We start from the raw sequence: 125,933 nt of genomic DNA on the forward strand, positions 1-125,933 counted from the left end.
TTTCAACTCAATTTTCATCAGTGCCTCGTGAAATCTGTCAAACATAAAAAGGTCTGCCAAACATTTCTGTAGGAAAGTTAAGCCCCATTTTAAAAAAAATGAAATGGTGTGTTTTTGATGACACCATGTGGTAGAATTGTGCTTTTACACTGTTCAGTGCTCTATCAGAGATGAACATTGGCCCTGGACGATAGACTGGTAATTAACTTTCAGCCCTAAATGGATCAACGTCTCACCTGCTGAGAACCACGAGAAGAAAAAGACACCCAAATCTCCTCAAAATAAAAGATAAATACTTGCAATTATATAGCACGTGTACCTTGTGGTGCTGAAGCACCTCGAAGGTTTAACATGTTGGATTACTTTTTGGAGTGCACCCACTGATGCATAGGAAAAAAGGCAGCAATTTTTCACCAACCATGTCCCACAGACAGCTTGCTGGTGAAATTGGTTAAAGGAATGTTGGCCTGGACACTAGGAGAACTCCCCGCTCTTCTCTGAGCAGTCTTTCGGATGAGACATTAAACCTGCTCTCTCAGGTGGACGTAAAATATCCCATGGCGCTATTTTGAAGAAGAGCAGGGGAGTTCTCCCTGGTGTCCTGGCCAATATTTATCCCTCAATCAACATCACTAAAAACAGATTCTCTGGTCATTATCACATTGCTGTTTGTGGGAGCTTGCTGTGCGCAATTTGGCTGCCACGTTTCCCACATTACAACAGTGACTACACTTCAAAAAGTACTTCATTGGCTGTAAAGTGCTTTGGGATGGCCTGAGGTCCTGAAAGGCGTTATATAAATACACAAGTATTTCTTTTTCAGTTCCATGGAATCCTTAACAAACACCTAAACAAGCAGTTCAATGTTAAATGTGGAATAGAAATGGCTAATAATGAATGGCCTGCATCTACATTGCCCACACTAAAAGCGAAATAACCTCAGTGCTGATTGCAGCCACTGCCTGTTGAAACATTGCGCCTGCAGCCACTAGCCCCGCCCACACCCGGAAGGACATCAGAAGCCCCGCCTCTACATTGCGCCCATTGGCGCAGGGATCCTGAAGGCGGCCACTATCGCTGTTGTGAGTGGTCAGTTGTGTTGTCAATCAGCGAGGTTGCTACGTTTCCGCTGTAGCGGAGCTGGGAGAGGTGAGATTGTTGGAGTTCACTGTTGCTGCGGAAAGCAATGGTTCGCTTCAAATCCAGGTAATTGTGATCAGGTCTGATGTGCACTTTAACTAGTAGACAATAATCCTGCTGTAATATAGAGAGTTAAGTTAGTCAGTTTCCCGATGGCTGTGTGGCTCAGCCATGCTTTCACTGCTAAAGGTGTAACTTCTCTCAAAAGGATAGAAATATCAGTGAATTTAAAGTGATCCTGTTACAGTTGTTACGTTAAAGTCAAAGACATTTAATTTTATTTGCAGCACCGTGACTATTCAATGAAATTTCAGATGAGTTTATCGTTTCTACAAATCCAAATTTAGGGAGTTTCAGCGTGGTGCACTTCTCATTGTACACATTGCTAAATTTTGATGGGGCAAGGTCTCAACCTACGCATCATTAAAATACATGAAAGTGTTGAACCCAATGAATAGGAGAAAAAGTATGTCAGGAATAAAAACAGAAAATGCTGGAAAACACTCAGCAGGTCAGGCAGCATCTGTGGAGAGAGAAACAGAGTTAACGTTTCAGGTTGATGACCTTTCATCAGAATTCGTATGTTAGGGTTGTTTTATCCTCTGACCCCTTTGTCTCAAAAAAGTCTACGGACCAACAATTTTAGACCTCGAGGACATTTTAAAATTTCTTGGGTGCAGTGCCATGAATATCCAATTAACATAATATATTGTTTTTCTACTATTTGTAGTGGAATAAATGGATCGTTTTCCGAGTGGCAGGCAGTGACTAGTGGGGTACCGCAAGGATCGGTCCTAGGACGCCAGCTGTTCACAATATAGATTAATGATCTGGACGAGGGAATTGGATGTAATATCTCCAAATTTGTAGATGACACAAAGCTGGGTGGGAGGGTTAGCTGTGAGGAGGATGTCGGGAAACTCCAGTACGATTTGGACAGGTTGGGTGATTGGGCAGAAACATGGCAAATGCACTATAATGTGGATAAATGTGAGGTTATCCACTTTGGTGGCAAAAACAGGAAGGCAGATTATTATTTGAATGGCAATAGATTGGGAGAAGGGGAAGTGCAAAGAGACCTGGGTGTCCTTGTGCACCAGTCGCTGAAGGTAAGCATGCAGGTGCAGCAGGCGGTTAAGAAGGCAAATGGTATGTTGGCCTTCGTAGCAAGAGGGTTCGAGTACAGGAACAAGGATGTCTTGCTACAGTTGTACAGGGCCTTGGTGAGACCACACCTTGAGTATTGTGTGCAGTTTTGGTCGCCTTACCTGATGAAGGACGTTCTTGCCATGGAGGGAGTGCAGCGAAGATTCACCAGGCTGATACCTGGGATGGCAGGAATGACGTATGAGGAGAGGTTGTGTCAATTGGGCTTATACTCACTGGAGTTTAGAAGATTGAGAGGGGATCTCATCGAAACCTATAAAATTCTGTCAGGTCTGGACAGACTAGATGCAGGAAGGATGTTTCGGATGGCCGGGGAGTCCAGAACCAGGGGTCATAGTCTAAGGATAAGGGGTAAGCCATTTAGGACTGAAATGAGGAGGAATTTCTTCACCCAGAGAGTGGTGAACCTGTGGAATTCTCTGCCACAGAGGGCGGTGGAGGCCAGTTCATTAAATATATTCAAGAAAGAGTTGGATATATTTCTTGAGGCTAAAGGGATCAAGGGATATGGGGAGAAGGCAGGGACAGGGTACTGAATTTGGATGATCAGCCATGATCTCATGAATGGCGGAGCAGGCTCGAAGGGCCGAATGGCCGACTCCTGCTCCTATCTGCTATGTTTCTGTGTGTAAATCAGTTTAATGCATTGTTATAGTTTCTGCAAATCCAAATAAGGAAGTTCAGAATGTTCTAAAATCAGGACAGGATTAAAAGACATATGCAGAATTGGGAAAGTTGAAAGATGTGCTGCTGTTGATGGGCGGAAAAGAAAATAATCCAAAACTCACTTCACGGTGTGTGTTGTAAAGTTATCCTGAATGGATCACAAGGCAGCAATCACCCCTGAGACCTGAAGTGAAACTATTGCCTGTGTGATTATGCCTGGGTAGCCATGATTATCCACCTATTTTTGTACAAGTGGCCTTCCTGTTGGTGCCTGTTACCAAGATGCCAACTTCAGTCTGTACAAGACTGTACTGTGACGGGTTGAAGGGCACTTTGGTCTTCCTCGTAGTCTTCATTGCCACAAATCCCAGTGCAGGAAGGTATGCGTCCAAATACTTCTCCTTCATGGTTTGGAACGCCTAGACCTACAATGCAAGGATTTTCTCCAGCCCACTTACAAGATCCAGGACCAAGTTGTGAGGTGGCTTTGTGGCCAACACTGACCAGTCACGGGAGGGGAATTTAGGGATAGCATAAGATCCAAGGAGAGGACATATAAATTGGCCAGAAAAAGCAGTAAACCTGAGGATTGGAAGCAGTTTAGGATTCAACAAAGGAGGACAAAGGGATTAATTAAGAAGGGGAAAATAGAATATGAGAGTAAGCTTGCAGGGAACATAAAAACTGACTGTAAAAGCTTTTATAGATATGTGAAGAGAAGAAGATTGGTGAAGTCAAGTGTAGGTCCCTTGCAGTCAGAATCTGGGGAACTTATAATGGGGAACAAAGAAATGGCTGACCAATTAAATACATATTTTGGTTCTGTCTTCACAAAGGAGGACACAAATAACCTCCCAGAGATGTCGGGGAACATAGGGTCTGATGAAAGGGAGGAACTGAAAGAAATCAGTATTTGTAGGGAAATGGTGTTAGGGAAATTGACTGGATTGAAGGCCGATAAATCCCCAGGGCCTGATAATCTACATCCTAGGGTACTTAAGGAAGTGGCCCTAGAAATAGTAGATGCATTACTGATCATCTTCCAACATTCGATGGAATCTGGAACAGTACCCATGGATTGGAGGGTAGCTAATATTACCCCACTATTCAAAAACGGGGAATTACAGACCGGTACGCCTGACATCGGTAGTGGGGAAAAGCTAGAGTCCATTATAAAAGATGTAATAGCAGAGCACTTGGAAAACAGTGACAGGATTGGACAAAGTCAACATGGATTTACAAAAGGTAAATTGTGCTTGACTAATCTACTGGAATTTTTTGAGGATGTAACTGGTAAAATAGATAAGGGAGAACCGGTGGATGTGGTGTATTTGGACTTTCAAAAGGCTTTCGATAAGGTCCCGCATAAGAGATTAGCGTGTAAAGTTAAGGCATGTGGGATTGGGGGCAAGGTATTGACTTGGATAGAGAACAGGTTGGCAGACAGAAAGCAAAGAGTTGGAATAAACTGGTCTTTTTCCGAGTGGCAGGCAGTGACTAGTGGGGTATCGCAGGGATCGGTCCTTGGACCCCAGCTATTCACAATATATATTAATGATCTAGACTAGGGAACTCGATGTAATAGCTCCAAGTTTGCAGACGACACAAAGCTGGGTGGGCGTGTGTGCTGTGAGGAGGATGCCGAGAAACTCCAGGATGATTTGGACAGGTTGGGTGATTGGGCAGGAGCATGGCAGATGCAATATAACGTGGATAAATGCGAGGTTAACCACTTTGGTGTCAAAAACAGGAAGGCAGATTATTATCTGAATGGCAATAGATTGGGAGAAGGGGAAGCGCAACGAGACCTGTGTCCTTGTGCACCAGTTGCTGAAGGTAAGCATGCAAGTGCAGCAGGCAGTTAAGAAGGCAAATGGTATGTTGGCCTTCGTAGCGAGAGGGTTTGAGTACAGGAACAAGGATGTCTTGCTGCAGTTGTACAGGGCCTTGGTGAGACCACATCTTGAGTATTGTGTGCAGTTTTGGTCACCTTATCTGAGGAAGGATGTTCTTGCCATGGAGGGAGTTCAGCGAAGATTCACCAGGCTGATACCTGGGATGGCAGGAATGACGTATGAGGAGAGATTGGGTCGATTGGGCTTATACTCGCTGGAGTTTAGAAGAATGAGAGGGGATCTCATTGAAACTTATAAAATTCTGACAGGACTGGACAGACTAGATGCAGGAAGGATGTTCCTGATGGTCGGGGAGTCTAGAGCCAGGGGTCACAGTCTAAGGATAAGGGGTAAGCCTTTCAGGACAGAAATGAGGAGGAATTTCTTCACCCAGAGAGTGGTGAACCTGTGGAATTCTCTACCACAGAAGGCAGTAGAGGCCAATTCATTAAATATATTCAAGAAGGAGCTGGATATATTTCTTATGGCTAAAGGGATCAAGGGATATGGGGAGAAAGCAGGGACAGGGTACTGAATTTGGATGATCAGCCATGATCGCATTGAATAGCGGAGCAGGCTCGAGGGGCCGAATGGCCTACTCCTGTTCCTATCTTCTATGTTTCTATGTAAGTCAGCCTGTCTGAGGACCTGGATTAAGCAGTTGGTGATGAGTAAGCCTGGTACCGTACATGGCTTACTAGTCGCGTGGCTCATTTCACTAAGAGCCCTTGCAGACAATCTGACTCTAACAATTTGCTGTTTTTACTTATTGATTGATGACTCAGTAGGTGATAATACCTGAATAATAAATTATATATTATATATGTGTTTCAGCATCTCAAAGTGCTCATACATTGAGTTACATTTTGGTGAGCAATGACTGTGTTCGATGAATGCCCCGCAAACAGCAATGCGATGAATGACCAGTTAATCTGTGGGGGGTGGGGGGGAGCGGGGCAGGGGGTTGATGGCATTGGTTGACAACTAAAAACACCTGATTTGTAAAATTGTGTGATGCGGTACAGAGAAAATATCTAAAAGGTCTAAATAAATTATTTGGTGTTTCTCCATGTCCAGGTACCTCCTGTGCGAGATAGTGTTCGAGAACCCACAGTTTCGGCAATGTATAGAGGAGAAGAACGTCTATAAAACAGTTAAAGATGCAATCGCTCGAGCGCATGGTGACTTTGGGTTTGGCTGTTGCTCTTTATCCCTAGCAGGTTGGTAATGGAAGGTCCACAGTAATCAAACTGAAGATTGAAGGGGTTAAATGCAACCTACCTCTTTGACCAAGCTTTTGGTCATTGCCCTAACCGCTCCTTATGTGGCTCAGTGTCAAATTTTGTTTGATAACGCTCCTGTGAAGCGCCTTGGATGTTTTACCATGTCCTTCTTGACTCGTCTGCAGCCTTTGACACAGTTGACCATTCCATCCTTCTCCAACGCCTCTCCACCGTCGTCTAGCTGGGTGGGACTGCACTCGCCTGGTTCCATTCTTATCTATCTAATCGTAGCTGGAGAATCACCTGCAACAGCTTCTCTTCCAGCTCCCACATCATTACCTCTGGTGTCCCCCAAGGATCTATCCTTGGCCCCCTCCTATTTCTCATCTACATGTTTCCCCTTGGGGACATCATCCAAAAACACTTCAGGTTCCACGTGTACGCTGACGACACCCAGCTCTACCTCACCACCACTTCTCTCGACCCCTCCATGGTCTCTAAATTGTCAGACTGCTTGTCCGACATCCAGTTCTGGATGAGCAGAAATTTTCTCCAATTAAATATTGTGAAGACCGAAGTTATTGTTTTCAGCCCCCGCCACAAACTCCGTTCCCTAGCCCCCAACTCCATCCCTCTCCCTAACATCTGTCTGAGGCTGAACCACACTGTTCACAACCTTGGTGACCTATTTGACCCCGAAATGAGCTTCCGATCACACATCCACGGCATAATTAAGACCGCCTATTTCCACCTCCGTAACATCACCCGTCTCCGCCCTTGCCTCAGCTCATCCGCTGTGGAAACCCTCATCCATGCCTTTGTTACTTCGAGACTTGACTATTCCAACCCACACCTGGCTGGCCTCCCAAGTTCTACCGTATGTAAAGTTGAGGTCATCCAAAACTCGGCTGCCCATGTCCTAACTCGCACCAGGTCCTGTTCGCCCATCTCCCCTGTGCTCGCTGACCTACATTGGCTCCCGGTTAAGCAACGCCTTGATTTCAAAATTCTCATCCTTGTTTTCAAATCCCTCCATAGCCTCGCCCCTTCCTATCTTTGTAATCTCCTTCAGCCCCACAACCCTCCTTCCCCCCCCCCCCCCCCCCCCCGAGATATCTGCGTTCCTCTCATTCTGGCCTCTTGAGCACCCCTGATTATAATCGCACAACCATTGGTGGCCGTGCCTTCTGTTGCCTAGGTCCTGAGCTCTGGAATTCCCTGCCTAAACCTCTCCGCCTCTATCCTCCTATAAGACGCTCCTTAAAACCTACCAATTGACCAAGCTTTTGGTCACCTACCCTAATTTCTCCTTATGTGGCTCGGTGTCAAATTTTTTGTCTTATAACACTCCTGTGAAGCGCCTTGGGATGTTTACTACATTAAAGGCGCTATATAAATACAAGTTGTTGTTGTCTGAAACATGGTGAATCCATAGCTGATGACTTAAGAGAGACTATACAGTTTTAAAAGAATGCAAATGCTGGAAATCTGAAATGAAAACAGGAAATATTGGAAATATATAGGTCACGCAGCACGAGACAGGGCAGGTTAATGTTCCTGGTGTAGATTTGTCATCAGAATGGAAAACTAGGCAATAAGCAAGCATTTTAGTTAGGTTGGGAAAAAGGGCAGGGTGGAAAGTTTAACAGATTCCCCAATCACAGACAGGGAGTTCGTGGGCTGAATGACCTGCAAACTGTTTATTTAGAAAACTGTTGGATGATTTAAAAGATGAGAAAATGGAAAGCCATAAAAAAGACAGGAGCATGCAGACAGTTGAGAGGGTGAAAAGACTACAGGAAGTTAAAGATATGTTGCCACAGCAATGCTCCTCGCCATCCTGAGCCTATTAATGGTTGTGTGCATGTGCAGCCTAGGGTTGCCAACCCTCCAGGGTTGTTCTGGAGTCTCCAGGAATTAAAGATTCATCTCCTGGATACAGATGTGTGCAACCCAGGAGAGAAATCAGTGAGGCATTAAAAGAAATTGTGTGCTTTTTTTTTTCCATTTTCTTTGAACACTTTCATTTATTAGTTATAAAAATATTGGAGACGGGGGGGAAAAAAAGCTGTTTGACTGGGCTGGATTCGGGAGGTCTTATGATGAAATCTGCAGGAATATGCCCAAGCAGAGTTGGCAACCCTAGTGCTGCGCTATCAACCTGAAGATTGGAGGAGAATCTTGAAGGTTAAATCCATTTGTCTTTTGTGACTGTTTAACAGCAATGTATTGCAAGACTGATTTTACTGTATTGTGCTCCATTCCTTCATCTGGCCCAGCAGTATATGAAGGTGCCACTGATGTTTAATTGCTGGCTGGGAGCCTCAGTGATTGTACTTGGTAATTGCCAATATTCAAGATTTATAGATTTGTTTTCAGCCTACCAATATCTACTGCCCTGTTGTGTGGAACATTAGTGTTCCGTGTTACATTTTTGGAATTTTAACTCTGATACTACACTTGTGCTCTGTGTCAAGAGGCACTCCTATAAACCAGCCCTCCCTCAAACTGGAGTGTGGTTTTTATACATCCAGTATCTCTAGTAATGTAGGGAGCCCAGCAACTTGAAGAGGAATCCTTTACTGGATTTAGCTTACTGGATATGTCACAAATCTTCTCATAACCTTCTAGGAAGCAGCAGAATAAACATCCTATTGGACCTGCGCCATAAAGCAAGGAATGGATTTATTAAACATTGGAGATTCTTGTTGCCATAACAATCCATTGGCAGAGCAATTCCAGCAGCTATCCGGATCATTAATAGCTTTGCGATTAGTCAGGAACTAATTTTGTGAATAACTCTTATGGTGTTTAATATAATCTGTTTTAGGGTAGAGGAGCACAGCTCACTCCCTATAAATGTTAACTTCTGCCATTCTTGGGTGTTTGTTATCTCGGTCAACGTTATCTCGTCATTCAGCAATTTGCCTGCTTTTGTATTTTTATAAAGACTTTATTCTGAATGTATCCCTTAGATATATGGTGTGTATCTTGCTCCTGCTTAAATACCAGGGATGAGGGAATTTCAGTTATGTGGAGAGATTAGAGAAACTGGGATTGTTCTCTTTAGGCAAAGGGAGAAACATAGAAGATAGGAGCAGGAGTAGGCCATTCGGCCCCTCGAGCCTGCTCCGCCATTCAATGCGATCATGGCTGATCATTTAATTTAATGTTCTAAATTCTGAGGGGTTTTGATGAGAGTAAATAAGGAGCAGCTGTTTCCACTGGCAGGAGGATCGGCAACCAAAGGACACAGATTTAAGATTTATTAGCAAAAGTACCACGGGAGATGAGAATATTTTTTTAATGTGGCGAGTTGTTGTGATCTGGAATGCACTGCCTGAAAGGGTGGTGGAAGCAGATTCAATAGTAACTTTCAAAAGGGAATTAGACAAATACTTAGAAATTTGCAGGGCTATGGGGAAAGAACAGGGGGAGTGGGACTAATTGGATAGCTCTTTCAAAGAGCCGGCACAGGCACGATGGGCTGAATGGCCTCCTTTTGAGTTGTATGATTCTATACTATGTAACTAGGAAAATGCTCTGGAATTTAAAATTCTTATTACAGGAAACTTTGGTTTATCCGGAGGTTGTATGGCCGGAAACTTTGCTCTAACGGCAGAAATCAGCAGCCGTTTTAGTTTTTTTTTCTTCTCCTAGCATTCTGTTAACGGGCAGGCTCTGGAAAGCGTCTTTGGAGCTTCGCAACAGCTTCAGAGACGCTTCAAGGTACGGGCCGAGTGTTTACGAGCTGTTGCTGAGCAACAGTGTTTGTTGTCAAATACGGAGATTTTCATCTCCGTATGCTTCAACGTTGACTTTGCATATCTGGCACTTTTGATAGATCGGCAACACGTCGGTGCCGGATATCAGAACTTTTCCTGTAAATTATAGATGATTTTTTAATGTACAAAAGCCAACCAGTCTTGTCCCAGCCAGTTTTTCTCAGAATGTGTATAATGACTAATAGAATGCACAGATTCCGCATGGGATTATTTCTTTTAGTCAGCCTGCTTTGAACCCTGAAAGGACCACTGCAAAAATACATCATGGAAAAAATCATTTTCCAGTCACTGTGCTGCTGATTTACTGATCAGTTATTTTTTTTCTCCTCTCCTCCCAGTCAAGTACCTAAATGCCTACACAGGGATTGTCTTAATAAGGTGTCGAAAAGACTTCTACCGACTGCTGTGGTCAGCCCTGCCGTTTATCACCTTCCTGGAGAACAAGAACCAGAAATACCCATGTTTTTTTAACACGTTGCATGTGGGAGGTAAGAATGCTGGAAATTTTGATGCAGAATTGACCACTAGAAGACCCATTAGCCAGTTGCTAGCTCCTCCACCTAGGTTTATCAACTCCAATCTCATGTCCCTGCTCTTTACCGTTCTGTTTTTGTGTGTTTAATTCCCCCTTAAATATAGCAACTGACTTAGTTTCAATAGACTTTTGTGACCATGCATTCTATATCCTAATCCCCTTTGTGTGAAAAGAATCCTTCCAACTCCCCTTTTATGGTCTCTGGCTTGGCTCAGTGGTAGCACTCTCGCCTCGGAGTCAGAAGATTGTGGGTTCAAGTCCCACTCTTGTGATTTGAGCACGTAATCTAGGCGAACACTTCACTGAGGGCATGCTGCACTGTCTGAGGTGTACTGTCTTTGAGAGAAGTTAAACCAAGGCCCAATCTGTCCCCTCAGGTGGACAAAAAAAAAATCCCATGGCACTATTTCAAACAAGAGCAGGGGAGTTCTCCCAGTGTCCTGGCCAACATTTATCACTCAAACAACACCTACAAGAGATGATCTTTTGATTTATTTAATTGCTGTTTGTGGGAGCTTGCTGTGCACAAATTGGCTGCCATGATTCATACATTTCAACAGTGACTACACTTAATCACCTGTAATATACTTTGGGACGTCTTGAGGCCGTGGAAGATGCTATGTAAATGCAAATCTTTGTTCAGTTTCTAGTAGTAATCTGGAGTTTAAGCCCCCACTTGCTATTTGTGCTGAATGATACGAGCAACATCTAGGATGTTGAGATGAAACAGTCTGGGCATTAATGTAACAGCCATAGCAAGAGTGGGAGAGTGGAGATCTCCAAGTATTGTACCCTTGAAATTGTAGCCACCTTAAGATTTCATGTGCTGGCTACATATTGAGCCACGTCCAAGCCAGTGTCATAGAGCATTAACTGATCAACTGCCTTTCAACATTTAATCCAATTCAAAATGTATTTATTTTAATCAGGTGGGAGTTTGTTGTACTCAGCTAGCATCGCTGTAACTAAACAATTCTTTATAAATCTACATAGTGGACTGATATTTGCACATATGTCAACTAGGGTTGCAAAAGGGTGGAAAGTTTCCGGGAAATTTCCGGAAATTTTCCACGGGAAGTTTAGCTTGGGAATTTTGCCCAAAAAAGCATATGCTAGCATAATATTGTTTTTTTTGTATTTTTTTTTCCCCACAGGTCCTCTCTTAAAATTACTAACCGAGATGGAATCTTAATTATTAAGGAATTTCTTAATCAATATATGTTTATCTTCTTACTTGGCTTGTTTTAATAATTACAAGTTTTGTGTGTGACTGTGAACAAATGTGTCCTGATTGGTTGGATGAGCAATTAGCTCCCTCTATTTGTAATATTTGCATATTAAATTGTGATTGGCCTGCAGGTATCTGTAAGACTGCTATAGTTTTTTTAAGATCCAGGTTAGGGGTCCCGAGGGAAGTCATTTTGTTTTCTGCTGATGTGATGATGCAGTAAGTAAAGCAGACTTTATACCAAATAAACCAGTTACTTGTTGAACTCTGTTGTCCTTCAATTTAAAATATACAAAATAATACACTTGGTGATGTAGCATCATGTGTGTACAGGTTATGCTTCCATCACATGGAGCATCAGCAAAAATGTACTCACCCTGTTGCAATCGTGCTGATCGACCGCAGTTCGACAGAGATGAATGCCCTTTATTTCTCTGCATAGAACAATGCCACGTTTACTGTCGGATGTGTGGAAGCATTTTACCCCAGGCATTAAAGATGGAAAGACTGTGTACATGTGCAAACACTGTAGAAAGCCATATGTAAAGAATGCCACAAAGATGCAGCAGCATTTATCCAAATGCAACAACTTCACTCAAAGCTCACAGCAGTTAGCCCAGAGTTCCTCTGCTTCCATTCAAGAAGATGATGGTTCTCATTCAGCATCAGGCTCCTTATCAGCAGCAACTCCTGGCCCACTTGGAAGGTTCTTTGACACAATGGATAACCATAGCCAGAAGAATGCAGATAAGTGCCTTGCTCGAGGTGTATATGCAACAGGCTCACAGCCAATGTGTACTGGAAGAGATTTTTCAATGTTATTCGCCCTGCATACTGTCCTCCCACCAGACATGCTTTGTCTACTTATTTGCTGGAGGCTGAGTATAACGGAGTCCAAGGAAAGCTCAAAGAAACGATAGCAGACTGTGTTGCAGTTATCTCAGATGGGTGGTCAAATGTACGAGGGGAGGGCATCATAAACTACATCGTCTCCACTCCTCTCCCAGTGTTCAAGAGCACAGACACGAAGGACAATAGACACACAGGCACATACATTGCTGATGAGCTGAAAGCGGTCATTAACGATTTTGGATCACAAAAGGTCTTTGCAGTAGTTACTGACAATGCTACAAATATGAAGGCTGCTTGGGCTCAAGTGGAGGAGGCCTACCCTCATATGTCTATTGGGTGTGCAGCTCATGGGCTTAACCTGCTCCTCAAGGACATCATGGGTTTGAGAACCCTGGAAGCACTGTACAAGAGAGCCAAGCAAGTTGTTAAGTATGTCAGGGGAAAACAGGTAGTTGCAGCAACCTACAACTCCAAGCAAATGACAAAGAACAAGAACACCACACTGAAGCTGCCCAACAACACTAGATGGGGTGGTGTTGTCAATGTACAACAGCCTTCTGGAGGGTAAGGAGTCGCTGCAAGAAATGGCAATATCCCAGTCTGGGGATATAGAAACCACCAAGAAAATACTGCTGGATGATGTGTTTTGGGAGAGAGTGGTTAGCAGCCTTAAACTACTCTCACCAGTAGCATCTGCAATTGCTCAGATTGAAGGAGATGACGCTGTCTTGTCAGATGTTCTCTGGCTTTTTACTGATTTAAAAGAACAAATCAGCATTGCCCTACCCACATCCCTGCTGCTCAAAGCAGAGGAGAAGGCAATTGTTCAATTCATACAGACACGTCAAGAATTTTGTGTCAAGCCGATTCATGCTGCAGCATACATGCTGGACCCAAAGCAGGTTGGGAGACCAATACTTTCTGGAGAACAGATCAACAGCACTTAGTGTGATTTCTACCCTCTCACACCATCTCAATCTGGATGTGGGCAAAGTTCTGGGAAGTCTGGCAAAGTTCTCTGCCAAGCAAGGTCTTTGGAATGGGGATGGGAATCATGCAAGCATATCAGTGCACATACCTGGTGGAAGGGACTTTGTGCATCGGAGGCCCTGTCACCCATTGCATCGGTGATACTCCAAATCCCACCTTCATCAGCGGCCTCTGAACGAAACTGGTCACTTTTTGGGAATACACATACAAAGGTGTGCAACAGGCTGACTAACGAGAGGAGAAACTGGTGGCTATCCGGGCGAACCTACAACTTATTGAGCCAGATACAGAAGTGTCCACCACACAGCTAGACACTGACACAGAGGAGGAAATGGACACGCCAGAGTCAGAGAATCAGGAGGAGCAATGAGGAGTAGAAGACTCAAAGGGACAAAATAAGGACAAATTACAGGCTAAATAAGCTGATGCTCTTTTTATTTTAGATGGGTCTTTTTTGTGGGGGGTTCAATAAAGTTCAAAATTATAACCTAAATAAAGTTTTGAAAGCCTGTTTTTGTATGGAACAGTGTCTATTTTGACAACAAAGATAATATAAGGGTCAGAGACAAAAACCATCAGTGTGCAAAAAAACTCAATTCCCCAAATTCCTGAAAATTCCCATGGAAAGTTTCCTCTTAAATTCCCAGAATTTTGAAACCCTAATGTCAACAGTTCTGTCCTTATGCATTGTGACTTTCAAGAGAGCATTAATAATCAGATGACTTTTGGTTCCTTTTAAAGGTACCATCCGAACCTGCCAGAAGTTCCTCATCCAGTATAACCGCAAGCAGTTGTTGCTCCTCCTGAAAGACTGTAAAACCGAAGGTGAGGACATTTTACTTTGAGTTGGTATTTACTGCCCATCGCTTTCACAACAGCTGCAAAATACTTTCGTTTTCTTTAAATGCTATGGAATGTCTGGGATCGGTTTACAGGATACCTTTTGGTGAAAGTGATATCCCACTATCACTGAGGTAAAGCAATCTAACTTGACCTATAATTTGACTGAATATAAGCACCAGCATTAAGGAACAGCCAGAGTTCCATAAGCATTGAGTGAGGACAAGCTCCGGCTTGGCTGTGATAACACCATTGGTTAAACTGGCTGCTGACACTCACCTATCTCTGCTTCCAGGAAGAATTGCCACTTGGGCAAGTTAGCAGAGAAACTGTACTCCAGCAGGCAAAGGGAGAAAATTGAGCAGGAGAAAGATTTCATTGTAGCCCTGACTACATAAGTAACATTTTTCACTCATCTAAACAAGTGTTTTGAGTGTCCTTAACCTTTTCCTTCCTTTCAGGGGAGAGGAAATCTGTTCAAAGATCTATCCTGAGTTGTTCACTAAAGGAATTGGAGGAAGATCAATCACAGTACAGAGATGAAGAGATGGAGGGAACAGACGCTGATTAAATGTCTTCTGAAAATAAATCACTGGGTAACAGTGAAGAACTGCACTGCAGAAATTCCTCCACCCACCTCCCCTGTGTGATCGCACGCTGTTTGGCTGTGATACAAATTGCAGAAGATTTCATGCATAATCTTCAGCTGAGATTTAGATAGCTCCAGCCAGCGCTCTGAACAGGCTCAAAGTGCAATTCCCCAACTGTACCATTGTGCCACCTCCTGAATTACTTTCATTACAAGGCCGTCTTGTCACTACAGTATTGGCAGATGGATAAAGGAACACACCCTGAATATTTCTTCAGCGAGTTCAGCAGTCCTTGCTAGTGACAAATAAGTCCAGCACCATCTTTGCCATTGGATACTGATACTGCTGCTTGGGAGCTTTCCTAATGTTGTCATGAACAACTTAGCACAACTTCATCAGGAATGTGAAAAGCCAGCACTGGTCTACTGCTGTTGGAACAACTGCAGGAGAGCAATTGACTTCTAGCTTCCCATAAATGATAAATCAGAGTTTGGAAAGTATTTGTATATTGTAGTTTACAAAACTTTTTTAGTCCTCCCTCTACCAAAGATGTAGTACTTCAGAGTCACTTAGCTACTAAGGCTGTGGCAGGAAAACAATGCCTAGGTTTTTTTTTGTGAGGTGGAGGGAGAGGTCACCACTCTGGTTTGTATAAAATAGGAATCTTAATGTAATTGCGACTTAAGTAAAGTTACCTACAACATACTTGCTAATCCTGTTTTGTGGTATAAAACTATGGGATTTAAGCAGCTTAAACAGAGACTGGTGATAATTTAATTTGACTAGTACTGTTAAATTTATAACATTTACAGGTCTTTTCTGGCTTAGGCTCACTGAACCGAATGGACAAAGATAGAAAAATACTGCTTTAATGTTAAAAGGAGTGTGATTACAAGTATCTGTACAGTTGCTTTTTTACTTCACTACTTTTTCCTCCCCCTTCCCATTGCCCCTCCATGGACTGGGACAAGTATATCCTCGACACAACAGTTTGAATTCAGTTAGGACGTTAGAGGTTTACTAATTTCAGATTTTAATTTTAGACACTATACATTGTTAAAGACATTGAATTACAGATATAAATTTCAATGGTTTAATTTACAAACTAAAGTGATTCCAAAAAAGTTTAAAAGCTTACAGCAAGCACCAAATGTGTCAGTCGGTGCACACAAGTCACTTCATCGGTCTTAGGCTAAACCAGACTGTTCATTGCCTCAGCGTTCTATTCGATCCCAAGCTGATCTTCTGACCCCATATCCTCTCCATCACACAGACCACCTACTTCCACCTCCAGCTCTGCCCATCTGCCAGTGATGCCCTTAATCATGTCTTTGTCATATTCAAACCACTGTTCTAATGCTCTCCTGGCCAGATTCCTGTCCATTACCTTCTGTAAACTTGACCATCTCATATTCTGCTGCCTATATCTTACCCTATACCAAGTCTTGCTGGCTTACATTGGCTCCTGGTCCCCCCATGCCTCCAAATTTAAAATGTTCATCCATGTGGTTAAGTCCCTTTCAGTGTTCCTTGTACATCCTCCAGCCCCACAACTCTCCCCTCTTGTGCATCTCCCCTCCCTTCACCATGAGCAGATGTGCCTTTAGCAATTCTCTCCCTTAAACTCCTCTGCCCCTTTGTATAAAACCCCACTTCTGACCAAGCTTTTGGCATCTCCTCCCTTGGCTCAGCATCCCTTCCTAATATCTCCTTCCTTGGTTCAGCATCCTTTTCTGTCTGAACACAAAGTTTGTTTCATTGCATGCAGCTTTAAGCTGTAGGCAGTATGAAGTATAATAGCCAAGATTGTAAGCTTGGCTCAGTTTGTAAAACTCCACTGTCAGAAGGTTAATGGATCAGGATCCCTCCACAACTTCAGCATATAATTTTAGGTTGACAGTCCAGTGCATTACTGTCAAAGATGATGTGCTGGGCAATATGTTAAAATAAGTCACATCTACCAGTTCAGCTGGACATTTTAAAGGGAATTCACCTGGTATCCTACCCAACATTCTTCCATCAATCACCACCATGAAGAGGGTAACTGCTCCATCTCCGCTAGTTGTAAGCTTTTGCTGTGCAAAATAGCTGCTACATTACCTACCTACACAAGACACCACTTTGGGACATGAAAGATATAAAGAATTACTATGAATCTCATTTTATGGAAGGAAAATGTCACTTCATTCCTCCTCCTATTCCTTTTACCCCTACTTCCCGAATTTTAGAAAGGAAGCTCCTTTCTCTACATTCCCGTGGAGGCAAAAAAGTGCTATGAACCTATACAATCTTCAATTCCCCTTTATCATAGCAGATCTCTAAAATGGGTGTTCAAGGGAGCAAAGACAAACTGAAGAGAAATGAAATGACCAAATAAGGTGAGAAAATCCTTAAGCTAGTGTAAGATCACTTCATGTGGGATTTACAGCCATTTACATGGATGGTTCAGGCTTGCTTTGGCAGGTAGTATAATGTGCTGAGCCATCACAACAGTTACTACTCTTCAAAAAATACTGCAGTGGGTGTAACACTCAGATGTCGTGAGGCCGTAGAACGTGCTTTGTAAATGCAAGTTGTTTTTCACATTTCTGCTTCTCCTGCGTGCATTTGCCACTAGATTTCACCTTCAGTTTAACTTTGCCGGCACCCTTTCCTTCCCCACTGCTTAATTTTATGCTGTTCCCTAATCTGAACAGACCAGCATAATCTCAAATCAAGTATCAAATCACTGAATAAAAGCCCACGGCACCAAATCATTAGTACAGGGGTAGCAATTAATCACAAAACAAAAACTCAAACTCAATTTAGTCCACTATTGACATTTTCTAGTAGTGAATGCAGCTACACATGTATGCTTCATAGGGACAGAATTAAACAGATTAACTTTTTTTAAATTCCCAAGAACTGGAGACCATGCTGAAAGTTATTCAAGGCAGGAAAACAAGTATGAAGTGTAGAACATCTTCTTAGACGATACTTTATCCAAAGTTCACACAGCACTGGGAGAGATTTGCCTGCCACCCTAGTTTCCATACATTTCCATTCCTTGCCTCAAAAGCAACCCATCTGGCACCAGTATAATTTTTTCCATTATTCACATCAGCCTCAAAATGTCAAACTCCCAGTTCAGCAATTATGTGGGCAGTTTTGCATAGCAGCCCTACGCCTAGCAGGATCAGACATGGCCCAAACTCAGGACACAGCTGGCAGAGGAGAGATGTTTATTCCATCAGTCAAAGCCAGAATCAAACCCAGGTCCGAGTTAAGGAGACTACACCAATCCACTGGACGATCTATTTCCCCCTCTCCCACTTCAACAAAGGGATAGTAGCCATTAAAGTGTTTTTTGCAAAAAAGAGCCAAATGACTAGTTACAAAGTCAATATATGCTGGGACAGACTCAGCTGCACAGTATATGATGTGGTCTACTAGATTTTTACATTTTAATGCTGGTCCCCAAAATGGGCCAGTGATGTACAAACTTCTGCCTGTGGTACACCAATTGTACATCTGCACAGTATATTTCTAGCCATTTAGTCTGCTTTCAGATATCCTTTTATGATTTAATTCCATGTATACAATGGTCTACCACACCATGAATTCAAGGTGTGGTCTTCTCTACTCTCGCTCCCAAAGAAAATATAAAATCAGTGGTAGTTCTAATGGCAATAAAAAGGGAGAAAATGCAAGTGTTGGTTTTAGAATCCTTAAGGTTTTAGTTCACCTTAATTTAAATACATTTTCTCCAGGGATTCCACAACAAAGCTCATTTTCCACCTTTCCTAAAGGAACAAGCAGAACATTGCAACACATCTGCACTCAGCATCTGGATTTAGAATATGGGAAAAAAATCATGAGCTCCTTCCAGAGCTCAACCTATATTACGTAGTAAGCCAGTTATTTGAATAGAGCACCATGCCCAGGCTGAGATTACCAACAGTCAGACAGTGGCTTTAATGATTTCAAAGTGTAGATCAAAGTTGAAAATGAAATTACAATACACGAACAGACATTAAGTTCAGTATAATTTCTTAAAATGAATTACAGAATACTGCCGGTGAAAGGAAATTGGAAGAAACTAGTGAAAACACACATTTTCCTTTAATTATGAACGGTGTCCATGAAACCACAAAATTAAAGGCATTGTTCACTGCAGTCCCTCCTACTTGCATTTTATAAGTTAACAGCAGATACAAGTAATATAAACCTACAGGCTGCAGGACATGGGAACATGAAATTAAATATGCACAGACGCAACAATTTGTATGGTTAAAACTGTGCTCAGCTCCTTGTTCTAAGAACTTGCATTTGGAAATATGATGGACATCACTGTCTATAAACCCATTTAAACCTGGGGGCTCTCACCACAATTTGATTTACAGCATAAATGAGCATTAAAGCTATTGTATGTTGGTGGTTATGGGCAAAAATGTGAACCACAGAAATATTAGCAGCTTAAAAAGCAAATATGTCTTAATGTAAGATTTACTAGCTGTTGCAACGTATTCAGACACGCTCAGTCTGCTGGATGAGCTGATCTTCTGGGCCACTAACTGGGTGCACCCTACAAAATGTTCCATCTCAGGAGAGGGAGGGTGTTGGGCCCCAGGGAGGAGGAAGGAAAGAAAGGGTTTGGCCTTGTGTAAATTAAGTTTCACCAGGGCAGAACAGTGGTGCAGCTAGCCTTTTCCTGTTCAGATGTGACAGGATGGCATTAAAAATTGTTAATTTAAATTTCCCTCAAATTAAATGAGATCTAAAGCACCCACTAATATTGGGTGGCAACCTGGTTACTCACTCCAAGTGGTATTATTGACGACAGTAGTGGGGGAGAGAGAGAGAGAGAGAGAGAGAGAGAGTCTGGTCTTTGTCGAGCAGTAGCACCACCAGTCAGTCATTTGACCAACACTTTCCCCTTTATGCTTTAAGGCAGAAATCAACAACACTGTGCACAAGATTCTTTTATTGCATCTATTACACTGCTGTTGCATTAAAGAAAAGTGAAGGGTAGAAGTAACAAAGCTGAACTCAACACTTCATTAGATTCTTTACATTCACTTTCTTAAAAAGATACACCACTTCTCAAATTAAATTCTTCAAAAAAGGGAAACTCCAGCCATTGTTAATTTATATTTTACCAGTGACAGGATACCACCCAACAGAACATGGGGGGGGGGGGGGGGGCGAGGGGGAAATAATTACAGACCGATTCAATATGCTGAATACTAATAAGCAGGTTTGCTTTTCTGTGTAGGAGGGAAGAACACTGCAAAACTGCAGTGTTGTTGGTCGGGTGGGGGGGCAGGGGGAAAAGGAGGAGAAAGGACAGATCATTTGACTAACTTAGTGACAAATGTTAGGTAAAAGAAAATCATGCACCAATTATTTACAAAATAGCTGCTTCCAGCAAAGGGTAGAGAGTGACAACAAATGAAATGATTGCACGCCCTAGTGAACTTCTATGCACACTGGCAGATGTTAAGCTTGGGTTTTACTGGAATTTCCCTTGTTTAAAAAAAAAAAATCCCAAGACACAAGCTGTACCAATTGGTTATGGTGTTCAACCACAAAGCTGTGTAATAAATTTGTATACATCATAACAGGAGGCAAACTTTCATTTACAAACCACTCAAGCAAATGCCTTTGCTGTAATCTGCTGTGGGTTTGAAATACAACCAAAAAAACCAACCAAGACCCAGTATCTGAAACTATAGCAGCAAAATAAAAAACACAACATTTTCACCCAGACAGCAGTGAATGTAAATACGGGCAGTGGCTGCCTGTGGTGCTAGGATGGGCAATGGCTCCCTACGTTACTTGGTGTGAACTACTGAAGTACTGAAGAGAAGCTTCTGTTTTTTCTTCTTTTTCCCATTCTTCTCTTCTGCAGAATAAAGGACCCAAAAATGAGAAAAGGTTATGTACACATCCCTACTTTCAAACACAATCATATTCATGAGTTCATTTCTTTAGTACAGTGGGGGCATTATTCACACACTACAGGTAGACTATCCTTTATCCGAACTTCCGAAAACCTCTAAAAACCGAAAAAAAATTTTGTTCAGCGTAAGTCGTGCGCACGACATGACCAGTGGCGCACGACTTACGCTGAGCAGGGCAGAGGGTCACAGAGTTCCCTCCTGGGTAGGAGATTGCAGGCCGAGCCGGGCAGTGTGAAGGAGGTACCGGGAATGAACCCAACAATACAGCGGCCTGTCCGATATTCTTTTCTCCTCTCCTCTCCCCCCCCCCCCCAACCGAACCGCAGCCCGTCCGATATTCTTTTCTCCTGACCCGACCTGAACTGCGGCCCGTCCGATATTCTTTTCTCGACCCCCCGACCCGATTTGCAGGCCAGCTTAGTAGGAGTCAGCCGATATCCAGCTTTCCAGAGAAGCAGGAAGGGGAATGAGACACGGAACAGTTGCAAGAGGTAGCCTGAACTTTTACAATTTATATTAAATACAAATTTCCCGTCTTATAATACCTTCTGAAATCCGAAAACCGAAACTCAGCTGGTCCCAAGGCTTTCGGATAAGGGATAGTGTACCTGTACTAGACTGTATATAGATCAAACACACAGAGGCAAAAAGACCGGCAAGCTGCTTTCTGTACATAGTGAGTGAACTTTAAAAATAAGAATCTATAGCTGTTACAGCTCCTCAGCAAGTTCTGAAGAAAAAAAAAGTTTGGCTATACATGAAAAATTGTTCGAGTCCTAATGCCCCTTCATGGAGCTAGGCAAATAAAACAGTCAACTTTGTTACAGAAGGGTGAGCTAATGCCATCGTTACCCAACAGCAACTGGGAGTTACTTTTTCATCTGCATGCATTATCTAAACCACATTTAGAACAAAGTTAAAAACCGGTTTTGCATTTTGAAACTTAGTGGAGAAAACAACTTCCATTTTAACCCTAGGTATTTGAAAAGACCTGGCTCTGTCACCCACTGTTGAAATACATGGAGACTCAATTATGTGCCAATTTCTCAATTATATTTTTGTTCCTTGGGCTTCGGAGGATAGCTTTCCAAGATGGGAGTGTTGATTGGTTTACATTAGAAGCATTAGATTTTGTGATGTCAACATGAACTTTTTATATTATTCTTTGTTAGTGGTCCCACTGTATGGACAGATACTCCAGGTTATACCCAGTTAGGAAACAAAGGAAAATTATAAACTTTATTTGTTTACACCACAGGCAACATTGGAGGAAGCCAAGAGACAAACTGAGCCTAATAGTGCAAGGGAGCTAAGTGAGCAGCACTGAGAAACCCTGGGTTAACGACCCCTTGTATTTATTCAGTTCCCACTGGCTTACAACTCCTGCAAGCAACACCACATATGAAGTAACCACCTGCAGTTTAAATATTCAAACAAACAAAAGTCTTGATTCACTGCAAATGATGTGGAGTTAGATTTGAATTGTTAAACTCCAACATAGTGAGTTTTTCCAATCAATTTCATAGATCTGATTAGCAACAGATTGTTAATTTTGTAACCTGAACAGTCTGTAAAAGTCAACCCAAGAATTTACTGCAACTTCCATAAATGCAAATGTCATCTGGAACTTTCCCTTCCTGCATAACCATACTGATGAGAGACCTGGAATGAAGGCATGTTAGAGCACTTGTTTGTTTGTTATGTATAGTGCCAGAGCAGAGATACAGTTTATGTTCCTTACTCAGACGAGCTTCCAAGGCAGGTTACTACGCCCAAAAAGGAGAAAAGCAGGAAAGTCTCCCCAAACGACTCCCACACCTCCTTGCAGTTAGCCTAAAGCAGTACTGGCCCCATCCCATCATGGAGTTAGGTGAACAAGAGGACACAACAACCCATACTGATATACCTATCAATTCCTCCAATAAAAGGCGAAGAGTTACGAAGGTGACTAAAGGTTTTTATTGACTAAATAACAGACGATCCAAGCAGGAGGAATACCAGCCAGTCGCTCACCTTTATACCTGGCCTGGTGGGTGGAGCCAAGGCGGAGTCGGCAGCGGTCATCCCAGGTATAGCAGTGTGGCAAGAGGCGACCTCGTACCGTGATACAATAGTGGTCAGTGATACAGTTATAACGAACAGTGGTGAACAGTGCTAACTACTAACAGTGATACGATAGTGAACGTGGTTTACCACATTCACCCCTTGTTTAGAATTAAGTCCGGCGGGGTGAAGTGTACTACCAATTCTGGTAGGTCAGTCTGTCCGGAGGCTTCGTAAGCCTCTCCGATCGCCGCAGCGGTGGTGTTGCCTTATCCGGTGTTGATGCTGGTGTTTGCGTGGTCGGCGAGGGCTCGTGGGGTTCCGGCATGCCGTCTACCTGGACTGAGGTTGGGGGGGGGTGGTGGCGGTGTTTCCGGATCGGCTGAGGGTGCGAGGTCTCGTAGGGAGACAGTGTCCTCCCGCCCGTCTGGGTACGCCACGTAGGCGTACTGGGGGTTGGCGTGCAGGAGGTTCACCCTCTCGACCAGGGGGTCCGTTTTATGGGTCCTCACGTGTTTCCGCAGCCAGACCGGCCCCGGGGCGGTCAGCCAGGTTGGTAGAGTGGTTCCCGTAGTCGACTTCCTGGGGAAAACGAACATTCGTTCATGGGGGGTGGTGTTAGTGGCCGTGCAAAGTAATGACCGGATGGAGTGCAGCGCTGTCGGGAGGACTTCTTGCCAGCGGGAGGTTGGGAGGCCCTTAGACTTTAAGGCTAAGAGGACGGCCTTCCATACCGTCGCGTTCTCTCTTTCCACCTGACCGTTACCTCTGGGGTTGTAGCTGGTGGTCCTGCTTGCTGCAATACCTCTCTCTAGGAGGAATTGCCGGAGTTCCTCGCTCATGGAGGAGCCCCGGTCGCTGTGTATATAGTTCGGGAACCCGAACAAGGCGAAGAGGGCATTCAGGCACTTAATGACCGTGCTACTGGTCATGTCGGGGCAGGGGAAGGCAAAGGGGAAACGGGAGTACTCATCAACGATGTTGAGGAAGTACACATTACGGTCAGAGAAAGGGAGGGGCCCCTTAAAGTCGATGCTCAGGCGCTCGAAGGGGCGGGTGGCCTTGATCAGGCTTGCTCGGTCCGGCCTATAGAAGTGCGGTTTGCACTCCGCACAGGTCTGGCAGTTCCTGGTCATGGTCCTGACCTCCTCGATGGAGTAGGTCAGGTTGCGGGCCTTAATGAAATGGTAGAGTCTGGTGACTCCGGGGTGGCAGAGCTGGTCGTGGAGGGTCTGAAGCCTATCGATATGCGCGCTGGCGCATGTCATTCGTGAAAGGGCATCAGGGGATTCGTTCAGCTTGCCTGGCCGGTACAAGATCTCATAATCGTAGGTGGAGAGCTCGATTCTCCATCTCAAAATCTTGTCATTCTTGATTTTGCCCTTCAGCTTGTTATTAAACATGAAAGCCACCGAACGCTGGTCGGTGAGGAGGGTAAATCGTTTGCCTGCCAGGTAGTGCCTCCAGCGCCGTACTGCCTCCACGATCGCCTGGGCCTCTTTCTCGACCGACGAATGTCGGATCTCGGGGCCCTGTAGGGTCCTTGAGAAGAAGGCCACTGGCCTCCCCTCCTGGTTTAGGGTGGCGGCTAAGGCGAAGTCGGATGCGTCGCTCTCCACCTGAAAGGGGATGGACTCGTCCACTGCGTGCATCGTGGCCTTGGCTATGTCTCCCTTAATGAGGGAGAAGGCCGCGCACGCCTCCTCCGTGAGGGGGAAGGAAGTGGCTTTCAGGAGGGGTCTGGCTTTGTCCGCGTAATTGGGTACCCATTGGGCATAGTAGGCGAAAAGCCCCAGGGTTCTCCTAAGTGCTTTAGGGCAGTGGGGGAGGGGTAGCTCCATGAGGGGGCGCATTCTTTCTGGGTCGGGGCCGATGATTCCGTTCTCCACTACGCAGCCGAGGATGGCAAGGCGCGTGGTGTTAAACACGCATTTCTCCTTATTGTAGGTGAGGTTCAGCCGTTGGGCCGTACGGAGGAATTTCTCCAGATTCGCGTCATGTTCCTGCCGGTCGCGGCCGCAGATAGTGACGTTATCTAGGTAGGGGAATGTAGCCTGCAGTTCGTTCTGGTCAACCATCAACCTGCTGAAACAGAAGTACCGGACCCCGGTAAACTACATGTACGCTAGGCACCTCCTAAGATCACGGCCGCAACAGCCAGGAGAATCAGTAGCCGAATTCTCACAGGCGCTATATGCACTCGCCAGGAACTGTGACTTTAAATCGGTGTCGGCAGCCGAAAATACTGAAGATAATATCCGCGACGCATTCCTGAAAGGCCTACGGTCCGAGTACTCACGGCAAAGACTGCTTGGATCGGATCACCCACGAGAGTGGGCTCTGTTATTTAGTCAATAAAATTGATATACCTATCAATTCCTCCAATAAAAGGCGAAGAGTTACGAAGGTGACTAAAGGTTTTTATTGACTAAATAACAGACGATCCAAGCAGGAGGAATACCAGCCAGTCGCTCACCTTTATACCTGGCCTGGTGGGTGGAGCCAAGGCAGAGTCGGCAGTGGTCATCCCAGGTATAGCAGTGTGGCAAGAGGCGACCTCGTACCGTGATACAATAGTGGTCAGTGATACAGTTATAACGAACAGTGGTGAACAGTGCTAACTACTAACAGTGATACGATAGTGAACGTGGTTTACCACACATACCACCAAAACACAAGCAAAATTTGTCCAACTTTAGCACAATCTTGGCATGTCCATGAAACAGCATTTCCTAAAATCAAATTAAGATCAGCATAATGAATAGAGCCCTTAAGTCTTTCTCTTTTCTCCTTTCCCTTCAAGGGCAGCAATCTTACCTGCACAAAGTTCTGGGATTGGAACTTTATTAAGCTTGAGGAATGCTGCCTCCATAGCCTCACTGAAGGAATTTTGAAAGCTGGGTACAGGTACACGGTCGGAGATGTCACTCTCTCCATCACTATCTGCTGCAGGTGGGGGCATCAAACTGGGTTCTGCTGTCAAAACAAAATTTTCAGTCAGTACTCTGACATTCACTAACATGAAGTGCATTACCACAGGATTACTGGAGAATCTGGTTAAATGTTGCTCTATTAAAAAAAAGTCACCTTTTCTTGGAGTTACTTTGGGCCACACTTTTGCTTTAGCCTTCCCATCTTTCAGCATCTGTAGTGAAGAACATATCAACAACTGGCATTTAAGACCTTTAATGTAGAAAAAAAAATCAAGCTGTTTCAGAGGAGCAAGGAAAAATACAGACACCAAGCCAGAGGAGGAGAGATTACTGGGGGTGAAAAAAAGCTTGGTCAAAGGTAGGTTTTAAAGAGGTTCTTAAAATGAAGAGATGGAGGGAGAGAGGTAGAAAAGTTTAGGAGGGAATGCACAACATGGAAGAACTGGGATTTTGGGGGTGGGTTGTAGGGCTGGAGGAGGTTAAAGAAATAGGAAAGGGAGAGGCCATGAGGGATTTAAACAAGAGAAGTTTAAATTTGAGGTACTGGGGAACCAGGAGCCAAATGTAGGTGAGCTGAAGCTAACGTAGGAAGGAGGATGAGAGCCTGGCCAGGACTTAGTAGAATAGTCAAATCTGGAGATGACAAAGGCATGGATGAGGGTGTCAGCAGCAGACAGCTAAGGTAGTAGCTGAGGTGGGCAATGGTTTGAAGGTGGAAGCAAGTAGTCTTTGTGATGGAGAGGATATGGGGCCAGAAACTCTAGATCAAATAAGGTGAAGTTATAAACAGGTTGGGTCAGTCTAGAGTGTGGCTGGAGAGGGGAATGGAATCAGTGATAAAGGTACGGCAGTACCTTGTGGCAAGGGCTGAAGACTATAGCTTAATTTTCCAGATTGTTTGCCTGGAGGAAATTGCGGCTCATCCAAGGCAGGATTATGGACAAGCAGTCTGATAATACAAGCAGCAGAGGTCAAGAGGTGGAGGAGAGGTCAAGCTGGGTGTTATATGAAAGTTGACTATATGTGGGTGATGTTTCCAAGGGGCAGCATGTTGATGAGCAAACAGAGGGCCAATAATAGATTCTCAAAGAGATCAGAGGGCAATAGTGTGGGGGTGGGGGGAAAAAGCTCGAGGTACTCGGCTACAATCAAATAAGGGCACTGCCACAAAGATGGATAACGGAGGAAAGGCAGTAGGATAGTGGATGGAGGATGGTGCAGTAAACCACATCAACAAACTTCTTGTATTTATATAGCGTCTTTAACATAGCAATTTGATACTATGCCACATAAGGAGATATTACGACAGGTGGTCAGAGGTAGGTCTTTAGGAGTGTCTAAAGAGGAGGAGAGAGGTGTAAAGAGGCGAAAAGGTTTAGGGAGAGAATTCAGAGCTTAGGGCCCAAACAGCAGAAGCCACGGTCGCCAAAAGTGAAGAAGAAAATCGGGGATGCGCAGGAGGCCAGAACTGGAGGAGTGCAGGGATCGGAGGGTTGTAGAGCTGGAGGAGGTTACAGAGATGGGGGCAAGGCCATGGAGGGATTTGAAAATGAGGAGAATTTTAAAATCGAGGCGTTGCTGGATTGGGAGCCAACAAGCACAGTGATGATGGATGAACTAGACTTAGGATACGGGCTGCAGAGTTAAGTGAGCTCAAGTTTACGAGGGTGCAAGGTGAGAGGCTAGCCAGGAGAGCATTGCAATAGTCGACTCTAGGAGGTAACAAAGGCATGGATGAGGGCTGCAGAGAGGTCAAGGAGGGATAACACATCTCGGTTACAAAGGATATAATTTGTGACTTCGATAAAGGCCATTTCGGTGCTATGGCAAAGGCAGAAACCTGACTGGAGGTATTCAAACAGAGTTGTAAAAAAGATGGCACAGATCTTGGAGAGCCAGCAAGGTACACAGCCTGAAACCAAGCAACGTTCCAAATTCTATCCTTCTCCAGTGACTAAATCAACTGGTGTGCACAATTTCACATTCATGACCTACTCTCCAGAAGTGCATTTTTATGCCATGAAGTGAATGATATATTTATACTTCAAAAAAGTAACAAACTAAAGAACTAGAGGATCAATTCAGAATTGAAATTACCTGAGCAAATGAAGGAAAGTGAACATCATCCTCCAAGCTGCCAACACATGGAGAAGGACTCCCTGGACTAAATGCAGGGGCTGATGGATTCAATGTTGATTCTACAGGAAGAGTTAAGAAGTGATTCAAAAGCATTCACTTTGTGAAATTCCAACATTCCCAGCTAGGTCAAAACATTACAAAAATAAAAAGATTAAGCATCAATTACAAGACAGGACATTTCACAGGTGCCTCATCACAGTGCCCACATGATTCATACTAGGACAGGGCAGATTAAATGCAATTCATCAGGATCTGTGCTGAGTGCCATTGCAGTTCTTCACTCATTTTGAATTTCATGCACAAAATAGACGGTGATTCACAACAGCTAGCTATTTATCAGCCCTACACTAAACGCCTGAGCCTAGGAGCTGAAAGTAGCGAATGTCCATTCTCTTCCTTGCCCGCTCTGCATTCACTGAAGACACAGGAATTCAAACTCCCACTGTGGAGCAATCACTGCACAAGGATTAAACCGTGCAAGTCAGCTGTGAATTTGCAATTCAATTATCAAGACTTTACAAGCAGTGCCTCAAAAGTATTGACATTACAGATTATTTTCCTCAAGTCCCCACATGCCCCTTTCTAATTAAAGGCAAGAATGCAACATAAAGACAATTAGCATTTTGGATTCTCAACAAAATGCTGCAAAATCTAGTTTGAGATTAAAAGTTTAAAATTCCAACATTTTCTTTGCTCAGCAACCTCATCCAACTCGGATATAAATCATAGCGCAGTCACCAATATTTCAGTAAAGTACAACACTGGCTATGTGAAATTTTCATATATCCATTCAAACGGTGAAAAAATACCCACTATATTTGTAGATCTTATCCTTCCAATGTTGGATAGTGTCCAGAGAGAGCATTGAGAGTTGTGTAATAGTGTAAAGTATTGATTGTTACAGGTTCTTTTGTAGTAGGCCAGACAAGCCTTGCCTGAGAAAATAAGTGCCATTTAGGTGACACCACTGAAATTTGAGGGTGGAGTTGGCACATCTAAACGGACGGTTCTCGTTATCACTCGTGTGGTAGCAGTAGAAGCAATTGCAAGTGACGAATTAATCACACAAGGAGTGTATAGACTGAGGTTCTCAATGTTTTGTTAATAAAACATTAAAGATGCCGCTAACCAGATATCAAAAGCAATGAAGAGCGTACTATTTAACATGATAGCAAAATACTGCAGATGTTGGAAATCCGAAATAACAGAAAATGCTGGAAAAACTCAGCAGGTCAGGCAACATCCGTGGAGAAATTTGAGTTGACGTTTCGGGTTGGACCCTTCTTCAAAACTGTACTTCAATGTACTATTTAACATTTAACTATTTAACATTATAGGCATGCACCTGGAATCGATAATTTGAGGTTTTAAAGGGAAAGTTGAAAGGGGTTTTGTCTTTCAAAATGTTTCGACCACTTTAAACCATGACTTTATGCAGGAGGCTCTAAATCAGTGAGTCTATTAATCATAGAATGGTTACAGCATGGAAGGCGGCCATTTGAGCCCGTGCCAGCTCTCTGCAAGAGCACTTCAGCTAGTCCCACTCCCCCACCCTTTCCCCATAGCCTGACAAATGTTTTTCAGATACTTATCCAACTCTCTTTTGAAAGCCGTGATTGAGTCTGCCTCCGTCACCTTTTCAGGCAGTGCATTCCAAAACTGAGATGAGGAGGAACTACTTCACTCAGAGGGTGGTAGGTCCATGGAATATGCTGCCCCAAAAAGCTGTAGAAGCTACATCATTACATAAATTTAAAACAGAAAGACAGTTTCCTAGAAGTAAAGGGAATTAAGGGTTACGGGGAGCGGGCAGGAATTTGGACACGAGTCTAGGTTCGGATCGGTCATGGCCCTGTGGGTAGCGGAGCGGGCCCAGGGGCCGTGTAGCCTGATCCTGCTCCTATTTCATGTGTCTAATTCTGTTAGATTCAGGAGATGGTTCTGTGATAGTAGATTGGCGGTTAAGATCAGATCAGCCATGATCTTATTGAATGGCGGAGCAGGCTCGAGGGGCCGATTGGCCTACTCCTGCTCCTATTTCTTATGTTCTAACCACTCGCTACGTAAAAATGTTTTTCCTCATGTCGCCTTTGGTTCTTCTGCCAATCACCTTAAATCTGTGTCCTCTGGTTCTCGACCCTTCTGTCAATGGGAACAGTTTCTCTCTATCTACTGTGTCCAGACCTCATGATTTTGAACACCTCTATCAAATCTCCTCTCACTTTTCTCTGTTCTAAAGGAGAACAAACCCAGCTTCTCCAGTCTAACATCATAACTGAAGTCCCTCACCCCTGGAATCTCATAAATCTTTTCTGCACCCTCTCCAAGGTCTTCACACCCTTCCTAAAGTGTGATGCCCAGAATTGGACACAATACTCCAGTTGAGGCTGAACCAGGGTTTTACACAGGTTCATCAGAATTTCCACACTTTTGTACCCTATACCTCTATTCATGAAGCCCAGGATCCCATAAGCTTTAACTGCTTTCTCAACCTGCCCTGCCATGATCATCCCTTTCGTCATTTAATTGTTCCTGCCTTCCACTTCATGCTTTCCTCCCCTCCCTCCTTTCCCTGCTGCTGTACTTGCTTAAAACCGGTTACATCTCTAACTTTTTCCAGTTCTGATGAAAGGCCACTGACCTGAAACATTAACTTTGTTTCTCTCTTCTCCGATGCTACCTGCGCTGCTGAATATTTCCAGCTAGTCTAAATCACACTAAGACAAACACAGCACTTGTGCAACATGATGAACCATGAAAATCACTTGAAATTTGAGGGAGCGTTAAAAAATTCAAGAGGGACCACTTTTGTCCCCAAGGAAAGTTTAGGTAGAGCAGAATTAAAAAGCACAATCTAAGCTGACATTCCACTGCAGTGCTGAGAGAGTGCTGCATTGTTAGAAGTACTGCCACTGAGCCGTGACACTGAACAGTGGACACGATTTCTGTCTATTCAGGTGGGAGTTAAGATTGCATGACGATACTCAAAAAGCAGGGTCTTCTCCTGTGTCTTGGCCAACACTGCTCGCCCAACCAACCAGAAACAGTTTCTGTGGTCATTCTTCTCATTGCTGGGAGAAATCTTGCTGTAAACAGAATTGGTACCATGTTTGCCTACATGACACTGAACATCAAAATGATGGAAAGCAGTTTAAGATGTGATAAGGCACTATACAAATGCAAGTGTTTAAAACAAGTATTTTCTTCTGAGACTACAATGGTAGACTTACAAGGATAGAATTTCTTACCTGCCAAAGAATTGGGGCTGCTGCTAAGGGTAGTGTTGACTGAAAGACAACTTGAAGGCAGAGGGTCAGCATCAGGACTGGTTGGGGAAGCAATAAATGGTGCACTTTTTGGAGAAGAGCCAAATGCTGGGAACTGCTGGAAGTTTTCCAAGGCAATGTGTACTTCTGGATCTAAATGAGAGTAATCAAATTGTATTAAAGAGCCACAACATAACTTACATTGGAATTTAAGGTAAATGAAAGTGCTCACATTTGCCTTGCTTTTCATTTTCTTCCATTTCAATCCTACGCTCTCTTCGACGTTCATCCCGAGCTTTTTTTAAGCGAAGACATTTCCTTCTGTCCAGATCATCTGTTGAGGGGGGGGGGGGGGGGGGAAAGGGGGGGGGAATAAAATCTCAAATTTCAAACCACCAAAGGCAGGTCATTCAATGCAAGTCTATGATTCAAGTAGCATGAACAAACCTGAAAAAGCATGCAAAGTTTCCTTAGAAATCACAGGTGGCTTCAGAGCCAGCTCACAAATACCAAACTCGCAGGTAAGAGGCAGATGGCACAAATAGCGGTGTCGGCGTCGTACATCCTGTGGGAAAAGATTCAAGTCACTACATCACCAAACGCACAAGTTACTTACAACAGTCTTTTATACAAATACATTTTTTATATATTAAAAAAACACCCAATATGATGTCCCCTCACGAACTCAACAGGCAAATGCACCACATACAAGGTAGTTCAATCCCTGGTTTGAAATAAATCAGCCTCAGCCAATTTCAGCTGGAGCAAGACATTCCTGGACTTTTGGGGGAAGGGGTTAAGAGAAAAAGGCTGCGAGGGTGCAGGCAAGAGCAAGGCATTTTGTTTCTGACCCCATGACCTGTGGCAAAAAATATTAAGCCAGGCGATACCATTCAGTGGTAAAATGTAACTGCTCTCAGCCAGGTGTGCCACAATTGGCTTTAATATCTGCCGGAAATACTCAGCCGGTCAGGCAGCATCTGTAGAGAGAGAAACCAAGTTAACGTTTCAGGTCGATGACCCTTCGTCAGTACTGGGAAAAGTTGGAGATGTAAAAGGTTTTTAAGCAAGTGTAAGGGCAGGGAGGGGGGGGGAAGGAGAGGAAAGAACAAAAAAGGGAAGGTCTGTGATAGGATGGAAGGCAGGAGAGATTAAAAGACAAAAGGGATGATGATGCAAGGCAAAAGGAGATGGTAATGGGACAAGTTAAGAAACAAAAGATGACTAGAGGAAGTGTAAATGGCAATGGTAGAATCATCAACAGCTGCCATGTGAAAAAAAAATAGGGGCAGAGGTTATGATCTGAAATTGCTGAACTCGATGTTGAGTCCAGAAGGCTGTAAAGTGCCTAATCGAAAGAGGAGGTGCTATTCCTCGAGCTTACGTTGAGCTTCATTGGAACAGTGCAAGAGGACGGAGGTCAGAGTGGGAGTGAAGCGGAGAATTAAAGTGACAGGCGACCGGAAGCTTGGGGTCACCCTTACAGACTTAATGGAGGTGTTCCACAAAGCGGTCACCCAATCTGCGTTTGGTCTCCCCAATGTAGAGGAGACCGCATCGTGAGCAGCGAATACAGTATATTAAATTGCAAGAAGTACAACTAAATCGCTGTTTCACCTGGAAGGAGTGTTTGGGGCCCTGGACAGTGGGAAGGGAGGAGGTAAAAGGGCCTGTGTTGCATCTCCTGCGCTTGCACAGGAAGGTGCTGGACAAAGGGTCATCAACCTGAAACATTAACCGTTTCTCTCTCCACAGGTGCTGCCTGACCTGCTGAGTATTTCTGGCATTGTGTTTTTATTTCAGATTTCCAGCATCTGCAGTATTTTGCTTTTGTATTGTCTTTAATATCTCTTGGCTGGGGGGGGGGGGGGCTCTGACTCACAATCGCTATCCAGTGACTTCTGCTGGAAAGTACACATGGATGTAGGAAGATAGGATCAGTTGTGATGACTGCCACATACTCGTTTGCCATCTCATCACAATTGCTTCACCAAGAGTGGCAGCAAGTTCCCCCTCTCCCTAGGCCTGGATGTGATCAGTTAACATTGAATCTGGGACTTCATTAATCCATACAGTTCAGCACCACACAGCACATTTGTCCATTCTTTTAAGTTCAAATCCAACTTCCGGAAGTATAACTGGAGAGTTCAGGAATTGTATACAGGTACAATCTCAACCAACTTCAACCTTGTTTAATCTCATCTAATATCTAAAAGGAAACAAGAATCTGAAGAGAGAAGTTTATTCATTTTAGTTGCAAGTTTTATCAAATATTTAGATAAATCATCTAAATGACTGATCCAGAAGAATAGAAGTCAAATTTTAATGTAAGCACTTAAAATCTACATTAGTTTAGTTATAAGCCTCTCCAGCATATTTAAGTATCACAACAGTGCTTTGTGCATTGAGTGCTGTTGGAGTTTTGCTAAGTGGGAGAAAAATCATTTAAGTGTATTTTGTGAATTTTAGTGTGTTAAGAAGTTAATTATTTGAAGTAAGTTTAATTTTTTAAGGGTTTTTTAAACTCTTGGGCAGTTTAAACAGGAAGTAGAATCCAGGTATAAAAGGGGAGGGGCTAGTGCGGGGCACGGAGTGCTTTGTGCATTGAGTGCTGTTGGAGTTTTGCTAAGTGGGAGAGTTCGGATAAGTGGGAGGTGAGGGTGTGTTTTTTGCTCTGTTTTATTCCCCACTCCCAGGCTTAGACAGCACTGCGGAGGCGGAGAAGCAAGACGAGTCAACCAAACAGGCTCCACAGACAGTATTCAAGGAGGAGGTTGGTGATCAGCTGGTTGGTTGGTTTTCTTCCTTCTCTTCTCTTTCATACCTTTAAGTTGGTAAGTCCTATTGAATAGTGGTGTGATATTATCATATATATCCGGGCAGGGTCTTCATAACTAATAATAAGAAATTTAATTAATTATATAGAATGGAGCAGGTGATGTGTTACTGTTGCGAGATGTGGGAGCCGGTGAACCCCATTGAGGCTAACGGTGATTACATCTGCGACAAGTGTTTGCTGCTAGAGGAACTCAAGTTCCATGTTATGGAGCTTGAGACCGAGCTTCGGACACTGCGACACATCAGGGAGGGGGGAGAAGTTCCTGGACTCTATGTTTCAGGAGATGGTCACACCTATGAAGTTAATTACTGCAGATGTAGTCCGTGGTCAGGGACAGGACGGTGTGACTACGAGTGAGGAAGGTACAGGGATCCAGGATGTAGTGTTGAAGGAGACGCAGCCCTTGTTCTTGTCCAGCAGGATCGAGGTTCTTACTCCCTGTGAGGGCGGGAGCGGGGACTGCAGGGAGGATGAGCAACCTGGCCACAGCACCGTGGTACAGGGGGCCATTCAAGTGGAGGGAGTAAAAAGAAATGTTGTAGTGGTAGGGGATAGTATTAGGGGGATAGATAGGGTTCTCTGCAGTCAAGAGCGGGAGTCCCGAAGGCTGTGTTGCCTGCCTGGTGCCAGGGTTAAGGACATCTCTTCTGGGCTGGAAAGAAACTTGCAGTGGGAGGGGGAGGATCCAGTTGTCGTGGTCCATGTTGGTACAAACGACGTAGATAGGACAAGGAAGACGGTTCTGTTAAAGGAGTATGAGCAGCTAGGGGTCAAATTAAAAAACAGAACCTCAAGGGTAATAATCTCTGGGTTATTACCTGAGCCACGAGCGAATTTGGCTAGGATAAATAAAATTAAAGAGTTAAATGCGTGGCTCAAAGACTGGTGTGGGAGAAATGGGTTTTGCTTCTTGGGACACTGGCACCAGTACTGGGACAGGAGGGAGCTGTTCTGTTGGGACGGACTCCACTTGGCCAGTGCTGGGACTAGAATCCTGGCGAATCATATAACTAGGGCTGTAGAGAGGGCTTTAAACTAATTAGTGGGGGGGAGGTTTCTAGAGAGCAAATAATAGAAATGACAACAGAGAAGGTCATAGACTTAGGTAGCAGTGGGGGAATTAAAAAACAGAATGTGTCAGGAAGGGACAGAAGGTATGGAGTAAAAAGTAAAGTACTAAAAAGGGAAAAAACAGGAACTAAATGTTACAAAACATATTTGAGGGTTCTTTATCTGAATGCACGTAGCATTCGTAACAAAATGAATGAGTTAACGGCACAAATAATGACATATGGGTATGATCTTGTGGCCATTACAGAAACATGGCTGCAGGGTGACCATGACTGGGAATTAAACATACCAGGTTATTTAACAATCAGGAAGGACAGGCAGGAAGGGAGAGGAGGTGGGGTGGCTATGTTAATAAAGGAAGGAATCACTATAATACAGAGAAATGATATTGGGTCAAAGGAGCAGGATAGTGAAACAGTTTGGGTGGAGGTAAGGAATAATAAGGGGAAAAAAACACTAGTGGGTGTAGTCTATAGGCCTCCGAACAGTTGCAACTCTGTTGGACGGAGTATTAATCAGGAAATAGTTGAGGCTTGTAATAAGGGAACAGCTATAATTATGGGGGATTTTAATTATCATATTAACTGGACAAATCAAATTGGGCAGAGCAGCCTTGAGGAAGAGTTCATTGATTGTATTAGGGATGGGTTTCTTGAGCAGTATGTAACTGAACCGACCAGGGGGCAAGCAACCTTAGATTTGGTCCTGTGTAATGAGACAGGATTAATTAAAAATGTCCTAGTAAAGGATCCCCTTGGAATGAGTGACCATAACATGGTTGAGTTCCATATTCAATTAGAGGGTGAGAAGGTTGGATCTCAAACAAGCGTGCTGAGCTTGAATAAAGGAGACTATGAAGGTATGAGAGCGGAATTAATTAGAGTGGACTGGGAAAATAGATTAAAGGGTAAGACGGTACATGACCAGTGGTGTACATTTAAGGAGTTATTTTACAACTTCCAAAAAATATATATTCCACTGAGGAAAAAAGGGTGTAAAAGAAAAGATAGCCATCCGTGGCTAAGTAAAGTAATTAAGGATAGTATCCGACTAAAAACAAGGGCATATAAGGTAGCCAAATCTAGTGGGAGGATGGAAGATTGGGAAGTCTTTAAAAGACAGCAAAAAATAACAAAAAGATTGATTAAGAAAGGGAAGATAGATTATGAAAGTAAATTAGCAAAAAATATAAAAACAGACAGTAAAAGTTTCTATAGTTATATAAAAAGAAAAAGGGTGGCTAAAGTAAATGTTGGTCCCTTAGAGGATGAGACCGGGAAATTAATGGTGGGAAACATGGAGATGGCAAAAACACTGAACAATTATTTTGTATCAGTCTTTACAGTAGAGGACACTAAGAATATCCCAACACTGGACAAACAGGGGGCTCTAGGGGGGGAGGAACTAAATACGATTAAAATCACTAAGGAAGTGGTACTTGGTAAAATAATGGGACTCAAGGCGGATAAATCCCCTGGACCTGATGGCTTGCATCCCAGGGTCTTGAGGGAAGTAGCGGTAGGGATTGTGGATGCATTGGTAATAATTTTCCAAAACTCACTGGACTCAGCAAAGGTCCCGGCAGATTGGAAAACTGCTAATGTAACACCCTTATTTAAAAAGGGTAGTAGGCAGAAGGCTGGAAACTATAGACCTGTTAGCCTAACATCTGTGGTTGGTAAAATGTTAGAGTCCATTATTAAGGAGACAGTAACGGGACATTTGGATAAACATAATTTAATAGGGCAAACTCAGCATGGTTTCATGAAGGGGAAGTCATGTTTAACAAATTTGCTTGAGTTTTTTGAGGAAGTAACATACAGGGTGGATAAAGGGGAACCAGTGGACGTAGTGTATTTAGACTTCCAAAAGGCATTTGACAAGGTGCCACACAAAAGATTATTGCTCAAGATAAAAAATCACGGGATTGGGGGTAATATTCTGGCGTGGGTGGAGGATTGGCTCTCTAACAGAAAGCAGAGAGTTGGGATAAATGGTTCGTTCTCAGATTGGCAACCAGTAACTAGTGGTGTTCCGCAGGGGTCAGTGCTGGGTCCCCAACTCTTTACAATCTATATTAACGATTTGGAGGAGGGGACCGAGTGTAACATATCAAAGTTTGCAGATGATACAAAGATGGGAGGGAAAGTAGTGAGTGAGGAGGACATAAAAAACCTGCAAAGGGACATAGACAGGCTAAGTAAGTGGGCAGAGATTTGGCAGATGGAATACAATACTGGAAAGTGTGAGGTTATGCACTTTGGCAGGAAAAATCATAGAGCAAGTTATTATCTTAATGGCAAGAAACTGGAAAGTACTGTAGTACAAAGGGATCTGGGGGTCCTGGTGCACGAAACTCAAAAAGTTAGTATGCAGGTGCAGCAAGTGATTAAGAAGGCCAATGGAATGTTGGCTTTTATTGCTAGGGGGTTGGAATATAAAAACAGGGAGGTATTGCTGCAGTTGTACAAGGTATTGGTGAGGCCGCACCTGGAATACTGCATACAGTTTTGGTGTCCATACTTAAGAAAAGACATACTTGCTCTCGAGTCAGTACAAAGAAGGTTCACTCGGTTAATCCCGGGGATGAGGGGGTGGTCATATGAGGAGAGGTTGAGTAGATTGGGACTCTACTCATTGGAGTTCAGAAGAATGAGAGGCGATCTTATTGAAACATATAAGATTGTGAAGGGGCTTGATCGGGTGGATGCGGTGAGGATGTTCCCAATGATGGGTGAAACTAGAACTAGGGGGCATAATCTTAAAATAAGGGGCTGCTCATTCAAAACTGAGATGAGGAGAAACTTCTTCACTCAGAGGGTGGTAGGTTTGTGGAATTTGCTGCCCCAGAAAGCTGTGGAAGCTACATCATTAAATAAATTTAAAACAGAAATAGATAGTTTCCTAGAAGTAAAGGGAATAAAGGGTTACGGGGAGCGGGCAGGAAATTGGACATGAGTCTGGGTTTGGAATGGTCATGGCCCTGTGGGTAGTGGAGCGGGCCCAGGGGCCGTGTAGCCTTGTTCTGCTCCTACTGTGTTCTAATTCTGTTAGATTTCAGGAGATGGTTTTATTCCTGTTCCTGGCTGGGGTGGAGATCGCCTTTACAGAAGGTAAGTACTGTAGAAAATATAGGGACAGAGTGATCTCCTGGAAGAATTTCGATCGCCTAGATGGGTCGGAGAGGAATTTCCCAGATTTTTTTCTCCCAAATTGGCCATTGGGTCTTTATCTGGTTTTTCGCCTCTCCCGGGAGATCACATGGGTTCGGGTGGATGCAGAGTGATAGAAGATTTGAGGTTAGGATCAGATCAGCCATGATCTTATTGAATGGTGGAGCAGGCTCGAGGGGCCGATTGGCCTACTCCTGCTCCTATTTCTTATGTTCTTATGTTCTTAGGCATTACAAACCCAATTTCCCCAGGGTTGTAGGCAATGTTTCAATGCCTGCCAAGAAGCATACCTCGAGTTACTTTAGCCACTCTTAAGCCAGTTTCCAAGTAGAGTTCAAACAGTCTCAAGGCCACACAATCAAAACAACTTCAATTTCAACAGGAACTGGCAAACTGAGGAATCAGAGGACAGTTAGTGTCGAAATTTATAGATGTGCAATCAGGCTGCACCAGGATTGGAGTGAAGGTATGCAGTGGGACAGTGTAAAGAATGTCCTGTCACTGCCTGTGCTCAAACTGACCCAAGAGTGCTGGATACCAACACTGGGTTCCAAAAAAGTGAAAGAATGCTCCATTTTCCAACAGCAAAGTTCACCATGAGCAGAGAGTGTTCAAAACATTTATAAATTCAATTTTAAGTTACTCTACCTCAGTCACTGAATGTCCAACAATTTCTACCACTGCAGCAGTGATCTTCTCAGGGCAGTTCTCTAAACTACCATACTCCCTCACCAGACATCGCACATTAACTGGGCTCAGAAACATATACTGCCCATCCTCCGCTGAAAAACAAAGAAATTAATCTTGCAGAAACCATACAAGCCAGAATATATTTGATTTATATTTGAATATCCATTTTGTTCCTTTCTACACACAAGATCAGATTATGGACAAAATGGTCACCTTTTATAATGGCACCAATTCAAGTGAAAGGATCCCTCACTACTATCAATGTAACCTCCTCAAAAACTTTATAAACTAAGCGGTCATAAAAAATTGGTTATAGTCACCAGAGTTGGCTTTTACGGAAACTTAGGCAACATATTCGAGTAACTGTTCAATCCCCCTTATTTGGGAACTGCAAGCAGCATTATTGAAGCAAACATTCAGATCTCAGACTAATTCAACAATTCAGTTGTACAAGATAATTAATTTAGTTACTTTGTAAGGACAGACATCAAGATTTACTTAATATAATGCCATCATTCAAGTGAAAGGCTCACCTTGGTAGAAGTAGTAGTAATAAGTTGTTGCTGAGCTTCCTTTAGTAGCCTCGACAGAAGGTTCACATTCAGCGTGTCCACAATCAGTTCCACCACGAGCTCCTTCTGTCATTTCATAACTGCTGACTGATTCAGGAGCAGTGGCCGGCTCATCCAACACAGTGCAGTGCGCAGCAATGGCCTCCTCTTGAGATTCATCAATAATTTCATCAAATGCAGACGAATACGCTAATACATGCTGTCAGGAGATAGCCAGACAAGGTCATTAGATTTTGAAACATTCTCTCCCCCCACCCCCCCCGTCTTTTTAGCACTACATTTAAAAAAATCACTTGAAAATGTAGAGTTGTATTTGGTTCCACCTAATGTAATGGCTGTTGTCATGCACCATTTGACTGTAAAAGCAGCCAAAAGAATTCCTAAATTCCCCATGAGCCCCAACTTTACCACATAGGATGTGGCTGGATTAGAATCAGGCCCACTCAGTTTCAGATGAAATATTACTTCAGCAACTGGAAAATCAATCCATTCACATTTCAGAACAAACAGGTTGCAATTTGGTGTGTCCATGGTTAGCGTGAGCTATAAAATGTTACTCTAAGCACTGGAGATAAAAAAAAATTGACCCATTGCTCAAGAAATAAAAATGTCACCTTGCTAAATGGTTATGGAAGGTATTTTTACACATTTGCCATTTGATCCCCAAGCTGGTCAGTAAAGTAAGGTCAAAAGGAAACTGCTCCATTAACACCATTACTTATTCAGGAGTGGTATGCTAGGGCAATAACTCTCGTTTGCTAGATAAACAAACAGCAGCAGCTACAAGAATACACAATGAAAATATCAGGAATTACAAAATGCAATAAAATGCTGCAGAATGGTTCTAAAGCACAGATGGGATCCCAGGCTTTATAAATAAAAGGCAGAGTACAAAAGAAAGGAAGTTATACTAAATAGTTATAAAACCTGGTTAGGTCCCAGCTGGAGTATGGTGTTCAAAAAAAGGTGTCAAGGCCTTCTAGAGGGTGCAGAGGAGACTTACTGGAATGTTACCAAGGATGTGTGGAGAGTCAAGAGAGGCAGAGATTGTTTGCTTTAGAGCAGAGAAGGTTAAGCAGGGATTTTAGAGGTCTTCAGAATTATGTGGGGTTTTTGAGAGTAGATAAGGAGAAACGGTTTTCACTGGCAGGAGGTTCTGCAATCAGAGGACACAGATTTAAGATAACTGGAAGAAAGAGGGGAGAGGAGGATACACTTTTTTTTTTTAAATGCACCAAGTTATTATGACCTGGAATGCACCCTCCTAAAGGGTGGTGGAAGCAGATTCAATAGTAACTTTCAAAAGGGAATTAGATATATTCTTGAAAAGGAAACATTTGCAGGGCTATGGGGAAAGACTGGGGGAGTAGGACTAATTGGAGAGCTCTTTCAAAGAGCCGGCACAGGCACAATGGGCTAAATGGCCTCTTTCTGTGCTGTATGATTTTAAGTAGAATAGAAGACTGCAACTTGCAAATAGTATGGTGGTAAGGGCAGGTAGGAGGCCAAGAAAGGTGGGTCATGTCACTTAAGTTGGTTCTAAAAGAAAATTATATTGGAGCCATTAATGCAGCTATTTGGAGATGCGTGGTTTTTATTAAAAGTCTAGACAACTGCAACCTTGGTATTGGTCTTACAGTCTAACGTATATCAGTATATTGTCATAGGAAGAAGGGGATGCTGTTTTCAAAGTTGATAAAATCTCAGAAGTAAGGCACTCCAATGGTTTAGTGGGCTTTGGAAGAGTATGTGTAGGTAACCACAGCCTGTGTTGAATTAGCCATCTCAGTTGGACAGAGCAAGAGCGGGACCAGCGAGGGTGGCGGGGATAAAAGGAGCGGCGACCCGAGGCCCGAGCGAGAGCGGGGGGGATAAAAGGAGCGGCGACCAGAGGCCAGCGACCAGCGAGAGCAGTGGGGATAAAATGAGAGGTGACCTGAGGCCTGAGACCAGCAAGGATAAAATGAGCAGTGACCTGAGGCCTGAGACCAGCAAGGATAAAATGAGCGGTGACCCGAGGCCTGAGACCAGCAAGGATAAAATGAGCGGTGACCTGAGGCCTGAGACCAGCAAGGATAAAATGAGAGGTGACCTGAGGCCAGCGGGAATAAAAGGAGCAGTGAACCGAGGCCCAAGCGAGAGCGGGACCAGCGAGGGCGGTGGGGATAAAAGGAGCGGCAACCTGAGGCCCGAGCGAGAGCAGGGCCAGTGAGGGCGGTGGGGATAAAAGGAGCGGCAACCTGAGGCCCGAGCGAGAGCAGGGCCAGTGAGGGCGGTGGGGATAAAAGGAGCGGCGACCAGAGGCCCGAGCGAGACCAGCGGGGATAAAAGGAGCGGCGACCTGAGGCCTGAGCAAGAAAGGAGAATAAGCAAAAAAAAAAAAAATCAAGGAGTGACGTCACAGGACAGCAGGTAGGTGATTGGTGGGCAAGTATTCATTTTTTTCTCTAACATAGGACAGGGAAACCATACCGTACTGTATTAAATTTATAGCTTGACGAGTTAAACTAATTAATATAGCTATAAATAATCTCTGAATAAAGACTTTAACTAATTAAATTAAATAAGGCTAGACTAAGATATGGCAAGGCAGGCTGTGTGTCTGGACTGCAGTATGTGGGAGTTTGTGGATGGCGAGACTGTCCCGAGCAAACACGTCTGCAGGAGATGTGTCCATCTCGAATCTTTCCGGCACAGTCATTCAGCTGGCGTGCAAGTTGGAAACGCTCCGACACATAAGGGAGCAGGAGGAATTACTGGACTGTTTAATCCGGAATAGTCACACCCCAGAGGAAAGCACAGGTTCAGGAAAGGGAGGGTGTGACTGTTAAGGAGCCAGGTAGTAGGGATTTAGGTGAGGTTGAGAAGGAGGTCGTGCAGACACTGGTCCTGTCCAACAGGTATGATGCACTCGCTACCTGTGAGGACAAGGAGAAAGACTGCAGGGAGGACAGCTACAATGCAAACCAAGGCTCCGTTGCTCAGAAGGCTGTCCAAAGGGGTGGGACTCTAATTAGGGGGATAGATAGTGTCCTCTGTGACAAAGAATGAAAATCCCAAAGGGTGTGTTGCCTACCCAGTGCCAGGGTAAGGGATATCGCATGGTGGCTGGAGAGGAACTTGGAAAGGGAGGGGGTAAATCCCGTTGTCGTGGTCCATGTTGGAACAAACGAAATAGGTAGGAACACGGAGAAGGTCCTGCTGAAAGAGTACTAGGAATTAGGCTCCAAATTAAAAAGCAGGACCTCGAGAGTAATAATCTCTGGATTATTGCCCGAGCCACGTGCAAATTGTCATAGAAGCAGATAGAGCATGAGAATTAAGACGTGGCTAAAGGGCTGGTGTGGGAAAGAGGGGTTTCTTTTCATGGAACAGTAGCACCAGTTCTGGGACAGGAAGGAGCTGTACCGATGGGACGGGCTCCACCTGAACCAGGATGGGACCCGTGTCCTAGTGGGAAGAGTAAATAGGGAGGTGGCAAAGGCTTTAAACTAGTACGGTTGGGTGGGGGGTGGGGAGATGATGATCAGGATCAGATCGACAAGAAACTTTACCAGCCTAAATATAAACAAAACAAAAAAAAGAGCATAGGAAAGAATAAAGTAAGGAGAACATTGATGGCAAGGGAATAAATAGAGTTATAGAACAGGAGTCCAAGATGGTTAAACAAAGTGAGAGGAAATCCTATTAAAAAGGAGTTAAATTGTCTTTACAGCAATGCACACCGTGCTCATAATAAAACAGGGGAGCTGAAGGCAATCATGCATTGCGAAGAATTACTGAGACATAGCTACAGAAAAATCAGGACTGGGAATTAAACATTGCAGGGTATAACATTTAGAAAAGATAAAGGGGAGAGGGAGTAGCTGTACTTATTAGGGATAACAATGGCAGTAGAAAAAAGTGACAGCTATTAGCAAGACAAAAATAGAATCCATATGGATAGAGATAAAAGATAATAAAGGATCAATCACACTAATAGGCGTCGTCTGCAGAGGAGGTGGAGGAAGAAATATGCAGACAAATTAGGGAAATGAGTAAAAAACAGAATAATCATCATGGGGGAATTTCAACTACCCAGGTATTAACCGGACAGAAGAGGTAGGTAAAGGGGATAAGGGAATGGAGTTCCTACAATGTGTACAGGACTTCTTTCTAACCCAGTATGTAAAAAGCCCAAGGGAGGAATCGCTATTGGATTTAGTAATGGAGAATGAACCAGAGCAGATAAGTAAAAGTAGGGGAATATCTAGGCAACAGTGACCATAATATAATACGCTTTATGATAATTGAGAAGGACATAAGTATGATGAAAACCAGATTAATAGATTGGAGAAAAGCTGATTGAGGGGCTGAGAATAGAACTTGGGAAAATAAAATGGGCAACAATATTGGAAAACAACGATGTAGAACAGCAATGGGAAGCATTTAAAACAGTGTTCAGAGTGCAGGAACAATCTATTCCACTAAAAGGAAAGAACAAACTAAACACTAATGAGACTCCATGGATGAATAAAGCCATAAGGGAACAATTGAGGGTAAGGAAAAAGGCATACATTAGGTACATAGACAGCAGGGGAGTGCATCATAAGGGAGAATATGAAGAGATTAGAACGCAAGTCAAAGAAACAATTAGGAAAGCAAAGAGGAACTATGACATTAAATTATCAAGGAATATAAAAAAAAGTAAAAATATTTTTTAGGCACATCAATAAAAACAGGAAGGTTGGGATGGGAATAAGGCCATTAAGGGATAGACAGGATAATACCACAGGTAATGATAGAGAGATGGCAGAAATATTAAATAATTATTTTGCTTCAGTATTTACCAGGGAGATAGAACAGGTGGACATGACATTGGATGATGAGGTTAGTAATGAGATAAGTGCATTTAAAATAAAGAGGGGATATATTAAATAAGCTAATCAAACTCAGGATAAAACCCCTGGTCCTGATGGATTGCATCTGCACATTTTTAAAGAATATAAGGAAGAGATAACAGAGGCATTACTACACATATTTAATCATTCATTAGAAAAAGGTGTAGTGCCAGAAGACTGGCAGGTAGCGAACGTAATACCTATATTCAAGAAGGGGGATAGAATATGTCCAGGGAATTATAGACCAGTCAGCTTAATATCGGTAGTAGGAAAAATAATGGAATCTCTACTAAAGGAGAAAATAGAACATCTAGAAACAAAAAATAATGAATAGTCAGCATGGATTTCAAAAGGGAAAGTCTTGCTTGACCAACACTGAATTTTTTGAAAAGGTAAGAGAGAGTAGACAAGGATAATGCAGCAGATGTAACTTATCTAGATTTTCAAAAGGCCTTCGATAAAGTACCACATAATAGACTGATGAACAAGGTCAGAGAATGTGGAGTCAGGGGACAAGTAGCAGCTTCAAGACAGAAAGCAGAGAGTAGGAGTAAATGGTAGCTAGTCACAGTAGCAGAAGGTAGGCAGTGGTGTTCCACAAGGATCAGTGCTGGGAGCACGGTTCACAATTTACATTAACGATTTAGACTTTGGAATCAAAAACAATTTCTAAATTTGCAGAGGATACCAAATTTGGGGGGGCATTAATAAACTTGCAGAATGGGCATATAATTGGCAAATTAAGTTCAACACAGAAAAATGTAAGGTATTACATTTTGCTAGGAAGAATAAGGATGTCCCTTACTACAGTACTTGGAGGGTTCAAGTCTAGGTGGGGTAGAGGGATCTCGGAGTTAAAAACACAAAAATCACCAAGTTGCACCACAGGTTAGCAAGGCCATAACAAAAGCAAACCAAGCACTAGGGTTTATTTCTAGAGGGACAGAATTGAAAAGTAGGGACGTTATGCTAAACCTGTATCAAACTTTAGCTAGACCAGACTTAAGAGTAATGCACAGTGTTCTGGTCACCATATTCTAAAAAGGATAGAGGCGCACTGGAGAGGGTGCAGAGAAGATTTACATGGATGATACCAGAAATGCAAGAGTATACATATCAGGAAAGGATGAACAGGTTGGGTCTCTTTTCTCTTGAAAAAGGCTGAAGGGTGACCTAATAGAGGTCGTTAAAATTATAACAACATAAGAAATAGAAGCAGGAATAGGCCACTTGGCCCCTCGAGCCTGCTCCGCCATTCAATAAGATCATGGCTGATCTTGGGCTCAAAACCACTTCCCTGCCCACTCCCCATACCCCTCACTCCCTTATCTTGCAAAAATCTGTCCATCTCCACCTTAAATGTATTTAATGACCCAGCCTCCACAGCTCTCTGGGGTGTGGAATTCCACAGATTTACAACCCTCAGAAGAAATTCCTCCTCATCTCAGTTCTAAAAGGGCGACCCTTTATTCTAAAACAATGCCCATACGTTCTAGATTTCCCCACAAGAGGAAACATCTTCTGCATCTACCTTGTCGAGCCCCCTCAGTATTCTATATGTTTCAATAAGATCACACCTCATTCTTCTAAATTCCAATGAGTATAGGCCCAACTTGCTCAACCTCTCCTCAAAAGTCAACCCCCTCATCTCTGGAATTAACCTAGTGAATCATCTCTGAACTGCCTCCAATGCAAGTATATCCTTCCTTAAATAAGGAGACCAAAACTGTATGCAGTACTCCAGGTGCGGTCTCACCAATACCCTATACAGTTGTAGTAGGACTTCCCTGCTTTTATACTCCAACCCCTTTGAAATAAAGGCCAACACTCCATTTGCCTTTTTGATTATTTGCTATACCTGCATGCTAACTTTTTGTGTTCCATGCAGGTCCCTGTAGCATTTTGTAATCTCTCTCCATTTAAATAATAATTTGCTTTTTTATTTTTCCTGCCAAAGTGTATAACCTCACACTTTCCCACATTATACTCCATCTGCCAAATGTTTTCCCACTCACTTAGCCTGTCTATATCCCTTTGCAGATTCTTTGAGTCCTCTGCACAACTTGCTTTCCCACCCATCTTTGTATCATCCACAAACTTGGCTACATTACACTTGGTCCCTTCATCCAAGTCATTAATGTAGATTGTAAATAGTTGAGGCCCAGCACTGATCCCTGTGGCACCCCACTAGTTACCGTTTGCCAATCGGAAAATGACCCATTTATCCTGACTCTCTGCCTTATGTCAGCCAATTCTCTATCCATGCTAATATATTACCCCCAATTCCGTGAGCTCTTATCTTATGCAGTAACCTTTTATGTGGCACCTTATCAAATGCCTTCTGAAAATCCAAATACACCACATCCACTGGTTCACCTTTGTCCACCCTGCTCGTTACCTCCTCAAAGGCCAGCAAATTTGTTAAACATGATTTCTCTTTCATAAAACCATGCTGACTCTGCTTGACTGCATTATGATTTTCAAAATGCCCTGCTACTGCTTCCTTAATGAAGGACTCCAGCATTTTCCCAATGAGAGATGTTAGGCTAGCTGGTCTATAGTTTCCTGCTTTCTCGCTCCCTCTTTTCTTAAATAGGGGTGTTACATTTGCGGTTTTCCAATCCGCTGGGACCTCTCCAGAGTCCAGGGAATTTTGTTATATTGCAACCACTATCTCTGCAGTCACTTCTTTGAAGACCCTGGGATGCAGGCCATCTGGTCCAGGGGACTTGTTGTCTTTTAGTCCCATTATTTTACCAAGTACTATTTCCTTAGTGATAGTGATCGTCTTTAGTTCCCTCCGCCCTGTGGCCCCTTGATTATCCATTATTGGGATGTTGTTAGTGTCTTCTACCGTGACGGCAGATACAAAATATTTGTTCAGAGGCTGCCATTTCCCCGTTCCCCATTATTAATTCCCCAGTCTCATCCTCTAAGGGACAAATGTTTACTTTAGCTCCTCTCTTCCTTTTTATATACTTGTAGAAGCTCTTACTATCTGTTTTAATGTTTCTTGCCAGTTTACTCTCATAATTCATCGTTCTTTATTATATTTTTAGTCATCCTTTGCTGGTTTTTTTTTTTTTAATTTCCCAATCCTCTGGTCTCCCACCAATCTTGGCAACATTGTATGCCTTAGTTTTCAATTTGATACCATCCTTTACTTCCTTAGTTATCCACGGATGGTACTCCCTTCTCAATCTTTCTTTCTGACTGGAATATATTTTTGTTGAGAGTTATGAAATATCTCCTTAAATGTCTGCCACTGCATTTCAACTGTCTTGCCCTTTAATTTATTTTTCTAGTCCACTTTAGCCAGTTCTGCCCTTATGCCATTGTAATTGCCTTTGTTTAAGATCAGTACACTGGTTTGAGATACAACTTTCTCACCCTCCAACTGAATTTGAAATTCAACCATGCTATGATCACTCTTTCCTAGAGGATCCTTTACTATGAGATCATTTATTAATTCTATCTCATTACACAGTACCAGATCCAAGATAGCCTGCTCCCTGGTTGGTTCCATTACATACTGTTCTAGGAAACCATCCTGGGTGCACTCTATGAACTCCTCCTCAAGGCTACCATGGCCAATTTGATTTATCCAATCAATATGGAGATTAAAATCACCCATGATTATTACCGTACCTTTTTTTACAGGCCTCCATTATTTGTTGATTTATACTCTGTCCAACAGTATTGCTACTGTTTGGTGGGTGTAGTCTACAGGCCCCCGGAGATTTTTTCCCTTTATTTTTTTTTTTATCTCCACCCAAACCGATTCTACATCTTGATCTTCTGAGCCAATATCACTTCTCAACACTGCACTGATCCCATCCTTCACAAAGCCACCCCACCTCCCTTTCCATCTAACCTTCCAAATTGTCAAATACCCTGGAATATTCAGTTCCCAGCCCTGATCACCTTGCAACCACGTCTCTGTAATGGCGATCAGTTCATACCCATTTGTATCTATTTGTGCCGTCAACTCATCTATCTTGTTACGAATGCTGCGTGCATTCAGATATAGAGCTTTTAACTTTGTCTTTTTACCATTTCTCCTTGTTTTGGTCCCATTTTCTGTTGCACTCTTATTTTCAAACATTGTCCCTTCCTGTCACACTCTGGTTATTATTTCCCCCATCTCTATCCTGCTCTATTGGTTTCTCATTGACTTTTTAAATTCCACCCCCCCCCCTCCCTCCCTAACTATTTAGTTTAAAGCCCTCTCTACAGCCCTAGTTATTTGATTTGCCAGGACTCTGCCCCAGCATGGTTCAAGTGAAGCCCATCCAAACGGGTGTGATATATAGGCCTCCAAATAGTAATATGGAGGTGAGGGAAGGCATAAAAAGGGAAATTAGAGAAGCGTGCGATAAGAGCACAGCTGTCATCATGGGTGACTTTAATTTACATATTGATTGGACTACCCAAATTAGTAAAAATTCTGAGGAGGAGGAATTCCTGGAATGTTTTCGGGACGGTTATCTGGACCAATATGTCGAGGAGCCGACTCGAGATCAGGCCATTTTAGACTGGGTATTGTGCAATGAGAAGGGACTTATCAGCAATCTTCTTGTACGAGGCCCCTTGGGTCAGAGCGATCATATGATCGAGCTCTCAGTCGAGATGGAGAGTGAGGAAATTGAATCAGAGACTAAGGTCCAGAACTTAAATAAAGGGAATTACGAGGGTATGAGACGGGAATTGGGTAAGATTGATTGGGTGGTGTTTCTGGGGGGATTGACAGTGGATAGACAATGGCAAGCATTCAAAGATAGAATGGAAGAATTCCAGAACATGTTTATACCGGTTTGGCATAAAAATAAACCTAAAAAGGTGACTCAACCGTGGATAACGAGGGAAATTAGGGACAGCATAAAATCAAAAAAAAGGGCATATCAACTGGCAAAAAAAGCACCAGACTGGAAGATTGGCGGCAGTACAGGATACAGCAAAAGAGGACAAAGGGATTAATCAGGAAGGGGAAAATAGAATACGAAAGTAAACTTGCAGCAAACATAAAGACAGACTGCAAAAGCTTTTATCGGTATATCAGGAGGAAAAGACTGGTAAAATCCCAAGTCGGTCCCTTGCAGTCCGATTCGGGAGAATATATAATGGAGAATAAGGAAATGGCAGACCAATTAAACTCATACTTTGGTTCTGTATTCACAAAGGAGGACACAAATAACCTCCCAGGAATATCGACAAACATAGGGACTAATGAGAGGGAGGAGCTGACAGAAATTAGTATCTCTAGGGATATGGTGTTGGGTAAGTGGAGGGGACTGAAGGCCGACAAATCCCCGGGGCCTGATAAACTACATCCTAGGGTACTTAAGGAGGTGGCCCTGGAGATAGCAGATGCTCTAAGGATCATCTTCCGGAACTCCATTGACTCGGGAACAGTACCCGTGGATTGGAGGGTAGCTAATGTTACCCCAATATTTAAAAAGGGGGGGGTAGAGAGAAAGCAGGGAATTATAGACCAGTAAGCCTTACATCGGTTGTGGGCAAAATGCTAGAGTCCATTATTAAGGATAAAATAGCGGAGCACTTGACAAATGGGGAAAGGATCGGACAGAGTCAACATGGATTTACAAAGGGTAAATCGTGTTTGACTAATCTGCTGGAATTTTTTGAGGAAGTAACTGGTAAAATAGATGGGGGAGAGCCAGTGGATGTGGTGTACCTTGACTTCCAGAAAGCCTTCGATAAGGTCCCACACAAAAGATTATCATGCAAAATTAAGGCTCATGGGATTGGGGGCAAAGTATTAACGTGGATAGAGAACTGGCTGGCGGATAGAAAACAGAGAGTTGGAATAAACGGCTCGTTTTCGGAGTGGCAGGCAGTGACCAGCGGGGTGCCGCAAGGATCTGTCCTGGGACCCCAGCTGTTCACAATATATATAAATGATCTGGATCAGGGAATTGGATGCAATATTTCCAAATTCGCTGACGACACTAAACTAGGAGGAGGGGTGGGCTCTGATGAGGATGTCAGGAGGCTACAGTGCGATTTGGACAGGTTGGGGGAATGGGCAGATACGTGGCAGATGCACTATAATGTGGATAAATGCGAGGTTATCCACTTTGGGGGTAAAAACAGGAGGGTGGATTATTATCTAAATGGCAATAGATTGGGAGATGGGGAAGTGCAGAGGGACCTGGGTGTTCTTGTGCACCAGTCACTGAAGGAGAGCATGCAGGTGCAACAGGCGATTAAGGCGGCAAATGGTATGTTGGCCTTCATATCAAGGGGGTTCGAGTATAGGAATAGGGATACCTTACTACAGCTGTACAAGGTGCTGGTGAGACCACATCTGGAGTATTGTGTACAGTTTTGGTCGCCCCATCTGCGGAAGGATGTTCTTGCCATGGAAAGAGTGCAGCGGCGATTCACCAGGCTGATACCTGGAATGGCAGGAATGACCTACGAAGAGAGATTAAATAGTTTGGGCTTGTACTCACTGGAGTTTAGAAGATTGAGAGGGGATCTCATCGAAACATATAAAATTATGGCAGGCCTGGACAGGCTGAATTCAGAGAGAATGTTTCCAATGGCAGGGGAGCACAGAACCAGGGGCCACAGTCTAAAAATAGCAGGCAAATCATTTAAAACAGAGATGAGGAAGAATTTCTTCACTCAGAGTGGTGAGCCTGTGGAATTCCCTGCCACAGAGGGCTGTGAAGGCTAATTCAATAAATATTTTCAAGAGAGAATTGGATATATTTCTGAAGGCTAAGGGGATTAAGGGTTACGGAGAAAAGGCGGGGACGGGGTACTGAACTGGTAAGATCAGCTATGATCTCAGACGAAGATCAGCCATGATCTCATTGAATGGCGGAGCAGGCTCGAAGGGCCGAATGGCCTACTCCTGTTCCTATCTCTATGTTTCTATGTTTCAAACAGAACAGTTCCCTCTTATCCCTGTGCCCCACAAATCGAAACCCATTTCTCCCACACCAGTCTTTGAGCCACTCGTTCATTTCTCGGATCTTATTTACCCTATGAAAGGCTTAGATAGAGTGGATAGAGAGAGAATGATTCCACTTGTGGGGGAAGAGCATAACTAGAGGCCATCAATATAAGATAGTCACCAAAAAAGCCAATAGGGAATTCAGAAGAAACTTCTTTACCCAAAGTGTGGTGAGAATGTGTAACTTGCTACCATGGAATGGTTGAAGCAAATGGATGCATTTAAGGGGAGGCTAGACAAGCATGAGGAAGAAGGGAATAGAGGGTTATGCAGATAGGTTTAGATGAGGAAAATCGGGAGGAGCCTCGACTAGAGCATAAAGGCTGACAAGGACTGGTTGGGCCAAATGGCCTGTTTCTGTGCTGTATATCCTATGTAATAATTAGGCTCCAAGGCACTGGATCGGGAGCAGAAAGGGGGGGGGGGGGGGGGGGGGGGCGGCCAGGGGCAGAAAATGCAGCCATCTCCCAACGGCTTTCCAGCAACCTATACTGGAGAAGCCAAGCAGTGGCGGTCAGGCGAGGGCAGAAAGTGGTTTGGATGTGAAAACTCACAATCGGCCAACATTTACTAGCAAGGTTCAACGCAAGTCATTCGTTTGGGTTCAAGGGATATGGGGAGAAGGCAGAGACAGGGTACTGAGTTTGGATGATCAGCCATGATCGCAATGAATGGCAGAGCAGGCTCAAGGGGCCAAATGGCCTACACCTGCTCCTTTCTTCTATGTTTCTGTGCTTCTATGTTGACTTGCTAAAGAATAACTGCTGTCCTTGGTATTGTACTCCAACAAGAATACTTTCAGGAAGGGAGAGGAGAAAACGGGGGAAAATTAGAGTTCAAGGCAACAAATCACTAGGTAAACGAGGAAAATTTAGCATTCCTATTTTCAACAGAACCCATTGCATTTTTTTTGGACAGTAGGGAGGAAAGTGGAACAGCAAACAGAAGAGCTCATTTAAGTGCAATATAGTGAAGCATCCAAGCTATGAAGGAACAATTCAAAAACATATCTACATACACTTATTTGAAGCACTGTGTTCAGGGGGGGGTATGGGAAGAGGGTGAGGAAATTAAAATTATCCTGTAACATTGGTACTAACTTGGTTCTTGCAGCATATGGTGGTATTTATTTCATTCTCTGTGACCATGGTTGAGTCAGCAATGGTCAATTCCTCAAGTTTAAACATTGTGCCAAGAACTTCCTTCTCTGGAGCACAAGAAGTCCCCAGCAACTCTTGCTCTCGATTCTGCAATTAAAGAAAATCTACACTAATTAACCCAGCTTGAACTATTGTTCTAAAACCTAGAATACAATACAGTAATTTCACTTCAGATTCAAGCTGGTCAGATTTGATGGCAGAATTGGTTATTTAATCGCATTACATTTATCACAAAGCTCCTGCTACATTGTTCAAGTAGTGGGAGGAAAGGACAATGCTAACCACCATCTTTTTCACAGCAGCTATGTAAATTTTATGTTTCACATTCCTATCATTGGAACCAATTGAATCTAGATGGGGAGATCAAGTTCAACAGTAGGGAGAAAACTGCAGCCAAGAGATGGCTACCATTCCCCACACCAGTTACTGCATCAGTTCCTCTTAATGGTTTGAGTCTGGGTGAGGAGTTAGCAGTGGTTTTAAAAACTGCACATATATCTACAGTTTGCAAATTCTCAATACGTTCCAGTCTCCTCCTAAACAGATCTGAACAGTTATGCCACAGTCAATACTTTGATAGAATCAGGAAGACTGGGAAAAATCACTCACATCTGATGCCTTTGACCTTTGGGAACCTAGCAAAAAGGCAAGTTCCTCTACCATTTTTGGATTGGCAAACCAGAAACCAAATGTTACATCTGCTTAGCTCTCTACTTCTATAAATATAGTTCAGAAACGACAGAGCCAACATTCCACCATCAAGTGGTGTCAAATCAGGTAGGCCCCAAATTTGATCCCTGCACTGTGCAGTAATCAGACCTCTGCCAGGGAGGTACAACTAACGTCAGCATCCTTAGATTAGGAGTGAGGGGAGAAGAAATTAAAGAATCTGTGATTAACCTCCAGTGACTCTTGTTGCAATGGTCAAAGACAACATGAAGTTTAGCATTGATAGTACCCATGGTCAAAAAAGCCTGCCACCCAAACAGCACTGTCCAGACCACACATAAATGGCATCAAAGGCAATATACCAGAGGACTACTGCTTGTGCTACTATAGTTCAAGCATGATCCCTGCCTTCAGGAGAAAGGGGCAAACACTAAAGCAGAAAAATTCCAAAACGACACAAAATAAGATTGGTTAAAACCACGGTTTTGTGATTGCAACATTATACTTTAAAACTTTGCATTCAACACACTAATTTATAATCTCATTTTACTTTTTGAATTGAGAATGTGATTTCATTTACAGAAACAATTACTAATCTATTTGCATTTCTACTCCTGTTGAATAAAGGCACCATTCAGGGACATTCTACAAATGCATGTGACTGCAGTGGCACAGCCTGTAATGCTAGTTTTTCATACCTGGAGCTCCTCCATTGCTGCTTCAATGAAGCAAGATTCAGGTGTGCTTTTCTCCTCTTCATACTGTTTCAGTAAGGCTGCTCGCTCTTCGTCTATCACATGCTGCATAACTTGCTGCTTTGTAGCCAGAAGCAATTTTGAATACTGGCTGTGTTCTTCATCTACTAGAAGTATTCAAATTAAATGTTAAGTTGCGTGTAGAAAGGAAGGAGTAAAAAAAAAAAAATCAAATCAATTCAGTTAACAGAATGAAATGTCAACCTATTTACTGCAACATAGTTCAGCTGTTTTAGGTCTAACCAGCAACTTTGGGGTCAGCGAAAAATACACTCATCCAAGTCAGTTGCACCAATTTAAGTCAACTTAAAATTAGAGGCTCCGGTTTGATAGTTTGAAAAGCTTTAGAAACAGGCAACATACATGGAGTCCTTGCATACTACATCATGGGGTAGTGGGATACCGATTTATGAGCATCATCCTCCAGGGTTTCAACCTCAGCTGTTAAGAGGTAAGCAAGTGGAGGCTGGATGCACCCAACCCGATTTCAGATGGCTTGGGAGCAGCCTGCCCACTCATACTGTTCATTAGTAAAGTGTAGTGTGTTGGTTACTAGTGTCAACAGCTTTTTTTTTTTTTTTTTTAAACTATTAATATTCAGCTGCAAGGTGTGACATTCATCATAGGACAACAGGGTAATACAGCCAAGAGTGGCAAACTTGAAAGTACATATCACTTGGTTTACTACACAGTAAAAGTATCTCACTACAGAATACAAGAACATTTTGCAATTCTGCAGGAATAATATCAACGATTTACTATTTTCTTATCAGTGGAGACTGTGCAACAGCCAGCTCCTACAATCATACCACATGATGAATAGAAATGGCATATGAAGGCAGCCCCAACTCCCACGAGCAGAAAAAATTTAGATAAATTTAATGTTCCACTGGAGGTGTCTCACATTTAAACCTACATTGCAGGTTAATGAAGTACATCATCTCAAGTCTCCTAACAAACCTATGGTCTAATGTACCATCAATTTAAAAAAGATCATTTTCTAGTACGGAAATAGGCTAATTCTAGCCCAAAAGTACTACAGCACTTTGAAGTAGAATTGTATCTTTTGCTTCTTGGGATGCAGTTCTCTATTGGCCTTCAGTGTGATATGGTCCATAGACTATACAAGTACGTCAAATTCAAATTCAGAATTGCAATCCTCAAACAAATGTAAAGCTTAGTTTAAATCATTACTTGGCCAAGTACCTTTAGGATTCCACTCTAGAACTGCAGAATAGTTCTGGTAATGGCATTAGAAAAAGACAACTTGCATTTATATTCTGCCTCATCACAGCTCAAAACATTTCATATATGAATTACTTTGAAATGCAGTCATCTTTATGTAGGCATCACAATACTTTAGCATGAATGTAATTTCATCGTGACCATTATAGAACTTTAACTTTATTCAAATTATAGTTTGCATAGCTCTATAGGACATCTAACATATTTGTGGTTTAGGATGTCTAAATCTATAGCCTTTCGCACCTTCCCAACTATCCACGCTTCTGTAAGAAATCTCGACTACCTGTCCTACTGTGCAATGCATACACTTTTCCAAAGCAGGTGCTGAATTAGCAAATAAGCCAAGTGAATCAGTGTTTCCACTCACCTCCCAAGTGAATTGGTTCAACTTTCGTCCACATGGATTTGGGTAAAGCCATCAGGACACCCTTCTCCCTGCGCATCAGCTGCATGGTTATCACATCCTCCACACTGTACTGATGAGTCTCCATGGCAACAACACTGAAACAAAGCAACACTTTTGTTAAACTCTATATTATCCACCAACAGTTCCAACCTTCATGGATACCATATTGGGCATGTCTACATAGTTTAAATCTTTCACACTTACATTATGTCAAATAGAACTACAGGAAACTTTTGTTTAACTGGAGGTTAAATGTCCGGAAAGCTCTATCTACCGGCAAAATTCAGGAGCCGTTTCCTATAAGTTTTTTTACTTCTCGTTGCTTTTTTTTTTTCCAGTCAGGCTCTGCAAGGTCCAGCTGAAGCTGTTGCTTAGCTACAGAGATGCTTTTAAGCTGCGGCCAACTGTTTTGAAGCTGTTGCTAAGCAACGGGGTTTGTTGATTCACACGGAGCTCAAAAGCTCCGTATGTTTTAACATTAGCGCTGGTTTCTACGGCAGTTTTGATGGTACGGCACCAGCTCGGTCCCGTCAGTGCCGGATACCAGAAAGTTTCCTGTAGCTTGGAAATTAAAGGCTTTATAGTGGGTGGCAGAAGACAGGCTCACGTCCTCAATTTTAGCATGATAATTTGTTGAATTCAGCTTTGTGGTCATGAGATGCAGAGTGGAGGTACTCCCTCACTGGGAGAACTGCCGAGGCCACTCTTGCACACCCACATGATTGATTAAGGCAACACTGGCAGATGTCTGGCTACACAATCAGCTGGCGACTATACCCAGGGACTAAGAAAGACAAAGAGGATAAAAGAAGTTAAATTACAAGCCTCACCCTGATCAAAAAATACTGAAAAGGAAGATATGCTCAAGAAAGGTTATTTATTCCAGCAGACCAGTAACTCATGATAAACAGAAAGTGCTTTCCTTTTTAACCAGGATAGCACAATGTTTTGGGGAGGCTGGAAAAGATAAAGACAAAGCAAATAAATCTCAATGTACAGAGTCTGGTGTCAGTCGATCACTCAATGCTCAGTCACAGACACTTCTAAAGAGTACAGACACCAACTTCTTTATTTCAATCTCTCACCATCTGAAGGACCACATCAAGACATTCTGCCAAGCCTACAAGGTCACCCTGCATAACCTGAAAACTAAAAAGGAGAGAAAAGCAACAACATTTTCAGTAGCTCTTCAAATAACAGCAGTATCGCTGTATCTGGCACAGCAGAGATAGAAGACAGGCTCCTTCCTTGGCACAAAACATAATGCAGCAGAATGCCTCCAAAGCTGCTGTGCCAACTAAAATCCTTCATCACATCCCCACAAATTCAGGTAAGATAACCTGAATAAAAGATCCTACATCACAGGCAGAAAAAAATCTCACCAGGGTACACAGAAAGTAGAGGCATTATTCCAATGCAGCAGTACATTTGATAAGCAGTACATCTGATAACACTCTACTTATTCAAATGCAAATCTATGCTAATATGACTGTACATGCACACACAAAACTTTGGGACTACATTTATCAAGTGGATAACTTTTCTTCTCAACCTTGAAGAAAAAACAGTTCTCCATCACTATATAATCAACCTCGTTGTAAATAGGCTACAATCCATGACGTGGATTTGACAATGTAAATCGGCCACAGTTTGGGAAAGAATGTTTACTAACAGCACAATTCATCAGTTCAGTATTATGCTGTTCATAGTAGCATGAGATGAACCAGAGATTACAACCAGTTTCAGTGCAGTCTGTTCCACTTAAGATTGCTACATGCATGGTCCCCACTCCCCTCCCACCACCCCTCATTTCAACAGTATTAATTTCCAGTGACGAGCAATTGCATCAAGGTATTTAATCAAAGTGCATCGCAATGGTTTATGACCTTTTATCGTCTGCACTAAGCATGCAATTAAACTTTTTAAACTGTACTATATTTTGCAAGATTACTGCGAACTGATAAAACTACCTACCAATTTTATTGGACAATGGGGGTCAGAATTTCTGACATACAGTTCTAACCAAGTAAATTCCCATCTGGTCTTCAGAACAATTTTCAATTAGCATCTCAACATAGTATTTAATCTTTTCTATAACAGTGCAGGGAAGAAAGTCATCACATGTGCAGATAGGCTCAACAGAGATTGCTTAACAGAGATCATTTAACAACATTATATTCAACTACTGGTGAACATTACACAAAAAGTGCAATGCTCGTCACAGCTACCCCTCCCCCAATTATTCTAACAACTATATTATTCTGACAAATTCGTACCCTTATGCTTGGCTCATTTTCCCAATGCAAGACTACTATTTTTGCAAATAGAAGACACACAACTATATTGTTTGAAAGAATCAGGTCTCATTCTCACCTCTTGAGGTCTTTTTTATGCACAGCCTCATAACAGATAGGGCATTTGCCCCAGGTTTTTTCACTCAGGGAGAGATAGTGGAGAATACATGCCCAACAGTAGATGTGTCCACAGCGAGTTATCTTTGCAGCAGAGGGAGGATACAAGCAGATTGGGCACGAGGGAACTTCATGACTACAAATACGCTAAAAAGTAAAAGGCACCATTTAGTAACCTATAGTCACAATGTGATACACTACTACAGAGCAAAGGATGAAAACTGACAATGCAAAGAATACCTAGTGATATCAGAAAGCACTTCAACAAAGGATAGTGGAAATCTGGAACTCTCTTCCCAAAAAGCTTTTGAGGCTAGGGATCAATTGAAAATTTCAAAACTGAGATTGATAGATTTTTGTTAGGCAAGGGTATTAATTAAGGGTTACAGAACCAAGGCAAGTAGATGGCGGTAAGATGCAGATCAGCTGTGATTTAACTGAATGGTGGAACAGGTTCAAGGGGCTGAATGGCCTACTGCTCTTCATATGTTCCGAATACCTCCAGGGCTCAATGCGCGTGGGGGGTGGTGGTGTCTGGCTCTAGGCTGCAAAACCATTTAGTCTAGATTGCATAGGGTGTGACTTTAATGTACATGCCAGACCACTGAAATGGTAGAGCTGATTTTGACTGAAGAAATTTGGTCTCGACTTGGTGTGGCCCAATGAAAAAGCAGGTTGTGTGCAAAACAATGAAGGATTAAAAGTGTGGGCATTGGTTGCTAACACAATCAGGTTCTGAACCTTGGGTGTCAGCAGGTTAAAAAATCCTAAACATTCAGGAGCAGGAAGCCTTTCTTAAAAAAAAATTAACTATGCAGCTTTTCACTGCAATTGATATAAAAATGAGGCTGGTCCTTGTACTTAATAAAACTATCCTGACCATGAATATTGACATGAGAGTCAGGTTGTAGCAATGAAAAGGTCATTAATTTGGGAAGTATAGAGGGGTTGAGTGCGCAATAATGGGCACAGATTACACAGAATATAGAGCACAGAAACAGGCTATTTGGCCCAACTAGTGTGTTTATACTCAGTCTCCTCCCATTCCACCTACCTCATCTCAACCTTTCAGCATATCTTCCTATTCCCTTTCCTCTCGTACTCATCCAGTTTTCTTTTGAAAGCTTCCAAGCCATTTTCCTCAACCACTTCCTGTGGTAGCAAGTTCCACATTCTAACCACAGAGTAAAGAAATTTCTCTATTGCATTTATTAGCAACTATCTTGTATTTACGGCCACTAGTTTTGGATTCTCCCACAAGTGGAAACATTCTTTTCACATCCACACTGTCCAACCCATTCATAATTTTGAAGACCACTATCAGGCCACCTCTAAGACTTCTCTTTTCTAAAGTGAAAAGCCCCAACCTGTTCAATCTGTCCAGATAGCTGTAATTGTTCAGCTCCGGTACCATCGTTGTAAATCTTTTTGCACTCGCTCCTGTGCTTCTATGTCCTTTTCATAGTATGGCGACCAACTGTGCAGTGCGGCCTGACCAAGTTTAACATAACTTCACTACTTTTGAATTATACACCCCTAGAAATAAATCCCAGCCCTGTTGGCATTTTTAATTGCTTTGGTGACCTGCAATGCTCCTTTTAATGATTTGTTCACCTGTATCCCTAGATACCTTTGCTCTTCCACCCTATTCAGTTTCTTATCTCCAAAGGTAGGTGATGTTTCTATTTTTCCTACCACAAGGCTGCTCGACTTCAGCTCCCCGCATCAGGCCCTAGATGCAGGTATCTCCCTACTGACCTCAACTAGAGAAACTAATCCATTTGATAAACCCAACCCACTGTCTGAAAAGAAATTCACCATCAATTCCCTAGCTTTTATGTCAAACATGGACTTTGAAACAGTGTGGAGCCTGTATGCTACCCTGGTCCCGAGCAATAGATACACAGGGAGGCAGCATGAGAAACAAAATGTCAAGGGCTAATGCAACAGAAATGCAAAACTGAGAAAGTAACAGTGTTACGGATTAGGTCACAGGTGAAATAGCAATTTGAGCGCCTGTAATTAACTAATAAGATGTATTGGTATTTCCAAATCCAGAAGAGTGCTGGTTACACTGGCAAACTAGGACCTAAATCCCATGGGCAAGTGTTCTCTGTGGAGGCAGCAGTTTCCAGATCGTGGGCAATGCAGTAAGTTTTCAGAGAGAGAAGCACATCTACTGAAATGGAGGACTTACTAAAAGTATCCTAAACTGTTTCAAAGGGTTCGACAGCAAAATCCAAGTTTTGAAGTCTGGGGTAGACCGGTTTTGTTTTCTGCTGTCCAATCCACTAATACTGCTACCGAAACTGAACCATCTCAGCCACCCTAAATACAGAAACATAATACTCACCACCTGCTGAACGAAGTCCCAGTTCACCAACATATCTGGGTCAGCAAAGTGAACACTGTAGTCCTGCTCTTCAGAGACCACAAACTGACAGCTTGAACAGAGAAGATGGGAAATTAGCCAATAAAAACTGATCGCTTAAATTAGCCTTCACAGGTTAGCTATTTAGAGTTTATGATGCAACTATTCCTTTGTCCCTCATGTCCTTTATGTGCCACATAAAGCTATTTAGGTACATGAACACTGACCATAATAGAATTTCAGCAGTACGCAGTAATGTAATTGTTTTGTGGAGACGGTGAAAAGATTCATCCAGATCACCCTAATGCATTCTGCAGCAGCTGTCTACAGAAAGCAACAGCTGGACTCTTGGGAACAAATTTCCAGCATAATCTGAAGGTACACCTCGCAAGGGATTTCTAAAAAGGAAAATAAAACAAAACTGAACAATTTCAAATTCTACCCTTGATGTGGAATTCCACAGAGAACACCATATTTAGAAAATATGAACTCCACCCTCCTCTGCACCACTGACCCCCGCTTCAGAGTACGAGAAAAGCATCTTTCTGAAGAACAGTAATATTCCACAGCTTAGCTCTATTACTTTCCCTCAAAAAAAAAAAAAAAAGCAGCTGGTGGGGAAATGAAATCATACTGGTGCAGGAGAATGTGCCAAGCTTGGCAGCGTATAGGGAGTTTTATTCTAGATCTTGTCCTGCTAAACTTGACCTAGGATGATTCAGACACTGAGCATCAACTGAGAAAAGAGTTTTCAATTGCTGGTCCCAGCACAAAACTTTAAAAAAAACTTCCAAACTACAGGAAGTGAAATATTCACATCACATGACAAATATGCTGAAAATTAGCTGATTTGGTGTCTGTGCATAACTATGATCATTGCAAATTAAGGTGAAGTAAACAAGTTCAGGTCACTGGATTCATGTTGCTCCTCTTACTTACTTGGCCTGCAAAAACTGCTCCTTGTTGAACGGCTTATGCTTATGTCCCCACTTGTTTCTTTTTCCCCAGCCTCCATGGCAACTGCCATCATAATGTGAACCTGACTGTCCACGAGGTTCAAATGTAAAGTTTAACAAGTGGTTTAGGCTTATCTTCTTAGGACCACTAAACTGGGCAGGACTGAACTCTGCCCTCTGCACCTCTGCTACCTGTAGACAGAAGAAGTCATTTATTTTGTGTAGTGGTTCAACTTCCAATAGTGTCCAACTATGATGCTCTTTCCTCATTCCAAATTTCCCCCCTTACTCCTTCACACAAAGGTGAGGACTCGTGCTGCATTAAAGTTCCATAGGTGACAAGCCCTCAAGTATCTCACCAAAGTGGTTACTCTTGCACATAGACTATTTAACACTGGACCAGCACAAGAGTCTGATCCGATCTTCACCCAACCACCATCCAATCGGCAGCACACATCCCTAGAAAACACAAACCCCATCAAATTCTTCCTATGCCCAAGTTCAGGCAAAGGTTACACCTTCACTGCACATGGCTAACTCAGCATACACCAGGATCATGCCTGGAACCTTTGCAGCTTGTACAGCACCTGGATGGCCAGGCATCTACTAACACAGCAGTTAGGAAGGGGTCAAACACTTCAGGTTTGAACGTGGTACATGCGCCAAGATATCTGCTAAATTCATCTTACATTATGTATTCCAGACACAAGCTTCATGCATTTACCTCGTACGGGCAAGTTAGAGTAAAATGAAAACATAAGAAACCTCATCTCGTTCTTTCTCCCAATGGCCCTTTCAATGACCAACCAGTCCTAGCGTTGCAGCAGACATCTTCTATTAATTAAATCACCACAGTAAGAATGCTCAACCTCACCTCTTCCCGTCTACCACCATTACCAGAAGTGCTAAAGGATTTGTTGCCGCCACGTGCAGGGGGTCTCTTGTCAAAAGTTTTGCTTTTCTGTGGATTGGAGCGGCGGGTCTGGTTAGATACATTTTCATTTTTGGGAAAAGCTGGGTCTCGTTTCCTGTTGTAGCGTCTTGATCCATTTCCACCTTTACCATCTGCAGAAACAGTAAAAGAAACATTCATTTTTAGTCCAGATGAACAATGCCAGCCTTTCTCCTACACCTCCAATGTCCAGCTCAACCGCGTTTATCGATATAGAAGTGGGTCACTAACCCACACTCAACCCAAGAACATCTGCATGGATATCAATAAAGTGCGATATGGAGGAAAAGAAAGAGAGAAAAGACAAAATATACATTTAATGCAATCTTGGTCAAGTTAAAAAACATTTAAGTTGCAAATTTTAAAGTCAACAGAAAAGGGTAGACATGGGTCTGTCCAAAATGTTGATGTAGCATTGAATTTTCAGGGTTGAGTAGAGAAAATTCATGTTACTGAATAGCAGTGCCACTCAAGTGTCAAAATCCCTGTATGTTGCATGAAAATTTAACTATAGTATTTTACAACTAACTTAATTGAGATAGATCTAAAGACTTGTAATGGCAAATAAATCCAAATCATCAGGGACAAAAAAAATTCAACCATAACTGAGCAGAAAAATTGAGAAAACAAGCCATTCACCACCAACACCAATGTCAAACATTTAATAGGCTGATAATGTAATCAGCCATGACCACTCATTTGAGTAACCAATTCTTATCTTCATTTCAACACAAGTCTTAAAGCAATTCTGACTGGACATAGTTAACAGCAGTAAGCACCTTCAAGTACAATAATTAAGGTTTGAACACTACGCAAAAACAGGACTAGACAGACTAGATGCAGGAAGGATGTTCCCGATGGCGGGGGAGTCCAGAACCAGGGGTCACAGTCTAAGGATAAGGGGTAAGCCATTTAGGACAGAGATGAGGAGGAATTTCTTCACCCAGAGAGTGGTGAGCCTATGGAATTCTCTACCACACAAGGGCAGTGGAGGCCAATTCATTAAATATATTCAAGGAGTTAGATAGATTTCTTAAGGCTAAAGGGATCAAGGGGTATGGGGAGAAGGCAGGGACAGGGTACTGAATTTGGATGATCAGCTATGATCTCATTGAATGGCGGAGCAGGCTCGAGGGGCCGAATGGCCTACTCCTGCTCCTATCTTCTATGTTTCTATGAAAGGGCATTTATATGGATTACAATATATGGATTAAACAGCATACCAATCTGCAGTATGCAACCAGGTTAAAACAAAATTAGAACATTTTACCACAGTCTAAGATAGGCCACTGACAAATTGTTACCATACTGAGTTTACATGACAAAATATCTTTATTAGACAGGCTGGTGGAATGGGCAGACATGTGGCAAATTAAATTTAACGCAGAAAAGTGCGAAGTGATCATTTTGGTAGGAAGAACGAGGAGATAAATATAAACTAAAGGGAACAATTCTAGAGGGGGTGCAGGAACAGAGACCTGGGGGTATGTGTGCACAAACTGTTGAAGGTGGCAGGGCAGGTTGAGAAAGCAGTTAAAAAAATACACAGGATCCTGGGCTTTATAAATACAGGCATAGAGTCCAAAAGCAAGGAAGTTATGGTGAACTTCTATAAAACACTGGTTCGGCCTCGTCCTATTCTGGGCACCACAATTTAGGAAGAACGTGAAGACCTTAGAGAGGTTGCAGAAAAGATTTACAAGAATGGTTCCAGGGATGAGGGGCTTCAGTTACATGTATAGACTGGAGAAGCTGGCGGTGTTCTCTTCAGAGCAGAGGAGATTTGATAGAGGTGTTCAAAATCATGAGGGGTCTGGACAGAGTAGAGAGAAACTGTTCCCATTGGCAGAAGGGTCAAGAACCAGAGAACACAGATTTAAGGTGATTGGCAGAAGAATCAAAGGTGACGTGAGGAAAAACTTTTTTACACAGCAAGTGGTTATGATCTGAAATGCACAGCCTGAGAGGTACATTTAATCATGGCTTTCAAAAGGAATTTGGATAAGTACCTGAAGGAAATAAATTTGCAGGGCTACAGGGCAGGGGCGGGGGAGTGGGACTAGCTGACGTGCTCCTGCAGAGAGCTGGCACGGGCTCAACAGGCAGAATGGCCTCCTTCTGTGCTGTAACGATTCGATGATTATGCCAACACAGATTGTTAAAACAAGTTTGGCATGTGGTTAATCTGGCAATCACTGTATAATAAAGCACCAACATGTTCTGCCCAGAGCAATAGGTCATGGGCTCACACCACAATAACCTCACCCTTCTCCCCCACATCCCACCCACCGCAAAAAGCAATCATAGAATCATACATCATAGAAAGGAGCCATTCAATCCATCGTGCCCATGTCGGAATAGTGGAGATACCAGGGATTGAACGTGGGTCTCATGCATGCAAATCAGGTGCTCTACAAATCAGGCGCATCCCCCAATGTGTTTATTTGCCAGAGAGGCCAGAAATTGTGATTTTTTTCCCCCCAAACCTGGCCAGCTACAGAGTACTGGCAAATACCTGGGACCAGGTTGACCAGCCACTTAGCACACAAGATCGACAGCTACAAGAACACGAGATGGGAAGAAAAAAGGTTGCAGAGAAAATTTTGCCTTTATAAAATGAAATTGGGTAATTATTCCTTTTTTTTGATAAAAAGGCTGGTTAAATGTAGTCCAATGACCTACTGTCCATCACTTGTTCATCCTCCAACCCAGTATTTTCTCTTCAGTGACTACTGCTGACCTTCTAGTTCCAGTCTGCTAAAGTCCATCTTCTAAAGTTAGAAATCAAAGTACGTATTATCTGTGCATAGTCATAAATGTATCTATAAAGTTTTTGCTGACTGGTACTACAAGGGACAGCAAAAGCCAACAGGATTCAATGTAGGCCGCTGTATGTTTATACTGATATCGCAATCATCCAGGATTCAGATCAAAGCTCAACTCCTAATTGGAACTGTCAAGTTCAAATAATTTGTAATATTGATTGGTTTCAAAAGTAGATTTTTTTTTCTCCAGAATTTCATGACCTTGCTGATTAAAAAATATCCCATTTATGCTACGGGATATTTACCCGTAGTTTTTTTTTAGAAATATAAACCTGGCTAACACTGGCACAACAGGGGAACGCCATCTTACTCCACCCCCATACAAGTAGTACAGCAACTTTGCTCCCGATGTGTGTAGCTCTTCCCTCAATTTTCTCTATCACACTACATATGTAGTTTATCACCTCCTCAAACTTACTGAAGCACTGCACCAAAAAATGTGAACAAAATCAAAATTGGGGCAAGCAAGAGGGTTTTGCTTTCAGCAGTAGTGTCTGTCTAGCTGAGGAAAATCACCATCACAGCGGCACAACAAAGTCCCAAGTCTTTGATCTGTGCAGACATCACAAACGCCCACAGCCCCTATGTTACAAAAAGAAAGAAACAAAGTTTCTACACCCGATCTTAAAAAGCATCCCTCCAGGGAAGGCACATGGTAACCAAGTAGCAACAGAATTTGGTTCAGTCAGATGGTCTGCTGACTCAGTATTGAGACTCGCATGACTAATAAGCAATGTCCTAGAGAAAACTGCTATCCATAGAACCATACTCCACTAGGAGTGAATCATTAAAAAACCTGCCTATTGCTAACCAATAAAGCATACCCCAGTATCACTAACTAGAAAAACAGATCTACAAGTGTCCTCTCATCTGAGGAGGCAGAAATAATATTCCAATCAAAACTAAAGCTTACATTAAAACTAAATCATAATATTGTTATCTGCCAATTAAACAGTTATGTCCTGCAGTTCCCACCAGTCAAAAGAAAATCCAGGAGTTAATCAGGAGAGTGTGTTTCCAAAACATGGACAATTCAAATATAATGTGTCAAGTCAACAGACGCCGCAAGCAGTAGCATTAGTCAAGCTGTTACAGAAGACCCGGAAAGAAGAGGACGACGACAACACACAAGTGTCTGGGACCTTAAATTCAGGTACAGACACTTGAGGGTGGATTACAGAATACTGTCCATGGTAAACTTGACTGAATCTAAAAAAGTGACCAAATGTACCGACAAGCTTTTTGAGGGCAAGAGACTGCTTGGCTAAAACATTTGTAAAATAAATGATGTGCTGGTATTTTTTCCTTCAAAAGATCTGGAAAATTCAGAGAGAGCCACGAGTCAACAACCTACAGATGTGAAAACGACTCCTCTCCAACCCTTGAATGGCTGCCCTTGGTTAACCAAGCATCAAAACAGATAGGGGAGAGAGAGAAACAACATTAATATCACAGTTGGGACACGAATGCTGTGGGCGAGTTACCAAGTTTTGGGGTATAAGGGACATTGTAGACTGATATTTGTGGCTGCAGTCGTGGGCAACCTGGTCAGTTGCCAATTAAAGTCAGTCATACGTCTAGTCATCGCTGAATTGACCCCTCACTGGTTTTAGTATGTGGTTTTGCTTATGATCACCTGAGCTTATAGTAAATGATTTTAGATGCTTGCTTGTAATCTCTTGCTTTTCTTTAAGTAAAAGAAGTTTCACAGATTCATTGGGTTTTGGGTCGTCTGTCCCACAGGTCTGAATTATATAAACAGTCAGACAATCAGAACGTCCTACATACTGCCCAAGTCAGGTATCAGATTACCAATTCTACCACAAAAGATCAAACTCAGCACCAGGCACATTATTTTAAAAAATACTAGAGGCTGGAATTCAAACAAAAGCAGAAAATGCTGGAGACACATAGCAGGTCAGGCAACATCAGTCAAGAAAATGAGAAACGCCAATGAGATAAATAACCTGATAATCTGTTCTAGTGTGGTTGGTTTAGGGATAAATATTGGCCAGGTCACCAGGGGAAACTCCCCTGCTCCTCTTCAAATAGTGCCATAGAATCTTTTACATCCACCTGAGATTTGGGGGGGGGGGGGCTCGTTTAACATCTCATCTGAAAGACAGCACCCTTATAGTGCAGCACTGATTGTCTGCCAAAATCTGGTACGCAAGTCTCTGGAGCGGGACGTGAACCCACAACCTGGGACAATACCGACAGATGTGGGGGCACGGTGAAGGTTCGCTGCGTCTTTTAACATTGGCCGCCATGTAAACACTGCATACGCCGGAAGGGAGAGGCGTCACCGGCCCTACCTTGTTTGGTCTTACTGTCCGAGGGCGGTGCTTTGTTGGGTCCTGCCGAAGCGGAACGTGCAGACTTTTTTTCCATGTCTGGATTTTCCAGCATCAGCTTCCAGCAGCTCAATGGGAACGACGTGGCTGGTTGTGCCAACCGATTTTCCACAGGGCATCGCGTAACTAGGCCTAACTTTAATCTTCATCATGGCGACCTCTGCATCGTGACCAATCTAAAGATGGCGAAAATAAACAAGAGCGGAGCGGACGGAGAAAAGAAAGGAGCGGAGGGGGGTGGGGGACGCAGTCGGCTCGAAACAAGCCTTTAGAGATGAGTAGAGGGGGTCCAGCTGTTTCACTTGGCCCCCACCCCGCGCTCCAGAAGCGGCTTTAGTTTGGAAAGCCGCGCTTGCCTCTCCGAGACCGATACCACCCCTCACAACAATGGCGACGAGTCGCCAAACAGAAAAAGGGAACCCGGATGGAGGCGCTTTTATAAACGCTGGGGAAATGGCGCCTGCGTAGTAGCGTCTCTGGGCCGGGGAACGCTGGGAGATGTAGTTTTTTCAATGTTCCTCCAAGCCGAGGCGCCCAAGCTCCAGCCAATAGCCAGCCGCTCTCGCTGATCACGTGATTATTGTCACAGCCGTCTCCTTCTTACGCAGGTTGCTAAATATTACAAGCCAGGTACTTGACAGTCATGGGAAAGACCTAGGTAGCATCAGATTGTGGCACCTATGTAGTGCAATAACCTTGAAAGATAAATGTTTGCTTTTTTTTCACTAAAGAAAGACTTATATACAGCAAATTAAGTACTTTTGAAGTGTAGTCACTGTTGTAATGTAGGAAATACGGCAGCCAATTTGCGTACAGCAAGCTCCCACAAACAGCAATGTGATAATGACAAGATAATTAGTTTTTGTTATGTTGATTGAGCCCCTGCTCTTCTTCAAAATAGTGCAATGGGATCTTTTACATTCCACCTGAGAGAGCAGACAAGGCCTCGGTTTAACGTCTTATCCGAAAGACGGCACCCCCAACAGTGCGGCACTCCCTCAGTGCTGCACTGGAGTGTCAGCCTAGATTTTTTGCGGTCAAATCTCTGGAGTGGGACTTGAACCCACAACCTTCTACCTTAGATGCAAGGGTGCTGCTACCAACTAAGCCACTGACTAACAGTAGCAGTAAGTAATGTACATAGCAACAATCTAATCACAATTTGAAGTGAAAAGTAAGGGAGTTCTGAAGAAGATCAGGTCACCCTAAAGTTAACTTATATATGCTGATTGACCTGTCCTGTATTTTCAGAATTCTTTGTATTTTGGCACAAAAGTAGCTCACTCTACCCCTGTATAAACATAGGTGCCAGTCCTAGTAATGCATCACCAACACCCCAACTGTGGATATCCACTATGCATAAGAGCCTTCAAGAATTGACAACACAAACACATTTTTTAAGCACAGTCAGCGATCTGCTGATTGGATCCATCTCCTGACCAATTTCCTTTCAGCTTGCCCATCCATAAGACTGAATAATAGATGTGGCTCCCTCTCTGTCCTTGAATTTCCACTGATGCTAAAGCTGATGACTTCAAAATATTTGAGTTTCTAAAATTGCCCCAAAGCCTTATATGGTTTCCAAGCCCTTCTTTAAGAAATAATACATTATCAAAGGGGTTAATAATCTAATTGTGCAGCTCACTGATGATTTCTTTTTCATTTTAGCCTTAGTTTAGTGGTACCATGCTTACCTCTGAGTCAGAAAGTCACACTCCAGTGACTTGAGCACATCAATCTAAGATACCAGTGCAATACTGCACTATTGGAGGTGCCATCTTTCAGATGAGACATTAAACCAAGTCCCCATGTGCCCTCTCAGGTGGATGTAAAAGATCCCATGGCACTATTTGAAGAATAGCAGGGGAGTTTACCCGGTATCCTGGCCAACATTTATCCCTCAACCAACATCACTAAACCAAATTATCTGGTCATTTATCTCGTTGCTGTTTGTGGGATATTGCTGTACACAAATTATCTGCCGTATTTCCCTACATTACAGCCATGACTACATTTCAAAATTACTTCATTGACTGTGAAGTGCTTTGCAAGGTCCTGAGGTCAGAAAGGCACTATATAAATACAAGTTCTTCTTTTCTTTTCAATGTGTAACCCATTGACGGAGTCCCAGAATGACTACCGTCTCAAAAAGAAGAGTTCATTTGAAAGCTATTTCCTGCAAAAGATATATCCCTGGGATCATTCTTCTTATCTCCATTTATAGATGGTAATGGGACAAAAATTTGACAGCTTTCTCACCATGGCCAAAATAGTGAGTCTTTAGAATGGTAACTTACTGAAATAATATGAGGTCGCATTACTGTTTCTTGCACCAAAATGGTAAGCAGATTTACTTAAGGCACTTCTACTTTTCAGTTCTGATTCTGGGAGAGCGGCCTATAGCAGCCTCTGGGCATCGCTGCCCATCATTTGCTTTCTTACCCAGTGCATTTCTCCATCAGATGATGGGCAGAAGCAAAGCCATTGAATCCAATGGCATTTCATGAGATCCTGAAAAAGTGGGTCTTCATTGCCACCATAGCAAGGAAAGCTGACCTACAGTTCCTAGCCTAGTTAATAATACATAGAAACATAGAAGATAGGAGCAGGAGTAGGCCATTCGTCCCCTCGAGCCTGCTCCGCCATTCAATGCGATCATGGCTGATCATCCAAGTTCAGTACCCTGTCCCTGCTTTCTCCCCATACCCCTTGATCCCTTTAGCCTTAAGAAATATATCCAACTCCTTCTTGAATATATTTAATGAATTGGCCTCTACTGCCTTCTGTGGTAAACAAAAGTTGATGCACTATTAGTTTTAATTTGTAATACAAAAGCCTTAAAGAGCACATGTATGCTCATCAAAAGAATATCTCAAATTTCTTTAAGGAGGATGAAGTAGGCACTGATCAGGAACTGATGCGGCTTTGGGGGCGTAGGGGGTGATCTAAAGGCCTGACCACAGAGTGGTTTTGTAGTCAAGAAGAGATATAGCAAACTGAAGTGGTTTTTGAAAGATAATTTCACGGGGCCAAGGATTAATAGCTAAAACAACATCCTTCCATCGTGGAGCTGAGAGGGGTAGGATAAAAGCAGTAATCTAGATCAGAGGATGCAGGTTGAGATTAGATAAGCGTTTGTAAATAGGGCTTATTTGAGCAATTTCAAAATAAGGCTGAGGATCTTGAAGGCATTTCCACTATGTACAGGGAGCCTGTGGAGTTAAGGCGGAGGTGCTGGTTCGTCTAACTTTGTGTAGGAGAGGTTATGGGCTGCAGAGTTCAGGATTAGCTGAAGTTTCTGGTGGGTGGGGAGGCTTGGAAGCTCGTGAGAGAGCATTCAAGAAATCAATCTGAGGTGATAAAGGCACGGAAGAAGGTTTTGTCACAAAGGGGGTCCACTTTCCTAGCAACTTGATTCAATTGGTAGCACTCTTGCCTCAAAATCGGAAAATTGTGGGATGAAGCCACTTTCCAGGACAAAGGTGTAACATTTGCATATTGAATTATCATTGGCCCGCAGGCATCTGTAAGGAATTATCTATTATATTCACATGTGATCACATGCTGAGTTGTCATTGGCCTGCAGGCATCTGTAATGACTGCTATTGTTTTGAAGACCCAGGCTAGGGGTCCTAATGCCAGGCTTTTCCCACTGGTGCTGCTATGAATAAGATCACAGACCTAATGCTTAATAAAAGAGTTAAACTGTAATACTCTGTTGTCCTGCAATTTATTATTTTTCTACAAAGTGTGCAAAACAAGACAAAAGGCACATATTCTAGCCTGACTCTCCTGGGCCATCCTTATCCTGTCAGCTATTGGTTTTAGAACTAGCAAAAGATGGAACATCAGACTGATGTAAATTGGGAGATTCATTTTCACTCAGTCATTTTGGTTTATAAATTTTGTTGTATCTCACTACTAAAAATAAACACAACCCCAAGTGTTTAAATGGGTTTGCAATCTGTCTCGTCCTTTAAGATCTCAATGCTAACATTTAGTTGATATTGCAGTCTGTTGGTATATTGGAGCAGAGCTAACTGCACAGATTGTATAACCTAGGCCCAGTTACAGCTGGTTGGGGCAATCTCACGCGACCCGGGTGGCGGGGGGTCGTCCAGCCAGATTGCCTCCCTCTCTTCCGCGGCCATGTTCACGCCCGGGTGGCCCTGGAGATGGAGCACGTGGTGTCCGCCGGCGCGCTCGAGCACTTTCGTGACCGGTGGGCGCCGCGGGGACTGGAGTGCATAATTGGATTGGACAACCAAATTTTAATTTGATTTGCTAAGGTTTATTTAGAGTTTTAGAGGTTTAATTACAGTTTATTTGTTTCATTTACTAGGTTCTTTTTAAAAGAGGGACCCGGGTGGCGGTGCTGGTTGCCCCGGAAGCGGAAGCACTCGAGGGGCGGTTCAGTGAAAAGATGGCTGCCTGTCGGTTACTAAGGTCGTTCGCCGCTGACCCTTGCGGTCTCTTCACACCTGGCAGGCGCAATCTTGCGGCCTGCGTTTCTGTCCGATCTCATTCTGGCAACGCCGAGGAAAAGCAAACTCATTTCGGCTTCGAGACCGTGTCCGAGTCGGAAAAGGCAGAGAAAGGTGCGAGTGTGAGGGCGGGAGGCTCAGTCCGCGCTGGGACTGGGAGGTTTGGGTGGTAACTGGTGAGCCTGTGATGTGCCTTCCAGTCTCCTGATGTTGCTCGGTGTCAGTATCTGACGGGCCTAGTGACAGAGAGTAGCTGAGCCGTACACACCGGGAAAGTTAGCTGATCTAAACGATGATGGCAGCCAGGCTCCTGCAGTTGACCTCAGTGTCTTGGGTTGGTGAAGGGCACATTTACTAGGAGTCCTGCGCCTGCTCGTTGTCCAATGACCCGTCTTTCTCTTCCTGTTCGGACTCGGCCACTTCCTTTCCAGAATTCCCGTGCTAGAAGTGTTGGATTTTAGCTGAGACGCATCGCACATTGACATCTATTGATTTCATACGGCTCAGGTATAAAGGGTAGCTACTTGGGCGAGGTACCATAAGGCCGTTGTACCCTAACACCAGAGAAGGCCTTCAGGCGAGGAGGAGGGGTGGGAATCAGGGAAATTGCTTTTAATTGAGGTGCTCTAGTAACTCGTACTTCATATCTGGTTGTCTTGGTGGATGAGTTTGATTATTCCTGACCAGGCCATTAGATGGCGTAACGCATGTAAACAAATGGATGGAACAGAATGCGGGAAACACTCGACAGGTCAGGCAGCATCCGTGGAGAGAGAAAAACAGAGGTAACGTTAACTCTGTTTCTCTCCACGGATGCTGCCTGAGCTGCTGAGTGTTTCCCGCATTTTCTGTTATTTCAGATTTCCAGTATTTTGCTATTGAAATAGATGGATGTGTTTGGAGGGGTAGGAAGGAAGCAATTGTGTGACCCACTGTGCTGGAAATAAATCATGTTCGGCATCACTCAGTGACATTGATGGTCTTTGGGAAATTTGTGGCACTATTTTCCTTGCTGTTCTCCTCCTCCCCTCTCTGGATTCCCTAATCTTGCATTGTCAATGTACAAATCATCACCTGCAGAAGGTGCAGAATCATTTTGGCAGAGGAGTGGGAGCAGGTGCTCTTAAGATCATGAATAGCTGTGGGGGTGGGGATGAACTAGAGGGTAACATACTCTAATTTAAAAAACAGGACTTTCCAAGTAACAGAAACAGTACTGACAGCTGAAACATAAGATTCTGAGAGGGCTTGACAAGGTAGCTACTGAGAGGCTGTTTCCCTTGGCTGGAGCGTCTCGAACTCGGGCCATAGTCTCGGGTTAGCCATTTAAGACTTGAGAAGAGGAGGAATTTCTTCACTCAGGGTTGTGAATCTTTGCAATTCTCTACCCCAGAGGGCTGTGGATGCTCAGTCGTTAGTATATTCAAGGCTGAGATTGATAGATTTTTGGACTCTAGGGGCATCCAGGGATTGGGCAGGAAAGTGGAATTGAGGTCAAAGATCAGCCATGACCTTATTGAATGGCAGAGCAGGCTCGAGGGGCTGTATGGCCGACTCCTCCTATTTCTTATGTTATTTTAAAAAAAATTATGACAATGTCAGCAGCAGAGTCATAACAGTAACCAAACTTCGGTTAGCTACCTTCCCACCAGGTTGAAAAATTAATTCTTGGGGTATGGGCGTCACTGGCAAGGCTGTCATTTATTGCCCATCCCTAGTTTCCCTTGAGGTGGTGGTGGTGTTGGACCCCCTTCTTGAACTGCTGCAGTCTGTCTGATGCAAGAAGGTGCTCCCACAATACATTGAGAGTGTGGATTATACCCCTCCCCCACCCCCAATATATGGGATGTGGGAGCCCATAAAACCCTGATAAATATCAGGTTCATAATTCAGTAGAGACTAACCATCCTATTGGCTGCTACGAACGTGATCACATAGAAAGGAGCCGCAGACTGTTAATCAGCCTGTGGTTCCTTTAGCTGCTTCACACTTCTCTAAGGGAAGAGTGTGAAGATATGAAAACAAGGTTTAGAGTAGTTATGGAAAGGAAGAAGGAACAATCCAAGGTGAAAATACTCCACTGGAAGAAGGCTAATTTCAATGAGTTGAAAAGGCATCTGGCCCAGGTGGATTGGAAACAAAGATTGGCAGGTAAAACAGTAAATGAGCAATGGGAGGCCTTCAAAGAGGAGCTAGTTCGGGTACAGACTCGACACATTCCTATGAGAGGGATAAGAAGGGCATCCAACACTCGAACTCCTTGGATGACTAATGGATCTAGAGATTAAAATGAAACAAAAAGGAGGCTTATGATAAATATCAGGTTCATAATTCAGCAGAGAATCAAGCTGAATATAGGGGGTGCAGAGGGGAACTGAAAAAGGAAATGAGGGACAAAGAAAATGTATGAGGGAGCACTAAAGTCTTTTATAAACATATAAAGAGTAAAAGGATAGTCAAAGGAAAGTTAGGGCCAATAAAGGACAAAAAGGAAATCTCCCTGTGGAGGCAGAGGGCATATCCGAAGTACTAAATGAGTACTTTGCATCTGTCTTTACTAAAGAAGAGGATGCTACCAATGTTACAGTGAAGGAGAAGATGGTAGAGAAATTGGATCGGATTAAAATAGATAAAGGGGAGATACTAAAATGGTTGACTGCACTCAAAGTAGAAAAGTCACCTGGCCCGGATGGAATGCATTCTAGGTTGCTGAGGGAAGTAAGGTTGGAGATAGTGGAGGCTCTGGCCACAATCTTTCAATCCTCCTTGGCTATGGGAGTGGTGCCAGAGGACTGGAAGATTGTACAGTTACACCCTGTTCAAATTGCCTGCCTTTCTTCCGCGGCCGTGTTCGCGCCCGGGTGGCCCTGGAGATGGAGCACACGGTGTCCGCCGGCACGCTTGAGTACTTCCGCGACCAGTGGGCGCCGCGGGGACTGGAGTGCATCATCGCCCCGACCAACACAATTTTAATTTAAGTTGTTACGGTTCATTTAAAGTTTTATTAGTTACAATTTATTTGTTTAAGCACCAAATCAAAAGAATACACCCCGTTCAAATTGCCTGCCTTCCGCGGCCGTGTTCGCGCCGGGTGGCCCTGGAGATGGAGCACGCGGTGTCCGCCGGCACGCTCGAGGCCTTCCGCGACCGGTGGGCGCCGCGGGGACTGGAGTGCATCATCTCCCCGGCCAATTAAATTTCAATTTAATTTGTTAAGTTTTACTTAAAGTTATTTTAGTTACAGTTCATTTGTTTAACCATCCAAAACCAGAAGAGTACACCCCGTTCAAAAAAGGGGAGAGTTAAACCAGGGAACTAGAGGCCAGTCAGCCTAATATTGGTGGTGGGGCAACCTCTAGAGACAGTAATCTGAGACAAAATTAATTGTCACTTGGAAAAACGTGGGTTAATTAATGACAGCCAACATGGATTTCTTAAATGCAAATGATGTCTGACTAACTTGATTGACTTCTTCGGTGAAATAACGGAGAGGGTTGATTAAGGTAGTACAGTTGATGTGTAAATGGACTTTCAAAAGGAGTTTGAAAAAGTACCACATAATAAGCTTGTTAACAAAAGTGAAGCCCGTGGGATTGAAGGGGTAGTGGCAGCATGGATATGAAATTGGCTGAAAGACAAAGCAGAGAGTAGTAGTGAACGGTTGTTTTTCAGACTGGAGGGGCCTATACAATGGTGTGTTTCCCCCTAGCCCCCCGGGTCTCTTTGATGTATATTAATGACCTAAACTTGGGTATAGGGGCATAATTTCAAAGTTTGTGGATGACACAAAGCTTGGAAATGTAGTAAACAGTGAGGAGGATAGTAGCAGAGTTCAGGAGGAGATGGACAGACTGGTGAAATGGGCAGATACATGGCCGATGAAATTTAACACACAGATGTGTGAAGTGATGCATTTTGGAAGGAAAAATCAGGAGAAGCAATATAAACCTAAATTTTTAAAGGGGTTCCAGGAACAGAGAGACTTGGGGGTTCACATGCACAAATCTTTGATGGCAGGACAAGTTGATAAAACTGTTAGAGCAACAGGATCCTTGGTTTTATAAGTAGAGGCATTGAGTACAAAAGCAAGGAAGTTATGGTAAACTGGCTAAACCTCAACTAGAGTAATGTGTTCAATTCTGGGCATCACACTTTAGGAAGCATGCCAAGGCCTTGGAGTGGGTGCAGAGGAGATTTACCAGAATGGTACCAGGGATGAGGGACTTCAGTTATGTGGAGAGACTGGAGAAGCTGGGATTTCAATAGAAATGTTCAAAATTATATGGGGTTTTGAATAGATAGGGAGAAACTGTTTCCACTGATTGGAGGGTTAGTAACCAGAGGACACAGACTTAAGATAATTGGGGGGAAAAAGCCAGGGGGGAAATGAGAATTCTTTTTATTAAGTGAGTTGTTATGACCTGGAATGCACTGCCTGAAAGGGAGGTGGAAGCAAATTCAATAGTAACTTTCAAAGGGGAATTGGATAAATACTTCAAAAGGAAAAAAGTGCAGGGCTATGGGGAAAGAGCAGGGAGTGGGACTAATTGGTAACTCTTTCAGCGAGCCAGCACAGTCAGAGTAGGCCGAATCGCGGCCTCCTGTGCTGTATGATTCTATGAACAATTCTTAGCTTGGACGGCGATTCTCAGTCACCTATTTGATTGGAGGAGAGCTATAGTGAAGCCGAGCTCTATCTTTACCCGATAGCCAAACTTTTCCCTTTCTTAGCTCACAGGTTAAGATTGGCTCTGTACCCCTGGCTGAGATTTAGCAAACTCAACACAAACATCGAAGCTTTGGTCTGTATGGTTCACTACCAAACATGGTGCGGGTTATCCACTCCGCTCAGCCATGGTGGAGGAAGAAATCAAAAGTCCTTTTGAAATAAGAAATCTTGCATGTGTCTGCATATTTTGGAAAGAAAATTTATATTTGTGAATACCAGCTAACCTAAAATAACTAACATTGATGGAGATAGAAACACTGGATTGAAATTCTGCTTCAGTGAGATGTTAAAATCATGTCTTAATATTTGCATCCATGCTGTAAACCCAACCTCATTGTGTGAACATTCAGTTTATTAACTATCTTGTTACTGTCTGACTTGCATGCGAAAGTGTCAGAAGATGTTTTCTATACCTTTTTGTGGACTTTAATATGTTCCTAGTTTCCCTGTTTTCAGTTTGATTCTGTTGTAGCGCTCTTGGCTTTGGGCTGGAAGGGTATGAGTTTAAGCCCCATGCCAGGAGTTTGAACCTATCATTTTAGGTTGGCACCCCTATGCAATACTGAGGGAGTGCAGCATTCAGAAGTGCCATCTTTCAGATGAGATGTTAAAATGAGTTCCAGTTGGCCAGCTCTGGTGGTCCATGTGGATGTTCAAGTTCCTTCAACAAAGAGCAGGGAGTTCTCCTGGTGCCCCAGCCTATATTCCTCCCTGGACCATTACCACCTAAATAAAGATGAACTGGTTATTCATCTCATTGCTGTTTGTGGGATCTTGCTATGTGCATAATGGCTGCCAAGTAACATAGCCACTGCACTTCAAAGTAATTCTTTGGCTGTGAAGCATTTTGTAACATTTCTCCGATGTTATAAATGCAGGTTTTCCTTTCAGTCCTCACAAGGACTCAAAGACAATTTAGTTGAACTTCTGCTTGTGATGTGCTGTTCATTGTGGAATAATGTACACTGTTTTATTTTCAATTCTAGTTTACAAAGTGTTTAAAAATGTTGCCAAAAACTATGATATCATGAACGACGCCATGAGCCTCGGCATTCACAGGTTGTGGAAGGATGCGCTTCTTCATACGATGAACCCACTGCCAGGGACGAAACTGCTTGATGTGGCTGGAGGGACAGGTACAGTCAGTAATCTTTTCCTATGCTCTCCAGACTGCTAGGAGTATGAGAAGATTCTGTGAATCCTGATCGTTCCGCCCCCTTCCTTTGCCTGAGCCTGAATACACTTGAGTCTTTGATGTTTTAAACAAACAAGAAGAATCATCAACATTTTCTGCAGTGTAGTGACCAGGCTGTGATTGTCTCTCTGTCCCCAGTGGTGATCTTGTCTTGCCATTGAATGTGGCACTGAATAGCTTAATCAATGAGAGAAAGTAAAAATGTATCCATTAGCCTTGCTTCCATTCCATGTAAAATAATGGAACTGATTATCAGGAGTAAGCGTGAGGATGATCTGTACAACAGTAACTTAGTTAACAGCAGTCAGCATGGATTCGGATGGGGATGATCCTGCTTGACCAACCCCCTCACCTTCTTTGAGAAAGTGACAACCCAGGTGGATTGTAGCAATCCCAATGATGTGGTTTATCTTGACTTCCAAAAGGCTTTTGACAAGGTTCCACACAATTCATTACACTCAAGGCTGTGGGATTCAGGGCAACCCCTAGGAATGGATAAGAAACTGGTTGAAGGGTAGGGAGCAACGAGTACTCGTTAGAGAGGAGTAGTGTTAGAATGGGAATACTGAGTGGGGTGCCTCGGGGCTTGTGCTGGGACCACTGCTGTTTCTAATTTACCTAAATGACTTGGATTCAGAAACTCAATGCCAAGTGGTCAAATTTGTTGATGCCAACGGAGGAGAGAGTGGAATCAGAAGCGGCAGCTCAGGGAAAAAAGAATGAGTTGGACAAGATATGTAAGTGGGCATAACGATGGCAGGTGAAATTTAATGCAGACAAATATAAAGTGCTACACACAGGGGAACAAAAGAAATGCATGCTCTATGAATGATGTTGAAATAGCTAAAGATGAAATTGAGACCTAGAAGTCTTGGTAGACTCGATGCTAAATCTGTCCAACTAACGCAGAGCAGTGATCAACAAAAGCAATAGGATGTTGAATTCACAGCTAAAACAATAGAATATAAGCCATAGGATGCAATGATCATCAAACTTTATAGAGCTGTAGTCAGACCGCACCTTGAATACTGCGTCCCATTCTGGTCTTCAAGGAACAAGATATTCAAGCACTGGACCCAGTGCAGAGAAGCCATGAGGCTGATCCCTAGTTGTCAAGGGTCTGAGTTGTGAGGAAAGACTGGAGAAACTTATGTCTTTCAACCTGAAAAGAAAGCGGCTGAGAAATTATCTTTATAGAGGTATGTTAGATTACGGATAAACTCAAAATATTACTTCAAATTAAATGTGGGAATAGAACAAACTAGAGAACGGTGCTTTTAGGAAAGATGTCAGGAAATTCCTGAGCAATCAACATGTGGAATAAACTTCCAGACACAGTAGAGGCAGAAACCCTGGAATGATTTCAGAAACAAGGCGATGCCGTTACCTCGAGTCCCCCAAGGACCTGACCTTGGCCTCGTTCTATTTCTCATCTACATGCTGCCCCTCAGCGACATCATCCGAATACACGTCGGGTTCCACGTGTACACTGACGACACACAGCTCTACCTCACTACCACCTCTCTTGAGCCCTCCATTGTCTCTAAATTGTCAAACTGCTTGTCAAACATCCAGTACTGTATGAGCAGAAATTTCCTCCAACTAAACATTGGGAAGACCGAAGCCATTGTCTTCGGTCCCTGCCTCAAACTCCGTTCCCTAGCCATCGACTCCATTCCTCTTCCTGACAACTGTCTAAGGCTGAACCAGACTGTTCGCAACCTTGTTGTCGTATTTGACCCCAGGAGGAGCTTCCAACCACATATCTGCGCCATCAATAAGATCGCCTACTTCTACCTCCATAACATCGCCCCATTCTGCCACTGCCTCAGCTCTTCTGCTGCTGAAACCCTCATCCATGCCTTTGTTACCTCTAAACTTGACTTCAACGCACTCCTGGCCGGCCTCCCATCTTCCAGAAACTTAAGCTCATCCAAAACTCTGCTGTCCGTATGCTAACTCTCACCAAGTCTTCTTCACCCATCACCCCTGTGCTCGCTGACCTACATTAGTCCCTGGTGAGCAACGCCTTGATTTTACAAATCTCATCCTTATGTTCAAATCCCTCCATGGCCTCGCCCTTCCCTACCTCTGTAATCTCCTCCAGCCTTGCAACCCTCTGAGATCTCTCTGCTCCTCCAGTTCTGGCCTCTTGCGCATCCCCGATTTTAATCACGCCACCATTGGTGGCCGTGCCTTCAGCTGCCGAGGCCTTAAGCTCTGGAATTCCCTCCCTAAACCTCTCCGCCTCTCTTTCCTCCTTTAAGACGTTCCTTAAAAGCTATCTCTTTGCCCTAATATCTCCTTATGCGGCTTGGTGTCAAATTTTGTTCGATAATGCCCCTGTGAAGCACTTTGGGATGTTTTATTACATTAAAGGCGCTATATAAATGCAAGTTGTGATTGTTGGAGTGGCATTAGGATCACTCTGGATGGATGAATCAAGATGAGCCAATTGGCCTTCCACATCTCTAATTATCATGGCCCGTAATTTGCGGCCCCTACGGGTGCGTACGAGATGCGTACGCGCCTGTAAGGGCCGCGCAAGTTCTGGGTTTTCACACGCAAAGCGCATGCGCGAAAACACGGAACTTGCGATCTGTCAAGAATCATCTTGACAGATCCAGTGCATCCCCGGGAAAAGGGCATCCGTGGGCAGAGAGTTGGGCTATTTCGGCACAGTGAATGCCCGTGAAACTCTTGCGCCTGGTAAAAGCAGGCATAAAGCCTGCTTTTTACCAGCGTAAGAGTTTGAATGTAAAAATATTTTTTTTTCGATCATTTAAACATTAAAAAACCTGTGCAATAAAGTAAGGTTATTTTAGCCCCTTTAAAACATTTAATTTTTTTTTCAAAAAATAAAGGCCTAGAAATTCAGTATAGCCACGTTTGGGGCGCTACAGCCGGGCGTTTGCTAAATTTAGCACCCGGCGCAACTTAGCGCCACCTTCGCCGATACTCAGTTGCATCGCCCCAAGAGGTTGCTGCTGCGCTAAAGCAGGCGATGCACAACTATCATAAGGCGCTAAGCCGGCTTGCCGAGGCGCTAACACCGAGGGCGGGCGCAGCGCAGGTGCGGTGAGTTTCTGAATGAAGGCAGACACGCTGGCGCCGGTCAGCTCTTAAAGGGGGAGGGTCGACTTGTTTGGCTGCCATGCCCTGCACACTGCAGCCCTGAAGCAAGGCCTGACCATTGCTGGTTCATCAGTTCTACGCCCTGGATCATGGGGAAGCCCGCTATTCTTCCAAATCCCATTGCACGCTCTTGCTGCTTGTCCAGGGTCATGGGGAAGGAGATGTACTGACGTCTCCTTCTGAAAAGGGCATTGTTCACCTGGCGGATGCAGCAATGTACCGCGAACTGGGAGATGTTGGCAATGTCCCCAGTAGCGGATTGGAAGGAGCCAGTGGCATAGAAGTTGAGAGCCACCGTCACCTTCACTGCCACCGACAGAAACATACTGCTCCTCAGCTGTGGCTGCAGATCTGTGCGAAGCAGGTGGCAGAGCTCAGTGACCACCGCCCTTCTGAATCGCAGCCTCCGAACACACTGCTCCTCAGACATGTTCAGATATGAGAACTGCTGGCGGTATACCCTGGGTGGGTAAGGCCTCCTGTGCCGACGCCTGTTGACCCTTCTCTGTCTGGCCATGACTGGCACTCTCTCACGGCGTCTCTGATCCCTTTGAATGCAATGCAGAAAGCCAACGTTTCCACCCATTGCAGCCCCCATTATATGTGGTGACTCAAGGCTATGGCGCTAAAAGTGAAATCCAAGTGCAAAGCTCTGGCCTGAAGCTAGAAGTACCTGTGCGAGCGCTGAGTCAAAGCAGAAAGCTCTCTGCCTTTGTCTCTCTCCAAATATTCGTCTCTCTCACAGAAGGATTGGCACAAAATGGCTGCCACTTATAATGCAGGAGGAGTCCCCTTTAAATAGCGTCCCCACGCCCTGCAGCGACTGGGAACCATTCCCCTCTACCAGTCGCTGGAGGCGCCAGGCGCAAAGAAGGGCGGCGCCACTGAAGTTCCAGTTTGGGGCGCACCAAGGGCGTTGCACCATGAAATGACGTCACGATCTGCGCGCGCAGCTGAGTGGGCACTGCGGTTTAGCGCCGCCGCTAAATCTTGAGTGAAGTTCGCGAGAGGCGCAGATTGCGCCGCGCCCGGGCGCAAGCCGCTTAGCGCCCCACTTCTCCTAAGGCGCTAGCGGCTGGCGCTAACAACTGAATTTCTAGGCCAAAATGTTTATTTTAAATAGTTAATTAAATGGCATTTTAATGAATTTTAAATATGTAATTTTTTAAAATTTATTTGATATGTACATGTATTTTGTGGGGTATTCCCATTCATGCTTATGGGGATTCTGTGCATACGGAATCCCCATAAGCATGAATGGGAATCCCCCTACTTTCATACGTTGGGCCGGCATGCCGAACCGCGTGCGCTCCTGGGATACGTGAGCCTCTACCCACGTGTACCCGGAGGGGCCCAGGAGCGTGAGTCACCGTGGATCCTGAGGCCCCGGGTAGACGTGGATCTTCTTTGCGGATTGGAGGCATTTCCCCGCGGGTAGCCTCCGACCGCAAATTCAAGGCTCATGTGTTCTTTCCCCCCTCCCCTGCTCCCAAAAATCTTTATATTGATAAATGTTTGAAATGAAAATGAAATACAAAGTTAGATTGTGCAGGTCTGACTAAGAATTTGTTTTCCTTTTAATTTTTAAGTTGGCAATTAGTTTGACGAAAGTGTTTCTGGTGTAAATGTGATAGATATTTTGTACGGTTTGAATTTTTTATTCCTGATATTTGAGTTAAGCAGCAAACATTACAGCTGCAGCACTTGGGCCGGCCCTGCAATAAACCTACCAAAGCTAGGTGCTCAGAATTATTGTTTTGTTGAAGTCTACTTGATGTATTTGAACATTTCCCAGTTTGTTTAGCGAGCTAATACAGGAGTTGCCATTGGCAATTATCTGTCAAGTACTTTGTGGAAAAGAGTCATCGTTTATTCAACGATAATCTGCTGTTGAAACACTTGTATTATATTGTGGAATGCGGTGTGCCCACCGGTATTGTACTGTTGTCAGCTTTTCACTTTCTCCCAAGTTATGAAACCTTCTACTGTATTGTGTAGTTACAGTTGGCATGCCTGTTACTTAATTGTAAGAAAGCTAGAAAACATTCATTTCCCCAGATTCTCTCTCTCCTCTCCCTCCCCCCAACGTTCTTCCTTTTGCTCCTAATTGATTTCATAAGTACTGACCGCCCTCCAGTACTCGCCCAATTGACGATGCTTCATGTATTCAACCATATAGGGCATCACAACCAAGCTTGACCATGTCTTCATATCAGGTCTACACCTCCAGCAGGAGACATTGATCAGGGGCAAGAAGCCTGATTTCTCCCCCCCGCACCCCTCCCCCCACCCCCAACCCAGGCATACTGAGGTCAGCAGTTGCTTGTCTATTGCTGCTCCAGCTTTGATCAACTCGTGTCACAGACTTGGGGAGGGGAGTCGAACCTTCCTGGTCCGTACAGTTCATCTCCACGCTATGGAGTGAGATACCGACTGAGACATGAGGGCAGCTTTCCAAAACTTCGATTTTTATTTTTATCTATTAAATTTTCATGGGTAAATTGACTTGAGTTTAGCAGTGATGTTTTTAAAAATAACGCCAGCTTTGCTCCTGTGATTTATAGTCAGCTGTGAAGCTGTTTAACCAGACTGCCAGGTATTTTTATCCTTGTATGTATATTCTGGAAATAAAAAAACAAAAGCAACGTTCTGGTATGACCAGTGTCACACTGACATTAAATCCTTCAGTATTATGATAATGACTCATCGCTGACCTGAGTAACATATATGTTGTCCGTTTAAAAATTATACTCTGGGTGACAAGTTTCTCTTCCTAATGCGCTGACTCTCGCTGGAGTGCGGATCCTTGGGGACCCACTGTTTTCCGTTGCCTCACTATCCTCCATGTGTGAGCCTGTAGAGTGTCGGGAAACTATTCACCCAAGGGGACATGACAGCCAATCCTCCCTGCTGACAATGTGTGCACTCAGCAGAAGATACTAAATAGCAGTCAGGACTGGCTGATTTTTTTTTTTCTCTCTCCGCCAGTCCAGGGACACTGGGTCGATTGTTGTACCCTTATCGTCAGCGTGGCCCAGATCATTTAGCTGTGCACAGGCTGGAGATTGAACCTGGTACTTTCTAGGTCTACAGGGCTCTGTTCCATGGTGGGGAGTGTACTTTACAGCTAAGACCTTGGGGAAGTCATTGTAAAAGAAATAAAATTGCTTTGTATATCTGCAGGGGATATAGCCTTCAGGTTTATGGATTACGTACGATCGCGGCATGAAAGACAGAGTCGTCGAGCGATGAAATCTTACCAGAGCACATCATGGCAACAAATCAGTGATTTTTATCAACAGCAGAATGAATCCGATTCTGATTTGGGATCAAAGGCAGTCGTCTGTGACATTAATAAGGAAATGTTAAAGGTTGGAAGGCAAAAGGCAGAACAGTTGAACTATACTGAAGGTAGGTCATACTTAAAAGATGTGATATTTTCCTCCGCACTGGATGTGAAGTGAAAAGTCAATAGGGACCTCCTTGTACTGTTGCTGGTGTATTTGAAAAGAGATTGAAAAGTTGAGGCTATATTGTATAATTAACAATGTATAACAACTGCATTGAAGCATTCTGCTTTTCGGTCTCTGTTAAGCTAGTGGCAGTTCTTTTAACTCCCCTATGCTTCAGTAAAGTGTTTTTTTCTTAAACTGTGGAACCAGAAGGCCCAAGTGGTAGTGCAGGACAAGGCTGAAAAGAGTAAAAGTGAAGAGATGAATCTGAACTAGTGATCAGTCAATGCCAAGCTTGGGTAGTAACAGGAAGAAAAAAACTGAGTGAGGTAAGGAATTCCACAGTTGAGATCCTGGGAAAGAATGAGTTAGAGTTGGAGAGTGTGTGATAAGTCTCAGTTGCAACACAATGAAGATGTAGGGAGGAGGAATAGCATGTGGAATGGCATATCTAGAGGTCAGAATGTTGAAGAAGACTAAACCTAGTTGAATAGCTACCACTGACACAAGCACGGTGGACTAAACGGCCTCCTTCTGTGCGGCAATTCCTATGTCAGTAGTACTAATAAACTGCACAACAATGAGGAAGTCTGTGATAGAGGTCAGAGGCTATCGCACAACAAGGTGTTTTGTGTTCTGCCCTGGAATACAAAAGAGCTGCTAGAAGGGCCTTCCCAATCTGGAGCAACATTCAGAGCTTTGACAAATTTGGGTTTTTTGGCAGGGTTTTGCCACAGTTTCGATGGAAAAAGAAATGTTTGGCATGAAAATAGTGATATTTAAAATAGCTGGTCATACAAAATGGCTGCTCAACCAATCTCAATAATAGAAATTTGACTTTAATTTGTCCACATCCCATTTGTCTCAGTGATGCTGCATTTCAAATTGCCATTTTGTTCTGTGCCACAATGTGCAGGTGATGATCTGCTCACCTATCACTCCTCTCCTCGCTGACCTGCATTGGGTGCCATCTCCCAGTGCCTCAAAATTAAAGTTCTCATCCTGTTCAAATCCTTCCATGGCCTCACCCTTCCCTGTACCCTCCTGCAACTCTACAACCCTCCACCCCCATTCCTCCAATTCTGGCTTCTTGTGCATCCTCCCTCCCTTTACCCCATCATTGGCGGCTGTGCCTTTAGCTATGCCATATGTTCTGGAATTCCCTGCCTCAGCCCCTTCCTCTCTCCACCTTCGTCTCTTCCTTTAAGACCCTCCTCTTTGACCAAGCTTTTGATCACCCCTCCTAATACCTCCCTTTGCTTGGCATCAGTGCTCCCCTCCACTGCTGCTGGAAGAGATACTGTGCATGCGTGGCTGCTAAATTTCAAGTGCCCGCGCAGGAAAAAAAAATTAGAGGGAACATTGCTTGGCATCCGTCTATTTCTGATTACATCAGTGTGAAGTATGTTGGAATGTTTTTCTCCATTAAAGGTGCTGTATAAATATAATAAGTTGTTGTGGCTGAAGAGGAGCCTGGATCACAGTTTGTGTTGGGATGAATACACATGCCATTGCGCAAACTCATTTTTTGCGGGGTCCTAGTGAAGTAAGAACGTCAGCAACTGACACAATATGATGGTAATAAACTGCCTGTTTTTATTTATATACTTAATCGTATTTTCATAATATTTAGACTTCGCTTCCCCCGCGCCCCCAAACATTCTGCCCTCTACTCGCTCCTAAAGGTTCTGATTCATGCTGGAGTGCTAACTGTTCTCCAGTATCTCTACTACACGTGAGTCTAGACTGAGTGCCACTAACTGGGTGCAGAGATAAACTTGGTCCTGCTCTCACTTACTGCCCACAAGTGCACATTCGAGCACCAGCTTGCAGTCAGAATGGAAATCCTGGTTTATTTCTCCATTCTGCTCCGAGTTGTCTGTGGGGATGATTGGTCTGACGGAATATGTTCTGGCTGTTAGAAGATTCGAAGGATCTACTCTCTGAATGCTCACACTTGTTCTCTGGTTGTTTGTTCATTGCAGGCCTGTCCTGGGTGGTGGGAAATGCGGAAGAGCTGCCATTTGACGATGACAAGTTTGATGTTTATACAATTGCATTTGGAATTAGAAATGTTACTCATATTGATCACGTGAGTAGATGCAAAGTATCACCTGTGACTAAATTGTGATCAATTCTGATGGAGAAGCTATGTCTGTCATTTTCCTTCTCTTTCCCTTTCCCACTCCTACCAACAAAAGTGCTGCGTGTTATTTTGGAGTTAAGTTACAGTGCGTTTTTGCCTGAAGCCTATAGTTTATTCCCACCTTTTGAATATTCCTTTGGTTAAAATTCTGTTTTACTGCAACTTGTCTGTTGCATACAAATGTCCTGTAAAGATTCCATCATCATGTCTTGACAGTGCAAAAAAGTATCTGTGTAGAAAACTCTGACACTGACTGACTCTTTTCCTCTCACCAGGTGCTGCAGGAAGCATATCGGGTTTTGAAGCCAGGTGGAAGGTTCCTGTGTTTGGAATTCAGCAAAGTACAGAATCCAATCATTTCCAGGTGGCTATTGTAAATTAGTATTACTGAGGGGGAAGCTGGCTATAGTAAATTAGTATTACTGAGGGGGAAGCGGACTATAGTAAATTAGTATTACTGAGGGGGAAGCTGACTATAGTAAATTAGTATTACTGAGGGGGAAGCGGACTATAGTAAATTAGTATTACTGAGGGGGAAGCTGACTATAGTAAATTAGTATTACTGAGGGGGAAGCTGACTATAGTAAATTAGTATTACTGAGGGGGAAGCGGACTATAGTAAATTAGTATTACTGAGGGGGAAGCGGACTATAGTAAATTAGTATTACTGAGGGGGAAGCTGACTATAGTAAATTAGTATTACTGAGGGGGAAGCAGACTGTAGTAAATTAGTATTACTGAGGGAAGCTGACTATAGTAAATTAGTATTACTGAGGGGGAAGCTGACTATAGTAAATTAGTATTACTGAGGGGGAAGCGGACTATAGTAAATTAGTATTACTGAGGGGGAAGCGGACTATAGTAAATTAGTATTACTGAGGGGGAAGCTGACTATAGTAAATTAGTATTACTGAGGGGGAAGCGGACTATAGTAAATTAGTATTACTGAGGGGGAAGCTGACTATAGTAAATTAGTATTACTGAGGGGGAAGCAGACTGTAGTAAATTAGTATTACTGAGGGAAGCTGACTATAGTAAATTAGTATTACTGAGGGGGAAGCTGACTATAGTAAATTAGTATTACTGAGGGGGAAGCTGACTATAGTAAATTAGTATTACTGAGGGGGAAGCTGACTATAGTAAATTAGTATTACTGAGGGGGAAGCAGACTGTAGTAAATTAGTATTACTGAGGGGGAAGCAGACTATAGTAAATTAGTATTACTGAGGGGGAAGCTGACTATAGTAAATTAGTATTACTGAGGGGGAAGCTGACTATAGTAAATTAGTATTACTGAGGGGGAAGCTGACTATAGTAAATTAGTATTACTGAGGGGGAAGCAGACTATAGTAAATTAGTATTACTGAGGGAAGCTGACTATAGTAAATTAGTATTCCTTAGGGGGAAGCGGACTATAGTAAATTAGTATTACTGAGGGGGAAGCTGACTACAGTAAATTAGTATTACTGAGGGGGAAGCTGGCTATAGTAAATTAGTATTACTGAGGGGGAAGCTGGCTATAGTAAATTAGTATTACTGAGCGGGAAGATGACTATAGTAAATTTGTATTACTGAGGGGGAAGCTGACTATAGTAAATTAGTATTACTGAGGGGGAAGCTGACTATAGTAAATTAGTATTACTGAGGGGGAAGCTGGCTATAGTAAATTAGTATTACTGAGGGGGAAGCTGGCTATAGTAAATTAGTATTACTGAGCGGGAAGATGACTATAGTAAATTTGTATTACTGAGGGGGAAGCTGACTAGTAAATTAGTATTACTGAGGGGGAAGCGGACTATAGTAAATTAGTATTACTGAGGGGGAAGATGACTATAGTAAATTTGTATTACTGAGGAAAGCTGACTATAGTAAATTACTATTACTGAGGGGGAAGCTGACTATAGTAAATTAGTATTACTGAGGGGGAAGCTGGCTATAGTAAATTAGTATTACTGAGCGGGAAGATGACTATAGTAAATTTGTATTACTGAGGGGGAAGCTGACTATAGTAAATTAGTATTACTGAGGGGGAAGCTGACTATAGTAAATTAGTATTACTGAGGGGGAAGCTGACTATAGTAAATTAGTATTACTGAGGGGGAAGCAGACTATAGTAAATTAGTATTACTGAGGGAAGCTGACTATAGTAAATTAGTATTCCTTAGGGGGAAGCGGACTATAGTAAATTAGTATTACTGAGGGGGAAGCTGACTACAGTAAATTAGTATTACTGAGGGGGAAGCTGGCTATAGTAAATTAGTATTACTGAGGGGGAAGCTGGCTATAGTAAATTAGTATTACTGAGGGGGAAGCTGACTATAGTAAATTAGTAATACTGAGGAAAGCTGACTATAGTAAATTACTATTACTGAGGGGGAAGCTGACTATAGTAAATTACTATTACTGAGACGATGGCTATAAATTAGTATTACTGAGGGATAAGCTGGTTATAGTAAATTAGTATCAGAGAGAGGGAAGCTGACTATAGTAAATTAGTGTTACTGAGAGGGAAGCTGGCTATTGTAAATTAGCATGCATTTTTTTCCCTTAAAGTGTAATTTAGTTGTATATTTCTTGTATCTGTAATCTGCCTGCATTACACATACAGGTAGACTGGACCATTTAAGCAGCGTATTGGGTCTTTTTCAATACGTTCGTGGCTCTGCTGGTAAATAGATTCTGTCGCGGCCTGCGAAGAGCCAGTGCTGCTCATGAGCCAGCTGCTCGGAGAGCACGAGATAATGATCAGGGGTTCCCCTCTACTGGGAATTGATGAGCTTCACCTCTGTTCGCTAATGATTCAGATGAAGCAGCTGTTATGGACACTCCATAGGGTATATTTTCCAGTCCCTGTGAATCTCAGTCCTGAACAACAAGAAACGAGTGCCAATCTAGCCAGAGGTGAAGTGAACTGATTACACATAATTATCCATGGTTTGCTCATTTTCATAGTTATTATTAGCTTCATGTGGAGCTATGGTCTTGTAGAGGGAGGTAACTTAATGGAGGGTTTGAAAAATAGGATTTTAGGTGAAATTGTGAGGGATGCTCCCATTTAAAGGTAAGGGGGACAAAAAATCTTTTTGGAAAGGCTCAAAAAGTGTTTCAACTTGTTGGCAACCCTAGGCAAAGCTGAGGGATGAGAGAGAGGACAGAGTGAGGGGCAAAAATTATATGTAAGGAAACATAATGAGGAGGCATGAGAGAGTCTGCAGGCAAGTAATGGAGCATCCCAGCACCCCATCTCTATTTGATGGCTGGTGCAGTGAAATGAGATAGTTGTGACGTAAGTAGCCCTCTTTGCCACTCCAGGCTGGTAGAACAGCAATGGTGGTGGAGCCAGAGTTGAGTATGCGACTAGTTGGAACTGTCACTGGCAGTGCCAGCCCTACAGTGCATGTTATCAGCAGGTATCCTTGCAGCATATAGTACAGCTTTCGCATGGCTTCCTGCTGACCCAGGCAGTCTGTGGAGCCAATTCCTATGGTTACTGTTAAGTCGGTGTGTCAGGGCCTGCAGATAAGGTTGCCATCTTGGCAGGTGCAGCCAAAGGCTATACAAGCTCTTGATCTCCCTGGATTGCTTTCCTTTATGTAGTACAATTTAAAGCACAAAATATTATGATTCGCATGCTTTTGGAGAATCCCCAACATTAAGGTAGCCAGGGCTTTATATTGAATTTGTGCCATTAGGGTCTGCTGTCATGGCTTCCCCTGAGAATCGGAGCCTGTACTGCAATGCTTCTCCAACAGAGAGTGCACATCTATCTGTAGATGTGGGTGTGAGGGTACCAATAGGTTGATGCAGATTGCTTCCCACACAGCCTGTAATGCCTGACTCTTGGTCTTCCTCTTCCCCCAAAAAGTACAAGTATAGGAGAATTCAGTGGGGAAACCCATTGCACCACTGTTGTTACAGCTGTCAAAGCAATTGCCCAAAGGCTCCGGACCAGCTAAGTGACAGCCAAGAAAAGCAAGAAAAAGGTTCAGCAATGGTCTGGAAATGCTGCTAATAACCTTCAGGTGGGACTCTTGTCAATCCACTTCCATATACAGCTCTGTGCCCTCGCAATCCTGGCTGCCTATTTTAAACTCTAGCCAAGCTGTTCCAGTACAGCTACAACACTGGCATCTATCCGACAATGTGGAAAACTGCCCAGGTATGTCCTGTCCACAAAAAGCGGGACAAATCCAACCTGGCCAATTACCGTCCCATCAGTCTACTCTCAATCAGCAGCAAAGTGATGGAAGGTGTCATCAACAGTGCTATCAAGCGGCACTTACTCACCAATAACCTGCTCACTGATGCCCAGTTTGGGTTCCGTCAAGACCACTCGGCTCCCAACCTCATTACAGCCTTGGTCCAAACATGGACAAAGGAGCTGAATTCCAGAGGTGAGGTGAGAGTGACTGCCCTTGACATCAAGGCAGCATTTGACCGAGTGTGGCATTAAGGAGCCCTAGTAAAACTGAAGTCAATGGGAATTGGGGGGGAAAACGCTCCACTGGCTGGAGTCATACCTAGCACAAAGGAAGATGGTTGTGGTGATTGAAGGTCAATCATCACAGCCCCAGGACATCCCTGCAGGAGTTCCTCAGGGCAGTGTCCTGGGCCCAACCATCTTCAGCTGCTTCATCAATGACCTTCCCTCCAACATAAGGTCAGAAATGAGGATGTTTGCTGATGACTGCACAGTGTTCAGCGCCATTCACAACTCCTCAGATAATGAAGCAGTCCATGCTTGCATGCAACAAGACCTGGACGACGTTCAGGCTTGGGCTGATAAGTGGCAGGTAACATTCGCGCCACAGAAGTGCCAAGCAATGACTATCTCCAACAAGCGAGAGTCTAACCACCTCCCCTTGACATTCAACGGCATTACCATCGCCGAATCCCCCACCATCAACATCCTGGGTATCACCATTGACCAGAAACTTAACTAGACCAGCCACATAAATACTGTGGCAACAGCAGGTCAGAGGCTGGGTATTCTGTGACGAGTGTCTCACTTCCTGACTCCCCAAAGCCTTTCCACCATCTACAAGGCACAAGTAAGGAGTGTGATGGAATACTCTCCACTTACCTGGATGAGCGCAGCTGCAACAACACTCAAGAAGCTCAACACCATCCAGGACAAAGCAGCCCGTTTGATTGGCACCCCATCCACCACCTTAAACATTCACTCTCTCCACCACCGGCGCACCGTGGTTGCAGTGTGTACCATCTACAAGATGCACTGCAGCAACTCGCCAAGGCTTCTTCGGCAGCACCTCTCAAACCCGCGACCTCTTCCACCTAGAAGGACAAGGGCATGGGAACACCAAGTTCCTCCAAGTTCCCCTCCAAGTCACACACCATCCTGACTTAGAAGTATATCGCCGATCCTTCATTGTCGCTGGGTCAAAATCCTGGAACTCCCTCCCTAACAGCACTGTGGGAGTACCTTTAGCACTCAGACTGCAGCAGTTCAAGAAGGCGGCTCACCACCACCTTCTCGAGGGCAACTAGGGATGGGCAATAAATGCTGGCCTTACCAGCGACGTCCAGATCCCATAAGCAATTTGTAGGTGGGACCTCTGGGAAGTTGCGTGGACATCTAAATGATTTCATTAGGACTTTAACATATTAAAATCAGCTCCAGCCTGTTTCAAGTGAGAGCTTCCTGGACCCATCTAATTCACAATCTAACACCATGTGATGCAGTAAGTTAGTGGATATCTAACACAATTAATCTCTGCCCTTTTTTCCAATGTTGCACACTTTTTATACCCATAAATCAGTGCAGTGCGTGAGAAATATTGGACAAAAGCCCACAACCCATCTTTCTATGAATATGTTCTCTAATATAGTATGTTAGTACACCAATGAACTGTGCCTCCCTATTCCAACATTTTTCACCAATTTTCTCCACTAATATTCCTTCAGCCCTTCCTCTTCTGAAGGCATTGGCTGACTTACTGGGGTGAAGGATAGAATACTAGAGCCAAGTCTTCAGTTGTTTACAAGCCTTTATTTACAGAGACACACATTACATACGGTGCATCCCCCAAGATAAGCTTGCAACACTTCCTGAGCCTGCTCCCATATATGAACACGAGAGTCCCCGATTAAGACCCACCACCTGAAAGCAATTAACAATCGGGCTGTTCAGCCACATTCGAGTCCAAACCTGCCCTCACCTGATATTCGTACCTGAGAACTCTGGCCATTTTTCCTGTCCCCATTCCAGGCTTTATGAACCCTCTTTTCCAATTGTGTGAGTTGAGATCACGTAACTCAGGAGAGACCTTGGATCAAATCTGGGACCTACCTAGTCTGCAGTTTCAGCTCTCTGCAGTCTGCAGCCCTCTCTCATAAACAAAGGATTTTCCTTACCTCACAGTTTTTGATTTTAGGACCTTTTTGTTTTTCTTTTAATTGTACAAAATACCTGTTCTCTTTTGCCCAGGCTCTACAATTTGTACAGTTTTCAAGTGATACCTGTGCTGGGTGAGGTCATCGCTGCTGACTGGAAATCTTACCAGTACCTGGTAGAAAGTATCCGACGTTTTCCTGATCAGGTAATATTACCATCATTCAGACATTTTTTAAATGTTCATGCTCAAACACTCCCCAAATATGCTTTGATACACTTGCACACTATAATTGTTATCAGTTGGTTTCTTCGCTCTGGAACAGTTGCCTGCATTGCAAGTCAGCCTTTGTTCGCATCAAAGACTAGTTTGTGGATGTTGCTCTAAGCAGAATGGGACTGAGGAAATATGACTTGACTTCAGACTATTTAAAGCTCCAAAAATTGCAGTCTTGTTGAGATACCGCGGCAAACGTGGGAGTCGAGACCAGAGCTATTGAAAACACAACTGCTTTATTCCAACCACATGACAAACAGGAACTAGAAAAGCCCGCGCATCCACTTAAATACTTCCCAGACAGGAAGTGCTCCCGGCAGCCTGTTCCTGCGGGAAACAAGTTGCTGGAGGAAAGGGCCCCTGGCTGGGGGCTTCTGCTTAGACTGTCTGTGCCGCCGTGAGCGGATTATGTCCAGTGGTGGCGTGTCGCCACAGAGCTCCCCCCAGAATCCGCTTAGGAGGAGTGGACGAGTCGTGACGGTGGTCTAATGGTTCTGCCGCAGCGGCTCTGAGTGGTCGCCGGTCTGGTTGGTTGGGTCGGGCGGTTCGCCGCCGGCTGTGCTGGCTTGCCGGGGGGACGGCCTCTAGTTGGAGGCTGGGCCACGGGGACCTGTTCCCCTGGTTCTGTGTGTGCTGGTTTGAGCCGGTCGATGGAGACTGTCTCGACCCTGTCGCCGAGTCGCAGCTTGAAGACCTTGTCCCCGGTTTGTAGTACCTCGTACGGACCGTCGTACGGGCGTCGCAGGGGCCCGCGGTGCGCGTCATGTCGCACGAAGACGAAGCGCGCCTGCTGTAAATTTGGCGGGACGTGAGGTGCGAGTTCACCATGTCGGTTGACCGGATGTGGGGCGAACTGCTGAGCGGAAGAGAAAGAGTCGAGCCGCTGCTGTTCGGCCGACCAAGGCTTGGTAGGCTCCGGGAGGAATTCGCCTGGGACGCGCAGCGGTTGTCCGTAGACTAACTCCGCTGCCGAGGACTGGAGGTCTTCCTTGACCGCGGTGCGTAGGCCGAGTAGCACCCACGGTAGGCGGTCAGTCCAGGTACTGTCCTGCAGGCCGGCGCGGAGTGAGGCCTTGAGTGACCTGTGGAAGCGTTCACAAAGTCCGTTGGCCTGCAGGTGGTACGCCGTGGTGCAGTGGAGCGTCACCCCGAGGTTGCGTGCTGTGGCCGTCCAGAGTTCGGAGGTGAACTGGGCGCCTCTGTCGGAGGTTATGTCGGCCGGTACGCCGAACCTCGCAACCCAGGTGTTAACGAACGCCCTGGCGATGTCGGCTGTGGTGGTGGAGGTCAGCGGCACTGCCTCAGGCCAGCGTGTGTAGCGGTCGACCATCGTGAGGAGATAAGTTTGGCCTTGCGATGGCGGCAGGGGACCGACGATGTTGACGTGTACGTGGTCGAAGCGGCGGCTGGGTACCTCGAAGTCTCCCAGGGGTGCTTTGGTGTGCAGCTGTACCTTAGCCCGTTGGCAGGCGAGGCAGGAGGTGGCCCAAGTCCGAACATCTCTGCTGAGGCCGCGCCAGACGAAGCGCTTGGAGAGGAGTTTGACGGATGCGCGGGAACCCGGGTGAGAGAGCCCGTGGAGCGCGTCGAAAACGTGGCGGCGCCAGGTCTCAGGGACGACCGGCCTGGGTTGGCCGAGTGAGACGTCGCACGTGACTGCCGTGGCTTCGGGCCCGTGCGCGACCTTGGCTAGGCGTAGCCCTGGCAGGCTGGTAGCCGCCGAGAGGAGGTCTGGGTCCGTGAGCTGGGCCGCTGCTAGTTGTGCGTAGTCGACCGCGAGGTGATTCGCACAGATGGCGGGACGGGAAAGGCAGTCGGCGACCACGTTGTCTCTACCGGAGACGTGCTGAATGTCCGTAGTAAACTCGGAGACGGCCGCGAGCTGGCGTTGCTGCCTAGCGGACCAGGGTTCGGTGTGCTTGGCCATCGCGTATGTGAGTGGCTTGTGGTCCACATACGCGGTGAAGGGGCGGCCTTCCAGGAGGAACCTGAAGTGGCGGACCGACAGGTGGAGTGCGAGAAGCTTGCGGTCGAAAGTGGAGTATTTGACCTCCGGGGGGCACAGTTGGCGGCTGTAGAAGGCAAGTGGCTGCCACGCGCCATTGACCCACTGCTCGAACACGGCCCCAACCGCGTGGTCGGAGGCGTCGGTGGTGAGTGCGACCCGGGCATCGGCCCTCGGGTGCGCGAGCAGAGTGGCGTCGGCGAGCGCGTTTTTGGTGGCGTCGAAGGCGGCTGCCGTGTCAGTGGTCCAGGCTACGTCCATCTTGCCGGATTTTCCTCGGAGGGAGTCGTATAGGGGCTTCATGAGGGCTGCGGCTCTGGGGATGAACCTGTTGTAGAAGTTCACCATCCCGAGGAACTCCTGGAGGCCCTTGATGGTTGTGGGGCGGGGGAATTGCTGGACGGCCTGCACCTTGTTGGGCAGGGGGACGGCCCCAGCAGGGGTGATGTGGTGACCGAGAAAATCGATCTCGGTTAGGCCGAATTGGCACTTCGCCGGGCTGAGGATGAGCCCGTGTTGGGCTAGGTGCCCGAACAGGATGCGAAGGTGTTCGAGGTGTTCCTGTTTGGAGGAGCTGGCCACGAGAATGTCGTCTAGATAGACGAATAGGAAGTTCAGGTCCCGGAGGACTGAGTCCATAAGGCGCTGGAAAGCCTGTGCTGCATTCTTGAGGCCGAAGGGCATCCTCAGGAACTCGAACAGGCCGAATGGGGTGATGATGGCCGTTTTGGGGATGTCCGCGGGGTGTACGGGGACTTGGTGGTAACCGCGCACCAGGTCGACTTTGGAAAAGACGGTTCGTCCGGCCAGTCGGGCCGAGAAGTCCTGGATGTGTGGCACCGGGTATCGATCGGGGGTGGTGGCGTCGTTGAGGCGGCGGTAGTCCCCGCAAGGGCGCCAGCCTCCGCCGGGCTTGGGGGCGATGTGGAGGGGCGGATGATGCCGAGTTGTTCCATGGTGGTGAACTCGGCCCGCGCGATTTCCAGCTTGGCCGGGTTGAGTCTGCGGGCGTGGGCAGAAACTGGGGGGCCGGTGGTGGGAATATAGTGTTCCACACCGTGCTTGGCGGCTTTGGCCGAAAAGGTCGGGTTAGTGAGGGCGGGAAACTCAGCTAGGAGTGCCGAGTAGTCGTCCGTGGCTCTGGCGAGGCAGTAGGTCGTCAGGCCGGCCGAACGGGCCGGGGTAAAGGCGCCGGGGATGGGGGCCATAGTGTTGATGTCGACGAGGCGGTGCCTCGGAATGTCGACGTGGGCGCGTAGGAAGTCGGCGCCGATGAGTGGGCAGAGGACCTTGGCTGTGAGGAACTCCCAGCGGTAGCGGCGGCCCGCGAGGTCGAGCGTGACCATGCGGGTGCCATATGTGCGGATTTCAGAGCCGTTGGCTGCAGCCAGCGTGATACCCCGTGTGCCGCGTTGGATCTCGAGGGCGGGGGTGATGCTGTGCTGGGCCCCTGTGTCGCACAGAAATCGGCGGTTGGTTCTGTCGTCAGTGACGTACAGTAGGGGCTCCTTCTGCCCCGCGGCCATCGCGGGGGCCGGTGCGGGGGGGTGGTTTGAAGGTACACGGTGGCGTGCAGCGTTGAGCCCTAGCGCCAAAACGGGTGTGGTAGTAGCAGTGACCTGGAGTGGTAGGGCGGTCGGGCCTAGCGGCCCGGGAAGACCGCGTGGTTGTTGCCGTGAGGTCGGGCGCGACGTCGCGAGCGGCCTGTGCAGAGAGCAGCCGGTCGGCCTTTTCGGCTATATCATTCAGGTCCGTGGAGTCAGACTCCACAATGAGCGGGCGGATGCTGGCGGGAAGCTGCCGAATGAAAAGCGTGCGAAAAAGGGCACCGGGGTTTTTGTCGTCTGAGAGGGACAGCATGTGGGAAAGCAGGTCTGATGAAGCGTCACCAAGGCCGGGAAGGTCCAGGAGTTGGCAGTGGCGCTGGTAAGAGGACGTTTGAAATTTTTTAAGTAGCGCAGCCTTCAGATGTTCGTACTTGCCCTCTGTTGGTGGATTCTGCAGCGCTGCCCAAACCTTGGGGACTGTAGCGTAGGTGAGCGAGGCGACGAGGTAGTCGTACTTCGTGGCGTCGACTGTAATGCCTTTCAGCCGGAATCTGGACTCAGCTTGAACGAACCAGGCTTCGGCGAGGTTCTCCCAAAAGTCTGGTAATTTAACCGTGACTGCGTTTGTATCCGCCATGCTAGCTTAGGATTCGTCCTGAGCGTCGGGGTCACCAGTGTTGAGATACTGCGGCAAACGTGGGAGTCGAGACCAGAGCTATTGAAAACACAACTGCTTTATTCCAACCACATGACAAACGGGAACTAGAAAAGCCCGCGCATCCACTTAAATACTTCCCAGACAGGAAGTGCTCCCGGCAGCCTGTCCCTGCGGGAAACAAGTTGCTGGAGGAAAGGGCCCCCGGCTGGGGGCTTCTGCTTAGACTGTCTGTGCCGCCGTGAGCGGATTATGTCCAGTGGTGGTGTGTCGCCACAGTCTCAATGTTTTTTCTTCCCTTCCCCCATATAATCTACCAGCTAGATGACCCTGTCCTAAGATGGAGGACAAACTTGAAGAATGAGGCAGGCTGTTCCAATGGTGGAGACATTGTTGCTTTTTATTGCCCAGCCCCTAATTTCCCTGAGCCACATACTGTTTCTACTTGAACTTGAGCTGCTCCAGTGCTTTTATCAATAAGAAAGAACTTGCATTTACTGTATATAACGCATTTCACAACCTTAAGACCTTCCAAAACGCTGTAATGTAGGAAACGCGGCAGCCAATTTATGCACAGCAAGGTCCCACAAACAGCAATGAGGTAATGACCAAATAATCTGTTTGTGATATTGGTTGAGGGATAAATATTGGCCAGGACACCAGGGAAACCTCCCCAGCTCTTCTTTGGATAGTGCCATGGGATCTTTTACGTCCACCTAAGATGGCAGATGGCCTCGGTTTAATGTTGGACCACACCTGGAGTACTGTGTTCAGCTCTGCGCACCATATCTTAGGAAGGATTTATTGGCCTTGGAGGGAATGCAGCATAGATTTACTGGATACCCGGACTCCAAGGGCTAAATTATGAGAGATTACACAAACTAGGGTTGTATTCCCTGGAATTTAGATGGTTAAGGGTATATTTGATCAGAATTTTCAAGATATTAAGGGAAACTGATGGGGTAGACAGAGAGAAACTATTTCTGCTGGTTGGGGAGTCTAGAACTAGGGGACATAGCTTAAAAGTTAGAGCCAGGTCTCTCAGGAGTGAAGTTAGGAAATACTTCTACACGCAAAGGGTGGTAGAATTTTGGAACTTCCTTCCGCAAACGGCAATTGATGCTAGATCAATTGTTAATTTTAAATCTGAGATTGATAAATTTTTGTTAACTGAAGGTAATAAGGGATATGTCACATCAGCCATGATCTCATTGAATGGCGGAACAGGCTCAAGGGGCTAAATGGCCTACTCTTGTTCCTCCCAACGTCTCATGCGAAAGACGACACCTCTGACAGTGCGGCAGTCCCTCAGTAACGCACTGGAGTGTCAGCCTGGAATTTATGTTCAAGTCCCTGGAGTGGGATTTGAAGCCACAACGTTCTGACTCCGGTGAGAGTGCTCCCACTGAGCCACATCTGACACCTTTTTCTTTCTTTCAATATTGCTTTATAACTGCCAGCTGGGAGGTGTGCAAGAGTGTCATAAGGTAACTCTCATACTGGGGTGTGTGTGTGTGTTTTATTTTCCTCTTTTGAGGAGGAACCTGGCTTCCGCCCTCCGGCTATGTCACATTTTGAGGCAGAACCTGCCGGGAGAATTCTAGCAGCAGAGTTGCTTTCATTGACATCTTTGTCTTTCCAGGAGGATTTCAAAGCAATGATTGAGGATGCTGGGTTTTACAAGGTGGAATACAACAACTTGACATCAGGGATTGTGGCTGTTCACTCTGGATTTAAGCTCTGAATTTGAAGTGACCGAAAGGAAATCGAGAGCTGCCTGCTGTGAGGCCCTGCTTCCACTGACTCACAGATACGCAATTACAGATACCATGTGAGTTATCGCACGCCACTGCCGAGCTGCTGAAATACAGGCAGATATGTCTCAATGAGTCATTTAGCCCCTCGCAGCCGCACAATTGGTCAGTAAGATCTGACAGGAATGTGCTGCAATGTCATTTGATTATATTATCCTCGTTTTGAAGTGTAAAAGTGCAGGTGCACATTGCGGTTCTGCGTGGTTTTCCGCTGTGAGGATGTGGATCCTAGTGTCGTCGAAGAAATACTAATAATCAGTGCATAAAGCTCTACAGCATGAAGGAAATAAATTTGCCACTGATATCCAAGTTTTGCCAATAATCAGGCTGGTTATTAAAATAGACTCCTAAGTTCATGGATGTTTCAAGAAATCAAGGATTTGATCATTTCACATTTTTCTTCTGAAATGTATAGAAACTGTTGCATTTCTTCTCTTGCCTGTTCCCCCAGCAGAAAACAAAGTTGTATGTTGGCAGCTGACAGGAAAGAGATGCATTTCACACGCCAAGCGCATCTTAAAAACCTTAGAGTAAAACCTTCAGGATCTCTTATCAGCAAGTATTTGCCATTCCCATCCTTCTGTGAGTAAGATGATGCCTGATGCAAACTGTAAAAGGAAAAAATTACAGAATCAAAATGGACAGTACAGATGTACCACAGTTCCCTTTTCAACAGGATTTGACTGGTATTAGTGCCCTGAGAAGTTGGTGGCTGGATTTGAGTTCCGGTGGTCTTAAAAGGAAACTCCTCTTGACACTAGGAATGCATAGAGTTATAAATGGCAAGAACCGACAGATTGGCAACAGGACTAGAAAAAATGGCTCGCTCACTCCTGTACAGTGAGTAGGTTATGTTATGGGTTTTTGCCGGTGTCAAGACTGAGAGTGTACTTTTACTTCATGTAGTCCTGCAGTATAGCATTTGTCTGATTTTGTGTGTGGAGGGAATTCACCTTTACACGAATTGCAGGATCGACTGAAAATATTTAAAAGTCCTAATGGTTAAATAAAATGTTTTTTTCTAGTTTGGCTGATTTTTGTATTTATATATTTTTTTAAGTGGATGGATTTAGGGGTGTTCTTGGAGTAGCAAGTGGTTTTGCATCAGTAGCTTATCCCTCTCCCCAACGTGAGCTTCTGATCCTCTTGTGTTGAGTGAGTGAGCAATGCCCCAGACTTCTCCAAACAACCAGATCAAGTAGAAATGGATGAACTGCTAAGCAGAAATGACCATAACTTTCAATCTGACTTGGGGAATGATTGGAGACACTTAACCAAACCCTAGTGTACAACTTCAGGGGTAAGTTTAGCAACATAGACTGGAGAGTACCAAACAATGGTTTAGCATTGTGGTGGTGGACAATTCTGGATGCTGTTGATTGCCCACAGCGCCTCATGGATGCCATGTTTTGGGCTGATTGATCTGCCCTACTGGCATGGTGGTAGTGCCACACTTTGATGGAGGCTGTCCTCACAGTGAAGACGAGAATTTATCTTCACACTGACTATGCAGTGGTCACTCCTACCAATTCTATCATGGACAGACATGTAGGTTGGCGAGGATGAAGTCAAGCAGGTTATCCCCCTGTTTTGGTTCCCTCGCCACCTGACGGAGGTCCAGTCTAGCAGTCCAATAGTACAGAGGCAATGGAGGGGTTGAGAAATGGTGGACAGGTAGAGCTGGGTGTCATCAGCGTACATGTGGAAGCTGACCCCATGTCTGCAGATGATGTCACCAAGAGGGAGCATATAGATGAAGAGGAGGAAGAGCCAAGGATAGATCCTGGGGATGGGTGGGGACTTCTCCTGAGAAGACAGTGTGGGGTGGGATGAGAAGCCATTGCTAGAGGTACCCATGTTATGATCAGATAGGTAACCAAGTAAGGGCAGTGCCACCAAGCTGGATGTTGGAGGAGGGAGGGGCGACAGTGCCTGAAGGAGGATTCAGTTTTAATTCTTTGATCTACGTTGTTAGCTGATCCCATCGAAGTGGAGCAGCTGGGGCACTGCCGTTGACCTTAGCCCCCCTGAGCTAGGGAGGTATAAAATTAGCCAGGGTTCTCAGTCCTGATGGCTAAGAACCAGTGTGTGGATGATGAGTATGTGGATGATGAGCGAGGATAAGATCAGTCTTTGCAATGATGTCCTTCATTCTGCCAGCGCTCACTTTCCAGGCTCGTGCGTTAAGACAAGGTACGAGGGGGCTGCTGGTGCCTGTGCAACCTTACACCAGCAGAGGCAGCACCTTCAGGAAAGGAGGGAAGAAAGCTGCATAAACAAAATAACAGCTTCTGTTTTCCCATATCCCTTGATTCCCTTAGTTTCCAAAAATCTATCGATCGCAATCTTGAATATGCTCAACGACTGAGCATCCACAGCCCTCTGGGGTAGAGAATTCCAAAGCTTCACAATCACAACCAATGCTCCCGCTAAGCTGCGCGGCTGCGCAGCTGTCTGGAGGTCCCACGTAGGCCAGTCACTGGCTTTCCGATGGGAAATTTTGGCCAGAATTTCCCGGGGGGCCAGCGGGCGGGATCGGTGGCGGGTCGGGTGGGAAATTTGATTTTTTTTTGACTGGAGGTTGGGAACCCCCTGTTATCCCGCCGCAACGAGCCTTTCCCAATGGTGCGTCTGTGACCTCAGATCACACCCGACCCGCAGAGGCGGGGCGACCCAATTAAAGCAATCATTATCTTGTTGACAGACCCTTAATAATGGTTTTAACCTTACCTTTTAAGTTTAACTGCTCGCCCACCGGGTCCACGTATGTTAACCTGAAGTGGGAGTTGAATGGCCATTGAATCAGCTGATTAGGTGACAGCTTGAAATGTACTATAAAAGCTCCCACCTCACAGCTGTTGACTTTCCAAGCACAGAAGCTGTTGCTTACTCTATTTGGAACACCGATTGAGCTTCATGCAGGCTGCAAGTGTTTGGAGCAAACTCTCCATGCAGTGTCACCTCATTGGAACAACCTCTCTCACCACTGACAGATTGCTTCTGTCATCTCAACTTCACCTGCTACCTATTCCATCAGCATGGGTACTGTTTCACCTTAGTGCTCATCGTGGTCAGACTCTGAGGACCAACAACAACACCAACCTTCTCGGCAATCACCTGATGCTGCACAGGATAGAGGACATCAGCACCCGAGCACATTGCTGCCTGGGAGACCAGGGATGGCCTCACCATGGCCAGATTTACTTCACTTAAGCACAGGAGGATGAAGGTGAGTGTGGCTTTGTACTCGCGTTTCCTGATCTAATGAGATCATTGAAAGGTTTGCGCCACTGCACCCAGGACCTCCTGACAACATCCCTGTTTGTGACCTCCTCTGCAATGTGCAACCAGGCTGTCTTGGTCTCCTGGGGCAGTCTCTTCCACCCATGGGTGGGTGGGAGGGTAAGCTGTGAGGAGGATGTCGTGAAACTCCAGTACGATTTGGACAGGTTGGGTGATTGAGCAGAAACATGGCAAATGCACTACAATGTGGATAAATGTGAGGTTATCCACTTTGGTGGCAAAAACAGGAAGGCAGATTATTATTTGAATGGCAATAGATTGGGAGAAGGGGAAGTGCAAAGAGACCTGGGTGTTCTTGTGCACCAGTCGCTGAAGGTAAGCATGCAGGTGCAGCAGGCGGTTAAGAAGGCAAATGGTATGTTGGCCTTCGTAGCAAGAGGGTTCGAGTACAGGAACAAGGATGTCTTGCTACAGTTGTACAGGGCCTTGGTGAGACCACACCTTGAGTATTGTGTGCAGTTTTGGTCGCCTTACCTGAGGAAGGACGTTCTTGCCATGGAGGGAGTGCAGCGAAGATTCACCAGGCTGATACCTGGGATGGCAGGAATGATGTATGAGGAGAGATTGTGTCGATTGGGCTTATACTCACTGGAGTTTAGAAGATTGAGAGGGGATCTCATCGAAACCTATAAAATTCTGTCAGGCCTGGACAGACTAGATGCAGGAAGGATGTTCCTGATGGCCGGGGAGTCCAGAACCAGGGGTCATAGTCTAAGGATAAGGGGTAAGCCATTTAGGACTGAAATGAGGAGGAATTTCTTCACCCAGAGAGTGGTGAACCTGTGGAATTCTCTGCCACAGAGGGCGGTGGAGGCCAGTTCATTAAATATATTCAAGAAGGAGTTGGATATATTTCTTAAGGCTAAAGGGATCAAGGAATATGGGGAGAAGGCAGGGACAGGGTACTGAATTTGGATGATCAGCCATGATCTCATTGAATGGCGGAGCAGGCTCGAAGGGCCGAATGGCCTACTCCTGCTCCTATCTTCTTTGTTTCTCCCTGTGTGTTGTGACTCCCTCCATAAGCATGGGAGAACCTGGGTGCAGCTCTGTGCAGTGATTCAGTGTTTGCAGCACTTCAATAATGCAGAATACTGACAGCACAAGTGTCAAAAGTAAGATGGCCATGGTCACTTTAAGGAAACTGGCTCAAGACATGTCATGAATGACATCACCAGACCTGCTCCATTTAATTGGGCCGGGAAACACGCTAGGCGGGCTTAACAAGCCCCATTGAGGTAAATTCTTTTTGGGCAGCAGTTTCGCAACCCGCCACTGACTCCGGCCGCACCAGACCCGCCGAGGTGACCAAAGTCTCAGACTTTGCGCTTGCGCAAAATTATGAATGGACCATGCAGTCCATTTAAAAGGACCGTGCACCCAAAAAAAATTAGGGGGAACATTGTTGACAACCCTCTGAGTGAAGAAATTGCTCCTCATCTCAGTCGTAAATGGCCAACTCCTTATCCTTAAACTATGACCCCTCGTTCTAGACTCCAGCCAGGTGAAACAGCATCTGTACCTCGACCCTGTCAAGCTCGCTCAGAATTTTCTAAGTTTCAGTGAGATCACCTCTTATTCTTCTAAACTCCAGAGAGTATAGGCCCATTCTACTCAATCTCTCCTCATAGGACAACCCTCTCATCCCAGGAATCAATCCAGTGAACCTTCATTGCACCGCCTCGAAGGCAAGTATATCCTTCCTTGGGGAAACATGGGCTGTAACCTCCACGTAGACGAAAATACGGTTTTGTCCAGGCCACAAAAGCTGCAAACGGCCTGGGTAAACTATTGCATATGTCTTGTGCAAAAGGAACCTGATAATTTGACTCTCGGCAGACTTGATGGGGAATGTTCTCAAATCTAACAACTTAATGTGCTATGAGCTTTGGCAGTTTTTAGTAGGCCAAACAAAATAGTATTCACTATTTTTACTTAATTTCTCTTCGCCACCAGAGCTATTACTATCAGGCAAACTTTTTCAGTCATGGTGAAAGATTCTGGGCTCCAGAGTTCTCCAAGGCTGCTGTCAAGGCAGTTCTGTGTTCAGCCAAAAGGAGCTATTGTAGGAGTTCCTCAGGATGGTAAATTTTTACCACCGCTTCATGCCTAAGGCAGCTCTGCTCATGCAGCCCCTGTACGAGGCCTTCAAGGGCAAGTCTGGCAAGGATCCGGTAAGCTGGATGGTCGACATGGACCGGGCGTTCGTTGACACAAAAAGCACCCTTGCCAACGCAACCATGCTGGAGCACCCGCTGCCAGGTGCCACCATCGCCCTCACCACCGACGCGTCAGACTACGCCATTGGCGCAGTGCAGGAACAGTGGGTAAATGGAACGTGGCAACCGCTGGCGTTCTTCAGCCGTCAACTGCGGCGAAATGAGCAGAAGTACAGTACCTTAGACCGGGAGTTGCTGGCTCTGTTTCTGGCCATCCGCCATTTCCGGTTTTTGCTGGAAGGACGTCCCTTCACTGCTTTTGTAGACCATAAGCCACTAACGTTCGCTATGGCCAAGACTGCCGAACCGTGGTCAGCCCGACAACAACGTCAGTTAACGTTTATCTCTGAATTCACTACTGATATTCAGCACGTGGCCGGTAAAGACAACCTGGTGGCGGATTGCCTCTCCCGCGCGACCGTTCAGGCAGTCCAGCTCGGCATCGACTATGCCCTCATGGCTGCGGATCAAGCCTCGGATCCTGAGGTGCAAGCTTACCGAACCAGCCCCTCTAGCCTCCAAGCGGCCGACGTCAACTTCCACGCCGCAGGCACTACGCTACTTTGTGACATTTCCGTAGGAGATCCTCGCCCTATCGTGCCGGTTGCCTGGCGCCGAAAAGTGTTTGACGCCATACACGGGCTGTCACATCCTGGCATGAAGGCCTCGCAAAGGCTGATGTCGTCCAAGTTTGTTTGGCGGGGCATGCATATGGATGTCCGCGATTGGGCCAACACCGTGGTCTGCCAAAAGGCCAAGGTGCAGCGCCACATAAAAGCTCCATTGGCCACCTTTGCTGTTCCGGAGCAATGATTCGATTACGTGAATGTGGACCTGGTGGGGCCACTTCCACCTTCTCATGGGTTTACACACATCCTTACGATGGTAGACCGCACCACTAGATGGCCAGAGGCAGTTCTCTTGTCATCCACCACTTCGGCAGACGTAGCCAGGGCATTCATCTCCTCTTGGGTCGCCCATTTCGGGGTACTGGCGGACATCTCTTCTGATCGTGGACCCCAATTTTCCTCAGAGCTCTGGAACGCAGTGGCTCAGGGGCTCGGCCTCAAGCTCCATCGCACCACAGCCTACCATCCACAGGCAAACGGCCTGTGCGAACGGTTTCACAGGTCGCTCAAAGCCGCACTGAGGGCCAGTCTCCAAGGCACTGGATGGGTGGACAGGCTACCATGGGTCCTGTTGGGTCTTCGCATGGCACCCAAGGAAGATCTTCGCTCGTCCTCGGCAGAGCTCGTCTATGGCCAGCCGCTACGCGTACCGGGCGATTTCCTTCCGACTCCAACAGAGCCATGGTCCGCATCCAATCAACTCCTCAGCCACCAGGAGGCAGCCAGGTGTTTTGCACCAGTACCAACATCTCATCACGGCTTTCAGAGCTCCCACGTCCCAGCAGAGCTGAAGAACGCCGAATATGTGTTCATCCGCCACGACGCTCATTGGGATCCGCTCAAGGCCCCTTACACTGGTCTTTTCCGCGTGCTGGAGCCGGGAGACAAAACTTTCTCGGTGGATATCGGAGGTAAACCGGACCACATTTCGGTTGACCGGTTGAAGCCGGCACACTTGGACCTTGACCGCCCGGTCGAGACCGCACAGCTGCCAAAACGTGGCCGACCGCCCACAGTCGCCGTGCCAGATCAGGCGCCACAGCCCGCCCGCCGTCCAGCAGCTTCCACTCCAAGTGTACAGAAGTCGCTCTGACAGGCTTGTCAGGCCTCCTCGTCGTTTCACTTTTTCTGTTAAAGACAATTCTGGGGGGGTGCATGTGGCGAAGCCACGAAGGGACTCCGATCAAATGTATATAATTCCCTTTAACAATATGTTAGCTACAGCCTGAGTCTGTATCTTTGTATATACTGTTGGCATGTACAGAGCACGGTCCCTTTAAGAGCGCGGGCAAACGCGATGACGTCACATCGTTCATCACGTGATCCCCCACCGGCAGGAAAAACGTGATGACGTCATGACGCCAGCCACGGGACCGCCCAAGCAGTCCTCGTGGAGCCTCCAAACTGACTAGACCTGTATTCGTAGTTCTCGTGCGTTTGTTTGTTAAACTCAGTTTGTTTTACATTAAACATAGTTTGTTTGATCGCCTGAGTCGACCTCAGTCTCTTGATAGGAACTAGACATTCCTACACTATGTTTCTATTGCAACAGTCTGTTTGTGTTTCTCTCTGGTCATTTTGCCACAGGGTTGGCTGATGGGATGATGCTGGCATTACGATTAAGTGTACTGTCACGAGCAATGTTAGGTAGTTTTGTTTTACTAGGACAGTAATGTGGGTTGGTGTTTTGCCGAGGACCCTTTATAAAATGGAGCAACTCTCTACACCAAGAGTGCACTCCAGTAAACCACTTTACTCCTGCAGATCCATCTGTACGCTGTGCTAAAAGGAAAAAAATTCTCTTCCCTTCCCTCTTTTGAAGGAAGTGGCTCATGCTGCGTATGGTTCTGTGTGTCCTGCCAGCCATTCTTCATGTGAGTGCTAGTAGGCGATCTGATTATGGGTGGAGGATTACCACCAAGCCCGTTTTTGTCCTTGCCCAACATTATTCAGTTTGATTTCATAACGTTGGATTTAAACTCAACCTGTGGATTGTTACCATATCGGTGTGGTTTAATAATGCTGATGGAGAGGTAGTGCGAGAACTACCAACTTGTTACCATATCGGTGTGGTTTAATACCGCACCATGTGGTGTACTTAACCACTAAACCATCAAAGCTGCTTGCATTTTAAAAAAAATCTTCATGAACATTCTTCCCTTCCAACCTCCACCCCCCACCCCCCCCCCCCCCCCCCAAATATTTCTGGCAGTGTTGAAGTGGAAGTTCGATTCATGTGGCAGAATACTTCTGCCATTCCGTTACAGCACCCACTGCACAGTCTGATTACCTGAAAGGATTGTAAGCCTCACACAGGCTGGTGAGGCACTGATGCTGGTTAGCACAGGCAGTGTGAATTTATACCCTTTATATTCACACTCTAGGGTATCTATTATTTGGTAAGTTATACTGGCAACTCACTTGTGGTATTGCTCACGGCAAGTTGAATGATTTGCCATGTTTTAAGGACGGAAGTGTTATACCATATAATGCAGATGATTATTCTGCTGGTAAGGCAGAACTGAACTTTTCTTTGAAGCGTGACAAAATGAAATGTGACACTGGCCATGTGACAGAATTGACAGGAAATGTATGCTAGATTAGTAAATTTTATAGTATTACCAGCAACTCTCCTGTGGTGTCGCTCACTTAGGTTGATGGATATGCTGTTTTATAACAAAGGAGTGTTAAATCATCCAGTGACTGAAGAACGTTCTATTCTACATGTATAAAAACAGAACGTAACTTATTCAAAGAGCCAAGTTGGTAGTTCTCGCACTACCTCTCCATCAGCAACAGGATTTTGGTGGTTTAAAATGGTTTTCTCAAACACTATCATTCTGCCTCTGTTCCAGGTCTCTGACAACTTACCGGCCTCAATCCAATTTTAATCTCTTGGTTTTTCCTCTGAGGGTGGACCTCCAGATTTGACAATATTAATATTCATAAATACAAGAAGTTGGGGGATCAGCTGAATGTTAATAATTTGAGGAAACAATTAAAAAAGGCACAATATTACACGAATTAAATAAAATGTTACAAAAAACACCAGAATAACCAATATATAGTTCAACAAACACTCCTGAGTCAACGGCTTTTATGGATACAACTGTGGGTATAATTACCCGCAAATATTTACATGCCTACAGCCAAACCACCTGTGTGGCATAGTACCACATCATGTGGTGCACTACTAAACCATCAAAGGAGTTCACACCCACTATGCATCGACACCAGGCATAACTTAACCATTGCAAAAGCTGTTAATGTGTGGCAATGAGCTTTAATAGTAGATCGAAGGCACCCACTGGATTTCAAAACATGACAGTCAAGCAGATAGGGTGGAGCCTGCAGACCTCTTGTACTTTAAAGACAGGCCATGTGTTGCAAAATTTAGGTCTGCTATAGATACTTGCTCAGGTTCAGTGACAGCAGTTGCTCCTGTAAGCTTGTCCCTTGCATTCCAGAGCTGACTCGCTGTCCAATATCTACTTACAACCTCCGGATAAACCAAAGTTTCCTGTATGTCCGGAAACCTCGATCTACCGGCAGAAATCAGGAGCCGTTTTGTTAGGTTGTTTTTCTTCTCGTGGCTTTGTTTTCAACAGTCGGGCTCTGGAAAGTCTCTCTGAAGCTGTTGCTAAGCTACAGAGACGCTTCCAAGGTACGGGCCGACTGTTTACAAGCTGTTGCTAAGCAACAGTGTTTGTTGTCAGATACGGAGATGAAAACCTCCGTATGCTTCAACATTAACTTTGTATGTCCGGCAGTTTTGATAGATCGGCAACAGGTCGGTGCCGGATATAACAAAGTTTCCTGTATATAATAGTGTGACCCAGGGGATAGAATAACATGTTCCCCTTGACATGAACTGGATATTGTCTTTTGAACTTTCCTTCATATATGCTATTCCAGTCTTTCAGTGGATGGACTGTTTACATTTTAGTGAGACAAGACCAGAATAAAACATGCTGTTTTCTTTTTTAAACAGCAAGTGAACATATGGAGCAACAATTATGATTGAATTAAGTATATCCGATCAGTACAACTTGACTTCATGTAATAATACAAAATAATGAAAATGCTACACTTCCCCATACTAGTAGTGGTTTATTTGACTTAAACCAAAATAACTTGTAACCACTCTTCTGCATCCTAAGCTTTTTGGCTAAAGCCTGCCCTACCAGCTTTCTACTGAAAGGCCTGACTGTTGGGTGATTTTAACCGTACTCGCTCACCAGAAACCTGGCGGGTGGGCAGTTAAAATCTCCTTGGCTCTTAACTGTACGAAAGCTGCCATGATAACAAACATCTGCAATTTTAACCTGCTCTCCTGAGCAGGCAGCAAGACACATGCCCAGAGCCAACAGGGTCCTTCTTTACATATGCATGTTGCAGCCCGATGACCTCATTGCGACCCGACTGTAATTTTAACTCGGGCCTGAGCAGGGAATCCACATGGAGTTAAAATCGGGGCCTTGGTGTGTGTTTCCCCATGGGGAGGGGAGGGCCTATACCAAAAAACCTCTGCTGAGCTTCCAGGAATCGAGGACTTCCCAACACAATAAGTGTGAGGTTTTTAACAATTACTGAGACTGGCTAAAAAAAACTGTTTTTGTGGAAACAACTTCAATGCCTAGCTTTTAAACTGTGAATACAATTTGCTTTAAAAAACCAACATTTAAATGTAAGACTTGTACAAAATGTTTTCAGAAATAAGTGATCAAAAATCCCAAAATGTAACAGCATGATATAATATTTTATTCCATCAGATTTAAAGGATGCAAAACCATAACTGCACATATTTTGAATTTTCATTGCAGATATTATAAATGAAACCATAAAATGCTCTCTCCTGCTAGCTCTTTTGAGCATCATGTCTAAAAAGCCAGTTGCATTTATATGGCACCTTAACACATCTCTCGAATGTCTCAGGGCTTCACATACAGTGAATTTCTTTGAAAGGCAGCAACTGTTTTGTAGGTAATGCCAGCTAACCATCATGGCTTTCATAATCAATGTAATTATGATGAAGGGTGTGGATGAGAAGCTTTTGACCCTTACCTTTCAATTCATTGGCGTGGACTTTACATTATCGTGGAGGACTCTGCAGCCTGATGCCCCTGTGATTGGGGAAGATGAGAAAGAAAATAATTGCAGTAAATTTAAAAAAAATAAGACTAACCATGCTAGGTGAGGATAATCGACAGAATCCTAGGACTCTGGAGACTACGGGTACTTTACTGCTGGCCCCAAGATACTGTATACCAAAGTTTCTAGAAAATGGCCTTTGTATGACGCTGTGCACTGTAAGATGAATACCCTGGATCACACGAGTGCTTAAATAGGGCTGCTGCCGTTTTGCTCTCAAGCATCTGGAGAAATACTGCGGCGAGGGAAAACAATAAGAGGACTCTGAATTCTGAAAGCCGTGTTTTATTACTGTGCAAATATAGTTATTTAAGGGTATTTATCAACTATTAATTCTTTCCCTCCTCCTTAATACACATTGGTTAGAAAATATCAGACATCTGTCATTCATGATCTGTTAGCCAATCTGCCTGCTCAATGGCAATCACATGGACCATTGCACAAATCACAAAGAGCTGCAGGTAACCTTGCCATCCCCTAGGAAAAGTACTCCCATTATCCTGTTTTTTCACAAAAATTCAGTTTCATTGGGATTTCTAGGTTACTTTTCCACATAAATTAGAGGTAGGTACTGATTTTGTTTTTGTGTAACATCACAATAGAAGGGAAATGTTGGAGTTGTTTTGCTGTATCCCTGTACAGAATTGGGACTGTAAAGCTCTTCTCAGTAAGCTCTATGCATCATAAATATCCTGTTTGCAGGGCAGCATTGTGGAGAGCCAGTCGAACTGTGCAGTAGAATGATACACACCTTGGAACGTTTTACAATGTTAAAGGCATTATATAAATGCAAGTTGCTATAGAAGGTTATGCAAGTTGCTATAGAAGGTTATTCAAGTTTGCAGTGGTGCTGGAACTATTCACTGTATGTGAAGCCCTTTGAGATTTGCATTAATGTTTTTTCTTCCCCCTTCCCCCTCACATGATATGTTGCTAATCTCACCTGTACGCCCATGAGGTAATCGACAGAGGCTTTCCTGTAGAGTGAGGGACACTCCAAGTTTCACCCCTGCCTCTATCTAATGGGAGTTTCAGAACAGCATTAGCGAAGATCTGGATGGTTTCTGGTGCAGGGATTTGGATCTGTGAAGATTCATGGTATGTTTTCGAGTTTTACTCTTTGATATTTTATTTGGATTTAGCATCGGTGATCACTCGTAAGCAGACTCTTTGGCCGTTACGATCTGACCTCTGTCGTCTTCTGCTTAGTATCTAGGTAAATGATAGAGACCTAGGGATTGAACTGAGAACCCTTGCCATATGATACTGGAATGTTCCACGTGATTGTGTTTGATAGGCAGATTGAATATATACTCTTATCAGACTGAGACCCAGGTTATAAGTGAACAATTTATTTAAATATGGAACAGTTAAATTAGTAGAATTTAGGGCTGATTTTCCTGTCCATTGCAGGAAACACTTATTACTCCGGCTCAAAACCTGGGTGGGGGGAAGGGGCGGTGACCCATAAAGCTTCCACTTTATGTAGCTATGGGATTTCCAGGACTTTCCTGAGGTGCTGGCTAAGGACTGCAATGCTAATGAGACAGGAGAGGGCATACCCAGCTCCTCTGCCTCGTTTTCCAGTTCACTCACCATCGGGGCGCCCAGAAGTAGGTCTTGGGGCCTGCACCAAACCTTCCTCTGATCAGAGAGGGAAAGGCAACAGACACAGGACCCAGAAGGTAAGTCCGTTTGTTTTATCTATGCTGGGAAATTGGGCCAGGAATTGGCACAGGCGGTATTTGGCTGCTGCTTCTGTAAAGCTGCAAAGTGGCTCCGATAATGCCAGCCACTGCTGCAGGCCTCTTAGTTGCATCCAACTGGCTCCCAGGCAGAGGGCAGAAAGAAAATTGGGCCTTACAATCATTACTGAAATAATAAAGGCGCTTCTCCTTGAACTACCTCTCTATATTCAGCGCATCTTCAAAACGGATGTTTATTTCTTTAGTAATGAACCACTGTCACAGAATCAAATTACCCAAGTTCCTTTGCTGGCTACAAACCCACAAGCTGGTCTCGGGTGACCACAACTCAACCCCCAGTCAGAGGTTTCTGGCCACAGAGATGTCAAAGTCACCACCCAGGATGCTTGAAACTTTGATCTGTGTCAGATAACTTGAACAAATCTGTATCAAAATCTGGGCCAAGTAATTCCCAGATGGCTGGTAATTAAGGAGAAGGGGGAGAGGGAGTGCAGGCAAAGTATATCAAATTCTTTACATTGCACTCTCTAAAGCTTTTTATCTTCCTTATACAGTGGTTTAAACTGAAAAATTGTACATTCAACTTGACCATTTGACATAAATGTTTGGTAGGTTGAAGCTTAAGACACACAGCAGTTTAAAAAGACAATGCAATTTAAAAACAATACCCCTTGAACCAGTGTGGATCAGAGCTGCTTAAACCCCTGGCTGTGTGAAGTGGAGTCTTTAGTTTGATGCTTGAGAATCTCTTGATTTCTGGAATTTACTAACATCTTTGCATTGTGTTTATGGAGAAGCGATGGTCCATTCGTGACCTACAGTTATCATATCAGCTGTAGATGTCCTGCTCTATGGAGATTGTTTCTTTGTGGCATTACCAGTTGTTGCTGTAAAATGCAGAAGTGGCTGGGAACAACCGCCACCGTAACAGCCTTCCCGCTCCCTGGAGCTTCTGTGTGACTCCCTCTGAATCGTCGCTGCTGCTGTATATAGATAGGCTGTCTATTCGTGTCCTGTGGTTGGAGTATTAGCTGCGGATGCTCCACTCCCTGTTAGCACATTCCAGTCCGCTGCCCACTGATCAATTCTTGCTTCATGTCATGAAGCTGAAGCTACAGGACTATCTAAAAATGGCAACAGTGGCTCCAGACTCCCCTTGAAGTTGTAGACAGTAGTCGGTTGAAAGAATAGGGGAAAGGCAGAACTGGTTCTTTGTTGGTCCACAGTGAATGCTAATTTTTAACAGGTGCTCCTGCAATGGGAGTGTAGGTGAGAAGGCCAAGCAGGAGTTATGACAATGAGGTGGAACAGCAATGGGGAGAGAAGAAAAGCTAGAGGGCATTAAAATACATAACTTTAAGAACAAAAGGGAGGTGGGAGAGGTAGGGGCAGCAGGGAGGGGTGGGAAAACAGAGAGGATAATGGGTGCCCTTTTTTTTTAAAAAGCAGCTCATTGGCCGCTTCTTCTACAAAGGTGCAAAACTGTCCAAGTATATGAACGACAGCAGGACTAGTAATATGGCCACGGTTAGGAGACATCTTGGGACCAGACAAAAGTTCTGTCCCAGCAGAGATATACCTTAATCTGTGGGGAAGTGACACGTGGCACTGCGCAGATTAGAAAGATTAAATCCAGAGTATTATTTTAAGTTACACCTCAACCACAGGATAAATGAACATAGGTACAAACTTGTAAAAGGCAAATTCAGGGTTATGCCAGGAAGCGTATCTTCAGAAATCTTCTAAGTAGGGTAATGGAGGCAAAAGTTCTGGAATCATTCAGTCAATCAGATGCTGTGATGGGAGATTTCTGTGGCAACTTGATAGGCAGAGTAGCTTCCTTTGTCTGTATTCATCATGGTTATTTAATCTTGAGATCCAGTTGAACAATGCTGTTGTACTTGACATCATTGTCTGAATCCCTCGATTGTGGCCTTATAATTCATTGAGAGGTATCCTTAGCTAAGCATGTCACTTCAATTACTATAGTGTACCCTTTCAAATAGCAGTTGATGCTACTACAGCAGTCTCTTTTGTGGGTAGTAGATGGCTTTGAAGAAATGTGCATTCAAATCATTTTTTCTTTCAGTAATTTGATACTTGTGATGTTGTGTATGATCAACAATGATATTTCAGCCTTGCAATATAATCTGTTCCAAGATGGATGCGATTTCCTCCTGCCAAGCCTTTCTGTTGCCCATCGTAATAAAAAGAAAGACAACTCTCTTAAACAGACTGCAGGTCATGTTACACAGTAAGTCCAATCTGACTGACTGACTAACTCTTACCACTTGTACATTCAGAAAAACTGGACAGTAAATGTCACAGTATGAATAGGCTATTTTGTGTCTGGATGTGAATGTAGTGATGCATTTTATTCAGAATTTTTTTGAAGCTGCATAAAAGGATACTGATGATGCCAATGGAGATGCTACAATAAAAAAATGTTACACAATGATTTATCTTTTAGAAGGTTCATGAAGTGTTCTATTAGTAGCAGATGGTTCTAAGATTTCAATGAGAAAACAAAAATATTTTAAATAATTAATGGACTACTTTTTTGTGATGGTTGGGCCTATTTCTACTTCAGCAACATCACCCTTTACTTCACACCTTCATCACTTGTAGGTTCTACATCTCTTTGCCAGCTTCCTATGCTTCACACTACATCAAGTCCAACTTCTTCAAACCTCTTCTGTCCAGCTACACTATTGCTCATAACCATACCAACCTCTATTGAATTCACCCACCATGCACTGAATTCAAATTTCCTCAATCACAGCCTTGCCCAAACCTACCTTCAACCTCCTCTAGACCTACATGCCCTCTACTCTTCTGATCTGGCTTCCTTGGGATTCCCCCAATTCCATTCCACAATCTGTATAACTGTCATCATCTTTAAAAGCCTTCTCAAAAAGTATCTTTTCAGACATGCCTTTGATCACTGTTTCTGGTCTATTTTGGCACATGAAATAACTCTGGACATTTACTATGTTAAATGCACAGTATCAATGCAAGTTGATCTAGAACAGTCCCTTGGATGAGCTACATGTGTAAGTAAGATAACAATGTCCTCTCTCATCATCCACGCTTTCCAGCAGGAGTTACTGGATAGCAATATAAAGGTATATTTCCCCTCCCTAGGCCAGGCAGAGGCCAGCTTTGCTTTCAATGTAGAGTTTGTGCCCAAAGGGACAAGCAGCAGGAAGCTCCAGTACTCTACTGGTAGGCAATGATTTAAAACCATACAAACCCAAGACCTTAAGATAAGTGTACCTCTTCCCAGAGAGTTTGCTCTCAGGCTAACAGAAACTGAGGATTTCTCAGTATCTTGATTTGAAAATTCAAAGACAATAGGGTAGGTTTTCCCACTGGAGTGCAATTATAGGCCTGAGAGGCCTACAGCTGTGCTCCTGCCCACTACCATCAGATCCTTCTGGCTGCTCCATGACAATTGACCACGGAATCAATGGTGCAATCACTTGTCTATCCATTTCATAGTGGGCTTAACTAAAGCACGAAACAGACCACAATTCATTGAACCTGACAGTTTAGTACTCCGAAGTCCAGTAGTATGGATGGTGTGGAAAATAGAACTATCAAACTGGCGGAGCAGTAGGGTTATCTTTTGTATTTGTGTGTCGGGTTGCAAAGTGCTCAATGCTAATACTGGGTAGACAGTGAAAATACAAGTGAGGGGGGTAGTGTTGAAAGACTGGTGAGGACTTCCCCTCTCTAGCACAGCAGTGAGGGAGATGGCTTATCGGGGGAAGGCAGCAGCAGCCAACTTCCTGGCACCATGGGTGGTCCTGCTGCACAAGATGGGAGGAAAAAGAGGGGAGAGCTATAGTGATAAGGGATTCTGTTGTAAGGGGAATAGATAGGCATTTCTGTGGCTGCAAACGAGACTCCAGGATGGTATGTTGCCTCCCTGGTGCAAGGGTCAAGGATATCTCGGGGCGGCTGCAGGGCATTCTGGAGGGGGAGGATGAACAGCCAGTTGTCGTGGCGCATATAGGTACCAACGATATAGGTAAAAAACGGGATGAGGTCCTAAAAGCCAAATATAGGGAGTTAGGAGGTAAATTAAAAAATAGGACCTCAAAGGTAGTAATCTCAGGATTGCTACCAGTGCCACGTGCTAGTCAGAGTAGAAATAGAAGGATATTTCAGCTGAATACGTGGCTAGAGGAATGGTGCAAGGGGGAGGGATTCAAATTCCTGGGACATTGGAACCGGTTCTGGGGGAGGTGGGACCAGTACAAACTGGACGATTTGCACCTGGGCGGGACCGGAACCAATGTCCTAGGGGGAGTGTTTGATAGTGCTGTTGGGGAGGGTTTAAACTAAAATGGCAGGGGGTTGGGAACCTGTGCAGGGAGACACAGGAAAGGGAAGCAAGGATAGAAGCAAAAGACAGGAAGGAGAAAAGCAAAAGTGGAAGGCAGAGAAATCAAGGGTTTAAATCAAACAGGGCCACAGTACATAATAATTCTAAAAGGACTAAGTGTTAAAAAATCAAGCCTGAAGGCTTTGGGCTAGATTTTCGGGGAGCCATCAGGCAGGGTTTCAGGCGTGTCGGGGGGGGGGGGGAAATCCCGAATTTGGGGGTCCCGACACCATCCCGCCCCACGTAAGTTTCAGGGCAGCGGGTACCCGTCCCGCACTGGGACCTGCCGAAACCAGGCGGGAAGGGATTAGTGCCAATTAACTGCCTGTTAACAGGCAGTGTTTAGCCTAATCCCTATTTTGAGGGGTTTCGTGTGGTTTCTCGACGCCTCCAAACCACACCAGGTAGAGCAGGCGGGCCGTCGGGTTGAAGGAGTTGGAGGGGTCGCGATGTCAGCGCTCAGGTGAGTGATTGGTGCATGAGTGCAAAGGTAAGTGTGTTTGGTGTGTCTAAAGTGTGTAAAGAACTTTTACTTACCTGTACTTACCTTAACAGCCTTTCTTCCTGTAGCCGTCGGGAGCGCATCACTCAGCCGGAACTGAAAGCTGAACGGCTGCGATCTGTCAAAAGTGACAGCCTTCAGCTTTGAGTGCCGGTGAGAGTTCTAACTGAGTCTGTGCAGAATGACTCAGCTTAGAACTCAGTGTCAGTGTTTCACAGCTTCAAACAGCTGTGAGACACTGATATTTCATCTGTCAAGAACTCTTGACAGATGAAATTTCAGTCTGTGACGTCACCTGTTGCCGGGTGGCCCTTAATTGGCCTGCTGAGCCCGCTGGGCGGGCTCAACAAGGTCAATCAAGGGAAAATTGCGCGGATTGGCCAGACATCGAAGTAGGCGGGTCAAAAACCTGAAAGAGGAAGTCCCGACTTCTTCCCGACAGGTTCAGTAAAATCTACCCCTTTGTGTCTTAATGCGAGGAGCATTTGTAATAAGGTGGATGAATAAGCTGCGCAAATAGATGTAAACGGATATGATATAATTGGGATTACGGAGACATGGCTCCAGGGTGACCAAGACTGGGAATTCAACTTCCAGGGGTATTCAATATTCAGGAAAAAAGGAAAAGGAGGTGGGGTAGTATTGCTGGTTAAAGAGATTAACACAATACAGGAAACTTTTTTTATCCGGGACCGGCGTGGTGCAGGTTTATCAAAAAGTCCGGATTACAGAGAGGTATAGTTAAAAGGTACGAGAGCTCCATACATAGCAACAAATCCAGGCTTCCCTGTTGCTTAGCAACAGGTGCAGGAACTCCAGCTACAGACCAAGCATCCCTGTTGCTTAGCAACAAGTGCAGGAACCCCAGTTACACAGCCACAGATCCAGGAACGGCCACGAATATGAAGTAAAACTTACCTGAACCTACTCCTGAATTTTGCCGGTTAACAAAGATTTCCGGTTATTTAGGTGCCAGTAAATCGAGAGTTTCTTGTAGTAAGGAAGGATATTAGCTCTGATGACGTGGGCAGAGCTGATAAATACCAAGGGGCAGAAAATGTTTGGGGGGTCTGTATACAACTCCCACTAACAGTAATGCTGAGGTTGGGGATGGCATTAAATCAGAAATTAGTGATGCGTGCAATAAGGGCACAGCAGTTATCATGGGTGACTTTAATCTACATATAGATTGGGCTAAACAAATTAGTAACACTACGGTGGAGGAGGAATTCCTAGTGTTTATGGGATGGTTTCCTGGACCAACATGTCGAGGATCCAACTAGAGATCAGGCCATCTTAGACTGGGTATTATGTAATGAGTAAGGATTAATTAGCAATCTTGTTGTGCACAGCCCCTTGGGGAGGAGCGATCATAACATGATCGAATTCTTCATTAAAATGGAGTGAAGTAGTTGACTCAGACTAGGGTCCTGAATTTAAACAAAGGAAACTACACTGGTATGAGGCACGAGTTGGCTGGGATGGATTGGGGAACGTTACTTAAAGGGTTGACGGTGGATAGGCAACGGCAAACATTTAAAGATCGCATGAACTACAGAATTTGTTCATCCCTGTTTGGCATAAAAATAAACAAAAAAGGTGACTCAACCGTGGCATTAGGGATAGCATAAGATGCAAGGAGAGGACACATAATTTGGCCAGAAAAAGCAGCAAACCTGAGGATTGGGAGCAGTTTAGGATTCAGCAAAGGAGGACAAAGGGATTAATTAAGAGGGGGAAATAGATTGAGAGTAAGCTTGCAGGGAACATAAAAACTGACTGTAAAAGCTTCTATAGATATGTGAAGAGAAAAAGATTGGTGAAGTCAAGCATAGGTCCCTTGCAGTCAGAGTCAGGGGAATTTATATTGGGGAACAAAGAAATGGCAGACCAATTAAATACATACTTTGGTTCTGTCTTCACAAAGGAGGAGACAAATAACCTCCCAGAGATGTCAGGGAACATAGGGTCTGAGAGGGAGGAACTGAATGAAATCAGTATTTGTAGGGAAATGGTGTTAGGGAAATTGACGGGATTGAAGGCCGATAAATCCCCAGGGCCTGATAATCTACATCCTAGGGTACTTAAGGAAGTGGCCCTAGAAACAGTAGATGCATTGCCGGTCATCTTCCAAAATTCTATAGACTCGATCAGTTCCCATGGATCGGAGGATAGCTAATGTAACCCCACTATTTAAAAAGGGTGGTAGAGAGAAAACAAGGGAAAACCGGTAAGCCTGAAATTGGTTGTGGGGAAAAGCTAGAGTCCATTATAAAAGATGTAATAGCAGAGCACTTGGAAAACAGTGCCAGGATCGGACAGTTAGCACTGTTGCCTCACAGCGCCAGGGACCCGGGTTCAAATCTGGCCTCGGGCGACTGTCTGTGTGGAGTTTGCACATTCTCCCTGTGTCTGCGTGGGTTTCCTCCCACAGTCCAAAGATGTGCGGGTTAGGTTGATTTGGCTATGATAAATTGACCCTTAGTGTTAGGGGATTACGGGGATAGGGTGGGATATGTGTCGGAGCAGGCTCGATGGGCCGAAATGGCCTCTATCTGCACTGTGAGGATTCTGTGATTCTGTGAAAGTCAACATGGATTTACAAAAGGTAAATCATGCTTGACTAATCTACTGGAATTTTTTGAGGATGTAACTGGTAGAATAGATAACGGAGAACCAGTGGATGGTCCCACATAAGAGATTAGCGTGCAAAGTTAAAGCGCATGGGATTGGGGGTAAGGTACTGTCTTGGATAGAGAACTGGTTGGCAGACAGGAAGCAAAGAGTTGGAATAAACAGGTCTTTTTCTGAGTGGCAGGCAGTGATGTACTGCAGGCATCGGTGCTAGGACCCCAGCTATTCATACATATATAAAAAATGAGCTAGACGAGGGAACTAGATGTAATATCTCCAAGTTTGCAGACGACACAAAGCTGGGTGGGCGTGTGTGCTGTGAGGAGGATGCAGAGAAACTCCAGTATGATTTGGACAGGTGCATGGCAAATGCAGTATAATGTGGAAAAATGCAAGGTTATCCACTTCGGTGGCAAAAACAGGAAGACAGATTATCTGAACGGCAATAGATAAGGGAAAGTGTAACGAGACCTGGGTGTCCTTGTGCACCAGTCGCTGAAGGTAAGCATGCAGGTGGTTAAGGCAAATGGTATGTTGGCCTTCATCGAGAGAGGATTAGAGTACAGGAATAAGGATGTCTTGCTGCAGTTGTACAGGACCTTTTAGGACTAAGATGAGGAGGAATCTCTTCACCCAGAGTGGTGAACCTATATAATTCTCTGCCATACCGTTGAGGCCAATTCATTAAATATATTCAAGGAGTTGGATATATTTCTTGAGGCTAAAGGGATATGGGGAGAAAGCAGGGACAGGGTACTGAATTTGGATGATCAGTCATGATCTCCTTAAATGGCAGAGCAGGTTCGAGGGGCCGAATGGCCTACTCCTATCTTTTATGTTCTATACCTGCACATACCACCCTTCCAATTCACATCCAACTGAAACAAACACTGCTTAAATTATGTACAGCTTGTTCTGGAATTGTACCAACTTGAAACAATGTTGACTAATGAAAAGGATTACATAAATTAGAATGCATTTGTTTGGCTGGTAACACGTTTATGGTGAATAATAGCCTCAGTATTATAAGTGCAGAAATCCATAAACTGCACGTTTCATGTAATGTTTATACGAATAGATTACAGTGTTTTACACAACACAAAGTAGAAGAGGTATAACCATTTTAAGTGATTCTATTCTTCATATCAAAGTCTTTCATTTGGGGAAATGATATGCTCTCATGCTGCAAGATACACAACAAATTTAACATGATTTGTGAAACTAATACCAGAGCAGGTGACATCTATTTTTCATTCATGGGTCATCACTGAAGATCATATCCACTGTTAACCATCATAAATTCCATTATTGGCAATGCATGCGCAACCTGCTGGTGATCACTATTCTTCCCTCTGACACCATCAAATAAAACCCAGAAATGAACAAAAATTACTGGAAGATATTCAAGTAAACCAGCCAGCAGAATGCAAACCTATAACTTACATACATAGAACAGAAACAAAAACAAATGGTATCAAAACTTGTTTATTGAATGGAAATGTTGGAAAATTAAGACAAAGAAAATAAATACAAGTCACTAGAAAACATCAGTGACCCTTTGTAGGAGGACTGGGAGGTAGAGGGCAGAGAAAAAAAGCTTGAAAATTTGGATCCACCACGCTGGAAATTACACTGGGCATATTCTTCCTCATGTTTCCCTTTGTAGATTAGTCAAAACAGAAGGTACTGTTTTTTTTAATTAAAGTAGTCTTTTACTTGGATCAATTGCATTTGGAATCCATTAGTTCAGCCTCTTCAGCCAGATTTAAAAAGGAGGATGGCCACCTGGCCCAGGTAGAAATAGATGAAGTGTTTAGTTTCATGAGTCACGTAGCTGCCAAAGTTTCTACCCACAATACAATGCCATGTGGGGTTGTACTTTTTGTCAAATTCCTGCAAAACAGAAAGAGAACATGTGTTGGAAAATCTTTATGAACAAACACTTGTTTCTAATGTTAGCTTCATTACAGCAGATTTTAAATACTGTTTAAACATTCATTAAACAGAGCCCCATGAGCATATTGAGCCATAAGCAACAGGATTAAGAGGTAACCATTTTCCTCTTATACAAGTACCCCATCTGAAATTTTAAACGGAGTAAATCTCTCCTGCCCTTGCACACCACATAGCAACCGGTTTGAGTAGAATGGAAAATAAGTGGGAACAGATTGCCTTCACACATCCTTGCTCAGAATTGTAGATGATGATAATCCCAAAACAGAAAGAAATAAAAGTGATGCAGACATGCACAATAATTGCTCCCACATTTTCTGGTAATTATTCCTTACCTTCACTCCAGCAACTTTTCTCGTTTCTGGATCGGAGTTATTGGAATCTCATGATGCAACACAAGCTTAGTTAGGAATGTGAAGACTTTAGATTGTTAAGATTTAGCACTACTATTTTCTAAAATAATTCACATTTTGGATATACATTAAGCATCTCTTCTGTGACAACAATAATGATAAGCAGGCAGCTCCATGAAACCACATTTTTAAATATAAAATCTAAGTGCTCTTTAAAAAATGCATTATAAAAGGTTCCTTTTTCCAAGAAGGGACAAAGAACATTGGTTTCTGCAACTAAACCAAGTTATGATTGGAAAAGCATACATCGTCAGTGAATGAACAAAAGGTTTATGCTAGAAGATAGAAATGTGGAGTGTCTGAATTATCACCTTTTATGAAATTCAAACAATGTTCCAGGTGTATAGGACTTTGAGGAACTGGCATCCACTCAAGACACCAATCATCACATTTCAATACTATGATAACTGCAACTTGGAGACTCCACTTGCAAAAAGCACTTTCAAGTATCTGGACATGTGAATTGAGGCAACAGTATCAAAATTTGCTGATACCAATTGGGGGTAGGGCAAACTGATGCACTACAGGGTGACAAACTATCAGGACGGGTAGACAGTTGCTAGATGAAGTTCAATACAGAACAATGTGAAGGAATATACTTTGGAAGCAAGAATAGGGAAAGGGAATAAACCTTAAGATTGAGTAAAGACACAATGGCACCTTGGTACGTAGATACACAGCTATAAAAAGGCACAGAATACAAAAGCAAAGAATTAATGCTGAACTTTTGAAAGATCATGGTTAGGCCACTGTTGGGATGCTGAGAACCCATTCTAAAAATATAAAAACAGAAAAGGTTCATGTAGATATACTAGGATGTTAGCAGGTATGACCTGATAAGTCAAATTAAGGGTTATGATTAAGTAAATAGTGACAGATTCTTTCTATTGGTTGACAAGATGGCAACAAGAGGCCTGAAAATTAAGATAAATCACAAAGGTTTGAAAGGCAGGTTAGAAAAAAAATCTGTGCAGAGGGTAGTTAAACTGGAATTTTCTGTAAACTGTTGAAGGAAAAAAGAAAAAAGGAAGCCCCACAAATTCTTAATAGGGAGTTAGATAGTTAATTACAAAAGAGGAATATTGAAGGGGATAGGGAGTGAACGGGAGAAAGAGAGAGAGACTGCGTAGCTTGCTGTGGATAAATACATTGGTATAGACTTAATGGGTGGAATGGCTTGTGTTCTATGCTATATGATTCTCTAAAATAAATTATAACACTTTCCTCACTTAAAATAAACTGCTACTAGTGCTTACAAACCATCACATAGACTGGAGGAGATTACAAGTCAGTAACAAAGGGGTTCAGAAAATAACCTAGACCATGATAGTTAAGCTGCAGTAATTTATCCCTGAACTGTGTTATTGTCTGGAAACACACAAGTTAATCCAGTATTCTTTCTGAAATATATTATACATTTGGAATCCCAGGGACCTGTTGTACTCTATTTTCCCCAAGACAATTTCCTGTCAGCACTCATCAGGGCAGGGAACAATGTACAGTAGGCCTCTGCAATGAAGGCACACATTTGCTAGCAGTTTTAGTTCACATGTTACAGGCAATATTCTACTATTTAACATCTGTGGAGAAATACCAGTGGGAATAAAAATCATGGCAGTTTCATCCGATTTTCTTCAGCTACTGCAGGTCCTATAAATGAAACGACTTAAAGCTCTGTTTTGAATCTTGTATGCATCATACAATACTTTTAATCAGAACTCAATTTAACAGATGTTTCAACTACTATGGGATCACAATCCATGTTCCCTGTAATTTTTCTTGGTGCCGCACGGCCCTTTTAAAATATGGCACACGCGCAGCTTCTGCATTGAAAAGCCTGCTGCACGGGTTCTCTGGAGCGCTGCACAGCCTAAAGGGAACATTGATCACAAAGTCTTAAGCTACTTTCATGAACTATAAAATATTTTCTAAACACATACAATAAATTACAGTATAAATCCTTCCAAATAATGAAATTCTACCACAATCATTGGTGGTCATTATATAGCATTAGGTCATCATGGCTCAGTCTACTAAATAATGAGATTTCAAACATTGCAAATCAAAATTTGTATAGGGTTACAGTTGTTCGGTGAGGTCCTCTCAGGCTACTTAATTCATGGACACTATTGTTCTCATGATCTTAACCACCCCACTCAGTGGGAAGTCAAATGTATAAACTTGCTGTCTGTGCATATGCCACAAAAAAAAAATCACCCAAAATGAGGAAAGCAAAACCAAATCTGGGAAACAAAATCATTATTGTCTTAAATTCATAGGTGCTTAAAAATATAACTCCGTTACAGGTTATAATCTATAAATCAGCATCGTAACATCATTGAATGGTTCTTAGTTTAAGACACAAACTTGGTATTATTCCACTCAATTACAGTATGTTAGACTGCAGTCTGCACCAACTGATTTTGCAGTCTGATACTCCCATCGTCACTAGCCCAGTTTCCCATCGTCACTAGCCCAGTTTCCCTCAGATGATAAGTGAAGGGATGGGGCTTGGCTTTGATGCACGAGTGGCATTTCTGTAGGCTCTCAGTAACATTAGATCCCACCCAGTTGGCCGAAAGTGTACCATAACTTCTTAAGTAGCAAAGATTCACCTTCTTGATGTAAGCTGCTATGTCTTTCTCAATGTTGTACTTCTCTAGTGCCTGGGTGGCACACTCCACAGCTTCCTGCTGCATGTCTTCAGACATGTCAGCATTCTTAATGACAGCTTTTCTCTCAGACATGGTTTTACCTGGCAAAAACCAAAAATAACTATCTTGGTTAAAGAATCAAACACAAATGAAGTTCCAGAATTGAACTGGGCAAAAATAAATGCAAATAACCCATTCAAGAGATCATACTGTAACAAAATCTGCAGATGCTAGAAATCTGAAATCAACAAAAAAAAGTTGGAAACAGTCTGCATATACAGAGAAAACAGACAGTTCAAATGTGCACTCTTCATTTCCAAAAAGTCAATTTGTTCGTTCTCTCCATGTATACTGCCTGTCCTGTGGAGTTTCCAGCATTTTCTGTTTTGTACTGGAACAGTCGGATCAGTTACTAACAAATACTAAATGTATTACCCGATTCTCAACACACCAGGAGCAAGGTGCATCAGCAGAGAATGGATTGAATCTAACCATTTTATAATAATGGTATATAGTTTTCAAACAATTTACTGAAAGAATTTCAATTATTCAAGACTGTTCCCCCCTCCCCAACAAATTTCAAGACATACAAAGTTATTCAGATCTATCCCGTCTCGGTGATAAGCATCCCAATTTTAATCGCTCCACCACTGGCAGCTGTGCCTTCAACGGGCTCAGCCCCAAGCTCTGGAATGACGTCCTAAAACTCGCCACCTCTCTTTCCTCCTTTAAAACCTACCGCTCATCGGCCCTAATTTCTCATTATGTGGCTGGGTGTCAAATTTTGTTTGATAACACTCATGGTGCTATATAAATACAAGTTGTTAATCAAAGCCCTTTATTAAGACTTTTCCCAAAAGCTTTACAATATAAAACTACACAACATTGAGATCATGAAAGATATATTTCCACTTTTGTACCAAAGGGAAATTTCTGTTAAGGTTTACTCCTCAAATGCTCTGGATTCCCTGTCAAATTTATGAAACTCTTTTGCCTTTTACTAACAAGTTCCTAGGAAATACTTGCTTAGGAGTTTGAGA

The 125,933-nt window shown here is 44.2% G+C and overlaps 4 protein-coding genes across 8 annotated transcripts; 2 read left to right on the top strand and 2 right to left on the bottom strand.

Moving 5' to 3' along the window:
- The first annotated feature begins 1,113 nt into the window (after positions 1–1,113).
- On the top strand, positions 1,114–20,109 carry pop5 (POP5 homolog, ribonuclease P/MRP subunit). The gene is made up of 5 exons (XM_085961856.1): positions 1,114–1,206; positions 5,946–6,088; positions 10,215–10,364; positions 14,223–14,306; positions 14,783–20,109. Exons 1-5 carry the CDS (start codon positions 1,187–1,189, stop codon positions 14,890–14,892), a joined length of 507 nt encoding a protein of 168 aa, XP_085817982.1. The 5' UTR covers positions 1,114–1,186; the 3' UTR covers positions 14,893–20,109.
- On the bottom strand, positions 18,994–67,969 carry rnf10 (ring finger protein 10). 5 transcript variants are annotated; one of them, XM_085961848.1, is made up of 18 exons: positions 67,510–67,969; positions 62,292–62,482; positions 61,401–61,609; positions 60,444–60,534; positions 58,053–58,237; positions 55,641–55,774; positions 53,972–54,132; positions 52,545–52,691; positions 50,751–50,897; positions 39,541–39,778; positions 38,966–39,099; positions 31,682–31,799; positions 31,467–31,568; positions 31,217–31,387; positions 27,927–28,027; positions 25,984–26,041; positions 25,714–25,872; positions 18,994–20,795 (listed from the first exon to the last, which is right to left on the bottom strand). In XM_085961848.1, the coding sequence occupies exons 1-18, from the start codon at positions 67,601–67,603 to the stop codon at positions 20,725–20,727; spliced, it is 2,511 nt and encodes an 836-aa protein (XP_085817974.1). In that variant the 5' UTR covers positions 67,604–67,969; the 3' UTR covers positions 18,994–20,724. The 5 variants fall into 5 exon arrangements, with proteins under 5 accessions (XP_085817974.1, XP_085817973.1, XP_085817972.1 ...); XM_085961847.1 differs by having other exon boundaries at positions 25,714–25,869; positions 53,972–54,135; XM_085961846.1 differs by having other exon boundaries at positions 53,972–54,135.
- A 3,938-nt stretch (positions 67,970–71,907) lies between these two features.
- coq5 (coenzyme Q5, methyltransferase) lies at positions 71,908–100,363 on the top strand. The gene is made up of 7 exons (XM_085961852.1): positions 71,908–72,146; positions 77,748–77,897; positions 84,275–84,502; positions 86,529–86,635; positions 86,965–87,053; positions 93,138–93,249; positions 99,168–100,363. The coding sequence occupies exons 1-7, from the start codon at positions 71,972–71,974 to the stop codon at positions 99,267–99,269; spliced, it is 963 nt and encodes a 320-aa protein (XP_085817978.1). The 5' UTR covers positions 71,908–71,971; the 3' UTR covers positions 99,270–100,363.
- A 20,979-nt stretch (positions 100,364–121,342) lies between these two features.
- LOC147104498 (dynein light chain 2, cytoplasmic-like) lies at positions 121,343–125,027 on the bottom strand. The gene is made up of 2 exons (XM_085961845.1): positions 124,855–125,027; positions 121,343–121,766 (listed from the first exon to the last, which is right to left on the bottom strand). Exons 1-2 carry the CDS (start codon positions 124,984–124,986, stop codon positions 121,629–121,631), a joined length of 270 nt encoding a protein of 89 aa, XP_085817971.1. The 5' UTR covers positions 124,987–125,027; the 3' UTR covers positions 121,343–121,628.
- Positions 125,028–125,933: the final 906 nt, after the last annotated feature.

This window comes from Somniosus microcephalus, chromosome 19 (assembly GCF_052327205.1).
Source record: "Somniosus microcephalus isolate GS21.2 chromosome 19, FLI_Smic_1.0, whole genome shotgun sequence".
NCBI lineage: Eukaryota > Metazoa > Chordata > Chondrichthyes > Squaliformes > Somniosidae > Somniosus > Somniosus microcephalus.

Coding starts and splice junctions, on each gene's coding strand:
- rnf10 (XM_085961846.1), bottom strand. CDS start 67,603: ATGCTGGAAAATCCAGACATGGAAAAAAAGTCTGCACGTTCCGCTTCG. Junction 31,569..31,681: donor AACTTTGCATGCTTTTTCAG/GTTTGTTCATGC, acceptor CCCCCTCAACAG/ATGATCTGGACAGAAGGAAA. Junction 28,028..31,216: donor CAGCCCCAATTCTTTGGCAG/GTAAGAAATTCT, acceptor CTCTTCCTGTAG/AATCAACATTGAATCCATCA.
- coq5 (XM_085961852.1), top strand. CDS start 71,972: ATGGCTGCCTGTCGGTTACTAAGGTCGTTCGCCGCTGACCCTTGCGGT. Junction 72,147..77,747: donor GTCGGAAAAGGCAGAGAAAG/GTGCGAGTGTGA, acceptor TTTCAATTCTAG/TTTACAAAGTGTTTAAAAAT. Junction 87,054..93,137: donor CAGAATCCAATCATTTCCAG/GTGGCTATTGTA, acceptor TCTTTTGCCCAG/GCTCTACAATTTGTACAGTT.
- LOC147104498 (XM_085961845.1), bottom strand. CDS start 124,986: ATGTCTGAGAGAAAAGCTGTCATTAAGAATGCTGACATGTCTGAAGAC. Junction 121,767..124,854: donor TAGCAGCTTACATCAAGAAG/GTGAATCTTTGC, acceptor TCTGTTTTGCAG/GAATTTGACAAAAAGTACAA.
- pop5 (XM_085961856.1), top strand. CDS start 1,187: ATGGTTCGCTTCAAATCCAG. Junction 6,089..10,214: donor TTGCTCTTTATCCCTAGCAG/GTTGGTAATGGA, acceptor CTCTCCTCCCAG/TCAAGTACCTAAATGCCTAC. Junction 10,365..14,222: donor TAACACGTTGCATGTGGGAG/GTAAGAATGCTG, acceptor TTCCTTTTAAAG/GTACCATCCGAACCTGCCAG.